We start from the raw sequence: 144,179 nt of genomic DNA on the forward strand, positions 1-144,179 counted from the left end.
AAACTACAGACCTGTATCTCTAACGTGTATAGTATGCAAGGTCATGGAGAAGATCATCAGGAGGAGAGTGGTGGGGCACCTGGAAAGAAACAAGTGTATAATTGACAACCAGCACGGTTTCAGGGAAGGAAAATCCTGTGTCACAAACCTACTAGAGTTTTATGACAAGGTGACAGAAGTAAGACAAGAGAGAGAGGGGTGGATCGACTGCGTATTTTTGGACTGCAAGAAGGCTTTCGACACAGTTCCTCACAAGAGGTTACTGCAAAAGCTAGAGGACCAGGCACACATAACAGGAAAGGCACTGCAATGGATCAGAGAATATCTGACAGGGAGGAAACAACGAGTCATGGTACGCGACGAGGTGTCAGAGTGGGCGCCTGTGACAAGCGGGGTTCCACAGGGGTCAGTCCTAGGACCTGTGCTGTTCTTGGTATACGTGAACGACATAACGGAAGGGATAGACTCAGAAGTGTCCTTGTTTGCAGACGATGTGAAGTTAATGAGAAGAATCGAATCGGACGAGGATCAGGCAGGACTACAAAGAGATCTGGACAGGCTACAAGCCTGGTCCAGCAACTGGCTCCTAGAATTTAACCCTGCCAAATGCAAAGTCATGAAGATTGGGGAAGGGCAAAGAAGACCGCAGACACAATATAGTTTAGATGGCCAAAGACTGCAAACCTCACTAAAGGAAAAAGATCTGGGGGTGAGTATAACACCGAGCATATCTCCTGAGGCGCACATCAATCAGATAACTGCTGCAGCATACGGGCGCCTGGCAAACCTACGGATAGCGTTCCGATACCTCAGTAAGGATTCGTTTAAGACTCTGTACACCATCTACGTCAGGCCCATACTGGAGTATGCAGCACCAGTTTGGAATCCACACCTAGTCAAGCACGTCAAGAAATTAGAGAAAGTGCAAAGGTTTGCAACAAGACTAGTCCCAGAGCTACGGGGATTGTCCTATGAAGAAAGGTTGAGGGAAATCGGCCTGACGACACTGGAGGCCAGGAGGGTCAGGGGAGACATGATAACGACATATAAAATACTGCGCGGAATAGACGAGGTGGACAAAGACGGGATGTTCCAGAGATGGGACACAGACACAAGAGGTCACAATTGGAAGTTGAAGACTCAGATGAATCAAAGGGATGTTAGGAAGTATTTCTTCAGTCATAGAGTAGTCAGGCCATGGAATAGCCTAGAAAGTGATGTGGTGGAGGCAGGAACCATACATAGTTTTAAGGCGAGGTATGATAGAGCTCATGGGGCAGGGAGAGAGAGGACCTAGTAGCAATCAGCGAAGAGGCGGGGCCAGGAGCTGTGACTCGACCCCTGCAACCACAAATAGGTGAGTACAAATAGGTGAGTACACCAACACCCACACACACACACCCTCACACACACCCACACACACACCCTCACACACACCCACACACACACACCCACACACACACACACACCCACACACCCACACACGCACACACACACCCACACACGCACACACACACACACACACACACACACGCACACACACACACCCTCACACACACCCGCACACACACCCTCACACACACCCACACACACGCACGCACACACACACACACACACACACACACACACACACACACACACACACACACACACACACACACATGCACACATGCACACATGTGGTAATGCTTTATTTACAGCTAGCAAAGTCAGGGTATTTCTCCAGAATGGTCTGCAATATACCACTGTGGATAAAATACTTAGCCATTTCTTGAACACTTCTGAGTGAGTTGTTTCTAAATTCATTAATTTTATCACACTCCAGTACATAATGACGCAATGTGTGACAATAGTCCATCTGGCAAAGTTTACATTTCGTTTGGTCTACATCTGGTGGTGGTGATTTAACCTGCCAAAGATACTTGTAACCCAGCCGGAGCCGGGCAGTAGTGACATCCAAGAGTCTGCTTATTTTGTTGGATGCACCATAGACATGTGGCTCCTCCTGAATGATGGAATGATGATAGATGGACTGACTTGTGTCAATCTCCCTAAGTCTTAAGTCAATAAAGTTCATTTGAAGTTCTTTTCGTATTATTGTTCTCAAACTGCTAAATGACAACCCAAGATTGTAATCTACCCCCTCTTTGAAAGCATACAGCTTAGCCAATTTATCAGTTCTATCATGCATCTGAAGACCAGTGTGAGATGGAATCCACAGCATGTGCACTCTGACTCCACTGTCCACAATCTTACCATATCTATGTCTGGCTTCTGACACAAGCATGCCACAATTTATACTTAATGAGTTGAGAGCATTTATGGATGACAGAGAATCAGTTACAATTAAAGTGTCAACCTTAGATACATGGACACATTTGAGTGCAAGGAGTATGGCAAACAGTTCTGTTTGAAGGGTAGAGGCCCAGTTATTGATGCGTGCTCCAATTTCTTTATGAGAGCCATCACTCTGTGTGACAACAGCAGCACTACCAGCTGCACCAGTGGACTGGTGAACAGAACCATCGACGTAAATAATTTGTGAAAGATTGTTCTGTGTGACTAAGTTATCAATACAGCTTAAGGCAACATGTTTGGCTTCAAGACGAAGCTTTGGTTGTGATTTAAGAAGAGTTTTGGGGGGAAATGGAGGAATGGTAGTTTGGAATGGGGTAATATCCCATGGAGCAGGGAAATGTCTCTGTTGTCCAACTTGATATAGATCATGTAGCTGGTTCATGCGGAGGTCGGTTCCAGTTTTTTCGATCCATCTGGAAGGATGTTCACCAGTGCTGAGGAAAGTTTGGAGGGCTTCTGTGCAGGGGTTTGAATGGGCTAGCCTAAGCATATTGACCCCAATAAGGATATTTCTTTCAGTAACACGATCTCTAATGCTTGGAATATTAAGTTTTTTCCGCATATTTAAAACTTTGGCAGTACGAGGGCATCCTAGGATGATCCTCATTGCTTCGTTTTGCAGTTTTTCCAGCCCTCCAAGCTTCCAGTCAGACACGAGTGCAAGTAGTGGCGCTGCATAATCAACCAATGATCTAATATAAGCAAGATACATCATTTTCACAATTTTAACATTAGCACCATACCTGGGATGAAAACCTGCCACAACTCTAAGTGCTCTCAGCCTTTCTTTGTATTGGCGACAAAGTCTCGTTACAACAGGTCCAAGTAGTGGAACCTCAAAGCCTAGATACCTGTATCTGCTTACATATTCTAGAAGAGACCCATCATGCAACTGGATCTGACGAACTGTGCCTCTCTGACGAGGAGAACGCCTGTTGAGTATCTTTGTTTTATCCCCTGAGATTATTAACCCCAGGTCCTGACACGAGGCTAAAACATGATTAAGAATGTTTTGGGTGTTGGAGAATCCGGTAGTGTGAATCATTATGTCATCAGCAAAACTAATCATATAATGATGGGGCTGGCTAGGCTGGTAGTAAATAGAGATAATATTTATCATTATTAAGACTGGAGATGAAGCCGTCATTGGCCTTTATAACCCCCAACAACAACAAGAAAACGACACGTTAGAGATCAGGTTAAAAAGGTGAAGGTTATTTAAGTAATACTTCTCTAGTGTACCTCTGGTGGGTTATTTTTAGGTGCTGGTGAAGAACTCTTGATCCAAGGAGCGTGAAGTACCCTCCACTTCCTTGGATGAAGGGTAGGAGGCCAAATATCGCATCATGTGAGCATCATCCATGCTTCTGCTGCAGTAATAATAATAATAATAATAATAATAATAATAATAATAATAATAATAATAATAATAATATATTTACTACAAGCACATGTACAAGGTATACCAGTACATGTACAAGGTATACCAGTACATGTACAAGGTATACCAGTACATGTACAAGGTATACCAGTACATGTACAAGGTATACCAGTACATGTACAAGGTATACCAGTACATGTACAAGGTATACCAGTACATGTACAAGGTATACCAGTACATGTACAAGGTATACCAGTACATGTACAAGGTATACCAGTACATGTACAAGGTATACCAGTACATGTACAAGGTATACCAGTACATGTACAAGGTATACCAGTACATGTACAAGGTATACCAGTACATGTACAAGGTATACCAGTACATGTACAAGGTATACCAGTACATGTACAAGGTATACAAGTACATGTACAAGGTATACAAGTACATGTACAAGGTATACCAGTACATGTACAAGGTATACCAGTACATGTACAAGGTATACCAGTACATGTACAAGGTATACCAGTACATGTACAAGGTATACCAGTACATGTACAAGGTATACCAGTACATGTACAAGGTATACCAGTACATGTACAAGGTATACAAGTACATGTACAAGGTATACCAGTACATGTACAAGGTATACAAGTACATGTACAAGGTATACCAGTACATGTACAAGGTATACCAGTACATGTACAAGGTATACCAGTACATGTACAAGGTATACCAGTACATGTACAAGGTATACCAGTACATGTACAAGGTATACCAGTACATGTACAAGGTATACCAGTACATGTACAAGGTATACCAGTACATGTACAAGGTATACAAGTACATGTACAAGGTATACCAGTACATGTACAAGGTATACCAGTACATGTACAAGGTATACCAGTACATGTACAAGGTATACCAGTACATGTACAAGGTATACCAGTACATGTACAAGGTATACCAGTACATGTACAAGGTATACCAGTACATGTACAAGGTATACCAGTACATGTACGAGGTATACAAGTACATGTACAAGGTATACAAGTACATGTACAAGGTATACCAGTACATGTACAAGGTATACCAGTACATGTACAAGGTATACCAGTACATGTACAAGGTATACAAGTACATGTACAAGGTATACAAGTACATGTACAAGGTATACCAGTACATGTACAAGGTATACCAGTACATGTACAAGGTATACAAGTACATGTACAAGGTATACCAGTACATGTACAAGGAATACCAGTACATGTACAAGGTATACCAGTACATGTACAAGGTATACCAGTACATGTACAAGGTATACAAGTACATGTACAAGGTATACAAGTACATGTACAAGGAATACCAGTACATGTACAAGGTATACCAGTACATGTACAAGGTATACCAGTACATGTACAAGGTATACAAGTACATGTACAAGGTATACAAGTACATGTACAAGGAATACCAGTACATGTACAAGGTATACCAGTACATGTACAAGGTATACCAGTACATGTACAAGGTATACAAGTACATGTACAAGGTACACAAGTACATGTACAAGGTATACGAGTACATGTACAAGGTATACCAGTACATGTACAAGGTATACAAGTACATGTACAAGGTATACAAGTACATGTACAAGGTATACCAGTACATGTACAAGGTATACAAGTACATGTACAAGGTATACAAGTACATGTACAAGGTATACCAGTACATGTACAAGGTATACCAGTACATGTACAAGGTATACAAGTACATGTACAAGGTATACCAGTACATGTACAAGGAATACCAGTACATGTACAAGGTATACCAGTACATGTACAAGGTATACCAGTACATGTACAAGGTATACAAGTACATGTACAAGGTATACAAGTACATGTACAAGGTATACGAGTACATGTACAAGGTATACCAGTACATGTACAAGGTATACAAGTACATGTACAAGGTATACCAGTACATGTACAAGGTATACAAGTACATGTACAAGGTATACCAGCACATGTACAAGGTATACCAGCACATGTACAAGGTATACCAGTACATGTACAAGTATACAAGTACAGTGGACCCCCGCTTAACGATCACCTCCAAATGCGACCAATTATGTAAGTGTATTTATGTAAGTGCGTTTCTACGTGTATGTTTGGGGGTCTGAAATGGACTAATCTACTTCACAATATTGCTTATGGGAAAAAATTCGGTCAGTACTGGCACCTGAACATACTACTGGAATGAAAAAAGTTCGTTAACCGGGGGTCCACTGTACAAGGTATACCAGTACATGTTCAAGTATACAAGTACAAGGTATACCAGTACATGTACAAGTATACAAGTACATGTGAACATCAAAAATGGTATACAATACCGACAGGTTGGTAGGTAAGACACATATGCAACAGTTAGGCAACTTTATTCCGAAACGTTTCGCCTACACAGTAGGCTTCTTTAGTCGAATACAGAAAGTAGGCAGGAATAGTAGAGATGTGAAGACGATGTAATCAGTCCATCACCCTTGTAGTCGTAGAATTTGAGGTTGTCAGTCCCTCGGCCTGGAGAAGTTCAGTTCCATAGTCAGGAACTATCTGAAGATCAAGCGACAGTGCGGAGACTTACATACTGTCGGAAGGAGAGGTGCAGAGTAGTAGTAGTAGTGAGAATGTAGCCACTGAGAGGTCAGGTCCCTCTCAGATCCAACAGTTCTCACTTGAAAGGGTTGTCTAAGGCGTTTTCTGTACCAAGAGGCCATGTGTTGCAGTGTCTGACAAGATGAATATAAAAAATGGTATACAATACCGACAGGTTGGTAGGTAAGACACATAGGCAACAGTTAGGCAACTTTATTCCGAAACTTTATATCACTCTCTCATATACCCTTACCTCACCTATGGTATTTGTGCTTGGGGATCTACCATGGCTAATCACCTTAAACCTTTAATAACCCAACAAAAAGCGGCGGTGCAGATGATCACAAACTCCTGTGCCAGACAACACACCACGAGTCTTCAAAACCTTGAACTTACTTAACATACAAAATATACACACTTATTACTGTGCCTACTATATATACAGAACATTAAACTCCAATATCAACCCTCCACTCAAACTTCTAGACACCTTCAACAGAACACACAGGCATAACACGAGGCACAAAACACTTATTGACATCCCTCGTGTCCGTCTCACACTATGCAAGAATGCAATGCACATAAAGGGCCCGAAGATCTGGAACTGTTTGCCTGAAACAACAAAAGGTCCCATACCCACAAATTAATTTAGGACTATACAGTGGATCCCTGCGAATTCGTGGTTCTGAATTTGCAGCTTCAGTAATTTGTGGAGTTTTCCTTACCTAACTAATAATTTTTGCAGAAATCCCCACAAATTTGTGGAATTTTTTTTGGCTTTTTTCATGCCAATATATAATTTTTTATGCATTTTAATACTAAACATTAAGAAAGATATAATTTAATAATTTTATAACATAAATATTAATGTAAATTCAGCAAAATTTTCATATAGTATGTTAAATATAATACTGTATACAGTGGATCCCAGGCATTCGATGGCATCGGTATACATTAAATCCGGTATTCGATACATTTTATCGCAAAAATTTTGCCTTGCCATTCGTTAAAAAACCCGCTACACGCAATTCGTCCGAGATGCGTTCACATGTGGCCTGAACTGCCCCGTGTGTGCCAGTGTTTACAAGCCAGCCAGTGTGCTCGCATCGAAGTATACATTCGGTACATTCCGTATTATCGGTGTTTTTGGTGCTTGTTTCTGCAAAATAAGTCACCATGGGCCCCAAGAAAGCTTCTAGTGCCAACCCTGTGGTAAAAAGGGTGAGAATTAGTATGGAAATTAAGAAAAATTTTGAAGGGTTTGGGGCTAACCCTGAGAAGCCTATGCCAGTTGTAAAATCCATTGTGCTTAATTAAAAAATTAAGGAAATGTGTGCAAAGTGGGTTGAACTGCAAACCTTTATGGATGAAAATCACCCTAACACATCTATTGCAAGCTGTGCTGGTGACTATTATAATGACAATGTTATGGCCCATTTTAGACAAATCTTAAAGGAACGGGAGGTACAGACCTCTATGGACAGATATGTTGTGCAACAGAGGTCCAGTGACTCTCAAGCTGGTCCTAGTGGCATTAAAAGAAGGGAAGTAACCCCGGAAAAGGACTTACTATCTCAACTCCTAATGGAGGGGGATTCCCCTTCTAAACAATAAGTTCGACACTCTCCCCTCCTCCCATCCCATCAATCATCACCAGATCTTCATTAAAGGTAAGTGTCATGTATTCTATTGTTAGTAGAGTACTACAAACTGTGCATACCTTCTTCAGTTTGTGTGCATTAAACTTAATATTTCATGTGGTAAATTTTTTTTTTCATACTTTTGGGTGTCTTGCACGGATTAATTTGATTTCCATTATTTCTTATGGGGAAAATTAATTCGCCTTCTGATAATTTTTGGCATATGATGAGCTCTCAGGAACGGATTAATATCGTATACCGGGGGTCCACTGTACCTTCAATTGTTATCGTTCCTTATTGGTGAGTACCCATACATTTAACTTTACTTTTTCTAAATTAATTTGTTACCATACATTTACTGTACATATACCAAAGAAAATGGGCTTGTATGAATTACAGCACATATGGGGGTAACATCGGTATTTTACATTCTAGCACTGCAGGAGATATAGCAGTACAGTATTGTATACAGGTTTATCATTACTTTTTTTTTTTAAGGGTGATGTATGAAGCTGAGTTTGAAATTAAAGTGTTTTGAGGGCATATTTTGGGTTTAAACCGTAAAAGTAATCATTTATAAGCATTTTTTTAACCGCGTTCAGAATTCGTGGTTTTTTCCAAATTCGCATTTGGTCTTGGAACATAACCCCTGTTAATTTTGGGGGACTACTGTACTCAAAAATAATCTCATCTCTCATTAACAACCATACCTACACTATGCTAAACTCTAACCCTTAACTATTACAAGTCATTATTACAAACTTAAAAATGTATGTTTGTATCATTAATTGTACTACCTCATGTTAACAATAGAGTAAAATATTGAATATTTGTATTCTACCACTCTTCACCTGTCTAGAGTTAAGTACTAGTCTGTAAGTACAGTGGACCCTCGACTAACGCTATTAATCCATTCCTGAGAGCTCATCGCTAGTCAAAATTATCGTTAGTCAAGTTAATTTTCCCCATAAGAAATAATGGAAATCAAATTAATCCGTGTAGGACACCCCAAAGTATGAAAAAAAAATTGTTTTTACCACATGAAATATTAATTTTAATACACACAAACTGAAGAAGACATGCACAGTTACATGACACTTACCTTTATTGAAGATCTGGTGATGATTGATGGGATGGGAGGAGGGGAGAGTGTTGATGGTCTTAGTGTTTAGAAGGGGAATCCCCTTCCACTAGGACTTGAGGTGGCAAGTCCTTTTCCGGGGTTACTTCCCTTCCCTTTAAATCTCTCAAACCAACCTTTGCTGGCCTTAAATTCACTCACATCACCACTAGTTGCTGGCATTTTTTTAATTAAATCGTCATGCAACTTCCTAGCCTTTTCACATGTGATCGCTTGAGAGATGCTATCTCCTGCTATCTGTTTTTCGTTTATCCACACCAATAACAGTCTCTCAACATCTTCGAGTACTTGCGATCTCAGTTTCGAAAACATAGTTGCACCTTTGGCAAGAACAGCTTCCTTGATTGCCGTTTTCTTGCCCACAATAGTGCTGATGGTTAATTGGGGTTTTGTGTACAACCTGGCCAGCTCGGAGACACGCACTCCACTTTCATACTTAGCAATGATCTCTTTCTTCATATCCATAGCAATTCTCACCCTTTTTGCTGTAGGGTTGGCACTAGAAGCTTTCTTGGGGCCCATGGTGACTTATTTTACAGGTGCAATCACTAAAAAGGCTGTGATAATATGAAATGTTCCGATTGTATGTTTGGATGGGACCGCGGTGGCTGGCTGGCTTGTAAACACTGGCCAGAAGTGGACGTGTCTCAGACGGAACGAATAGTGTTGGTCGAGTTTTTTAGCGCTAGTCGAGGCAAAATTTTTGCGTTAAAATGTATCGCTAGTAGGATTTATCATTAATCGATGCCATCGTTGGTCGAGGGTCCACTGTATTATGTTAAGTCTGCCCAAAATGCCTTGGCATGATAATGGCAAAGAAATAAAATTTCATTTTATTTATTTTTATAAGAAATCTACTAGCATGTCTAGGCATTTTGGGAAGTACCTTAAAGCGAAGTATGCCTCTACTGTTACTCCTTTATGTATAATGTTTATTTTATTTTATATTTAAATTTAGAGGAAAATGTGGCACGCCATTTGAAGTTTGGCCTTTGCTTGATGGCCAGCCTATGGGCCAGGTGTCTGTCAGTTCTCTGTGCGTATGTGGCCCATACCTTAGTTATGTATTAATATTTTTTTTTTTATTTCATCAGCTTGTCATGTTTCTGGATGCTAACATGAAATCCAAGATGAATGTGAGTGATGCTGCAAGTGTCAAGAAGAAGTTTAAGCGTGAGAGTATTGGCATTATGCAAAAAATTGAAATATTAGATAATCTTAAAAGAGGAGCACGTGTGGTGGACATGGCACGAGCCCATGGTCTGAACGAAGCATCGATTCGTACAATTAAAAAAAGAGAAGATGAGATACGAACTTGTTTAGTGAGCAACCCTCGTTGTGCCCTCCTGAAAAGAATGACACATCGATCAGAGCAGCTAAACAAGACAGAAAAGTTATTAATTGACTGGATTGAGGAGAAAACCAAGTTAGGGACACAACTTACTTTCATCACAGTAAGGGAAAAAGCCTTAGAGTTATACAAGACAGTGTGCGAGGAGGCAGGAAGACCCAAAAAAGATTGCTTGTTCAGTTCCGGCTGGTTCCACAACTTTAAATTGCGCAATCACCTCCATGGTATTAAATATGGAGATGCATCTGCCAGTCGTGCACTGTCGGAGATGGTTTCCAAGCATGGGTACAAGCTAGCTCAGCCAAGTAGAGTCACATTCATTGACATGCACCAACGCTCAGGATTTAAGGTAAAATATTTTTATGATTTGTTAAATGTATTGTGTATCCAGAGTACTAGTATGTAGGGTATCCAGAGTACTAATGTATAGGGTGACTGTATCTGGAGTACTAGTATGTAGGGTGCTTGTATCTAGTGTACTAGTATGTAGGGTGACTGTGTATCCAGAGTATTAGTATGTAGGGTGACTGTATCCAGATTACTAGTATGTAAGTATCTGGAGTACTAATATAGTATAGGGTGATTGTGTCTGGAGTACTAGTAAGTAGGGTGCTTGTATCTGGTGTACTAGTATGTAGATTGACTGTATCCAGTTTACTAGTATGTAGCATGACTATATCCAGAGTACTAGTATGTAGGGTGATTGCATCTGGAGGAAATGTAATTTTCACATACTTAGCTGATGCTGGGATATGTTAGGGAGAGAAGGTGTTTTAACAATAGCTTTGAAGATGCTGACCGAGATGGTGGTTCTGGAGATTTCCAGCAGAGAGTTCCCGATTTTGGGCTCTTTTATGTACATTGTACAGTTATATCCCACCCTATGTCATTAACCCTTTCAGGGTCCGTCCCGTACATCTACGGCTTCATGTTGAGTGTCCAAACTGTAGATCTACGCCAAAATTCTAGCGCTGTCAAATTTAGCGCGAAAGCGCTCATAGGCCTACATGTGAGAGAACGGGTCTGCGTGGTGGGTGTGCACCATAAACAAAAAATCTAGGCGCCTGCATAGCATTGTGGGAATGCCAGCTCAATTACCCTTGTTCACCATGCCTCGTCGCAAGTCAGCTCTCACTCCCCGGAAAATTGGGACTCTCCTCTTCCTATCTGATAATTCTGACACTGATGGAAGTGGAAATGAAGACGAATTCTATGGCTTTGATCAGTTAGTGACCGAAAGGAATGACCAGGATATCGATAATAGTGCAGAAAACCCTGACGATCCTCAACCTTCTACCTCTGGTGTGGGCACTCGTGACTCACGGTCGGTTGTGCCTCAACGCAAGAGAAAACTAATATTTTCGCGTGGCCAGGCCTCTGACTTCAGTAATGATGATGATAGTGACGTGGATTGTGATTTTATTGCGCTTGACGATCATTCGAGTAGTGATAGTGAGGAATCATATTCACCAGTGAAGCGTCGGTATGTACGCCGCCGCATGCGCTCGGGTAGTGTACCCTATGCTGTGCCCAGGGGACGGAGTACATCCCGGAGTACATCCTGTGGCCCTACACCAGATTTAGATAGTGATAGTGAGGATGATGTGGCTACGCTTGGCATGGATAGACCACAGGCATCAGTAGATAGTGGTAGTGGTGATGGTAGTGGCACCGCCATGCGTGACTCACCAGCCCAGGCTGGGACCCACGCTGCTGACTCGTCAGTTCAAGGACAAAGCGGAGCGTCAGCCACCAGCCCACCACAACCACGACCACCCGCACAACCAGCCTATGATGTCCAGTATCCACCAGCAAACCATATCTGGGATTGGGAGCAAAATCCCAATTTTGTTCCCAAGCCCCACCACTTTGATGACTCTCAAAGTGGAATTCTACCTACTTGTCCCCTTGGAACCACGGCCAATGAACTGGAATTCTTTGAATTATTCTTTGACCAGCCATTGATGGAAACTATTGTCAGGGAAAGTAACAAGTATTTTGAGTACACCATGGCAAATACGATCATATTACCACAGTCAAGACTACACCGGTGGAAAGAGACGACTGTTGCAGAAATGTATTTGCTTTTTGCAACAATAATGCTTATGCCTCATGTCTATAAGCATAATATAAAAGCATACTGGTCCACAGATCCGCTAATTTCTACCCCGGTCTTCAGTGAAATCATCCCAGTGAACAGGTTTATCTTACTGTTATGTATGTTGCACTTCTCTGACAAAACCAGGCCTGACAGAAATGACAGGTTATACAAGATAAGAAAAGTTTTTATGTATCTGAAACAAAAGTTCAACATGTACTTTTATCCATTCAAGAATCTTGTAATTGACGCGTCTTTGATTTTGTTCAAAGGTAGACTGTCATTCAAGCAGTATATACCGAGCAAGAGGAACCGCTTTGGTATAAAACTGTTTGTACTCTGTGACTGTGACAGTGGCCTGGTGTTGGATATTGTTGTATAAACAGGAAGTAAAACATTGAAAGATACCAAGATGTTATTGGGTATCTCAGGTGATGTAGTGAGAAACATGATGGCACCTTATCTTGGTAAGGGGCATACATTATATACCAATAACTGGTACACAAGCCCATTACTCAGTGATTTCATGCGAGTGAGCAAGACAGATGTGTGTGGCACAGTGCGTTCTAATCGTAAACATATGCCCAGGCTCAACGCAGGTGCTTGTGGTGATGACGTGCAGGTGTTTACTGCCAATGACATCATGGCATTATGGTGGCATGACAATCGAGATGTCACATTGTTGACAACCATTCACCGTAATGAAATGTAAGACAGTGGCAAAGTTGATCGAGTGACTAATGAACGTATTCGAAAACCAGTGACAGTGATTGATTATACACAAAACATGCGCTTGGTTGACAAGTGTGACATGCAGATTGGTTTTGTTGATTGTGTTCGTAAGAGTTACAAGTGGTACATGAAACTTTTCTCCCATCTCATGGACATTTCAATGCTCAATGCATATAATATGTACCAAATAAAGACTGGCAACAGACCACCGTATGGTGAATTTTGTTTGTCTGTTGTCAGACAACTCATAATGAAGTACCAGGTAACAACACCTGCTATACAACAAGGTCCTCGAATTACTCAGGATATACCCAAGCGTTTGAGGAGGGAAGGTGATCATTTCATAATACAGCTTCCTTAACTCAGAAGAAATTTGCTCAGAAGAGATGCATTGTCTGTGCACAAACAAAACGACGGCAACAAAGATGCAAAGACACTCGGTTTATGTGTGAGGAATGTAAGGTGCCTCTGTGCATGGTGCCTTGTTTCAAGGAGTTCCACAAGCTCCAGCAGTTCTAAAACCATGTCCAGTGATTGTAAATATGTAAATATATGATAGAACATTAGTATTATACAATATTTGTGCATGTTTATTGTAATAAACAACAGTGGTAAACAATAATATGATAATAACTTTAGTGCGGTTATTATGTTCAATACAGTGAGTTTATATATATACATTATATACAATATTGGTCTCTCAGGCCCCAAATGTTAGTAGGAATAGAAAAAAATTAAAAAAGAAAAGAAAAAACTACAAAAACCGCTAAATAATGTAATGCGCGTATGTGGAAATCGTCGATGTTGCCGCCACCACATCATTTTGGACAAACTTCTTGGCGCTGTATCTCGGTAAGTACTGATCAGAAATTTTTTTTTTTTGTCTTATTACCTTCACAAAAATATGCTCTTTAATTCTGTAAGAAAAAATAATTTTTTTTTTTTTCAAAATTTCTTGGACACTGGAGCACCACTTCAGATTTTGGCCTTGGACCCTGAAGGGGTTAATTGGTTCCAAGAACCATGATATAACCTATTTTTTGATGTAAACCAGATATAATGCCTTAAAATGCCATAAAATGTCAAACAATGTAAAACTAGCATAAATAACTCGGGAAGGAATATAAATACTGCTAGGCATCATAGAACACTAAAATCACATTTTCCTCATTTTTTAAAGAATAGTGAACACAGTTGAAAAATTATGTTACTTACATTGTGATCTGCCTTTAACCCTTAAACGGTCTAAATGTATATATACTGTACATTCATATCGCCGAGGTCGCTAACTTCGCGAGAGCGTAATTCCATCAGTTTTCCATCAAATTTCGATCTTTTGGTGTCATTATAATTGGGAAAAGATTCTCTATCATTTCATAAGAATAATTTTTTTTTTTTTTAAATTTTGCGACACCAGGAGACACCTCAGGATTGGGGGTTGCGACAGTCAAGGGGTTAAGGACACAACCTCATCAATAAGACCACTAGATACTAGAGTACCACAGGGAAGTGTCCTTGGTCCCTTGCTCTTCCTCTTATACATCAATGATCTACCTAGTTTCACAACACCTTAAGCCTATTCTCTTTGCTGATGATACAACATATGTCATCTCCCACTCTAATCTTGCCTCACTTAACATTATTGTTAATGAGGAACTAGTAAAAATGACTTATGCAACACATGGGAATCAGTCCCTCAACCTGGAATTGAACACATCGATTCCAGGTTGAGGGACTGATTACCTCAAACTTCTCCTCTCCTTACCCATTTCTACTTTGTATTGGACTGATGAAGCCACTGTGTGGCGAAACGTTTCTTCAATAAAGATTCCCATGTGTTGCATAAGTGTCTCAATTCTTCAACTTGTCGGTTTTCTAAACCATTCATCACAACTAGTAAAAATATTGACCTGGATGACTGCTAATGAACTTACACTTAATACTGACAAAACCTTCTACATTCTTTTTTTTTTTTTTTTTTTTTTTTTTTTTTTTTTTTTTTTTTTATTCGCCGGTATTCTCCCGGCCCGGGTCTTTTCCAAGTAGTGGTGACCCGGCCTTGGCTCCCTATCTGGGGAGTGTCTCGAGACTTAAGTCTCCCATGGGAGGAGGTACAAGTACCTCCTCATCTTTGGGACCAAGTGTCCCCAGGCCTAGCCACATTCCCCGCCCTCACGGGGCTCGTAGGAAGAAGCTAGATCTCTGGTCTGCCATCTACCCCGCCTCAAAGGGGCTCGTGGGGATGGCAGTCTTATGAGCTGCAGATGGTAGCAAGCTCAGACCATGTCTTTCTACATTCTGTTTGAGAGCAGAGCAGACGCTGCCCAGCTGAACATAATGATTGACAGCTCTCCTATTGCTAGACATAATGATGGCAAATTCCTGAGTCTGCACCTTGACAGCAACCTGAAATTCAACACCCATATCCAACAAATAACAAAAAAGTATCCAAAACAGTTGGGATCCTCTCCAAGATACGTTACTACTTGCCACAATCGGCCCTGCTCACACTATACTATTCACTCATCTATCCCTACCTCACGTATGCTATTTGTGCCTGGGGATCAACAGCAGCAACTCACCTAAAGCCGAGAATAACCCAACAGGAAGCCGCAGTGAGAATTATCACGCAATCCAGTGCAAGACATCATACACCCTCACTCTTCAAAGACCTGAACCTACTCACCGTACAGAACAGTCACACCTACTATTGTGCAGTCTACATTTACAGAACCATAAACTCTAATTTTAACCCGGAACTAAAACAATTTCTTGATAGTTGCAGCAGGACTCATAGACATGACACCAGACACAAAAATCTCTATGACATTCCCCGTGTCTGGCTAAACCTATACAAAAACTGGATGTACATAAAAGTGCCTAGAATCTGGAACTCCCTGCCTGAAAACTCTAGAACCACAGACTCAACCACCTTTATTAAAACTACCGTTGAAAAAATCTCATCTCCACAGCACACCCCATCAGCTAATCAAATGAAAACCACCCAATTCTCATTTTTGTATCACGAACACATCCAAAACAATATAGACTTATCGTTTATCTGGAGTTTATCTGGAGAGAGTTCCGGGGGTCAACGCCCCCGCGGCCCGGTCTGTGACCAGGCCTCCTTAGGTCAGTGTCCCAGGATGCGACCCACACCAGTCGACTAACACCCAGGTACCCATTTTACTGATGGGGAACATAGACAACAGGTGGAAAGAAACACGTCCAATGTTTCTACTCTGGCTGGGAATCGAACCCAGGCCCTCACCGTGTGAAGCGAGAGCGTTAACCACCAGGCCACCAGAGCCCGCTATCTGTAATTCCCCCATAATTTCCACCTACACCCACCCAAAGGACTGTAAACATACAATTAATCCAAAGTTTGTCTAAGATACTCCTCCAGTATGGCTTTAATAGAAATAATGTATCATGTCAAGACAAATCGATTCCCATTACTAAATCTGCCATTTGTACTAATATTAAATGATAGGAGTGAATGGAGACAAATGGTTTTTAATACTTGACGTGCTGTTGGAGTGTGAGCAAAGTAACATTTATGAAGGGATTCAGGGAAACCGGCAGGCCGGACTTGAGTCCTGGAGATGGGAAGTACAGTGCCTGCACTCTGAAGGAGGGGTGTTAATGTTGCACTTTAAAAACTGTAGTGTAAAGCACCCTTCTGGCAAGACAGTGATGGAGTGAATGATGGTGAAAGTTTTTCTTTTTCGGGCCACCCTGCCTTGGTAGGAATCGGCCAGTGTGATAATAAAAATAATAAAATAATAATTAAATGATTTGACTACCTAACTGTCTTAAACCTAATTATGTATGTACCTAACTGATAACATTCCTATTTAAGTACCTAATGATATGTTCAAATGTACTGCTCAAATATGACCTATATCAAAATAATGTAAGAATTAGTATTAGTCTGCCCAAAGTGCCTAGGCACGATAGTGGCCATCTTTGTAACATCTTTGTAACTTAAATCTTGTAACATGTAAACCACATATTGTAAACTTTACAGGGAAATAAGTAGGAGTGAATGGAGACGAATGGTATTTGGGACCTGATGAGCTGTTGGAGTGTGAGCAGGGTAATATTTAGTGAAGGGATTCAGGGAAATTGGTTATTTTTATAGACGGACTTGAGTCCTGGAAATGGGAAGTACAATGCCTGCACTCTAAAGGAGGGGCTCGGGATACTAGCAGTTTTGGAGGGATATGTTGTGTATCTTTATACGTATATACTTCTAAACTGTTGTATTCTGAGCTCCTCTGCAAAAACAGTGATTATGTGTGAGTGAGGTGAAAGTGTTGAATGACGATGAAAGTATTTTCTTTTTGGGGATCTTCTTTCTTTTTGGTCACCCTGCCTTGGTGGGAGACAGCCGACTTGTTAAAAAAAAAACAAGAAAAAATTGTGTAGTGAGTAGGTTTAGGTCTTTGAAGAGTGGGGGGGGGGGATTGTCTAGCAGTAGACTCTGTGATCATTCGTACTGTGGCTTTTTGTCAAGTTATTATTGGCTTAAGGTGATTTACTGTTGTGGATCCCCAGGGACAAATAGCATAGGTGAGGTAGGGGTAGATCAGTGAACAGTATATAATGTGAACAATGGTGTTTGTGGTACATGTTGTTGAATTTCAAGTTGCTGTCGAGTTGCAAACACAGAAATTTTCTCTCATTATGTTTAGCAATTAGAGTACAGTGGACCCCCGCATAACGATTACCTCCGAATGCGACCAATTATGTAAGTGTATTTATGTAAGTGTGTTTGTACGTGTATGTTTGGGGGTCTGAAATGGACTAATCTACTTCACAATATTCCTTATGGGAATAAATTCGGTCAGTACTGGCACCTGAACATACTACTGGAGTGAAAAAATATCGTTAACCGGGGGTCCACTGTATATTGTTAATCATAATGTTTATGTGTAAGTTTATTGGCAGTCGTCCAGGTTGATATTTTTATGAAGTTTTCATTAACAATAGTGTTGAGTGAGGCAAGATTAAGGTGGGAAATGACAAGTCATGTTGTCAGCAAGGAGACTAGGTCTAAGTAGTTGTGTTACATTATCTCCTCAAGGGAGGTTCTTTGATGCTGGTGAGGGGCTCTTGATCTAGGGAATTGGATCTGTGCTCCAGTTCCCTGCATTGAGCCTGAGTACCTTCCATCCATCCCTCCCACAGGTGCTGTACGATCCCCATGGGTTTAACGCTCCCCCATGATTATTAATAATACAGTGGACCCTCGAATTTCATCATCCCTTTTCTGTATGTAAAACTATGGTTATTCTCCATAAAATATATTTTTTGTTAATATTTTTTGGGTGTCTGGAATGGATTAATTAGATTTACATTATATCTTATGGGAAATATTAACAAAAAATACATTTTATAGGGAATAACTATAGTTTTATATACAGAAAAGGGATGATAAAATTCGAGGCTCCACTGTAATGTTGAGTTGCATTTGGAAGGTTGTTGATTTGTGAAAGATAAAGGACACTTCACTGTGTCCAGAAGTCTTGCTGCGGAGGTTGTGTCATTAATAGAAATGTATTGCTGTCTCGTAACCCTTTCAGGGTCAACAGGCCCTGTCAGAGACTTGTTCTCAGGGTCGGCCAAATTTCAAAAAAAAAAAAAAAATGATTTTTTTTCTTATGAAAAAATAGAGTTTATTTTTCTAAACATTATAGGCTAAACAAAATTTTTTTACCATCAATACTTACTGAGATATGGAGGCGTGAAGTTGACGAAAAAGGGGCACCATGTGGCAACATCGCTGACTGCCGTCACCCGGTATTCTTTTATTTACTTTCTTATGTACTAATTTCTATTATTTTTTAATTTATTTTTTTCCAAGTAAATTTTATGGCCTTTGAGACCAGTATGATCAGTATTTTGTAAGTTATTTCTTTTTCAATATTACACAATAAGGGCGTAAACACTGTTGTCATTGTTTTGTTTGCAAAAAAATATTTACACAAACAAACGATATGAAATGTTGTTTATTACTATTTTTCTATATTTTATATACACATATACAGTCACAGGGGATGTTTCTAGAAGTTCTGCAGCCTGTGGAACTCTTTGAAACATGGTGTCATGCACAGTGGTGTTTTACACTCCTCACACATAAAATGAGTGTCTCTGCGTTGTTGTGGGCATTTTCTTGTATGTGCACAGACATAACACCTCTTCTGAGCCTTTTTCTTGAAAGCAGTAGCAGGCAGTTTTACCAGGAAGTGATCACCATGCTTCAAACGAGAAGGAAGTTATTGAAAATTTGGTGGGCGGTCTATTGCAGGTGTTGTTCCTTGGTACTTGAATACTATTTGTCTGATGACAGACAAACAGAATTTGCCGTATGGTGGTTTCTTTCTGGTCCTCATCTTATACATATTATAAGCATTCAGCATGGAAATGTCCAGAAGATGGAAAAAGAGTTTTATGTACCACTTATAACTCTTGCGAACACAATCAGCAAACCCAATCTGCATGTCACATTTGTCCACTGAATGCATATTGAAGGTGTAATCAATCACAGCTGCAGGTTTTAGAATGGGTTCATTGCTCTCTCTATGCTGCCTGCCAGTGTCTGCCATTTCATTAGGGTGAACTGATGACAATAGTGTGACATCTTGTTTGTCATGCCACCGAAATGCCATGATATCATTGGCAACAAATGCCTGCACCTCACCTCTATGATTGCCAGCGTTAAACTTGGGCATATGTTTCCGATTTGCACACACTGTGCCACACACATCTGTCATGTTCACTCACAAAAAATCACTGAGTAAGGGGCTTGTGTACCAGTTATATGTATATAATATATGCCTCTTACCAAGGTATGGTTCTATCATTCTTCTAACCACATCACCAGAGATGCCCAATAACTTCCTGGTATTTTGCAATGTATAACTTCCAATGTACACAATAATATCCAATACCAGACCACTGTAACAATCACAAAACACAAACAACTTTATACCAAAGCATTTCCTCTTGCTTGGTATGTATTACTTGAAAGAGAGTCTTCCTTTGAACAGAATCAAAGACTTGTCAGTTACAAGCTTCCTGAAGGGATAAAAATACATATTGAATTTCTCTTTCAGATACACAAACACATGCCTAATCTTATATAACCTGTCATTTCTGTCAGGCCTGGTTTTGTCTGAGAAGTGAAGCATACGTAACATTAGCACAAATCGATCCACTGGCATTATATCACTGAAACCTGGGGTTGCAATCAGGCGGTCTGTTGACCAGTATGATTTCACTTTGTGCTTATACACATGTGGCATAAGCATTATTGTGGCAAAGAAAAGATGCATGTCAGCCACAGTTGCCTCCTTCCACTGGTGTAGATGTGATTTTGGTGAAAGTATTGTGTTTGCCATGGTGTACTCGTAGTATCTGTTTCTTTCCCTGACAATACTTTCCATCAGGGGTTCGTCAAAGAATAACTCGAAACATTCCAGTTCACTGGCATTGTTCCCAAGTGTACAGGATGGCCATATTCCACTTTGACTGTCATCAAACTGGTGGGGATTTGGAACAAAATTGACAGCTTCCTGCCAATCCCAGGTGCAGTCTGCTGGTGGGTACTGGACAATGACAGGTGGTTGTGGTTGTGGAGGCTGGTGTGGTGGGTGGGTGGGGGATGGTGGCCTTTGTTGTAGATCAGCTGAGGCAGCGGCGTGGGTGGCAGCATGGGCCACTGCTGGTGCCTCACGCCCGGCACTACCACCACCATGCACATTTTCCATCCCAACTGCAACAGTATCATCGTCATTTTCACTGTCAGTTCCTGTTGTACAGCCACGGGATGTACTCCGAGATGTACTCCTTCCCCTTGGAATAGCATATGGCACACTACCAGAGCGCATATATCGTCGTATATACTGACGCTTCACTGGGGAATATTCCACTTCACTATCACTACTGGAACTGTTTTCAAGAGCTTGTAGTTCATAATCACTATCACTATCATCACCAATGCTCACATCTGAGTCTGGGATTTGGGAAAATAGGAGTTTCCTCTTTGAGTCTGGTACAACTGAACGTGAACAAGATGGCCCAGCACCAGAGGTGGAAGGCTGAGGGTCGTCTGGGTTTTCCTCACTATTACCGATATTATGGTTATTAGTTTCCGTCAAAACCTCACCAAAACCTTGAAACTCATCTTCACTGGCACTTCCATCTGTATTAGAACTGTCACTGGGGAACAAAAGTGTCCCAGTTCCCTGAGGAGCGAGGCACTTCTTACCGCGAGGTATGGTGGACATTGTTTACTAAGATGGCGTTCCCACAATGCACCACTGGGTCCCAGATTTTTTTCTACCGCGGACACCCACCACACAGACCCATTCTCTCACATCTAGGCCTACCAGCCTTTTCCCGTGAGATTTGACAGCGCTAGAATTTATGCGTACTAGTACGTCAAAAACCCCTGCGCGTAAGCCGTACTAGTACGGCCGAAACCCTGAAAGGGTTAATAAGATAAGATTTGATATATGTAAGTGCATGGCCTCTTATACTGTAATGATCAAGTTTGTGGAGTAGGATGCTGTGGTCTACTGTGTCAAAAGCTTTCCTTAGGTCGATAAAGAGTCCTAGTGGATATTCATTTTTTTTGAGTGCTGTGTCAAGCTGGTCTAGCATTTTCATAATTGCGTTATTTGTGATTTTGTTTCTCCTGAAGCCAAACTGGTAAGGGTTGAGGATGCTTTGTGATGTTATGCCTCCAGCATAAAGGTAGGTATGAAGGAGTATAATCTCTTGTGCTTTAGTTTCTTGAAGATTTTGGATAGTACAGGCAAGTTTTATATTGGCCTATAGTTGTTTAGATTTGTTGGGTCTCCACCTTTGTGTATTGGTGTAATCGTTGCTAAAGAGTAATGTAATGGTGGTTGAGACAATATGAGCCACTCGCTTGAGCACTAGTAGTGGGACATGAGCTAGATTTCCTGATTTATTTTTTAGTGAATTAAGAATCGTGGGGTGACTTCAGTGGGCTCTGTTGGTGCAAGATAGAGGGATGTTGGGAAATTTCTGTCTACGTAAGCACTCGCTCAGGTATTTGTGCCTAGAATGTTGCTGGCTAGACTTGATCTTATGGTTGAGAAGTCATTTATCTTGTTAGCTGTATCTACAGGATGGAGTTGTAGTTCATTTAATAATAATAATAATAATACTAAACCCCATTCTATACAAAGGTTTAGTTATAGGTAATACATATTTTAAGAAAAAGAGGATAAATAAGTATACAAGATATGATGTAGGGCGAAATGACAGTAGTTTGTTGGATTATGTATTGGTAGATAAAAGACTGTTGAGTAGACTTCAGGATGTACATGTTTATAGAGGGGCCACAGATTTATCAGATCACTTTCTAGTTGTAGCTACACTGAGAGTAAAAGGTAGATGGGATACAAGGAGAATAGAAGCATCAGGGAAGAGAGAAGTGAAGGTTTATAAACTAAAAGAGGAGGCAGTTAGGGTAAGATATAAACAGCTATTGGAGGATAGATGGGCTAATGAGAGCATAGGCAATGGGGTCGAAGAGGTATGGGGTAGGTTTAAAAATGTAGTGTTAGAGTGTTCAGCAGAAGTTTGTGGTTACAGGAAAGTGGGTGCAGGAGGGAAGAGGAGCGATTGGTGGAATGATGATGTAAAGAGAGTAGTAAGGGAGAAAAAGTTAGCATATGAGAAGTTTTTACAAAGTAGAAGTGATGCAAGGAGGGAAGAGTATATGGAGAAAAAGAGAGAGGTTAAGAGAGTGGTGAAGCAATGTAAAAAGAGAGCAAATGAGAGAGTGGGTGAGATGTTATCAACAAATTTTGTTGAAAATAAGAAAAAGTTTTGGAGTGAGATTAACAAGTTAAGGAAGCCTAGAGAACAAATGGATTTGTCAGTTAAAAATAGGAGAGGAGAGTTATTAAATGGAGAGTTAGAGGTATTGGGAAGATGGAGGGAATATTTTGAGGAATTGTTAAATGTTGATGAAGATAGGGAAGCTGTGATTTCGTGTATAGGGCAAGGAGGAATAACATCTTGTAGGAGTGAGGAAGAACCAGTTGTGAGTGTGGAGGAAGTTCGTGAGGCAGTAGGTAAAATGAAAGGGGGTAAGGCAGCTGGGATTGATGGGATAAAGATAGAAATGTTAAAAGCAGGTGGGGATATAGTTTTGGAGTGGTTGGTGCAATTATTTAATAAATGTATGGAAGAGGGTAAGGTACCTAGGGATTGGCAGAGAGCATGCATAGTTCCTTTGTATAAAGGCAAAGGGGATAAAAGAGAGTGCAAAAATTATAGGGGGATAAGTCTGTTGAGTATACCTGGTAAAGTGTATGGTAGAGTTATTATTGAAAGAATTAAGAGTAAGACGGAGAATAGGATAGCAGATGAACAAGGAGGCTTTAGGAAAGGTAGGGGGTTTACCTGGAGTTTACCTGGAGAGAGTTCCGGGGGTCAATGCCCCCGCGGCCCGGTCTGTGACCAGGCCTCCTGGTGGATCAGAGCCTGATCAACCAGGCTGTTGCTGCTGGCTGCACGCAAACCAACGTACGAGCCACAGCCTGGCTGATCAGGAACCGACTTTAGGTGCTTGTCCAGTGCCAGCTTGAAGACTGCCAGGGGTCTGTTGGGTGTGTGGACCAGATGTTTGCAGTGAAACATATAAGTGAACAGTATTTAGATAAGGCTAAAGAGGTCTTTGTGGCATTTATGGATTTGGAAAAGGCGTATGACAGGGTGGATAGGGGGGCATTGTGGCAGATGTTGCAGGTGTATGGTGTAGGAGGTAGGTTACTGAAAGCAGTGAAGAGTTTTTACGAGGATAGTGAGGCTCAAGTTAGAGTATGTCGGAAAGAGGGAAATTATTTCCCAGAAAAGTAGGCCTTAGACAAGGATGTGTGATGTCACCGTGGTTGTTTAATATATTTATAGATGGGGTTGTAAGAGAAGTAAATGCAAGGGTCTTGGCAAGAAGCGTGGAGTTAAAAGATAAAGAATCACACATAAAGTGGGAGTTGTCACAGTTGCTGTTTGCTGATGACACTGTGCTCTTGGGAGATTCTGAAGAGAAGCTGCAGAGATTGGTGGATGAATTTGGTAGGGTGTGCAAAAGAAGAAAATTAAAAGTGAATACAGGAAAGAGTAAGGTAATGAGGATAACAGAAAGATTAGGTGATGAAAGATTGGATATTAGATTGGAGGGAGAGAGTATGGAGGAGGTGAATGTATTCAGATATTTAGGAGTGGACGTGTCAGCGGATGGGTCTATGAAAGATGAGGTGAATCATAGAATTGATGAGGGGAAAAGGGTGAGTGGTGCACTTAGGAGTCTGTGGAGGCAAAGAACTTTGTCCTTGGAGGCATAGAGGGGAATGTATGAGAGTATAGTTTTACCAACACTCTTATATGGGTGTGAAGCATGGGTGATGAATGTTGCAGCAAGGAGAAGGCTGGAGGCAGTGGAGATGTCATGTCTGAGGGCAATGTGTGGTGTGAATATAATGCAGAGAATTCGTAGTTTGGAAGTTAGGAGGAGGTGTGGGATTACCAAAACTGTTGTCCAGAGGGCTGAAGAAGGGTTGTTGAGGTGGTTCGGACATGTAGAGAGAATGGAGCAAAACAGAGTGACTTCGAGAGTGTATCAGTCTGTAGTGGAAGGAAGGCGGGGTAGGGGTCGGCCTAGGAAAGGTTGGAGGGAGGGGGTAAAGGAGGTTTTGTGTGCGAGGGGCTTGGACTTCCAGCAGGCATGCATGAGCTGGTTTGATAGGAGTGAATGGAGACAAATGGTTTTTAATACTTGACGTGCTGTTGAAGTGTGAGCAAAGTAACATTTATGAAGGGGTTCAGGGAAACCGGCAGGTCGGACTTGAGTTCTGGAGATGGGAAGTACAGTGCCTGCACTCTGAAGGAGGGGTGTTAATGTTGCAGTTTAAAAACTGTAGTGTAAAGCACCCTTCTGGCAAGACAGTGATGGAGTGAATGATGGTGAAAGTTTTTCTTTTTCGGGCCACCCTGCCTTGGTGGGAATCGGCCAGTGTGATAATAAAAAAAAAAAATAATAATACTATCTTTATTTACTACAAGTACATGTACAAGGTATACAAACCATAGCTGACATCACTGACATACTACTACAGTGGACCCCTGGTTTTAGGCCAGTGCGGAAATCGTGCAATTCGGATTTTGAGCACTTTTCTCAGTGAAATTTCCCCTGGGTTTTGTACATTGGCTTGGAAATTGACAGTACCAGATGTGTCCACCTGGGCTGCTCATATGCTCGTGACTCACTCTTGAGCACATTAATTGTCTTATTTTACGTTAATATAGACATTTTCATTACTCCATCTATGATATTTTCTTCAAAATTTTGTAAGAAACATGTTATATAGCATGTAACAGGAGACAAAAAGAATGCAGATGTAATATATACAGACTTTGCAAAAGCCTTCGACAAGTGTGACCATGGCGTAATAGCGCACAAAATGCGTGCTAAAGGAATAACAGGAAAAGTCGGTCGATGGATCTATAATTTCCTCACTAACAGAACACAGAGAGTAGTCGTCAACAGAGTAAAGTCCGAGGCAGCTATGGTGAAAAGTTCTGTTCCACAAGGCACAGTACTCGCTCCCATCTTGTTTCTCATTCTCATATCTGACATAGACAAGGATGTCAGCCACAGCACCGTGTCTTCCTTTGCAGATGACACCCGAATCTGCATGACAGTGTCTTCCATTGCAGACACTGCAAGGCTCCAGGCGGACATCAACCAAATCTTTCAGTGGGCTGAAGAAAACAATATGAAGTTCAATGATGAGAAATTTCAATTACTCCAATATGGTAAACACGAGGAAATTAAAACTTCATCAGAGTACAAAACAAATTACGGCCACAAAATAAAGCGAAAAACCAACGTCAAAGACCTGGGAGTGATCGTGTCAGAGGATCTCACCTTCGAGGACCATAACATTGTATCAATCGCAGCTGCTAGAAAAATGACAGGATGGATAATGAGAACCTTCAAAACTAGGGATGCCAAGCCCATGATGACACTCTTCAGGTCGCTGCACACTAACACCACCTTTCAAGGCAGGTGAAATTGCTGACCTAGAAAATGTACAGAGAACCTTCATGGCGCGCATAACGGAGATAAAACACCTCAATTACTGGAAGCGCTTGAAGTTCCTGAACCTGTATTCCCTGGAATGCAGGCGGGAGAGATACATGATTATATACACCTGGAAAATCCTAGAGGGACTAGTACCGATCTTGCACACGAAAATCACTCACTACGAAAGCAAAAGACTTGGCAGACGATGCAACATCCCCCCAATGAAAAGCAGGGGTGTCACTAGCACGTTAAGAGACCATACAATAAGTGTCAGGGGCCCGGGACTGTTCAACTGCCTCCCAGCATACATAAGGGGGATTACCAATAGACCCCTGGCAGTCTTCAAGCTGGCGCTGGACAAGCACCTAAAGTCAGTACCTGACCAGCCGGGCTGTGGCTCGTACGTTGGATTGCGTGCAGCCAGCAGTAATAACCTGGTTGATCAGGCTCTGATCCACCAGGAGGCCTGGTCACAGACTGGGCCGCGGGGGCGTTGACCCCCGGAACTCCAGGTAAACTCCAGGATATAAACATGCAATGTTTATATCCTGTCGAGGGGTGGTAGTCGGTGGAAGGAAAACATTACGTTTTCTCTGGTCCAGTTTCAGAGAAAACATGTATTAATCCGCCTTGGCCCGGTGACCACCCTTAATAGACTATTTAGACTATTTAGACTATTTAGACTAGACTATTTATTTATTTATTTATATTTTATTTATTTATAAATTTTAGCATACATACAGAGGTACAAAAAATACAGGTAAGAGCAGCATGCCAAAGCCACTTATATACATAGCATTACGGGCTGGCTTAAAATTAACTTAAGATTAACTAAGCAATGATGAAATCAGTGATAAGACATTATTGTAAACAGATAACTATAAAGCACAAATGAGTATTACAAAGACAGGTCATATGGTTGCTTGCATTGCTGTTCATTCAGTAGAATGGAGTATTCTGTTAACCCTTTCAGGGTCCAAGGCCCAAATCTGGAGTCACGCACCAGTGTCCAAGAATTTAAAAAAAAAAAATTTGTTATTTTTTCTTATGAAATCGTAGAGAATCTTTTTGTGAAGGTAATAAAACAAAAAGTACGAAATTTGGTGGAAAATTGACGAAATTATGCTCTCGCGAATTTTGATGTGTCAGCAATGTTTACGAATCGGCGATTTTGCCGACTTTGACTCCTATTTTAGGCCAATTACATTATTCCAATCAACCAAATTCTTAGCTATTTCACTAGTATTACTTCTATTCTATCGATTGAACACAAGAAATCGCCAAGTCAACTGTTTCAACTACAAAATAAAGTGATCGGAAATTGTTAATTTGGCCAATTTAACACAAAGTTCAAAATATTCCAATTTCAAAATAGGGTCCAGAATAAACAATGTAGGCATTCCTTGCACTAAACTAACATTTCCTCTGTTCATTAGTTATGTTTTGAGGCTTTACAAATAAATTCCATTTTGATTTTTTATTCACATAATGAATTTTTATTCACACCAAAAAATAGAAGATTTACTGTTATGCAATACTGTAATAATTGTATAAATATCATCACCATATTTGTGAATGTATATTAGACCCACCAGCTGATGTGTATTAGACTTGTGAGGTCGTTTGTTTACTCTTGAATATCGGCAAAAATTTAACATTTCCGCTACTTTGAGCTCAGTTTCAAGCCATTTCCAATGCTAAAACCAATCAAAATCATCTCTATTTCTGTAATATGTCTTTCATTCTATCAAATGAGACCAAGAAATCGCAAATACAACTATAAAAAACATACGAAAAAACACTGCAAAGTTGCTGTTTTAATCGAAAAATCATGATTTCATTTTTTTTCTCTCATTATACACAGCGTGCTGCAGGATCTGTTTTATGTGGTGCACACATACCACATAGATGTATTCTCTCATATCTAGGCCCAAATGTACCACTCACAGTTTATCAGAGTGAGCTGAGCTCATGGCGTAGATCTACGGTTTGGACCCTGAACGTAAAGCCGTAGATCTATGGGACGGACCCTGAAAGGGTTAAGTAGTGTATTTAAAAAAAAAAAAAAAAAAAAAAATCTTGGCATGAATTATTCATTACTTCTCCCTTTGTTTATGATGGCCTCTAAAGGTAGTTGTTAGAAACGATTAAACTCTGTGAACAACGTATGTCGATGGTAACAATGTGGGTGTAGGCAGCAGTGTATGTAGTTGGTAGGTAAACACTTGGGATGTAGTTCCTCTGAGACTACAAATAAATACTACTCACCAACAAGAGTCTTCAATAAAGATATGTAATATTCATTTATCATTAAAATTAGTCATTTGTATTTCTCATTGTTTTCTATATGTAAAACTATATTCTCTATAAAATGTATTTTTTGTTAATATTTTTTGGTGTCTGAAACAGATTAATTGGATTTGCATTATTTCTTATGGGAAATATTACTTCGGTTTTCAGTCATTTCGGATTTAGGCCAAGCTTCTGGAAAACCTTCTGAAAACCAGGGGTCTACTGTATATAGAAAGCCCTTTGTTATGCAGATCATTTCGGGTAAATTAGGTCAGTTTTGTCACAGGATGCAACTCACACCAGTTCACTAACATTCAGGTACCCATTTTACTGATAGGTGAACATAGACAATCGGTGTAAGGAAACACGGCCGATGTCTCCACCCTTTTGCCAGGAATCGAACCCAGACCCTCATTGTGTGAAGCGAGAGCTTTTACCAATGCGTATCTAGTTTTGTTCAACTTGTGGGTGCCCAGGATTTGAGAGTGTCTTCCAGGTCTTTTTTATATCTCGTCTCGTTTCATTGACTCTGTTAAAATAATACAGTCGCTTGGACTTTCTTATTAGTTTGGCGAGAACTGACATATAGTGTTTACTAAGTTCTTTAGTTATTAAGCCCTGTCTATATTGTTTTTCATATTGATGTTTCTTATCTGTAGATCTTAGAATGCTATTAGTAAGCCACAGGCAACCTAGTCATATATTAGTGATCTGTTTATTTTTTATGGGAGAGTGTTATACAGTCTGTGTATTTTGTTTATTAGTATGTCTATCCATTCTTCGATACCATTGTCATTGGAAAATTCTGTAGGCCAGTCAACTGAGCTTAGCTCTGTACTGAAGTTACTAATTGCTGCCTCATCATGGAGTCTAAAAGAGGACTTACTATATTCCATTGGTTACTTAGAAATGTTTGTTAAGAGGAAGGTGGGGTAGTGGTCAGTAGTGCTGTCAGTGATTATTCCTGATTTAAAGGGAACTAGTATATTTGTCCATATATGGTCAATTATGGTTGTACAGTGGACCCCTGGTTATCGGCTGTAATCCATTCCTGAAGGTCAGCTGATAACCGAAATGGCCGATAACCGAATTAATATTTCTCATAAGAATTAATGGAAATAAAATTAATTCGTTTTAAACAAAAATATTCACAAAAATTTTTTTTTTTTTTAACAATTATGCAAGTATTACATACCTTTATTGAAGGCTAATGCTGGCTTCTGGAAGATAGGAAAGAGGAAAGACGGAGGGGTTAGTGTTTGGAAGGGGAATCCCCCTCCATGAAGACTTTAGGTAGCAAATCCTTCTCTGGGGTTACTTCTCTTCTTTGTCCTTTCATGCCACTAGGACCAGCTTGAGAGTCACTGGACCCCTGTCTCACAAAATAACTGCCCAGAGTGCTCTGTTTCTGGCAGCTCTTTAAGATTTCCCTGAAGTGGGACAAGGTTTTGTCACTAAACATGTTGCAGATATGGCTTGTTTCAGCTTTGTCAGGGTGGTGTTTCTCTATAAAAGCTTGCACCCTGGTCCACATTGTACACACCTCTTTAATCTCTGAAGAAGACACCTCCTTCACTCCCTCTTCCTCCTCCTCTGAACCAAGTTCCTCAGCTACAGTCTGTTGCTGTTCAAGTTGAAGCTCTTGCAGCTCTTCAGTGGTAAGCTCTTCAGTGTGGTCCTCCACCAACTCTTCCACATCCTCGCCACTCACCTCCAACTCCAGGGACTTCCCCAGTGCCACAATAGAGTCCACAAGGTTGGCAGGGTCAAGGTCACAGTGAGTCTCAAACCCTTCAAAATCCCTCTCTTGGACACAATCTGGCCACAATTTTCTCCAAGCAGAGTTCAAAGTCCTGGAAGTCACTCCCTCCCAAGCCTTACCTATAAGGCTTATGCAATGGAGGATAGTGAAGTGATTCCTCCAGAACTCTCTTCGGGTCAACTGAGTGTCCGAGGTCACTTCAAAGCACTTTTGAAACACTGCTTTTATGTAGATCTTTTTGAAGTTAGAAATGACCTGCTGGTCCATGGGCTGGAGTGGTGTTAGGAGGCAAGAACTTCACTTTTATAAAACTGAAATCCCTAAACACTTGGTCTAGTAAGTCTGGAGGATGTGCAGGAGCACTGTCCAGTAACAGGAGGCACTTGAGTGGCAGTCTCTTTTCCAGGAGGTATTTTTCACACTTGGGCCAAACACATCATTAACCCTCTCTTTGAAAATTTGCCTTGTGATCCATGCCTTATGATTAGCTTTCCACATCACACACAATCTATTCTTCATGACATTGTTTTTTTGAACACTCTGGGATTTTCTGAGTGATACACCAGTAAAAGCTTCACTTTGAAATCCCCACTACCATTACCTCACAACAAAAGAGTAAGCCTGTCTTTCATAGGCTTGTGTCCTGGCAGTGCCTTTTCCTCCTGGGTAATGTAGGTCCTGTTTGGCATTTTCTTCCAAAACAAGCCTGTTTCATCACAATTGAAAACTTGTTGGGGTTCGAATCCTTCAGCCTTTACATAGTCCTGGAATTCGTGAACATACTTTTCAGCCGCACATTTGTCAGAACTTGCATCCTCACCATGCCTTACAACACTGTATGCCACTATGCTTCTTAAGTCTATCAAACCATCCTTTACTGGCCATAAATTCACAAACTGCAGCACTTGTTCCAAGCATTTTCTTTGCAAGATCCTCATGCAACTGCTTTGCCTTCTCACAAATGACAGACTCCACAACACTGTCTCCCACTAATTATTTTTCCTTAATCCACAATAATAATAATAACTTTTCCATCTCTTCCATTATTGGTGGCTTTTGTTTAGTTAGAAAAGTTGCTCCTTTTGCAACATTAGCATCTTTGATTTGTTCTTTCTTTGCCAGGATGGATGTAATTGTTGATTTATTCTTGCTGTACATCCTGGCAAGTTCCATCACCCTCATACCACTCTCAAACTTTTCTATCACTACATGCTTAAATTCCATGATGTTTCTCACTTTCTTTACCACAGGAACTTTACTAGGAACTTTCTTTGGAGCCATGGTTACTTATTTCACAATTGCACTGCAAGAAAAACCACTAAAAACAACAGTAAAAAAGCGAAATATTTGGATGTATGAGCAGAATCTTCCTCAGCCACCGAGAGACAAAGCCAAACTGAAGCACAAGCTACCCCAGCCGGCGGATGGATGCATCCAAAATGGCCGATAACCGAGCGAATGGCTGATAACCGAACGCTGAAAACCCCGCCGATAACTGAGTTGGCCGATAACCAAACCAGCCAATAACCGGGGGTCCACTGTATTTGTCTCAGTTAGACTTGTTGGTTTTGTTATAGCTGGTATGAGTAGTGTGTTGTTCATACTGTTAACCCTTTCAGGGTTGGTGCTGTACTAGTATGGCTTGCACGCCAGGGTTGGTGCCGTACTAGTACGCATAAATTCTAGCACCTTCAAATCTAGCGAGAGAAAGCTACATATGAAAGAATGGGTCTATGTGGTCAGTGTGCGTGGTATAAAAAAATCCTGCAGCACACAGTGCATAATGAGAAAAAGAAACTCCAACCGTGTTTTTGGTTTAAAACAACGACTTTGCAGTGTATTTTTGTATGCTATTTATGGTTGTATTCTAGTTTTCCTGGTCTCATTTTATAGAATGGAAGACATATTACAGAAATTGAGATGATTTTGATTGGTTTCACAATGAAAAGTACCTTGAAATTGAGCTCAGAGAAGCAAAAGTTCAAAGGTAAACAAATCATGCCACGCGTCCAATACATGTCAACTGGTGAATGTAATATTCTTTCACAAGTGCGCTGATATTATTTATACCATTTCTACGCCACTTCTACATGATTGCAGTAGTCTGCATAATATAAATCTTCTATTTTTTGTGAGAATAAAAATTCAAAGTGGAAAGCAAAAGAAATGTAACAGAGGCCTGGGGACATGAGTAATGAGCAGAGGAAATGTTATTTTAGTGCCAGAAATGTCTGTCTTGTTTATTCTGGACCCTATTTGGAAATTGGCATCTTTTGAAATTTGTGTGAAATTGACAAAATTGCCAATTTCTGACCACGTTATTGGATAGTTGAAATCAGTAAATGAGTGGTTTCTTGTACCCATTCGATAGAAAAAATGGAGTTCTAGCGAAATAGGTATGATTTTTGTCGACTGGTACATAGGAAGTGGCCAAAATTAGGGCTCAAAGTGGGCGAAATCGCCGATGCGTAAACATCGTCGAGACTGCTAACTTCACGAGAGCATAACTCCGTAAGTTTTCTATCAAATTTCATACTTTTGGTGTCATTATGATCGGGAAAAGATTCTCTTTCATTTTGTAAGAAAAAATAATTTTTTTTTTTCAAAAAATTTCCTACCCTGAGAACAAGTTTAGGAGAGGCCCTGCCGACCCTGAAAGGGTTGAACATTAAAATGGTATAAAATACCGACAGGTTGTTAGGTAAGACACATATGCAACAGTTAGGTATCTTTATTTCGAAACGTTTCGCCTACACAGTAGGCTTCTTCAGTCGAGTACAGAAAAGTTGATAGAAGCAGAAGAGACTTGAAGATGATGTAATCAGTCCATCACCCTTAAAGTTTTGAGGTGGCCAGTCCCTCAGTCTGGAGAAGAGCATTGTTCCATAGTCTATGGAACAATACTCTTCTCCAGACTGAGGGACTGACCACCTCAAAACTTTAAGGGTGATGGACTGATTACATCGTCTTCAAGTCTCTTCTGCTTCTATTAACTTTTCTGTACTCGACTGAAGAAGCCTACTGTGTAGGCGAAACGTTTCGAAATAAAGATACCTAACTGTTGCATGTGTGTCTTACCTAACAACCTGAAAGGGTTAATGAAATCAGTTAGTTGTTGGTCACCTGTTAGACCAAGGTTGATGCTGAAGTCTCCTGCTGCTAGTAGTAGGTGGTTCTTGTTCATTTGATGGTTTGTTAATAGTGTTTTTAGTTTATCACTATAAGTTGGGATATTAGTATGAGGCATCCTGTATATATCTAGTGGCATGCAGAGGTCTGGTGATGCCTGGGGCCAACTCCTTGATTGTATGCCCCAATTCACTGTCTTATTTCCCCTCTCTAATTGAATCCCCCCCCCCCCCATTTGGATGCCCATGGCCACTATCCCTTTGGCTTCCCCCCCCCTCTGCATGCCACTGTATATAGCACCAATTGTTATAGGAGTCTTAAGGCTATTTACAGAGAAATTAGCAAATATATATTCAGCATAGTTATCAGTGTGACATGTAGTGTTACATCATCATAGTTCATTAGAATAATAGATGGCAATACCTCCCCCCAGTTTGGTCTGGTCTGCAGTTGTGGATTTCTGTGTATCCTGGTAGTGTGTAGATGTGTACTGTGTCTTGCTTAATGTTGGTAGAATTACCAACAATATGTTAGGTAAAAGGACACAAGTGCAACTAATGTGTCATTTTATTGTGGCAATGTTTCACTCTCCAGGAGCTTTGTCAAGCTGTAATGGCTTGATAAAGCTCCTGGAAAGCGAAACATTGCCACAATAAAATGTCACATTAGTTGCACTTGTATCCTTTTACCTTACATAAAATTGTTATACAGTGGACCCTCAACCAGCGATATTAATCCGTTCCTGAGAGCTCATCGTTAGTCAAAATTATCGTTAGTCAAGTTAATTATCCCCATAAGAAATAATGGAAATCAAATTAATCCGTGCAAGACACCCAAAAGTATTGAAATTTTTTTTTTTTACCACATGAAATATTAATTTTAATACACACAAACTGAAGATTACATGCACAGTTACATGACACTTACCTTTATTGAAGATCTGGTGATGATTGATGGGATGGGAGGAGGAGAGAGTGTGGATCTTCTTTGTGTTTAGAAGGGGAATCCCCTTCCATTAGCACTTGAGGCAGCAAGTCTTTTTCTGGGGTTACTTCCCTTGTTCTTTTAATACCACTAGGACCAGCTTCAGAGTCACTGGACTTCTGTCGCACAACATATCTGTCCATAGAGGCCTGTACCTCTCGTTCCTTTATCCTAAAGTGTTTCACAACATTGGCAGTGTAATAGTCACCAGTATGGCTTGCAATAGCTGTGTGAGGGTGATTTTCATCAAAAAAAGGTTTGCACTTTAAGCCACATTGCACACATTTCCTTAATCTTTGAAGTAGGCAACTTCGTCAATTTCTCTCTCCCCTCCTCCGAAGCAGTTTCCTCAGGTGTGGCCTCTTACTGTTGAAGATGATCTAGCAGCTCATCAGTGGTTTGTTCTTCATTGTCCTCCTCCACCAACTCTTCCACATCCTCCCCACTAACCTCACCAATATGAGCACTAGTTCCAGGCATTTTTCCCTGTTCACCTGGGTGTTAGTCAACTGTTGTGGGTCGCGTCCTGGGGGACAAGATTAAGGACCCCCAATGGAAATAAGTTAGACAGTCCTCGATGATGCACTGACTTTCTTGGGTTATCCTGGGTGGCTAACCCTCCTGGGTTAATCATTTCTCGGTAATTGTTTCACGTTAAGCCACACCAACAACACTCTCTCCACATCTTCGAGTAATACAGCTGATGGTGGTGCAGCAACAACAACAGCTGACTGTGGTGCAGCAGCAGCTGCACCTTTGGCAAGAACAGCTTCCTTGATTGCCGTTTTCTTACCCACAATAGTAGCGATGGTTGATTGGGGTTTATTATACAACCTGACCAGCTCAGAGACACGCACTCCACTTTCATACTTAGCAATGATCTCTTTCTTCATCTCCATAGTAATTCTCACCCTTTTTGCTGTAGGGTTGGCACTAGAAGCTTTCTTGGGGCCCATGGTGACTTATTTTGCAGGTGCAATCACTACAAAGGCTGTGATAATATGAAATGTTCCAGGTGTTGTATGTTTGGAAGCGACCGCGGTGGCTGGCTGGCTTGTAAACACTGGCACCGAAGGGACAAGTGAGGCGCGCTCAGGCCAAAGTGGACGCGTATGGTACGGAACGAATAGCGCTGGTCGGGTTTTTAAGCGCTAGTTGAGGCAAAATTTTTGCGTTAAAATGTATCGCTAGTCAGATTTATCGTTAATCGATGCCATCGCTGGTTAAGGGTCCACTGTATTTCTGGCATTGGTGAGGATGGTATTGGCTTGTGTTGCTATGTAGTAATGACAGCTAAATGTTGACTGAGATTTAGAGTGTATGGATTTAGATCCAGGTTGATGTCAGCATTCAACATTTAACCCTTAAACTGTCCAAACATAGATCTACGTCTCCATGTGGGGGGCTCCGAACGTAGATCTACGTTTTTTTTTACATGCTTTCAAATGGGGAAAATCAAGGCCGGAGTGCTACGCATGTGAACGTAGATCTACGTTTGGACAGTTTAACTCTTTGACTGTCGCAAGCCCCTTTATTTATTTTATGTATTTTATGTCTTTGCAAACAGTACATTTCTGAAACTGTCATTCTATGTTGAAAAATTTTTGGAAAATAAATTTATTTTTTCTTACGAAATGATAAGAGAATCTTTTCCCGATGGTAATGACACCAGAAGTACAAAATTTGGTCGAAAACTCACGGAATTATGCTCCCACGAAATTAGCGGTCTCGATGACATATACATATCGGCGATTTGGTTGAATTTGAGCCCTATTTTTGGCCAATTCTGTTGTTCCAGCTGACCAAACTCATAGCTATTTCTTTAGAACTCCATTTTTTCTATCAATTGAGCACAAGAAACCACCCAATTACCGATTTGAACTACGCAGTAAAGTGGTCAGAAATTGGCAATTTGGCCAATTTCAAACAAATTAAAAAAGATGCCAATTTCAAAATAGGGTCCAGAATAAACAATGTAGACATTCTTGGCACTAAAATAACATCCTCTGTTCATTAGTCACGTCTCTAGGCCCCTCTTATTACTATTGCTTTCTATTTTGATTTTTTATTCACACAAAAAATAGAAGATTTACTGTTATGCAGACTACTGTATTATTGTAAAAATGATATAAATAATATCAGTGCACTAGTGAAAGAATATTAGACTCCCCAGTTGATGTGTATTGGACGTGTGGTGTGATTTTCTTACTCTTGAACATTGGTAAAAATCGAGCATTTCCACTACTTTGAGCTCACATATGGTCCTACCAGCTCACATATGGTCCTACCAGCTTTCTCCTGCTTGATTTGAAACCGCTAGAACTATTGAGTATATATTCGTCCGAAACACTGGCTCATAAGACGTATATATACGACCAAAACAGTCAAAGGGTTAATGGTTAAGTTAACTGATAAATATTTAAATTATTTATTTATTTATTAATTTGAACATGATACATAGAAGTACAAGGAAATACAGTGGTTAAGTTTAACATGCCAAAGCCCCTTGTATGCAGAGCATTATGGGCAGGCTTAAAATTAACTTAAGATTAACTAAGCAATGATATATTCAGTGTTAAACATTATTGTAAACAAATAACAATTAAGCACAAATGAGTATTACAAAGACAGGTCATATGGTCATTTACTGTGTTGCTGAGCATTCAGTAGAATGGAGTATTATGTTAGGTAATGTAATTAAAAATAACAAAGTTTGATTGCGTCACAGGTTAAACATTTATGAGATACAATTATTCAGTATTTATTTAGTTTCATTGACTGGGTCCATGAAGTGCTTGGCCCCAGTGTGAAAAATTACCTCCAGGGAAATAATTTAACTCTCTAGATACCCATCAGTTACACAACCCAGGGCAACATGGGTTTTTAGAGCAGGTCGCTCCTGTCTGTCCCAGCTACTGGACCACTATGACAAGGTCCTGGATGCTCTAGAAGACAAACAGAATGCAGATGTAATATACACTGACTTTGCAAAAGCCTTTGACAAGTGCGACCATGGTGTAATAATGCACAAAATGCATGATAAAGGAATAACAGGAAAAGTTAGTAGATGGATCTAGAATTTCCTAACAAATAGAACACAAAGAGTAGTAGTCAACAGAGTGAAGTCTGAGGCGGCTACAGTGAAAAGCTCTGTTCCACAAGGCACAGTGCTCGCTCCCATCTTGTTCCTTATCCACATATCTGACATAGGGATATTAGCCACAGCGCCGTGTCTTCTTTTGCAGATGACACCTGAATTTGCATGACAGTGTCCTCCATTGAAGATACTGCAAGACTCCAAGTGAGCATCAACCAAATCTCTAAATGGGCTGCAGAAAACAATATGAAGTTCAATGATGAGAAATTTCAATTACTCCGATATGGAAAATGTGAGGAAATTAAAACTACATCAAAGTCTAAAACAAATTCCAACCACACAATAGAGGGAAAAACTAATGCAAAAGACCTGGGAGTGATCATTTATTTATTTATTTATTTATTTATTTAGAAATTTTAGCATACATACAGAGGTACAAAAAAATACAGGTAAGAGCAGCATGCCAAAGCCACTTATATGCATAGCATTACGGGCTGGCTTAAAATTAACTTAAGATTAACTAAGCAATGATGAAATCAGTGATAAGACATTATTGTAAACAGATAACTATAAAGCACAAATGAGTATTACAAAGACAGGTCATATGGTTGCATGCATTGCTGTTCATTCAGTAGAATGGAGTATTCTGTTAGGTAGTGTATTTAAAAACATAAAGTTAGATTGGGTCCTAGGTTTAACATTTATGTGATAATTTTAAGGTTCAGTTATTCAGTATTAATTTGGTTTTGAGTGAGTAAGTGAACTTTGAGAAGAGACTTGAATTTATAAACAGGTAGTGTTTCTTTTATATTTACAGGTAATGAGTTCCAGATTTTAGGGCCTTTTATGTGCATTGAGTTTTTGCATAGTGTGAGATGGACACGAGGAACATCAAAGAGTGATCTGTGCCTTGTGTTATGGTCATGTGTTCTGTTGAGGTTGGCAAGGAGATGTTTGAGGGGAGGGTTAATATCAGAGTTAAGTGTTCTATGTATGTAATAGGTGCAATAATAAGTATGGATGTTTTGTATGGTGAGTAGGTTGAGTGTTTTGAATATTGGTGGAGTGTGCTGCCTGTAGTGAGAATTTGTTATCATTCTAACTGCAGCCTTTTGTTGGGTAATTAGTGGTCTGAGATGGTTAGTTGTTGTTGAGCCCCATGCACAAATTCCATAGGTGAGATAGGGGTAAATAAGAGAGTGATAAAGGGCCAGGAGGGCTGACTGTGGAACATAGTACCGTATCTTCGATAGTATGCCTACAGTCTTGGAAATTTTCTTAGAAATTTGTTGTATATGTGTATGAAATTTGAGTCTATTATCGAGGTGGATTCCTAAGAATTTTCCCTCTGTTAGCTTTGTGATAGGTGATCCGTTTATCGTTATGTTAAGAGGTACATCTGTAGCTCTGTTACCAAACTGAATGAAGTAGGTTTTGTCAATGTTTAGTGTAAGTTTGTTAGTCCTCATCCAGGTAGATATTTTCTGTAATTCGGTGTTTACAGTATTGGCTAGCGTGACTGGGCTCGTGTGAGAGAAGACCTATGTAGTGTCATCTGCAAAAAGTGTGGGTTTGAGTAATTGCGAAGCATTTGGTAGGTCATTTATGTATAGGAGAAAGAGAAGAGGGCCAAGGACACTTCCCTGTGGGACACCAACTGTAATTGGTTGTGCGGAAGAGCTTGCCCCATTTGCGTACACATATTGGCTTCTGTTGCTGAGGTAAGACTTGAGGTAGTTGAGGGAGTGCCCTCTAATACCATAGTGTGACAATTTTACATGGAGCAAGTCATGGTCAACTGTATCAAAAGCTTTACGTAAGGCAATGAAGATCCCCAGTGGGACTTCTTTTTTCTCTATTGCAGTGTATATATGTTCTAGCATGTGTATAATAGCATCATTAGTATTTTTATTAGGCCTGAATCCAAATTGGCAGGGGTTGAGAATGTTTTGGGAGATGAGGTAGGAGTAGATTCGTTTATGAATTAATTTTTCGAAGATTTTTGAGAGAGGGTGTAAATTGGATATTGGCCTATAGTTATTCAACTCTGTTTGGTCTCCTCCTTTATGGATCGGGGTGACCCTTGCTATTTTGAGAACTGTAGGGAAGGTGGAGGATTCAATGGATTTGTTAAAGAGTGTTGCAATGATTGGTGATAGTACTTGTGACGCTTTTTTGTATATAAAGGGTGGTAAGGTATTTAAATCTCCTGCCTTGTTTTTCAGTGCGTTGATAATAAGGGAGACTTCGTATGGGTTAGTCGGAGCTAGGAACAGTGTGTTCGGGTAGTTGCCAGTGAGGTAGTCATTTGGTGGGGTATCTGAGCTTGGGATTTTATTGGCAAGGTTTTGACCTATAGTGGAGAAGAAATCATTGAGTCTGTTTGCTGTTTCTGTTGGTGGGAGTTGGGGTTCATCTGATTTTGCTAATTTTAATTCGCTGTCGTGATATCTTTTTTGTTCCCAGAATTTCTGATAGGGTCTTCCAGGTCTTTTTTATATCACCTCGTAAGTTGGATAATCTGTTCTCATAATACAATTTTTTTGCCCTTCTTATCAGGCTGGTTAGGATTGACGAGTAACGTTTTGTTTGGTCTCTGGTTATGTGACCCATTCTGTACTGTTTTTCATATCGGTGTTTTGTATTTATGGATTTGAGAATGCTGGGTGTTAGCCAGGGACTGTTCGGTCTCTTAGCTGTCATCTGTTTAGTTTTTTAGGGGAGTGCTTGTTATAAAGGTATTGGGTCTTTTTTAGAAAATTATTAAAACATTCGTCAATATCTGTATAGATTTCTAGCTCAGTGTGCCAGTCAATGTTTGTTACTGCTGTTGTGAAGTTATTAATGGCTGCCTCATTGTGAAGTCTGAAGGTGACTTTAGTAGTGTCTTGGGGTATTTTACCAAGAGTTGTTATGAGGAAAGTAGGGTAGTGGTCTGTGGTATTATCTGTAATTATGCCTGATTTTAAAGGGGATATGGTGTTGGTCCAGATGTGGTCAAGTAGGGAAACACTAGTCTCTGTAACTCTTGTAGGTTTTGTTACTGTTGGTAGCAACATGCAGTTAGTCATTGTGTTTGTGAATTCAGTAACGTGTGGGTCCTGGTCTTGCAAGAGATTTATATTGAAGTCACCTGAGAGTAGTAAGTGATCTTTGTTCATGCATGCATCAGTTATCATACTTCCTAGGTTTTGACTAAATTGGCTAATGTTTGATTGTGGAACTCTGTAGATGTTTATCACTGTGAGAGGTTTTTGTAGGTATTTGGATTTGAATTTAGCTATTATATATTCCCCATGTTCATCGCTTGTGCAAGTATTAGTGATACATTCTAGTTGGTCTGAGTAGTATATAGCTGTGCCACCCCCTTGTTGGTCTGGCCTACAGTTGTGTATGACTGTGTAACCAGGAATGGCATAGACATCTGTAGTATCATGTTAGAAGATCTCACTGTCAAGGACCATAACATTGTATCAATCACATCTGCTAGAAAAATGACAGGATGCATAATGAGAACCTTCAAAACTAGGGATGCCAAGCCCATGATGACACTCTTCAGGTCGCTTGTTCTATCTAAGCTGGAATATTGCTGTATGTTACAACTTTGATGTCGTAACTTAAATAAGATGTTCCTGGCTTCTAAAGGCTGCTCACACTGCTGTCTAGGGGTTATAAAATTTCTCTGAAAACACAGCGAACCTTGGGCCAGCATGTACTCATACAAATTAAACATGAGTGCAAATAATTAACGTTTAAGGACACAAAAACTCACCTATATAAAAATATATATTAATATAATAATAATAGCTTACATACAACTTACAATCTACTCCAAAAAAAACCCACCACACTCCAGTTCACATTAACTCACTAGCACATTGCTACTAATGAGTTAAACAGAATAAATGAACATTTATGAGCAGGGAGGCTCCATGACACCCCCCCCCCTTTCTGCAGACTACATAGCCTACAGTGGAAACGTTAAATACTCTCCATAACACAAGCCCTTGCATACTAGGGCTTTACAAATAAACATGAGACCACTTAAATGCAAACACCTATGGTATACACTAAAAATCTTAACAAAATTACGTACTCAAACTACCGCCCAAATATTATGACTTCACCCCGTGACCACCCGTCTGGTACTGAACTAAACACACTTCTCATCAGCTCATGTCCTGGCCACTGCCTGACTGACAGGAATAAAACACGTTCGCTTGCAGGGAATAAGACACTTCCACTTTCTGTATACTACTTGGTAAATGACATGATATATGGAACGTTATTTTATATAAATATTGTTTTTTACAGTACTCCGTAATACTGCACACTAACAGCACCTTTCAAGTCTGGTGAAATTGCTGACCTAGAAAACATACAGAGAACCTTCATGGCACACATAACTGCGATAAAACACCTCAATTACTGGGAATGCTCAAAGTTCCTAAATCTGTAATCCCTAGAATGCAGGCAGGAGAGATACATGATCATATACACTTGGAAAATCCTAGAGGGATTGGTACCAAATTTGCACATGCCCCATGAAAGCAAAAGACTCGGCAGACGATGCAACATCCCCCCAATGAAAAGCAGGGGTGCTAGTAGCACGCTAAGAGACAACACAGTAAGTGTCAGGGACCCAAGACTTCAACTGCCTCCCAGCATACATAAGGGGGATTACCAATAGACCCCTGGCTGTCTTCAAGACCCTTGGCTGTCTTCAAGAAGGTGCTGGACACTCACCTAAAGTCAGTACCTGACCAGCCGGGTTGTGGTTCGTACGTTGGTTTGCGCGCGGCCAACAGTAACAGCCTGGTTGATCAGGCCCTGATCCACTATGAGGCCTGGTCACAGACCGGGCCACAGAGGCATTGACCCCCAGATCCTTCTCCAGGTATACTTCAGGTATTCTGTGCCAATGCAAGTGGGGATTGCAAACTGAAGCCCCCACTGATCTACCACTCTGAAAACCTGAGGACCTTTAAAAACATAACATACAGAAATCTCAGTTACCTCAGTTACCAGAGACAGAAAAGAGAAGGGGACTCTCCTTCCAAACAATAACATTTCCTCCTCCTCCCTTCTTAGCACTATGCTAGTAGGCACTCCACTTTTTTCAGAAAAGTGAAGTGAGGTTATATTTGCATTTATTTCATCTAATTCTTTTGTGTTTATGCATGTAGTTTAGTATTAAGCAGTGCTTAAATTATTTTATACAACCCCATCAGTGTATAATATGCCATTAACAATAGGATTTTTTCAAGGGAATGGATTAATTGTTTTCCCTATACAGTGGACCCCCGGTTAACGAACTTTTTTCATTCCAGTAGTATGTTCAGGTGCCAGTACTGACCGAATTTTTTCCCATAAGGAATATTGTGAAGTAGATTAGTCCATTTCACACCCCCAAACATACACGTACAAACGCACTTACATAAATACACTTACATAATTGGTCGCATTTGGAGGTGATCGTTAAGCGGGGGTCCACTGTATTTCTTACGGAAAATTCGTTTGGTATACATCCTGTTTGGTATATGTTCAAGGTCCAGGATTGGATTAAGGACATATACAGGAAGGCCCCACTTATACGGCGGGTTAGGTTCCAGGCTACCGCCGTAAAGCGGAAATCGCCGTAAAGTGGAACACCCTTTTTTTCCACTTATAAATGCATACAAACACTAGATAACAAGTTTACACTAACATATATTAAGTTAGCAATAGAACCAGGCATCAAAAAACAATAAAAAGGTACAATACACACATAGTGCACTCATTACTTACCTTAAAATATTTATAGTCTTAATCTAGGGTGAGACAAGTAGTATTTATTGTAAGAAATCAAGTGTGGTATGTATTGTAATAGCCTCACCAGGCCACCCCACCCACACATACTATTCTATGATATTTAAGCATCCCAGAGCGATAAAATGTATATACAGTTCACTCATTACTTACCTTAAAATATTTGTAGTCTTAATGTAGGGTCAGGAGTAAGTAAATGAGATAAAACGAATAAATGAGAGAGAGAAAGAATGAGTACATGAGAGGGGGCAGGCGCAGTTATGTAAACAAACCAGGGGAAGGTAAGTTTTGTAAACAAACGAAGTGTACACGTCTGGTTGTGTACAAGTTACATTGTGTACAGGTTGTCTCTACATTGATACGGTAGAATTAATAAAGAAGAACACTCCCATTCTCATGTAACATCATTTTGAGAAGAAATGAAGCTCTGAGTGAAGGCAATGGAAATAAGTCACACTGACTTTTTTGGGTTATCCTAGGTTCTCTACACGTATGTTGTTATGTATGATAATCTATGTAACTGTATTTGTGTATACCTGAATAAACTTACTTACATACATACGAAAGGAATAATTTTCTACAGTTACCCCCAGTAACACATTTACTCTTATCTTAGATTAGAGAAAATGTTATTCTTGGCGTCACTTGTACAAGTTATGTGGCTCCCACATCTTATATTTATGTTTATTTATTCTATTGTGGGGTGTATTTATCATCTTTTTATGTTATGTATCGTGTTTATTATATAATTTTGAAAAAAATATCATGGATGGATTAATGAAAATGTGTATATTACCGTAATATACGACATTTAATGAGACTCGGTATTGTTATTATCACCACTTGTGCAAGTCGTCTGCTACGACATCTCACATTTGTTTATTTATTCTACTGTGGGGTGTATTTATCTTATTTATATGTTATGCATCGTGTTTATTATATGATTTTGAAAAAAATATCATGGATGGATTAATGAAAATGTGTATATTAACGTAATATACGACATTTAATGAGACTCAGTATTGTTATTATCACCACTTGTGCAAGTCGTCTGCTACGACATCTCACATTTGTTTATTTATTCTACTGTGGGGTGTATTTATCTTATTTATATGTTATGCATCGTGTTTATTATATAATTTTGAAAAAAATATCATGGATGGATTAATGAAAATGTGTATATTAACGTAATATACGACATTTAAATGACTCGATGTATGTAAGTTTATTTAGGTACAGGTATACATAAGTATAATTATCAGAGTATATATAAAATATGAAATAACTTTTAAAAACATTTGAAATTTTGGAGTTTCCAGACAAAATGGAGAGACTTAGTGCTTACTGAGCTCATGGAGAATGTAAACAAACAGGGTGGGGCACGGTGACCGTATTAGAAAGTCAGGTGGGGGGAGCCGTATAGTGAGTTTTGGTCATAATTTGAAATGTCCGTATTAGCGGAACGCCGTAAAGTGAAACGCCGTAAAGCGGGGCCTTCCTGTACTGAGGTACCACTGTATAATAATGATATACACAATACAGGAGATTCTCAATGTATTATATTTTGACAATTTCAGGGAGATGACGGTCACATTGACTCAAAGACTGGCAGCCATAACTACTCCATGGATGTTGACTTCATTGAAGTTAAAGACGGTAAGTTGTGATGAAATGTCATAGAATCTGTGACAATTAGATATGGAAAAGACTGATATGCAACATTTTCGATTCATTTCACGTGTTTCCAACCTTGCCTTGGTTCAATCTCTGGCTGGGTGGAGACATTAGGCATGTTTCCTTAAGCATGTTACCTGCTGTCCATGTTCACCTAGCAGTAAGTAGGTACCTGGGTGTTAGTTACCTTACACCTTCTGTCACTGTTCACCTAGCTGTAAGTAGGTACCTGGGTGTTAGGCAACTGTTGTGGGTGGCATCCTTGGTTTTTTTTTTTTTATTTCTATTAACACATCGGCTGATTCCCACCAAGGCAGGGTGGCCAGAAAAAAAAACTTTCACCATCATTCACTCCATCACTGTCTTGCCAGAAGGGTGCTTTACACTACAGTTTTTAAACTGCAACATTAACACCCCTCCTTCAGAGTGCAGACACTGTACTTCCCATCTCCAGGACTCAAGTCCAGCCTGCCAGTTTCTCCAAATCCCTTCATAAATGTTACTTTGTTCACACTCCAACAGCACACCAATTATTAAAAACCATTTACCTCCATTCACTCCTATCAAATACACTCATGCATGTTTGCTGGAAGTCCAAGCCCCTAGCACACAAAACCTCCTTTACCCCCTCCCTCCAACCTTTCCTAGGCCGACCCCTACCCCGCCTTCCCTCCACTACAGATTTATACACTCAAAGTTCCATTCTCTCTACATGTCCAAACCAACTCAACAACCCCTCCTCAGCCCTCTGGATAATAGTTTTGGTAATCCTGCACCATTTCCTAATTTCCAAGGTACGAATTCACTGCATTATATTCACACCACACATAGCCCTCAGACATGACATCTCCACTGCCTCCAGCCTTCTCCTTGTTGCAACATTCATCACCCATGTTTCACACCCATATGGGAGTGTTGGTATAACTATACTCACATACATTCCCCTCTTTGCTTCCATGGACAAAGTTCTTTGTCTCCACAGAATCCCCTGTGCACCGCTCACCCTTTTCCCCCTCATCAGTTCTGTGATTCACCTCATCCTTCATAGACCCATCTGCTGACACGTCCACTCCTAAATATCTGTATACATTCACCTATCTCCCTCCAATCTGATATCCAATCTTTCATCACCTAATCTTTTTGTTATCCTTATCACCTTACTCTTTCCTATATTCACTTTTAATTTTCTTCTATCACATACCCTACCAAATTCATCCACCAACCTCTGAAACTTCTCTTCAGAATCTCCCAAAAGCACCGTGTCATCAGCAAAGAGCAACTGTGACAACCCCCACTTTGTGTTTTGATTCTTTATCTTTTAACTGCACACCTCTTGCCTTGGGGGTGGTATCATACCTTTAACAGGGCTGGGCTTTGAGATGACCTGTATAAGTGGAAAACAGGAATAAATAAAGGGAATGTAAATAACTTGCTAGAAATATATAGGAGGAGAGAGAGAGATTTTGGGAGATGTTAAGTGAATGTATAGGAGCCTTTGAACCAAGTGAGAGAGTAATTGTGGTAGGGGACCTGAATGCTAAAGTAGGAGAAACTTTTAGAGAGGGTGTGGTAGGTAAGTTTGGGGTGCCAGGTGTAAATGATAATGGGAGCCCTTTGATTGAACTTTGTATAGAAAGGGGTTTAGTTATAGGTAATACATATTTTAAGAAAAAGAGGATAAATAAGTATACAAGATATGATGTAGGGCGAAATGACAGTAGTTTGTTGGATTATGTATTGGTAGATAAAAGACTGCTGAGTAGACTTCAGGATGTACATGTTTATAGAGGGGCCACAGATATATCAGATCACTTTCTAGTTGTAGCTACACTGAGAGTAAAAGGTAGATGGGATACAAGGAGAATAGAAGCATCAGGGAAGAGAGAGGTGAAGGTTTATAAACTAAAAGAGGAGGCAGTTAGGGTAAGATATAAACAGCTATTGGAGGATAGATGGACAAATGAGAGCATAGGCAATGGGGTCGAAGAGGTGTGGGGTAGGATTAAAAATGTAGTGTTAGAGTGTTCAGCAGAAGTTTGTGGTTACAGGAAAGTGGGTGCAGGAGGGAAGAGGAGCGATTGGTGGAATGATGATGTAAAGAGAGTAGTAAGGGAGAAAAAGTTAGCATATGAGAAGTTTTTACAAAGTAGAAGTGATGCAAGGAGGGAAGAGTATGTGGAGAAAAAGAGAGAGGTTAAGAGAGTGGTGAAGCAATGTAAAAAGAGAGCAAATGAGAGAGTGGGTGAGATGTTATCAACAAATTTTGTTGAAAATAAGAAAAAGTTTTGGAGTGAGATTAACAAGTTAAGAAAGCCTAGAGAACAAATGGATTTGTCAGTTAAAAATAGGAGAGGAGAGTTATTAAATGGAGAGTTAGAGGTATTGGGAAGATGGAGGGAATATTTTGAGGAATTGTTAAATGTTGATGAAGATAGGGAAGCTGTGATTTCGTGTATAGGGCAAGGAGGAATAACATCTTGTAGGAGTGAGGAAGAACCAGTTGTGAGTGTGGAGGAAGTTCGTGAGGCAGTAGGTAAAATGAAAGGGGGTAAGGCAGCTGGGATTGATGGGATAAAGATAGAAATGTTAAAAGCAGGTGGGGATATAGTTTTGGAGTGGTTGGTGCAATTATTTAATAAATGTATGGAAGAGGGTAAGGTACCTAGGGATTGGCAGAGAGCATGCATAGTTCCTTTGTATAAAGGCAAAGGGGATAAAAGAGAGTTCAAAAATTATAGGGGGATAAGTCTGTTGAGTGTACCTGGTAAAGTGTATGGTAGAGTTATAATTGAAAGAATTAAGAGTAAGACGGAGAATAGGATAGCAGATGAACAAGGAGGCTTTAGGAAAGGTAGGGGGTGTGTGGACCAGGTGTTTACAGTGAAACATATAAGTGAACAGTATTTAGATAAAGCTAAAGAGGTCTTTGTGGCATTTATGGATTTGGAAAAGGCGTATGACAGAGTGGATAGGGGGGCAATGTGGCAGATGTTGCAAGTGTATGGTGTAGGAGGTAGGTTACTGAAAGCAGTGAAGAGTTTTTACGAGGATAGTGAGGCTCAAGTTAGAGTATGTAGGAAAGAGGGAAATTTTTTCCCAGTAAAAGTAGGCCTTAGACAAGGATGTGTGATGTCACCGTGGTTGTTTAATATATTTATAGATGGGGTTGTAAGAGAAGTAAATGCGAGGGTCTTGGCAAGAGGCGTGGAGTTAAAAGATAAAGAATCACACACAAAGTGGGAGTTGTCACAGCTGCTCTTTGCTGATGACACTGTGCTCTTGGGAGATTCTGAAGAGAAGTTGCAGAGATTGGTGGATGAATTTGGTAGGGTGTGCAAAAGAAGAAAATTGAAGGTGAATACAGGAAAGAGTAAGGTTATGAGGATAACAAAAAGATTAGGTGATGAAAGATTGAATATCAGATTGGAGGGAGAGAGTATGGAGGAGGTGAACGTATTCAGATATTTGGGAGTGGACGTGTCAGCGGATGGGTCTATGAAAGATGAGGTGAATCATAGAATTGATGAGGGAAAAAGAGTGAGTGGTGCACTTAGGAGTCTGTGGAGACAAAGAACTTTGTCCTTGGAGGCAAAGAGGGGAATGTATGAGAGTATAGTTTTACCAACGCTCTTATATGGGTGTGAAGCTTGGGTGATGAATGTTGCAGCGAGGAGAAGGCTGGAGGCAGTGGAGATGTCATGTCTGAGGGCAATGTGTGGTGTGAATATAATGCAGAGAATTTGTAGTTTGGAAGTTAGGAGGAGGTGCGGGATTACCAAAACTGTTGTCCAGAGGGCTGAGGAAGGGTTGTTGAGGTGGTTCGGACATGTAGAGAGAATGGAGCGAAACAGAATGACTTCAAGAGTGTATCAGTCTGTAGTGGAAGGAAGGCGGGGTAGGGGTCGGCCTAGGAAAGGTTGGAGGGAGGGGGTAAAGGAGGTTTTGTGTGCGAGGGGCTTGGACTTCCAGCAGGCATGCATGAGCGTGTTTGATAGGAGTGAATGGAGACAAATGGTTTTTAATACTTGACGTGCTGTTGGAGTGTGAGCAAAGTAACATTTATGAAGGGATTCAGGGAAACCGGCAGGCCGGACTTGAGTCCTGGAGATGGGAAGTACAGTGCCTGCACTCTGAAGGAGGGGTGTTAATGTTGCAGTTTAAAAACTGTAGTGTAAAGCACCCTTCTGGCAAGACAGTGATGGAGTGAATGATGGTGAAAGTTTTTCTTTTTCAGGCCACCCTGCCTTGGTGGGAATCGGCCAGTGTGATAATAATAAAAATAATAAAAATATATAAGTCTTATTTAAGGTTTGTTCATTACTCAACAGAACCAATAAATGAGGAAGATTGGGCAGATAGGAATGATGGCTTCTGTGGAGTGAGTGTCGAGGGCAATAACAGAGATGATACCCAAGATGCCACAACGAACTTGTCCTGGGAGATGCCCAGCCACACCCAGGTAAGAAGGTGTAAGAACTGGATGCTTGTTGCTTTCTCCTGGATTTGCAGTTGTTTTGTATAGTTTGATTGTAAAGTCTCAAGAGCTCTACCAATTTTGGAAATCAGTTTAAATTTTGATTTCAGAATTTATTTCCACGTGATGCATTGTTCATGCAGGAATGGGTGACCTGTGATAATGCAGGTAGAAAGCTTATGCTTATGCAGAGCATTTTGGGCAAGCTTAAACCTGACTTTAGACTACAAGGGCAATAACATTATTTTTTATTAACACATTGGTCGTGTCCCACCAAGGCAGGGTGACCTGAAAAAGAAGAAACACTTTTATAATCATTCACTCCATCACTGTCTTGCCAGAGGCATGCCAATACTCCAGTTCAAAAACTGCAGCCTATCAAGACCCCTCCTTCAGAGTGCAGGCACTGTACTTCCCACCTCCAGGACTCAAGTTCAGCTAACCAGTTTCCCTGAATCCCTTCAGGGAAACTGGTTAGCCACAAAAGAGCAAATAGAAATTTAAATTTGAAGATGGATCGAAGCATTGCAGGCTTTTGGTGAATATGTAATACACCACAGGGTGTATGACTCTACCCAGTAGGATGAATCTTGTTGCAGTCAACTGGCCCAGTACCTTACACATTGGCCTGGAGTTTTACCACCCACTTGCCATGAGTTCTAACCCAGCCTGTACCGTTGTTTTGTGTTATCAAGTGGTTTCTCCTGGATTGGCAGTTTTTTTGTTTGGTTTGATTGTAAGTTCTCAAGAGCAATAACAAATATTTGGAAATCAGTACAAATGCCAAATTGAAAATTTATTTGCACATGATAGATTGTTTGTACAGGAATGGGTGACTCTTAATAATGTTTTTTTTTTTTTTTTTTTTTTTTTTTTTTAAAAAAACTGGCCGTATCCCACCGAGGCAGGGTGGCCCAAAAAGAAAAACAAAAGCTTCTCTTTTTAAATTTAGTAATTTATACAGGAGAAGGGGTTACTAGCCCCTTGCTCCCGGCATTTTAGTCGCCTCGTACAACACACATGGCTTACGGAGGAAGAATTGTGTTCCACTTCCCCATGGAGATAAGAGGAAATAAACAAGAACAAGAAATAGTAAGAAAATAGAAGGAAAGTCAGAGGGGGTGTATACAGGGCCGGATTACCGCATAGGCAAACTAGGCATTTGCCTAGGGCCCTGCGCATTTGGGGGCCCCGCGGTCCAAGGGGTTCAGGGGCTCATCCAAGACTGCGCACATGGTGCAAGTGCAAAGGGGTCCCTACCTAAAAAGTTCAAGTGTTTGGAGAGTAAAATTGATTTTTAAAAATTAATCAAAACAAAAATAAATAATGAAATAAAATAAAATAAAAATAAATAAACCTAACCATAGATGGCAACACTCAACACGCCTTTGTTTACATCAGAACAGCTGTGTTTTCCCGCTAATGGGTGAGTATGGGAGATTCCTCTCCAATTTTCTGTAGTAACTACACGTTATCTAGACTTGTACTGTGACAAATTAACTGAAGTGTTGTTGATAGACATTGATGTGTATGGATAAATGTTTGTTTTCGCCTCTAAATGTTAAGGGAGGTACCTGATAGGGATACTTGACCAGTAAAGACGCATGGACCAGTAAAGACGCATTTTTGGTAAAAATACTATAAAGAAAAACCTAAAAACGCAAACTGACTTCCGTTTGTAGAATTTAAAAGCACTTTGTCCTGTCTTTAAGTCTTTATCATTTCAATAACAGATCTCAATTGATTGATGTTCTACATCACTTCCGTCGCAAATGCTTAGTTTTCAAGTTGCGACGGAAGTGATGTAGAACATCAATTAATTTACTACATATTTCCCCAGAAACACATAAGCCCCCCCACCCCCAAGCTGGAAGGGGTCGCTTCGCTTTCCCGTAACTCAAAGGGTCCCCGCCAATCTGAATAGCCTAGGGCCCGGAGACTTCTTAATCTGGCCCTGGGTGTATATACAGGAGGGCCCTGCTTTACGGCGTTCCGCTTTACGGCGTTCCGCTAATACGGACATTTCAAATTATGACCAAAACTCACTATACGGCTCCCCCCACCTGACTTTCTAATACGGTCACCGTGCCCCACCCTGTTTGTTTACATTCTCCATGAGCTCAGTAAGCACTAAGTCTCTCCATTTTGTCTGGAAACTCCAAAATTTCAAATGTTTTTAAAAGTTATTTCATATTTTATATATACTCTGATAATTATACTTATGTATACCTGTACCTAAATAAACTTACATACATCGAGTCATTTAAATGTCGTATATTACGTTAATATACACATTTTCATTAATCCATCCATGATATTTTTTTCAAAATTATATAATAAACACGATGCATAACATATAAATAAGATAAATACACCCCACAGTAGAATAAATAAACAAATGTGAGATGTGAGCAGACGACTTGCACAAGTGGTGATAATAACAATACTGAGTCTCATTAAATGTCGTATATTACGGTAATATACACATTTTCATTAATCCATCCATGATATTTTTTTCAAAATTATATAATAAACACGATACATAACATAAAAAGATGATAAATACACCCCACAATAGAATAAATAAACATAAATATAAGATGTGGGAGCCACATAACTTGTACAAGTGACGGCAAGAATAACATTTTCTCTAATCTAACATAAGAGTAAATGTGTTACTGGGGGTAACTGTAGAAAATTATTCCTTTCGTATGTATGTAAGTAAGTTTATTCAAGTATACACAAATACAGTTACATAGATTATCATACATAACAACATACGTGTAGAGAACCTAGGATAACCCAAAAAAGTCAGTGTGACTTATTTCCATTGCCTTCACTCAGAGCTTCATTTCTTCTCAAAATGATGTTACATGAGAATGGGAGTGTTCTTCTTTATTAATTCTACCGTATCAATGTAGAGACAACCTGTACACAATGTAACTTGTACACAAACCAGACGTGTACATTTCGTTTGTTTACAAAACTTACCTTCCCCTGGTTTGTTTACATAACTGCGCCTGCCCCCTCTCATGTACTCATTCTTTCTCTCTCTCATTTATTCGTTTTATCTCATTTACTTACTCCTGACCCTACATTAAGACTACAAATACTTTAAGGTAAGTAATGAGTGAACTGTATATACATTTTATCGCTCTGGGATGCTTAAATATCATAGAATAGTATGTGTGGGTGGGGTGGCCTGGTGAGGCTATTACAATACATACCACACTTGATTTCTTACAATAAATACTACTTGTCTCACCCTAGATTAAGACTATAAATATTTTAAGGTAAGTAATGAGTGCACTATGTGTGTATTGTACTTTTTATTGTTTTTTGATGCCTGGTTCTATTGCTAACTTAATATATGTTAGTGTAAACTTGTTATCTAGTGTTTGTATGCATTTATAAGTGGAAAAAAAGGGTGTTCCACTTTACGGCGATTTCCGCTTTATGGCGGTAGCCTGGAACCTAACCCGCCGTATAAGTGGGGCCTTCCTGTATATGCTTGTACATGTATGTGTAGTGTGACCTAAGTGTAAGTAGAAGTAGCAAGACGTACCTGTTATCCTGAGTGTTTGAATATCAAAATGGTATACAATACCGACAGGTTGGTAGGTAAGACACATAGGCAACAGTTAGGCAACTTTATTCCGAAACGTTTCACCTACACAGTAGGCTTCTTCAGTCGAATACAGAAAGTAGGCAGGAACAGTAGAGATGTGGAGACGATGTAATCAGTCCATCACCCTTAAAGTTGTAGATTTGAGGTTGTCAGTCCCTCAGCCTGGAGAAGTTCAGTTCCATAGTCTGGAACTATCTAGTTCCAGACTTTGGAACAGATATTATTGTAATTGCTCAGCATTAACCCTTAAACTGCCCAAACGTAGATCTACATTCACGTGAGTAGCGCTCCAAATGTAGATCTACGTTTTTTTCACATAAGAAAGAATGTAAAATAGAAAGTTCGGAGTGCTACGCACATGAACGTAGATCTACGTTTGGATAGTTTAAGAGTTAATAATCATTTTATATAAGCAAATCTGCATAAAAAAGATCACTTCTTTACTAAACATCCTTTTATATGAGTTTATTGTTTCTAAGAAAGTTCCCTTATTAAACTAAATACAGTGGACCCCCGCTTTACGATCAGCTCCCAATGCGACCAATTATGTAAGTGTATTTATGTAAGTGCGTTTGTACGTGTATGTTTGGGGGTCTGAAATGGACTAATCTAATTCACAATATTTCTTATGGGAACAAATTCGTTCAGTACTGGCACCTGAACATACTTCTGGAATGAAATAATATTGTAAACCGGGGGTCCACTGTAGTGTAATTTCATGAGTTTTTCTTCGTTTCATACTTTTTGTTTTATTACCTTCAGAAAAAGGTCCTCTACCATTTCATAAGGAAAAATACATAACAATTTTTTTTTTTTTTTTAAATTCTTGGACTCTGTGGACAAGGCGTAGAACTACGACCTGGACTCTCAAAGTGACTCAAGAAATCGTAATGACACGGGGGTATGGTTTACTCTCAAAGTGTTTAATACCAACCAAGTATCAGTGACCTTGTTGATGTATTCTTACCATCAATACCAACCAAGTATCAGTGATCTTGTTGATGTATTCTTACCATCAATATCAACCAAGTAACAGTGACCTTGTTGATGTATTCTTACCATCAATATCAACCAAGTATCAGTGACCTTGTTGATGTATTCTTACCATCAATATCAACCAAATATCAGTGACCTTGTCGATGTATTCTTACTATCAATATCAACCAAGTATCAGTGACCTTGTTGATGTATTCTTACCATCAATATCAACCAAATATCAGTGACCTTGTTGATGTATTCTCACCATTAACCCTTTGACTGTTTTGGTCATATATATACGTCTTACGAGCCAGTGTTTCGGATGTATATACAGTGGACCCCGCATAACGATTACCTCCGAATGTGACCAATTATGTAAGTGTATTTATGTAAGTGCGTTTGTACATGTATGTTTGGGGGTCTGAAATGGGCTAATCTACTTCACAATATTTCTTATGGGAACAAATTCGGTCAGTACTGGCACCTGAACACACTTCTGGAGTGAAAAAATATCGTTAACCGGGGGTCCACTGTATACTCAATAATTCCAGCTACTTCGAATCAAGCAGAAGAAAGCTGGGAGGCCCACATGTGAAAGAATGGATCTGTGTGGTCACTGTGCACCACATAAAAAAATCCTGCAGCACGCAGTGCATAATGAGAAAAAAAAAACTGATTTTTTTTGGATTAAAACGCCACCTTTGAGGTGTATTTTCATATAGTATTTATCGTTGTATTCTCGTTTTCATGGTCTCACGTGATAAAATGGAAAAATATTACAGAAATAGAGATGATTTTGATTAGTTTCACGATGAAAACGACCTTGAAATTGAGCTCAAAGAAGCGGAAATGCTCGATTTTTATCAATGTTCAAGAGTAAGAAAATCACACCACACATCCAATACACGTCAACTGGGGAGTCTAATAATCTTTCACTAGTGCACTGATATTATTTATACCATTTTTATAATAATGCAGTAGTCTGCATAACAGTAAATCTTCTATTTTTTGTATGAATAAAAAATCAAAATAGAAAGCAATAATAATATAAGAGGGGCCTAGAGATGTGACTAATGAACAGAGGATATGTTATTTTAGTGCCAAGAATGTCTATCTTGTTTATTCTGGACCCTATTTTGAAATTGGCATCTTTTTTATTTTGCGTGAAATTGGCCAAATTGCCAATTTCTGACCACTTTATTGGGTAGTTCAAATTGGTAAATGGACGGTTTCTTGTACTCAGCTGATAGATAAAATGGAGTTCTAAAGAAATAGCTATGAGTTTGGTCAACTGGAACAACGGAATTGGCTGAAAACAGGGCTCAAATTCGGCGAAATTGCCGATTCGCATATGTCGCCAAGACTGCTAACTTTGTGAGAGCGTAATTCCGTGAGTTTTCGACCAAATTTCGAACTTTTGGTGTCATTACCATCGGGAAAAGATTCTCTATCATTTCATAAGAAATTTTTTTTTTTTTTTTTTCAAAAATTTATCGACAGAATGACAGTTTCAGAAAGGGGCTGCGACAGTCAAAGGGTTAATGTACACCAAAAATGAAAGAAATCAGACCATAAATAGCAGAGTTCACTTCTCAGCCATTAGCGGTCACTTAGCGGTATATTTTTGTATGGTTTTTATGGTTATATTCTCGTTTTTTCAGTCTCATTTGATAGAATGAAAGATATATTACAGAAATAGATATGATTTTGATTGCTTTCATGAAGAAAAATACCTTGAAATTGCGCTCACAGTAGCGAAAATGTTCTATTCTTTAGCGAAGCTTAACCCTTTCAGGGTCCGTCCCGTAGATCTACGGCTTTACGTTCAGGGTCCAAACCGTAGATCTACGCCATGAGCTCAGCTCACTCTGATAAACTGTGAGTGGTACATTTGGGCCTAGATATGAGAGAATACATCTATGTGGTATGTGTGCACCACATAAAACAGATCCTGCAGCACACTGTGTATAATGAGAGAAAAAAATGAAATCATGATTTTTCGATTAAAACAGCAACTTTGCAGTGTTCTTTCGTATGTTTTTTATAGTTGTATTTGCGATTTCTTGGTCTCATTTGATAGAATGGAAGACATATTACAGAAATAGAGATGATTTTGATTGGTTTTAGCATTGGAAATGGCTTGAAACTGAGCTCAAAGTAGCAGAAATGTTAAATTTTTGCCGATATTCAAGAGTAAACAAACGACCTCACAAGTCTAATACACGTCAGCTGGTGGGTCTAATATACATTCACAAATATGGTGATGATATTTATACAATTATTACAGTATTGCATAACAGTAAATCTTCTATTTTTTGGTGTGAATAAAAATTCATTATGTGAATAAAAAATCAAAATGGAATTTATTTGTAAAGCCTCAAAACATAACTAATGAACAGAGGAAATGTTAGTTTAGTGCCAGGAATGCCTACATTGTTCATTCTGGACCCTATTTTGAAATTGGAATAGTATTTTGAACTTTGTGTTAAATTGGCCAAATTAACAATTTCCGATCACTTTATTTTGTAGTTGAAACAGTTGACTTGGCGATTTCTTGTGCTCAATCGATAGAATAGAAGTAATACTAGTGAAATAGCTAAGAATTTGGTTGATTGGAATAATGTAATTGGCCTAAAATGGGAGTCAAAGTCGGCAAAATCGCCGATTCGTGAATATCGCTGACACATCAAAATTCGCGAGAGCATAATTTCGTCAATTTTCCACCAAATTTCGTACTTTTTGTTTTATTACCTTCACAAAAACATTCTCTACGATTTCATAAGAAAAAATAACAAATTTTTTTTTTGAAAATTCTTGGACACTGGTGCGTGACTCCAGATTTGGGCCTTGGACCCTGAAAGGGTTAAGAGTAAATTCAAATACAGTGTCAAGAATGAGTTGACATTATTTATACAATTATTACAATAATGCAGTAGTCTGCATAACAGTAAATCTTCTATTTTTTTGTGTGAATAAAAATTCCAAATGGTAAGCAAGAGTAATATAAGAGGGGCCTGGAGCCGTGACTAATGAACAGAGAAAATGTTATTTTAGTGCAAGGAATGTCTGCACTGTTTATTCTGGACACTATTTTGAAATTGGCATCTATTAAAATTTGTGTGAAATTGGCCAAATTGCCAATTTCTGACCACTTTATTGGGTAGTTGAAATAGGTGAATGGGCAGTTTCTTGTACTCAGTTGACAGACTAAACATAAATAAGTTTATTTAGGTATACACAAATACAGTTACATAGATTATCATACATAGCAGTGTATGTATAGAGAACCTAGGATAACTCAGCAAAGTCGAAGTGACTTATATCCAGTACCTGGCTTGGGCTTGCCATATATGATTTTTGGTAAATATTTTTTTTCTCGATTGTTTGTTGGACTATCTCATTGAAACTTGGGCAATGTATGATGGAAAGATGCTTCTTAACGTACAACAAAAAAAAGACGGCGGTCATTAGCTGCCTCTTTGCAGTATATTTTCGTATGGTTTTTATGATTGTATTCTCTTTTTTTTTGGACTCATTTGATAGAATGGAAGATATATTACAGAAATAGACATGATTTTGATTGTTTTCATGACGAAAAGTACCTTGAAATTGAGCTCAAAGTAGCGGAAATGTTAAATTTTTGCCGATGTTCAATGAACTTTGTGTAAGTCAAGTTGGTTAATTTTATTAAGTGTATTCTAACCTAACCACTCTGTAATCTGGCAAACTCAGTAATCCGGCACACTACAGGTCCCAATGATGCCAGATTTGTGATGGAGGACCTGTAGTAAGGTTCAACTTACGTCCATTTTGACTTACGACCAGTTGGTTGGAACCAAGCTCGGTCGTAAGTTGGATGGTACCTGTATATTGTTTTATTTGACCAAATTCTAAGCTATTTTCTTGTATGCTTCAGTTCTGTCAATTGAGTACAAGAAACCACCCATTCAACTGTCAGAATTTAATTCAAATTTAAATTCAAATTTTCATTTCTTTGCAAAGTTTACAATGTGTGACTGACGTGTTATAACAAGTCTATTTCATTCGTAGTTTACAATGTGTAACTGACATGTTGTAAGGAGTCTATTTCATGCATAGTTTACAATGTGTGACTGACGTATTATAAGGAGTCTATTTCATGCATAGTTTACAATATGTAACTGACATGTTATAAGGAGTCTATCTCATGCATAGTTTGCAGTACATATTTACAATATTGATTTGCAAGTGCAAAGAAAGCCAGTATCATGACGAGGCAGAAGTCTCTAATTTGCCCAGATTTACACAAAATTAAACAATTTCAATTTAAAAACAGATTTCAAAATAAGTAATGTAGACATTTTTGTCTCTAAAACAACGTTTCCTGTGTTCAGTAGTCGTATCCCCAGGTCTCTTATATATATATACTTGCCTTCCATCATAACTAGAAATCAAAAGGTTTACCTTGTTTCCTGTGTAATGAAATATACAGTGGACCCCCGGTTAACGAACTTTTTTCATTCCAGAAGTATGTTCAGGTGCCAGTACTGACCGAATTTGTTCCCATAAGGAATATTGTGAAGTAGATTAGTCCATTTCAGACCCCCAAACATACACGTACAAACGCACTTACATAAATACACTTACATAATTGGTCACATTTGGAGGTGATCGTTAAGCGGGGGTCCACTGTAACTTGGAATGATTGGTCGGGGTTTACAATATCCCAATAATTGAATCAGACCTCTTAACCCGTAAACAGTCTAAGCAGATCTACGTTCACATGTGTAGTGCTACAAAAGTAGATCTACGTTTTTTTTGCATATTTTCAAATGTAACAAAAAAAAAGTAGATCAAAGTTTTTTTACACATTTTCAAATGTAAAAAAACAAAAAGATCTACAGGAGGGCCCCGCTTTACGGCGTTCCGCTTTACGGCGTTCCGCTAATACGGACATTTCAAATTATGACCAAAACTCACTATACGGCTCCCCCCACCTGACTTTCTAATACGGTCACCGTGCCCCACCCTGTTTGTTTACATTCTCCATGAGCTCAGTAAGCACTAAGTCTCTCCATTTTGTCTGGAAACTCCAAAATTTCAAATGTTTTTAAAAGTTATTTCATATTTTATATATACTATGATAATTATACTTATGTATACCTGTACCTAAATAAACTTACATACATCGAGTCATTTAAATGTCGTATATTACGTTAATATACACATTTTCATTAATCCATCCATGATATTTTTTTCAAAATTATATAATAAACACAATGCATAACATATAAATAAGATAAATACACCCCACAGTAGAATAAATAAACAAATGTGAGATGTGAGCAGACGACTTGCACAAGTGGTGATAATAACAATACTGAGTCTCATTAAATGTCGTATATTACGGTAATATACACATTTTCATTAATCCATCCATGATATTTTTTTCAAAATTATATAATAAACACGATGCATAACATATAAATAAGATAAATACACCCCACAGTAGAATAAATAAACAAATGTGAGATGTCATAGCAGACGACTTGCACAAGTGGTGATAATAACAATACCGAGTCTCATTAAATGTCGTATATTACGGTAATATACACATTTTCATTAATCCATCCATGATATTTTTTTCAAAATTATATAATAAACACGATGCATAACATATAAATAAGATAAATACACCCCACAGTAGAATAAATAAACAAATGTGAGATGTCGTAGCAGACGACTTGCACAAGTGGTGATAATAACAATACCGAGTCTCATTAAATGTCGTATATTACGGTAATATACACATTTTCATTAATCCATCCATGATATTTTTTTCAAAATTATATAATAAACACGATACATAACATAAAAAGATGATAAATACACCCCACAATAGAATAAATAAACATAAATATAAGATGTGGGAGCCACATAACTTGTACAAGTGACTGCAAGAATAACATTTTCTCTAATCTAACATAAGAGTAAATGTGTTACTGGGGGTAACTGTAGAAAATTATTCCTTTCGTATGTATGTAAGTAAGTTTATTCAGGTATACACAAATACAGTTACATAGATTATCATACATAACAACATACGTGTAGAGAACCTAGGATAACCCAAAAAAGTCAGTGTGACTTATTTCCATTGCCTTCACTCAGAGCTTCATTTCTTCTCAAAATGATGTTACATGAGAATGGGAGTGTTCTTCTTTATTAATTCTACCGTATCAATGTAGAGACAACCTGTACACAATGTAACTTTTACACAAACCAGATGTGTACATTTCGTTTGTTTACAAAACTTACCTTCCCCTGGTTTGTTTACATAACTGCGCCTGCCCCCTCTCATGTACTCATTCTTTCTCTCATTTATTCGTTTTATCTCATTTACTTACTCCTGACCCTACATTAAGACTACAAATATTTTAAGGTAAGTAATGAGTGAACTGTATATACATTTTATCGCTCTGGGATGCTTAAATATCATAGAATAGTATGTGTGGGTGGGGTGGCCTGGTGAGGCTATTACAATACATACCACACTTGATTTCTTACAATAAATACTACTTGTCTCACCCTAGATTAAGACTATAAATATTTTAAGGTAAGTAATGAGTGCACTATGTGTGTATTGTACCTTTTTATTGTTTTTTGATGCCTGGTTCTATTGCTAACTTAATATATGTTAGTGTAAACTTGTTATCTAGTGTTTGTATGCATTTATAAGTGGAAAAAAAGGGTGTTCCACTTTACGGCGATTTCCGCTTTACGGCGGTAGCCTGGAACCTAACCCGCCGTATAAGTGGGGCCCTACTGTACTTTTTTTACATACTTTCAAATGTTGAAAAAACGTATATATACGTTTGGACCGTTTATGGGTTAAATACCCATAAAACATATGGATGTAGGGGGGCCTTATGTATTCTCAAGGAAATCGGCAGAAATTGAAGACAGTGGTACCTCAAGTTACGAACTTAATTCATTCCAGAAGGCTGTTTGAGTGCTGATACCGAACGAATTTGCTCCCATGAGGAATATTGTAAATTAGATTAGTCCGTTTCAGACCCCCAAAAATACACTTACAAAAGCACTTACAAAAATACACTTACATAATTGTTCGAGTTGGGAGCTGTTCAAAACTCAAGGTACCACTGTATTTCTGTTACTTTAAGTTACTTCTGGTCCTGAAACCAACCAAAATTATCCCTATTTCAATAGTATGTCTTCCATTCTATCAAATATTACTAAAAAGCAGTCAGTGAAACCTTTAAAACCTTCCTAGAAAACACCTCAAATTCACTATTTTAAACCAAACACAATGTCAGAGTTTTGGAAATATAAACACATTTGCAGTATAATGTAATCCTTTATTGATAACGTTTTGCCCACACATTATACTGCATATGTGTTTATAGTTCCATTGTGTTGGTATTTGATACCATTTATTTCCAATGTCAGAGTTTTGTTTTTCCATCATGTATAATGAGTTTGTTTGGAGTTCTGGTAGCGGGGAGTAAATGATACGTCTTCGGAGGCTTCTTACTTTATTGTTAAGTCATGGTGAGTACACAGGCTTGTGTGTTTGAGCCCATGGCCCGGGCAGGGCCATCCCACGAGAGAGAGCTACTAGGCCTACTGTCTTGACTGCTTGAAGAGTAACACCAGAGTGAGAGCGTGGCAAGGGCAGACAGGTTGGCGTGCCCACCGAGAGGCCTGGCTACAGAGGGCAACACTTGAGTGGCGCGAAATATGAACTAAGCTTGCAGACAGCATGGGCTGTCTGTGCAGACAGTACAGGCTGTCTACATACGTTCGGCCACCTACCGCGCGTCGTCCCGACGCGACAATACTGGTGGTAAAAGGAACTCGGTCTCTCGTAGGAACAGGGCACAGATCACAAAATAAAAACATATACAGTGGACCCCTGCATACCGTCGCCATCACATAACGTACAATCCGCATACCGCTCGCTTTTATCGCAAAAATTTTGTCTCGCATACCGCTCAAAAACCCGCTCACCGCTCTTCGTCCGAGACGCGTCCAATGTGCACCCTTCGCCAGCCTCACATGTGCCGCTGGTGGCATTGTTTACCAGCCAGCCTCCGCGGTAACATCCAAGCATACAATCGGAACATTTCGTATTATTACAGTGTTTTTGGTGATTTTATCTGCCAAATAAGTGACCATGGGCCCCAAGAAAGCTTCTAGTGCCAACCCTACAGCAATAAGGGTGAGAATTACTATAGAGATGAAGAAAGAGATCATTGATAAGTATGAAAGTGGAGTGCGTGTCGCCGACCTGGCCAGGTTGTACAAGAAACCCAAATCAACCATCGCTACTATTGTGGGCAACAGAAAGGCAATCAAGGAAGCTGTTCTTGCCAAAGGTTTAACTGTGTTTTCGGAACAGAGATCGCAAGTGATGGAAGATGTTGAGAGACTCTTACTGGTGTGGATAAATGAAAAACAGCTAGCAGGAGATAGCGTCTCTCAAGCGATCATAAGCGAAAAGGCTAGGAAGTTGCATGAGGATTTAATTAAAAAAATGCCTGCAACTAGTGATGATGTGAGTGAATTTAAGGCCAGCAAAGGTTGGTTTGAGAGATTTAAGAAGCGTAGTGGCATACATTGTGTGATAAGGCATGGTGAGGCTGCCAGTTCGGACCACAAAGCAGCTGAAAAATATGTGCAGGAATTCAAGGAGTACATAGACAGTGAAGGACTGAAACCTGAACAAGTGTTTAATTGTGATGAAACAGGCCTGTTTTGGAAGAAAATACCAAGCAGGACCTACATTACTCAGGAGGAAAAGGCACTCCCAGGACATAAGCCTATGAAAGACAGGCTTACTTTGTTGATGTGTTCCAATGCTACTGGTGATTGCAAAGTGAAGCCTTTATTAGTGTATCACTCTGAAACTCCCAGACCGTTCAGGCAAAAGAATGTCCTCAAGGAGAATTTGTGTGTGCTGTGGGGGGCAAACAGTAAGGCATGGGTCACTAGGGACTTTTTCTATGACTGGTTACACCATGCATTTGCCCCCAATGTGAAAGATTACCTAACTGAAAAGAAATTAGAACTTAAGTGCCTCCTGGTGTTAGACAATGCCCCTGGTCATCCTACAGACGTGGCAGAGCGACTTTATGGGGACATGAAATTCATTAAGGTGAAGTTTTTGCCTCCTAATACCACTCCTCTCCTGCAGCCCATGGACCAGCAGGTTATTGCAAACTTCAAAAAACTGTACACAAAAGCTCTGTTTGAAAGGTGCTTTGTAGTGACCTCAGAAACTCAACTGACTCTAAGAGAGTTTTGGAGAGAGCACTTTAATATCCTCAATTGTGTAAACCTTATAGGTAAGGCTTGGGAGGGAGTGACTAAGAAGACCTTGAACTCTGCTTGGAAGAAACTGTGGCCAGAATGTGTAGACAAAAGGGATTTTGAAGGGTTTGAGGCTAACCCTGAGAGGATTATGCCAGTTGAGGAATCCATTGTGGCATTGGGAAAGTCCTTGGGGTTGGAGGTTAGTGGGGATGATGTGGAAGAGTTGGTGGAGGAGGACAATGAAGAACTAACCACTGATGAGCTGATAGATCAACTTCAACAGCAAGAGGCCAGACCTGAGGAAACTGGTTCGGAGGAGGGGAGAGAGAAATTGAAGAAGTTGCCTACTACAAAGATTAAGGAAATCTGTGCAAAGTGGCTTGAAGTGCAAACCTTCATGGATGAAAATCACCCTCACACAGCTATTGCAAGCCGTGTTGGCAACCTGTACACTGACAATGTTGTGAAACACTTTAGGGAAGTCATAAAGGAACGAGAGGTACAGGCCACTATGGACAGATATGTTGTGCGAAAGAAGTCCAGTGACTCTGAAGCTGGTCCTAGTGGCATTAAAAGAAGAAGGGAAGTAACCCCAGAAAAGGACTCGACACCTCAAGTCTTAATGGAAGGGGATTCCCCTTCTAAACACTAACACTCTCTCTCCCCTCCTCCCATCCCATCAGTCATCACCAGATCTTCAATAAAAGTAAGTGTCATGTAATTGTGCATGCCTTTTTCAGTTTGTGTGTATTAAAATTAACATTTCATGTGGTAAATTTTTTTTTTTTTCATACTTTTGGGTGTCTTGTACGGATTAATTTGATTTCCATTATTTCTTATGGGGAAAATTCATTCGCATACCGATCATTTCGCATAACAATGAGCCCTCTTGCACGGATTAAAGTCGCTATGCGGGGGTCCACTGTATATACATATGGACATGGAAAAAAAAACTTCCTACAGGGAGGGAAGAAAAAAACATGTGGAGAAACTCACACTGGACGCAGAAATCACCACAAAACTCACCTCTGGCTTGCTGAAACAGCTGTGCTGAGCTGAACAACAACAGCAACATACAAGTGACGCTGAACACATGACTTGAGAAACAGCGTGGGACGCTGTAGCGTGGAGTCACTTACAATTCTCGAAGAATTTCGGCAAATTTCAGCTGGATCCTGCTTGTACCTGTGTCTGGATGCTCAAACGTGCAGACACGACATCAGGATAACTCGTTGAGAGACGGATGCTTGTTGTGTAGGGGGATGAAGTGAACAACTTCATTCCTTCCTTCCTCTCTCTGGGCAAACAACTGCTGCGACATCTGCTTCCCACCATTTATAACCCAGTTTGTTTGGTGTACTGAAAGCGGGTGGTCAATGATAGACGTCTTCGGAGGCTTCTTACTTTATTGTTAAGTCGTGGTGGGTACACAGGCTTGTGTGTTTGAGCCCATGGCCCGGGCAGGGCCATCCCACGAGAGAGAGCTACTAGGCCTACTGTCTTGACTGCTTGAAGAGTGACGCCAGAATGAGAGCGTGGCAAGGGCAGACAGGCTGGTGTGCCCACCGAGAGGCCTGGCTACAGAGGGCAACACTTGAGTGGCGCGAAATATGAACTGAGCTTGCAGACAGCATGGGCTGTCTGTGCAGACAGTACAGGCTGTCTACACGTGCACCATGTGGGCAATTTTTTTTTTACTGTGCACATTCACTGCACAGACCCAGTCTCTCATATCTAGGCCAAAATTTACCATAGCTTATCTGAGGGAGCCGCACTCATAATTTAGATCTGCGTGAGGGACTCTGGCATCGATAATGTAGATATACGTGACGGCTGTTGAAAGGGTTAACTAGAATGTACGATGGGATGTGAAATACAGGCTTAGTGATTGGAGTGCCTCTGCCGACAATGCTTCAACAGAGAATTGTGAAAATGGAATCGTTGGCAAAACATGTGCTGTAATTGTTTCAACATAGCACTGACATTACACTTCAGACGGCCCAGTGAACTACAACATCATTTATGCTAAATATAATTCTGTCTTGATTTCTTACACAGAGGAACAGCAGTGATGTGGCACTGCTACTCAAGACCACTAGCTGCCCAACACAACGACCATCATCAACAACAAGCAACCCACCACAAGAACCATGTCAACTATCAGCTACAAGCAACCCACCACAAGAACCATGCCAACTACCAGCTACAAGCAACTCACTACAAGATTCATCACTACCACTATCAACAACAAGGCATGAAACACAAGAACCACCACCACAATCAGTCACAATCAACCCACCAGATGCAGCCACACTCAAACAATCAGGTAAACACCATTTTTATCTTTAAAAACACAAGAACAATAAGGTTCTGTCAGTCTGTATTCTTTAAATCAAGACAATTTAAAAAATAACATTAGCAATTTCCTACAAAGCCAAGGTAATCCAAACAAAAAATGAAAACACATTAACCATCACTTGCACCCTAGCTGTCTCTCCAAATATGTACAGATATCAGTTTGCATGAAACACAGTGGCATATTAGTGGCTTTTGTTATTTTTTATTTTTTATTAACACATCGGCCGATTCCCACCAAGGCAAGGTGGCCCGAAAAAGAAAAATTTCATCATTATTCACTCCATCGCTGTCTTGCCAGAGGGGTACTTTACACTACAGTTATAAAACTGCAACATTAACACCCCGTCTTCAGAGTGTAGACACTGTACTTCCCATCTCCAGGACTCAAGTCCGGCCTGCCGGTTTCCCTGAATCCCTTCATAAATACAGTGGACCCCCGCTTAACGATCACCTCCCAATGTGACCAATTATGTAAGTGTATTTATGTAAGTGCATTTGTACGTTTATGTTTGGGGGTCTGAAGTGGACTAATCTACTTCACAATATTCCTTATGGGAACAAATTCGGTCAGTACTGGCACCTGAACATACTTCTGGAATGAAAAAATATCGTTAACCGGGGGTCCACTGTATTACTTTGCTCACACTCCAACAGCACGTCAAGTATTAAAAACCATTTGTCTCCATTCACTCCTATCAAATACGCTCATGCGCGCTTGCTGGAAGTCCAAGCCCCTCGCACACAAAACCTCCTTTACCCCCTCCCTCCAACCCTTCTTAGGCCGACCCCTACCCCGCCTTCCCTCCACTACAGATTTATACACTCTCGAATTCATTCTGTTTTGTACCATTCTCTCTACATGTCCGAACCACCTCAACAACCCCTCCCTCAGCCCTCTGGGTAATAGTTTTAGAAATCTCACACCTTCTCCTAATTTCAAAACTACGAATTCTCTGCATTATATTCACACCGCACATTGAAGTCAGACATGACATCTCCACTGCCTCCAGCCTTCTCGTTGCAACATTCATCACCCATGCTTCACACCCGTACAAGAGTGTTTGTACAACTATACTCTCATACATTCCCCTCTTTGCTTGCATGGACAAAGTTCTTTGTCTCCACAGACTCCTAAGTGCTTTACTCACCCTTTTCCCCTCATCAATTCTATGATTCACCTCATCCTTCATAGACCCATCTGCTGACACGTCCACTCCTAAATATCTGAATACATTCACCTCCTTCATACTTTCTCTCCCTCCAATCTGATATCCAGTCTTTCGTCACCTAATCTTTTTGTAATCCTCATCACCTTACTCTTTCCTATATTCACTTTTAATTTTCTTCTCTTACATATCCTACCAAACTCATCCACCAACCTTTGCAACTTGTCTTCAGAATCTGCCAAAAGCACCATGTCATCAGCAAAGAGCAGCTGTGACAACTCCCACTTTGTGTTCGATTCTTTTGTGACTAATAATATTACATGTAAACTATATTATCTTTGTACAACATAAAAGAATAACAACACTGCACTAGCCAAGGACTCGAACCCATGCTGCTTTGGCCTGCCTCATGGTGGGCGAAAACGCATGACGCCCTAATCCACTGGACCATATGATCCTTACAAGTAGAGCATCCAGCAGAACTGGATGTTGTACTCCCTACCCAAGGACACACGATGGTGTGGATGACTCGAGGCTAATTTCATTCTAGTCCCTGTTTGGTGTACTAGTTCAACGAGCAGTATTTTATATTATTGTGACTACGAACGAGTGATATTGATCAATAACAACACTGCACTAGCCAAGGACTCGAACCCATGCTGCTTTGGCTTGTAAGGATCGTATGGTCCAGTGGATTAGGGCGTCATGCGTTTTCGCCCACCATGAGGCAGGCCAAAGCAGCATGGGTTCGAGTCCTTGGCTAGTGCAGTGTTGTTATTGATCATTATCACTCTTTTGTGGTCACAATAATATAAAAGAAATAAAAATGTGAATGGAAATATGTAAAGTAAAAGGACACAAGTGCAACTAATGTGACATTTATTGTGGCAACATTTCACTCTCCAGGAGCTTTATCAAGCAAGTGGCTTGATAAAGCTCCTGGAGAGTGAAACGTTGCCACAATAAATGTCACATTAGTTGCACTTGTGTCCTTTTACTTTACATATTGTCGGTAATTCTACCAACATTATATGAATGGAAATATTAGCTTCCAAATTCTTCATTTTGAATGAACACATTTTGAATGAACACATTTTGAATGAACACATTTTGAATGAACACATTTTGAATGAAGTCCTGTGTCTAATTATGAATTTATAAATCATACACCAAGACAAAATGAGCACCACAAATAATTTAGAGCACTTTCTAGGAGACCCACCATTAAAACTGTCATAATTTAAAGATGGGACTTCAAATTCAAATTCAAAGTTTATTCTCTATAAAGATTACAATGTTGAATTTACAGAATTTGGTTGTTGTGTGGTTTACATGTAGTTAAATAATGATTACAGAGTGTACCACTAGAACGCCTAGCATGGCTAGGCATTACAGAGTGTACCACTGGAACACCTAGCATGGCTAGGCATTACAGAGTGTACCACTAGAACACCTAGCATGGCTAGGCATTACAGAGTGTACCACTAGAATGCCTAGCATGGCTAGGCATTACAGAGTGTACCACTAGAACACCTAGCATGGGTAGGCATTACAGAGTGTACCACTAGAATGCCTAGCATGGCTAGGCATTACAGAGTGTACCACTAGAATGCCTAGCATGGCTAGGCATTACAGAGTGTACCACTAGAATGCCTAGCATGGCTAGGCATTACAGAGTGTACCACTAGAATGCCTAGCATGGCTAGGCATTACAGAGTGTACCACTAGAACACCTAGCATGGGTAGGCATTACAGAGTGTACCACTAGAATGCCTAGCATGGCTAGGCATTACAGAGTGTACCACTAGAATGCCTAGCATGGCTAGGCATTACAGAGTGTACCACTAGAACGCCTAGCATGGCTAGGCATTACAGAGTGTACCACTAGAATGCCTAGCATGGCTAGGCATTACAGAGTGTACCACTAGAACACCTAGCATGGCTAGGCATTACAGAGTGTACCACTAGAACACCTAGCATGGGTAGGCATTACAGAGTGTACCACTAGAACGCCTAGCATGGCTGGGCATTTCGGGCAGACTTAGTTTAATTCTTTATTTTAAAATATTACAAATTATGAGGTAAGTTGGTATTATGGCTAAGTGACTAAATACTAGTTTGTGAGTTTAGCAATGTGAATGCTTTTGTTTTGGCACAGTACATAGTTTCAGTATTGGAGTATCATAGGATTCATTATTTTAAAATTGAGATTAATATTTCTGTTTATGGTCAAATGGGTGAGTGAGTGTAAGTGTGAACCACCAGGTGGTATTCGTGTAGTTAGTTGATGGGGTTTATCAGGGAGATGGGATTGAAAGTTGACCAACAGTTACCAACCTTATTTGTGTCCGGCACCTCCTACTAATGTTGCACCTCCTACTAATGTTACATCTCCTACTAATGTTACATCTCCTACTAATGTTACATCTCCTACTAATGTTACATCTCCTACTAATGTTACATCTCCTACTAATGTTACATCTCCTACTAATGTTACATCTCCTACTAATGTTGCACCTCCTACTAATGTTACATCTCCTACTAATGTTGTACCTCCTACTAATGTTACATCTCCTACTAATGTTGCACCTCCTACTAATGTTACATCTCCTACTAATGTTGTACCTCCTACTAATGTTACATCTCCTACTAATGTTACATCTCCTACTAATGTTGCACCTCCTACTAATGTTACATCTCCTACTAATGTTACATCTCCTACTAATGTTACATCTCCTACTAATGTTACATCTCCTACTAATGTTACATCTCCTACTAATGTTACATCTCCTACTAATGTTACATCTCCTACTAATGTTACATCTCCTACTAATGTTACATCTCCTACTAATGTTACATCTACTAATGTTACATCTCCTACTAATGTTACATCTCCTACTAATGTTACATCTCCTACTAATGTTACATCTCCTACTAATGTTACATCTCCTACTAATGTTACATCTCCTACTAATGTTACATCTCCTACTAATGTTACATCTCCTACTAATGTTACATCTCCTACTAATGTTACATCTCCTACTAATGTTACATCTCCTACTAATGTTACATCTCCTACTAATGTTACATCTCCTACTAATGTTGCACCTCCTACTAATGTTACATCTCCTACTAATGTTACATCTCCTACTAATGTTACATCTCCTACTAATGTTACATCTCCTACTAATGTTACATCTCCTACTAATGTTACATCTCCTACTAATGTTACATCTCCTACTAATGTTACATCTCCTACTAATGTTACATCTCCTACTAATGTTACATCTCCTACTAATGTTACATCTCCTACTAATGTTACATCTCCTACTAATGTTACATCTCCTACTAATGTTACATCTCCTACTAATGTTACATCTCCTACTAATGTTACATCTCCTACTAATGTTACATCTCCTACTAATGTTACATCTCCTACTAATGTTACACCTCCTACTAATGTTGCACCTCCTACTAATGTTACATCTCCTACTAATGTTGTACCTCCTACTAATGTTACATCTCCTACTAATGTTACATCTCCTACTAATGTTGCACCTCCTACTAATGTTACATCTCCTACTAATGTTACATCTCCTACTAATGTTACATCTCCTACTAATGTTACATCTCCTACTAATGTTACATCTCCTACTAATGTTACATCTCCTACTAATGTTACATCTCCTACTAATGTTACATCTCCTACTAATGTTACATCTCCTACTAATGTTACATCTACTAATGTTACATCTCCTACTAATGTTACATCTCCTACTAATGTTACATCTCCTACTAATGTTACATCTCCTACTAATGTTACATCTACTAATGTTACATCTCCTACTAATGTTACATCTCCTACTAATGTTACATCTCCTACTAATGTTACATCTCCTACTAATGTTACATCTCCTACTAATGTTACATCTCCTACTAATGTTGCATCTCCTACTAATGTTACATCTCCTACTAATGTTACATCTCCTACTAATGTTACATCTCCTACTAATGTTACATCTCCTACTAATGTTACATCTACTACTATTGTTACATCTACTAATTTTACATCTCCTACTAATGTTACATCTACTACTAATGTTACATCTCCTACTAATGTTACATCTACTACTAATGTTACACCTCCTACTAATGTTGCACCTCCTACTAATGTTACATCTCCTACTAATGTTGTACCTCCTACTAATGTTACATCTCCTACTAATGTTACATCTCCTACTAATGTTACATCTCCTACTAATGTTGTACCTCCTACTAATGTTACATCTCCTACTAATGTTACATCTCCTACTAATGTTACATCTCCTACTAATGTTACATGTTCTCCTACTAATGTTACATCTCCTACTAATGTTACATCTCCTACTAATGTTACATCTCCTACTAATGTTACATCTCCTACTAATGTTACATCTCCTACTAATGTTACATCTCCTACTAATGTTACATCTCCTACTAATGTTACATCTCCTACTAATGTTACATCTCCTACTAATGTTACATCTACTAATGTTACATCTCCTACTAATGTTACATCTCCTACTAATGTTACATCTCCTACTAATGTTACATCTCCTACTAATGTTACATCTACTAATGTTACATCTCCTACTAATGTTACATCTCCTACTAATGTTACATCTCCTACTAATGTTACATCTCCTACTAATGTTACATCTACTAATGTTACATCTCCTACTAATGTTGCACCTCCTACTAATGTTACATCTCCTACTAATGTTGCACCTCCTACTAATGTTACATCTCCTACTAATGTTACATCTACTAATGTTACATCTCCTACTAATGTTACATCTCCTACTAATGTTACATCTCCTACTAATGTTACATCTCCTACTAATGTTACATCTACTAATGTTACATCTCCTACTAATGTTACATCTCCTACTAATGTTACATCTACTAATGTTACATCTCCTACTAATGTTACATCTCCTACTAATGTTGCATCTCCTACTAATGTTACATCTCCTACTAATGTTACATCTCCTACTAATGTTGCATCTCCTACTAATGTTACATCTCCTACTAATGTTACATCTCCTACTAATGTTGCACCTCCTACTAATGTTACATCTCCTACTAATGTTACATCTCCTACTAATGTTACATCTCCTACTAATGTTACATCTCCTACTAATGTTACATCTCCTACTAATGTTACATCTCCTACTAATGTTACATCTCCTACTAATGTTACATCTCCTACTAATGTTACATCTACTAATGTTACATCTCCTACTAATGTTGCACCTCCTACTAATGTTACATCTCCTACTAATGTTACATCTCCTACTAATGTTACATCTACTAATGTTACATCTCCTACTAATGTTACATCTCCTACTAATGTTACATCTCCTACTAATGTTACATCTCCTACTAATGTTACATCTCCTACTAATGTTACATCTCCTACTAATGTTACATCTCCTACTAATGTTACATCTCCTACTAATGTTACATCTCCTACTAATGTTACATCTCCTACTAATGTTACATCTCCTACTAATGTTACATCTCCTACTAATGTTACATCTCCTACTAATGTTACATCTCCTACTAATGTTGCACCTCCTACTAATGTTACATCTCCTACTAATGTTACATCTCCTACTAATGTTACATCTCCTACTAATGTTACATCTCCTACTAATGTTACATCTACTAATGTTACATCTCCTACTAATGTTACATCTCCTACTAATGTTACATCTCCTACTAATGTTACATCTACTAATGTTACATCTCCTACTAATGTTACATCTCCTACTAATCTCCTACTAATGTTACATCTCCTACTAATGTTGCATCTCCTACTAATGTTACATCTCCTACTAATGTTACATCTCCTACTAATGTTGCACCTCCTACTAATGTTACATCTCCTACTAATGTTACATCTCCTACTAATGTTACATCTCCTACTAATGTTACATCTCCTACTAATGTTACATCTCCTACTAATGTTACATCTCCTACTAATGTTACATCTCCTACTAATGTTACATCTCCTACTAATGTTACATCTCCTACTAATGTTACATCTCCTACTAATGTTACATCTCCTACTAATGTTACATCTCCTACTAATGTTACATCTCCTACTAATGTTGCACCTCCTACTAATGTTACATCTCCTACTAATGTTACATCTCCTACTAATGTTACATCTCCTACTAATGTTACATCTCCTACTAATGTTACATCTACTAATGTTACATCTCCTACTAATGTTGCACCTCCTACTAATGTTACATCTCCTACTAATGTTACATCTCCTACTAATGTTACATCTCCTACTAATGTTACATCTCCTACTAATGTTACATCTCCTACTAATGTTACATCTCCTACTAATGTTACATCTCCTACTAATGTTACATCTCCTACTAATGTTACATCTCCTACTAATGTTACATCTCCTACTAATGTTACATCTCCTACTAATGTTACATCTCCTACTAATGTTACATCTCCTACTAATGTTACATCTACTAATGTTACATCTCCTACTAATGTTGCACCTCCTACTAATGTTACATCTCCTACTAATGTTACATCTCCTACTAATGTTACATCTACTAATGTTACATCTCCTACTAATGTTGCACCTCCTACTAATGTTACATCTACTAATGTTACATCTCCTACTAATGTTACATCTCCTACTAATGTTGCACCTCCTACTAATGTTACATCTCCTACTAATGTTGCACCTCCTACTAATGTTACATCTCCTACTAATGTTGCACCTCCTACTAATGTTACATCTCCTACTAATGTTACATCTCCTACTAATGTTACATCTCCTACTAATGTTACATCTCCTACTAATGTTACATCTCCTACTAATGTTACATCTCCTACTAATGTTACATCTCCTACTAATGTTACATCTCCTACTAATGTTACATCTCCTACTAATGTTACACCTCCTACTAATGTTGTACCTCCTACTAATGTTACATCTCCTACTAATGTTACATCTCCTACTAATGTTACATCTCCTACTAATGTTACATCTCCTACTAATGTTACATCTCCTACTAATGTTACATCTCCTACTAATGTTACATCTCCTACTAATGTTGCATCTCCTACTAATGTTGTACCTCCTACTAATGTTACATCTCCTACTAATGTTACATCTCCTACTAATGTTACATCTCCTACTAATGTTACATCTCCTACTAATGTTACATCTCCTACTAATGTTACATCTCCTACTAATGTTACATCTCCTACTAATGTTACATCTCCTACTAATGTTGCACCTCCTACTAATGTTACATCTCCTACTAATGTTACATCTCCTACTAATGTTACATCTCCTACTAATGTTACATCTACTAATGTTACATCTCCTACTAATGTTACATCTCCTACTAATGTTGCACCTCCTACTAATGTTACATCTCCTACTAATGTTACATCTCCTACTAATGTTACATCTCCTACTAATGTTACATCTCCTACTAATGTTACACCTCCTACTAATGTTACATCTCCTACTAATGTTACATCTCCTACTAATGTTGCACCTCCTACTAATGTTACATCTCCTACTAATGTTACATCTCCTACTAATGTTACATCTCCTACTAATGTTACATCTCCTACTAATGTTACATCTCCTACTAATGTTACATCTCCTACTAATGTTACATCTCCTACTAATGTTACATCTCCTACTAATGTTGCATCTCCTACTAATGTTACATCTCCTACTAATGTTACATCTCCTACTAATGTTACATCTCCTACTAATGTTACATCTCCTACTAATGTTACATCTCCTACTAATGTTGCATCTCCTACTAATGTTGCACGCTACAGTAGCTCAGAACCTTACCTGGTGTATAAGCAGCGCCCCTCAGTAGCCCAGAATTTCACCTGCTGTATAAGTGTGGCCCTACAGTAGCCCGGAACCTAACCTGCTGTATAAGCAGTGCCCCACAGTGGCCCAGAACTTCACCTGCTGTATAAGTGTGGCCCTACAGTAGCCTGGAACCAAACCTGCTGTATAAGCAGTGCCCCACAGTGGCCCAGAACTTCACCTGCTGTATAAGTGTGGCCCTACAGTAGCCTGGAACCAAACCTGCTGTATAAGCAGTGCCCCACAGTGGCCCAGAACTTCACCTGCTGTATAAGTGTGGCCCTACAGTAGCCTGGAACCAAACCTGCTGTATAAGTGGGGCCCTACAGTAGCCCAGAACTTAATCTGCTGTTTAAGCGGGGCCCTACAGTAGTCCGGAACCTAACTTACTGTATAAGAGGTGCCCTCCTGTATCACATTTGAAGATGAGGAAGTCAACTTTCTAATCTTCGAATCACAAATTGCACCACATACAGTACTGCGAGTGAATAAATTGAACTCAGAAACGATGCTTTTAATTCAGTGCATAAAATCCAAATATAAACTGAGCAATTAAAAAAGTGTTTGGTAAAATAAAGGATATTGTGCTTCTTGTTAGGACTCTGTAACACCCCCGGAAATGCCATTTTGCACCCCTGGTTGGGAACCACTGAAGTAGAACCTTAGACATGATGGAATAATACAGAAGGATTGTCTGAGTGTTCATTAAGTCAGAATGTCAAAAAATACAAACGAAAAACACTAAAGCACAGATGCTTCTCGACTTAGGAGATTTCAACTTTATGATGATGCAAAAGCAGTTACCTTTCAGGTGAAACTTCAGATAATTGCCCAGCATGAAGGTGGCAAGTCCATAACTTGTATTCATATACGTATTTAGTTTTCAGTACAGTGGTACCTTGATATTCGAACTTAATCCATTCCAGGAGACTGTTCAAGTGGTTAGTTGTATGAATATTGAATCAATTTTTCCCATAAGAAATAATGTAAATTAGATTAATCCATTCCAGACTCCAAAAATTATCAATTATAAAATATTTCCAGTGAAAATATTTCTTATGTAAACCTGTATCATAATATTTGCGTGGATAAAATCGTACTTGAAAACTATAAAAACAATAAATACACAAAATAAATGAAAATATAACTGCACTTTACTGAGGAGTGGTGATGACCTAAGAGGAAGGTGGAGAGATGTTAGTGTTTGAAAAAGGTTGTCACCTTCCATAAAACATCAGGTAACTGTACGTCTGGTGTTTTTTCTGTGTTCAGCAGCACTTGAAGGTGGTGGAGATTCACTAACATTTGATTTTTTTTTCTAAAGAAGCTGTCAAGCGTTGTCTGCTTTTGATGACTTTTCAAAATTTTTCTTAAGTGGTCAGCAACATTGTCATTGAACTTATTGAGGCTCCTGTTCACGACAGTAATGTTAGGATGCCATTTTTTTCACCAGGCTCTGTCTGTCAGCCCATTGGTTACATAGTTCCTTCATTTCTGCAGTGGAATGTTGCCATTATTGCTTCTCTCCTCTGAAGAAGAAATTTCCTCAACCATTTCTTCTTGCTGCTCCTTCTGTGGGTCTTGAAGTTCTTCTGTGGTGAGCACATTCTTGTGATCCTCCATCAACTCCTCTACATCATTATCATCCATTTTCAAACCCATGGACTGCCCCAGGGAAACAATATTCTTTGCTACAAGCTCTGCCTGAAAGCCATCAAAATCTTTGACACAGAGAGGCAAAGCTGGAACTTCCCACCGACTTTGTTTATTATCCTTCAACTCTAGAGGATATTAAAATGTTTCTTTTCAAAATTCCTTAAGTGTAAGGTCTGTTTCAGGTCACTTTAAAGCATCTTTTAAACAGTGCTTTTGTGTAAAGTTTCTTAAGACTGAAAATTACCTGCTGGTCCATGAGTTGGATAAGAGGAGTTAAGGGGCCAAGAACTTCACTTTAATAAAGCCGTATTCATCCACCAAATTTTCCTCCAGCAGCCTGGCGGGTGAGCAGAAACACTGTCCATTATCAGAAGTGCCCTTAATGGTAAGTTTATTTCTGCAAGGTAATGCTTCACACTTGGGGTAAACACTTAATATATCCACTCAGTGAAGAACTGCCTCCACATTACACTGAGTTTACTTTTCTTAAACACTCTTTGATTTTCAGAGTGGCAGACTAGCAACAGTTCCCACTAGCATTACCACACAACAAGAGTGTCAGCTTGTGTCCTGGTAATGATATTTTCTTCTTGTGTGATATAGGTTCTCTTAGACACACTTCCAAAAGAGACCATTTTCATCATAATTAAAAACTTGTTGAGGAATGTCTACATAGGTTTTAAGTTCCTTAACAAACGTTTTATCCTCATCTCTGTTAGCACTGGCAGCCTCCCCATTGCCTTGCTACACTATGACTTCCACTTCTCTTTCTAAACCTATCAAACCAGCCCATACTTGCTTTAAATTCATCATTTTTGGCACTATATCCCTGGGGTGTCTTGCCTAAGATCACTATATAACTGCTTTGATTTTCACAAATTACTGTTTCAGAAACACTGTCACCGACCAATTGTTTTTCGTTAATCCACACTAAAAAAAGTTTTTCCATTTCTTCAATTATCTGTGACCTTTTCACAGCAAGAATTTTCACTCCTTTCACCACATTGGCCCCTTTTATTGCTTCTTTATTTTTCAATGTGGACAAAAACGTGGATTTCACCATACCATACTGAGTGGCCAGGTCTGACACATGTGTCCACTTTTCCAATTCACAGTGAGTTTTTCACTTTAATTGATCTTGCTGCTTTCCATTTAGGCTTGTTTGAATCACTATTTTTTGGGGCCATGATTACTTATTTTCAATGAAAATATATAAAAAATAATACAGAATAACAGTGAAATACCAAAAAGTTTCACAGAGGTTGTATGAACGATGCTTAATGAAAGAAAGTTGACGAGAGACTGAGTGCGTGATGCTTCGTTTTCGTTGGACTTCGTCGAGATGGACCGTTTTAAGTCGAATATCAGGGCAGCATCCATTTTTTTTTATTAGCACACTGGCCAACTCCCACCAAGGCAGGGTGGCCCGAAAAAGGAAAACTTTCACCATCATTCACTCCATCACTGTCTTGCCAGAAGGGTGCTTTACACTACAGTTTTTAAACTGCAACATTAACACCCCTCCTTCAGAGTGCAGGCACTGTACTTCCCATCTCCAGGACTCAAGTCCAGCCTGCCAGTTTCCCTGAATCCCTTCATAAATGTTACTTTGCTCACACTCCAACAGCATATCAAGTATTAAAAACCATTTGTCTCTATTCACTCCTATCAAACACGCTCACGCATGCCCGCTGGAAGTCCAAGCCCCTCGCACACAAAACCTCCTTTACCCTCTCCCTCCAACCTTTCCTAGGCTGACCCCTACCCCGCCTTCCTTCCACTACAGACTGATACACTCTTGAAGTCATTCTGTTTTGCTCCATTCTCTCTAAATGTCCGAACCACCTCAACAACCCTTCCTCAGTCCTCTGGACAACAGTTTTGACAATCCCGCACCTCCTCCTAACTTCCAAACTACGAATTCTCTGCATTATATTCACACCACACATTGCCCTCAGACATGACATCTCCACTGCCTCCAGCCTTCTCCTCGCTGCAACATTCATCACCCATGCTTCACACCCATATAAGAGCGTTGGTAAAACTATACTCTCATACATTCCCCTCTAGATTAGATTTTAGATTTTGCCACCGAAGTGGCTAGTTTTTTTGTGCACCCCATATCCATCCTGTGGACGGTAGCGCGAGAGCATATGGATACACAAAAGGCCTAGGAACTAGGCCCCAAAGCGTTAACAGGAATACATATGGATTTATATCTACATATCTATAGTTCACTTCTCTGTTACAAGCAAATTTAGGAAATTTGCTTAGTATATCTGGTATCTTATTTTCATTAAAAAGATATCTTGACATGTCACATAGGTTATTATACTGTCTCTGTATTCCTCAATAAGTGGACAATTAAGCACATAGTGTTCAAGACAGTGACCATATGCCTGATCACATAATTTACATTTAGTTTGATCATCATCTGTGTGTCTCCCAAACTGCCAGAAGTACAGTGGACCCCCGCTTAACGATCACCTCCAAATGCGTCCAATTATGTAAGTGTATTTATGTAAGTGCGTTTGTACGTGTATGTTTGGGGGTCTGAAATGGACTAATCTACTTCACAATATTCCTTATGGGAAAAAATTCGGTCAGTACTGGCACCTGAACATACTACTGGAACGAAAAAAGTTCGTTAACCGGGGGTCCACTGTACTTGTAACCAAGCCTAAGCCTGGCCACTACAACATCAGTCAGTACTTGTAACCAAGCCTAAGTCTGGCCACTACAACATCAGTCAGTACTTGTAACCAAGCCTAAGCCTGGCCACTACAACATCAGTCAGTACTTGTAACCAAGCCTAAGTCTGGCCACTACAACATCAGTCAGTACTTGTAACCAAGCCTAAGCCTGGCCACTACAACATCAGTCAGTACTTGTAACCAAGCCTAAGCCTGGCCACTACAAAATCAGTCAGTACTTGTAACCAAGCCTAAGCCTGGCCACTACAACATCAGTCAGTACTTGTAACCAAGCCTAAGCCTGGCCACTACAACATCAGTCAGTACTTGTAACCAAGCCTAAGACTGGCCACTACAACATCAGTCAGTACTTGTAACCAAGCCTAAGCCTGGCCACTACAACATCAGTCAGTGTTCACATTGCACGTTGCTCCATAAACATACTTATCTATGTTCATGTTATCATAGTGGGTTATAGATCTACTCAGGCTTCTAACTGCATTCCTATAACAATCATTTTCATTATTTACTTCTCTCCTAATATTATTCCTAATGCTAGACACAGTTATACCAAAATTATATTCTACATTCTCCTTCTGGGTACTCTTCTTGGCTAACATATCAACTTTATCATGAAGGAGTAATCCAATGTGTGATGGCATCCATAGCAATTGTACATTAATTCCTTTGTCCCTAATTTTTGAGTATCTATACCTGGCTTCTCCAATGAGCATGTTGTTGGAGTCATTATATGAGTCAAGAGCCTTCAATGATGACATAGAATCAGTAATGATGATAGAGTCAAGCTCAGTGTCATAGGTTAACTTTAGCGCCATTAGGATTGCAAACAATTCAGTTTGCAGTGTAGACGTCCAGTTGTTAATTCTTATGCCTAACTCAACAAATTTATAATCGTTCTTAACTAGGGAGGTGGCAACAAGAGCAGATGCAGCCCTGCCAGAAGACTCCTGCTTAGATCCATCAGTGTATATAACTTGTGATAACTTATTACTACCAGCTAGGTGAGAAATTTCTTCTTGAGCAGTTGCTCTAACAAGAGATTTAAGGAAGGGATTACTAGCAATAAGCTTCTTGGGAGGGACTTGCAGGTATGTGATATTAAATGAACACATCTTCCATGGAGGGGTGAAATGCTCTTGTTGCCTACAGTGATACAGTTCATGCAGGTTATAAAACTTGATGTAATTGCACGTTTTCACAATCCATTTAGATCTGTGTGTATTTACCTCTAGACACTTGGTAAGATTCACTGTGACAGTGTCTGGTACGTTTCTCAACATTCTAATACCGAGTACAGTGTTAATCTCAATAATCCTATCACTGCTACCAGAAATACCAAGCTCCTTCCTCATGTTAAGAACTTTTGTAGATCTGGGACAGCCAAGAATAATCCTGAGAGCTTCATTTTGCATTAACTCCAAGGGTCGGAGAGAACTTTCTCTAGCCAATATCAACATGGGAGCAGCATAATCAATTAAGGACCTAACATAGGCTATGTACATCATTCTTACAATTCTCACATTAACACCATAGTTGGGATTGTAGCCAGCAACAGCTTTGAGAGCATTTAGCCTAGCTTTGCATTTCTTATTTAGTTGTGGTATAGTGGATTTGTTAAAGGGTACATCTACACCAAGATATCTGTAAGTTTTAACGTAGCTAATGATTTCACCCTGCAAATAGATGGGTGGGGGATGTCGTTTGCTTGTTAATATCTTTGTTTTAGAGGAAGATATTATGAGGCCTAGTCGATTACAAATTGCTTGAACTTCATTAAGAATGGTACTCATCTTCTTATGCCCTGTTGTATGGATCATGATATCATCAGCATAGCTTATAACTATATGTTTAGGTGAGGCAGGTAGAGCATTTAGGAGAGTATTAATCAGAATATTAAATAGCATGGGACTAAGAACTCCTCCCTGCGGTGTACCTAAAGACATTTCTTTAGACTCACTTCTGAAGCCTTGGTAAAGGACAGAGGATACTCTATTTGACAGGTATCCTACTATCCAGCAGAGTAAGTTACCACCAATATTCATTTTGGCTAGTTCATGTAGTATAGCGGTTCTGTTCGCAATATCAAATGCAGATTTTAGATCAAGGAAAGTGGTAAAACTAGTAGAGGTGTGTGCAGTGAGAAAGGTGGAAATACAGTTCTGCACACTTTTACCTTTCATGAACCCATAGAGGTAGGGGGAAAGTTGGTGTCTGATTCTGTAGTACAATCTGTTAAGCATCATTCTTTCAAAAGTTTTACAAAGACAACTAGTTAAGGAGATCGCCCTAAATGTATCAGGCTGTTGGGGCTTAGGGATAGGCACAATGAGACTACTGGTCCGGGAAGTAGGAAGAACGCCCTCAATGTAACTGAGATTATACAGTGCCAACAAAGGGTTATCAGGCACGTGCCTTAGAGTTCTGAGAATATCATAGGTTATACCATCCTCTCCAGGAGAAGTTGATCGACCTTTAGTTAATACATTATCTAATTCATACTCGGTAAAGAGGCAATCACTCTCATCAATATTTTGGCTCATAAAATTAATCAGTTTCAACATTTCTTCAGAAGTACTCTCTAAATTTTTTCTAATATGAGATGGAAGGTTTTCATGCCTGGATGTTTTGGACCAGTCATTTATGAGGTCATTTGCTTTTTCAAGAGGAAAGGGATGAGCAACATTGCCAGTCTTTTTCCTGGTTATTTCATTTATACCTTTCCAAGCCAAACTTAAAGGGGTGGACCTATTTAATCCACTAACAAACTGTTCCCATTCCTGTTGCCTAAGTTCTTGCTTTCTATTCCTTGCATTTGTTAGTGCAGCTTGGAACGTTCTGAGCAGGTCTTGGGTTCTACATTCATGGTATGCTTTACCAATCCTCCTAGCTGCATGTGTTAGATTGCGTAGCTGTGGATCATTATAGTATTTACATTGGTTTTTATTGTTATTTATAGTGGAGGGTCTTTGTTTCCTATTCCTGCCCACTTGATCTGTGAGAACACTCAATAGTGGTAATTAAATCATCATTAAATTTTTCTGTGCCAATGGGCTCGTAATTCTTATACCATTGATCCAAGTGGTTAATAAAGTTGTCTCTGTGTTCTGGTTTGAGAATAAGTTTCCTCCTTCTGTATTTAGCTCCTTGATTGCTGGAGATGTGATCAAGATTGACAGTTGTTAGTCTTGGGAAGTGATCAGATAGAAGATCATCAACTATGACAGAGTCATGCATCGTATATGATGTATTAAATCCAAGACACAGATCTAGTATGCCACCATATATGTGAGTAGGCTCAGTAGTGCCCACAATTCGAACATTATCATGCTCATTTAGCAATTTCACTAGTTTAGTTCCATTGGTGTTTGTTATAGACCCACCAATATTCTTATGTCTGGCATTAAAATCTCCAAGAATGATGGTAGTTTCACTATTGATGCGATCTGGTAAAGCATCAGGTCGAAGCTGGTTCGCTGGGGCATAGAGATTAAAAATGTTTATGGAAAAATCGCCTGCATATACTTTGATACCATGATACTGCATGTTAACTCGACTCTGCAAGGTAAGGAGTGAATGTGGCAAGTTCTTTCTGACATTCATCACACAACAGTTGGTTGACCTTAGGTTATAAGCTGCATATCCAGGCAAGTTTGGTGGAGGTGCTCTATCTTTCAATCTACATTCCTGCAAACAGATGACATCAATATTCTTGGTTGCACTAATATGATGTAAGTCAGGCAACCGCTTCCTGATGGAAGCAATGTTCCATGAAAAGATTTGTAATGTATCCATTGTAGTGAGTTATTACAATCTCTTGCTCATAAGATGGTAAAACTATTATGCTTTGACTACAGTGTGCAGGCTCTTAACCCTTTGACTGTCGCGGCCGTATATATACGTTTTACGAGGTGCCGTGTTTGACGTATATATACTCATAAATTCTAGCGGCTTCAAATCAAGCAGGAGAAAGCTGGTAGGCCCACATGTGAGAGAATGGGTCTGTGTGGTCAGTGTGCACCATATAAAAAAAATCCTGGAGCACGCAGTGCATAATGAGAAAAAAAAACTCCGACCGTTTTTTTTAATTAAAATGCCGACTTTGTGGTCTATTTTCGTATAGTATTTATGGTTGTATTCTCGTTTTCTTGGTCTCATTTGATAGAATGGAAAACATATTACAGAAATAGAGGTGATTTTGATTGATTTTACTATAAAAAGAACCTAGAAATGGAGCTCAAAGTAGGGGAAATGTTTGATTTTTGCCAATGTTCAAAAGTAAACAAATGATGCCATTGTCCAATAAATGTCCAACTAGCCATTCTAATATGCAGTCATGAATGGGTTGATGTTATTTATACAGTTATTACAGCATTGCAGTAGTCTGCATAATAGTAAGTCTAATATTTTTTGTTTGAATAAAAATTCAAAATAGAAAGCAAGAGTAATATCAGAAGGACCTGGAGACGTGACTGATGAACAAAGAAAACGTTATTTTAGAGCCAGGAATGTCTGCATTGTTCATTCTGGACCTTATTTTGAAATTGTCATATTTTTTAGTTTTCGTGAAATTGGCCAAATTGCAAATTTCTGACCACATTATTAGGTAGTTGAAATCAGTAAATGGGCAGTTTCTTGTATTCAATCGATAGAAAAAATGAAGTTCTAAAGAAATAGCTATGAGTTTGGTCGACTGGAACAATGGAATTAGCCGAAAATAGGGCTCAAAGTGGGCGAAATCGCCGATTTGTAAACAGCGCCGAGGTCGCTAACTTCGCGAGAGCATAATTCCGTCAGTTTTCCATCAAATTTCGTTTTTTTTGGTGTCATTACAATCGGGAAAAGATTCTCTATCATTTCATAAGAAAAAATTATTTATTTTTTTTTTCTAAATTTTGCGACACCAGGAGACACCTCAGGATTGGGGGTTGCGACAGTCAAAGGGTTAAGAGGAAATAGCATAGTTTGTACGTCTTTATCTTCAGGACCTTTATTTTTAAGCATTTTTCGGCATATTGGCAGCCAGTTCCAATGTAAGTCTTGAAGGCAAGAGTCATGGGCTTCTTTCCCACAAATTGCTGGAAGCTGAACGGAGATTGCTGCACTTTTGACATCATCACCATGCTCAAGAGCATCATCCTGATTACATATATTTATTAAACTTGTCAGGATCTGTTCAAGATGCTCAATTTTTTTCTGGAAATTTGTTATAATATGAGGAAGGTCAGGCGAATCCAATGCCTCTCCGGAGGATGGCACTTCTGAGTTAGTGCTTTCTTTAACACCTATCACCTTAACAGGTACCATGGTTACATTAGTGTTCTCTGATGGTGCCTGTGGCAAGTCTGTTTCATCATTCATTGCAGGTAGGTCCTGTGCATCTGACTCATTTCCAATTTCCAGGTGGTGTCCGTCTGACTGTTGTAGTTGTGTGTATTGGGAAGAATGACAAGCTCATCCTCATATTCAGGTGTAGCCATAGGTATCAGTAGTGGCAGACCAGTAGTTCCACATGTGCTAGCAGGGATGGCTAGCTCCTCCACAGCTGGTGTGTGTGATGGCATTCTTGTGTCACCAGAATCCTTTGCAGTGAGGTGGGGTTCTTGCACACTTTGCAGAGGTTCAGTCTCAGATCTGGCTGTGGTAGACTGGATGGCCTCATTTGCCTCCAAGGACAAAGTTCTTTGTCTCCACAGACTCCTAAGTGCACTGCTCACCCTTTTCCCCTCATCAATTCTATGATTCACCTCATCTTTCATAGACCCATCTGCTGACACGTCCACTCCCAAATATCTGAATACTTTCACCTCCTCCATACTCTCTCCCTCCAATATGATATCCAGTCTTTCATCACCTAATCTTTTTGTTATCCTCAAAACCTTACTCTTTCCTGTATTCACTTTTAATTTTCTTCTTTTACATACCCTACCAAATTCATCCACCAATCTCTGCAACTTCTCTTCAGAATCTTCCAAGAGCACAGTGTCATCAGCAAAGAGCAACTGTGACAACTCCCACTTTATGTGTGATTCTTTATCTTTTAACTCCACGCCTCTTGCCAAGACCCTCGCATTTACTTCTCTTACAACCCCATCTATAAATATATTAAACAACCACGGTGACATCACACATCCTTGTCTAAGGCCTACTTTTACTGAGAAATAATCTCCCTCTTTCCTACATACTCTAACTTGAGCCTCACTATCCACGTAAAAACTCTTCACTGCTTTCAGTAACCTACCTCCTACACCATACACCTGCAACATCTGCCACATTGCCCCCCTATCCACCTTGTCATACGCCTTTTCCAAATCCATAAATGCCACAAAGACCTCTTTAGCCTTATCTAAATACTGTTCACTTATATGTTTCACTGTAAACACCGGGTCCACACACCCCCTACCTTTCCTAAAGCCTCCTTGTTCATCTGCTATCCTATTCTCCGTCTTACTCTAAATTCTTTCAATAATAACTCTACCATACACTTTACCAGGTATACTCAACAGACTTTTACTTTTATTATTTTTTTATTATCACACTGGCCGATTCCCACCAAGGCAGGGTGGTCCGAAAAAGAAAAACTTTCACCATCATTCACTCCATCACTGTCTTGCCAGAAGGGTGCTTTACACTACAGTTTTTAAACTGCAACATTAACACCCCTCCTTCAGACTTATCCCCCTATAATTTTTGCACTCTCTTTTGTCCTCTTTGCCTTTATACAAAGGACCTATGCATGCTCTCTGCCAATCCCTAGGTACCTTACCCTCTTCCATACATTTATTAAATAATTGCACCAACCACTCCAAAACTATATTCCCACCTGCTTTTAACATTTCTATCTTTATCCCATCAATCCCGGCTGCCTTACCCCCTTTCATTTTACCTACTGCCTCACGAACTTCCTCCACACTCACAACTGGCTCTTCCTCACTCCTACAAGATGTTATTCCTCCTTGCCCTATACACAAAATCACAGCTTCCCTATCTTCATCAACATTTAACAATTCCTCAAAATATTCCTTCCATCTTCCCAATACCTTTAACTCTCCATTTAATAACTCTCCTCTCCTATTTTTAACTGACAAATCCATTTGTTCTCTAGGCTTTCTTAACTTGTTAATCTCACTCCAAAACTTTTTCTTACTTTCAACAAAATTTGTTGATAACATCTCACCCACTCTCTCATTTGCTCTCTTTTTACATTGCTTCACCACTCTCTTAACCTCTCTCCAATTACTGAGTCAAATTTTTCTCGAAAAAGTTGGGTGAATATCAAGTTTTACGATTATAGGTACATATGTACGAATATTGAGGTTCCCCTGCACTGGTATTTAGTAAGTTGCAGTAATTATTTACTCATTTACTTATTCAGTGACAGCCTCTCCTCACTCAGCAACTCGTTTACCAATGCCTTGGACTTACGACAGGCTCTCTGACCAATATACACACCTAAATAATGTATATTAGAGCTGATTTTCACTATTCTTTTTTTTTTTTTTTTTTTTTATTATCACACCGGCCGATTCCCACCAAGGCAGGGTGGCCCGAAAAAGAAAAACTTTCACCATCATTCACTCCATCACTGTCTTGCCAGAAGGGTGCTTTACACTACAGTTTTTAAACTGCAACATTAACACCCCTCCTTCAGAGTGCAGGCACTGTACTTCCCATCTCCAGGACTCAAGTCCGGCCTGCCGGTTTCCCTGAATCCCTTCATAAATGTTACTTTGCTCACACTCCAACAGCACGTCAAGTATTAAAAACCATTTGTCTCCATTCACTCCTATCAAACACGCTCACGCATGCCTGCTGGAAGTCCAAGCCCCTCGCACACAAAACCTCCTTTACCCCCTCCCTCCAACCCTTCCTAGGCCGACCCCTACCCCGCCTTCCTTCCACTACAGACTGATACACTCTTGAAGTCATTCTGTTTCGCTCCATTCTCTCTACATGTCCGAACCACCTCAACAACCCTTCCTCAGCCCTCTGGACAACAGTTTTGGTAATCCCGCACCTCCTCCTAACTTCCAAACTACGAATTCTCTGCATTATATTCACACCACACATTGCCCTCAGACATGACATCTCCACTGCCTCCAGCCTTCTCCTCGCTGCAACATTCATCACCCACGCTTCACACCCATATAAGAGCGTTGGTAAAACTATACTCTCATACATTCCCCTCTTTGCCTCCAAGGACAAAGTTCTTTGTCTCCACAGACTCCTAAGTGCACCACTCACTCTTTTTCCCTCATCAATTCTATGATTCACCTCATCTTTCATAGACCCATCTGCTGACACGTCCACTCCCAAATATCTGAATACGTTCACCTCCTCCATACTCTCTCCCTCCAATCTGATATTCAATCTTTCATCACCTAATCTTTTTGTTATCCTCATAACCTTACTCTTTCCTGTATTCACCTTTAATTTTCTTCTTTTGCACACCCTACCAAATTCATCCACCAATCTCTGCAACTTCTCTTCAGAATCTCCCAAGAGCACAGTGTCATCAGCAAAGAGCAGCTGTGACAACTCCCACTTTGTGTGTGATTCTTTATCTTTTAACTCCACGCCTCTTGCCAAGACCCTCGCATTTACTTCTCTTACAACCCCATCTATAAATATATTAAACAACCACGGTGACATCACACATCCTTGTCTAAGGCCTACTTTTACTGGGAAAAAATTTCCCTCTTTCCTACATACTCTAACTTGAGCCTCACTATCCTCGTAAAAACTCTTCACTGCTTTCAGTAACCTACCTCCTACACCATACACTTGCAACATCTGCCACATTGCCCCCCTATCCACCCTGTCATACGCCTTTTCCAAATCCATAAATGCCACAAAGACCTCTTTAGCCTTATCTAAATACTGTTCACTTATATGTTTCACTGTAAACACCTGGTCCACACACCCCCTACCTTTCCTAAAGCCTCCTTGTTCATCTGCTATCCTATTCTCCGTCTTACTCTTAATTCTTTCAATTATAACTCTACCATACACTTTACCAGGTACACTCAACAGACTTATCCCCCTATAATTTTTGCACTCTCTTTTATCCCCTTTGCCTTTATACAAAGGAACTATGCATGCTCTCTGCCAATCCGTAGGTACCTTACCCTCTTCCATACATTTATTAAATAATTGCAACAACCACTCCAAAACTATATCCCCACCTGCTTTTAACATTTCTATCTTTATCCCATCAATCCCGGCTGCCTTACCCCCTTTCATTTTACCTACTGCCTCACGAACTTCCCCCACACTCACAACTGGCTCTTCTTCACTCCTACAAGATGTTATTCCTCCTTGCCCTATACACGAAATCACAGCTTCCCTATCTTCATCAACATTTAACAATTCCTCAAAATATTCCTTCCATCTTCCCAATACCTCTAACTCTCCATTTAATAACTCTCCTCTCCTATTTTTAACTGACAAATCCATTTGTTCTCTAGGCTTTCTTAACTTGTTAATCTCACTCCAAAACTTTTTCTTATTTTCAACAAAATTTGTTGATAACATCTCACCCACTCTCTCATTTGCTCTCTTTTTACATTGCTTCACCACTCTCTTAACTTCTCTCTTTTTCTCCATATACTCTTCCCTCCTTGCATCACTTCTACTTTGTAAAAATTTCTCATATGCTAACTTTTTCTCCCTTACTACTCTCTTTACATCATCATTCCACCAATCGCTCCTCTTCCCTCCTGCACCCACTTTCCTGTAACCACAAACTTCTGCTGAACACTCTAACACTACATTTTTAAACCTACCCCATACCTCTTCGACCCCATTGCCTATGCTCTCATTAGCCCATCTATCCTCCAATAGCTGTTTATATCTTACCCTAACTGCCTCCTCTTTTAGTTTATAAACCTTCACCTCTCTCTTCCCTGATGCTTCTATTCTCCTTGTATCCCATCTACCTTTTACTCTCAGTGTAGCTACAACTAGAAAGTGATCTGATATATCTGTGGCCCCTCTATAAACATGTACATCCTGAAGTTTACTCAACAGTATTTTATCTACCAATACATAATCCAACAGACTACTGTCATTTCGCCCTACATCATATCGTGTATACTTATTTATCCTCTTTTTCTTAAAATATGTATTACCTATAACTAAACCCCTTTCTATACAAAGTTCAATCAAAGGGCTCCCATTATCATTTACACCTGGCACCCCAAACTTACCTACCACACCCTCTCTAAAAGTTTCTCCTACTTTAGCATTCAAGTCCCCTACCACAATTACTCTCTCACTTGGTTCAAAGGCTCCTATACATTCACTTAACATCTCCCAAAATCTCTCTCTCTCCTCTGCATTCCTCTCTTCTCCAGGTGCATACACGCTTATTATGACCCACTTCTCGCATCCAACCTTTACTTTAATCCACATAATTCTTGAATTTACACATTCATATTCTCTTTTCTCCTTCCATAACTGATCATTTAACATTACTGCTACCCCTTCCTTTGCTCTAACTCTCTCAGATACTCCAGATTTAATCCCATTTATTTCCCCCCACTGAAACTCTCCTACCCCCTTCAGCTTTGTTTCGCTTAGGGCCAGGACATCCAACTTCTTTTCATTCATAACATCAGCAATCATCTGTTTCTTGTCATCCGCACTACATCCACGCACATTTAAGCAACCCAGTTTTATAAAGTTTTTCTTCTTCTCTTTTTTAGTAATTGTATACAGGAGAAGGGGTTACTAGCCCATTGCTCCCGGCATTTTAGTCGCCTCATACGACACGCATGGCTTACGGAGGAAAGATTCTTTTCCACTTCCCCATGGACAATAGAAGAAATAAAAAAGAACAAGAGCTATTTAGAAAAAGGAGAAAAACCTAGATTTTTATTACAATATATAGTATACATGTACTATTGTATAAACATTTAAAAATATACCAGAAATGTTATAAATGGTGCAGAGGTAACATTAAAACAATATCCAAGATGGTTGACACAAACTCACTACCATTATAGTATGTTCCTCACTTAGTGACAAATTTGTAGTAATGTGGTCTTAGGAACAGAACTCCATCGTTAAGTGAGGAGAGGCTGTATTCATTTTTTATTTATGATGGGTTCGTCAGACCATAACCTCATCATAAGTCAAGGAGGACCTGTACTTAACTGTATGCCTAATATTGTACTGGAGAAGAATCCTTCCACTGTAAGTCATGCATGTCGTAAGAGGTGACTAAAATGCTAGCAGCAAGGGGCTAGTAACCCATCTCCTGTATAAATTACTAAATGTAAAAAAGAGGGTAAATTTTTCTTTTTTCTTTTTTGGGTCACCTAGCCTTGGTGGAAGATAGCCAGTGCTCTAAAAATATAAAAATAATATAAACTTATCTTGCAATAAATACTGAGAATAAAGGAGGTTTTTGTTTTGTTTTTCATCAAACCAGCCATATCCCACTGAGGCAGGATGACCTAAAAAGAAAAAAGTTTTTTTTTTAACTTCAGTAATGTATACAGGAGAAGGGGTTACTAGCACTTTGTTCCCCGCATGTAAGTCGCCTCTTACGACATGCATGACTTATGGAGGAAAAATTCTGTTCCACTTCCCCATGGAGATAAAAGGAAATAAACAAGAACAAGAATTAGTAAGATAATAGACGAAAACCCCCAGAGGGGTGTGTATATATATACAGTACTTGTATATGCATGTGCAGTGTGATCTAAGTGTAAGCAGAAATAGCAAGATGTACCCGAAATCTTGCATGTTTGTGAGACAGAAAAACAATTAGAGGCTTCCATTTCACACTCACTTGGCAGGACGGTCGTACCTCCCTGAGCGGTTGCTGTTTACCAACCTACTACCTAGGAATAAAAGAGTTACAAGTACAATTTACCCAATGGATTTTGTCTGTTATTTTAGAAAGTTCATTATAATAAAGTTGCTTATATTGAGAGTGCTAAAGATTCTGTTATATTGAAGGTGCTAAAGTTCCTTTATTTTTTTTTTTTTTTTCAACAAGTCGGTCGTCTCCCACCGAGGCAGGGTGACCCAAAAAAGAAAGAAAATCCCCAAAAAGAAAATACTTTCATCATCATTCAACAATTTCACCACACGCACACATTATCACTGCTTTTGCAGAGGTGCTCAGAATACAACAGTTTAGAAGCATATACGTATAAAGATACACAACATTATTATCACTATTTTTATTATCACACTGGCCGACTCCCACCAAGGCAGGGTGGCCCGAAAAAGAAAAGCTTTCACCACCAAACACGCTCACGCATGCCTGCTGGAAGTCCAAGCCCCTCGCACACAAAACCTCCTTTACCCCCTCCCTCAGACCTTTCCTAGGCTGACCCCTACCCCGCCTTCCTTCCACTACAGACTGATACACTCTTGAAGTTATTCTGTTTCGCTCCATTCTCTCCACATGTCCGAACCACCTCAACAACCCTTCCTCAGCCCTCTGGACAACAGTTTTGGTAATCCCGCACCTCCTCCTAACTTCCAAACTACGAATTCTCTGCATTATATTCACACCACACATTGCTCTCAGACATGACATCTCCACTGCCTCCAGCCTTCTCCTCGCTGCAACATTCATCACCCATGCTTCACACCCATATAAGAGCGTTGGTAAAACTATACTCTCATACATTCCCCTCTTTGCCTCCAAGGACAAAGTTCTTTGTCTCCACAGACTCCTAAGTGCACCACTCACCCTTTTCCCCTCATCAATTCTATGATTCACCTCATCTTTCATAGACCCATCCGCTGACACGTCCACTCCCAAATATCTGAATACATTCACCTCCTCCATACTCTCTCCCTCCAATCTTTCATCACCTAATTTTTTTGTTATCCTCATAACCTTACTCTTTCCTGTATTCACTTTCAATTTTCTTCTTTTGCACACCCTACCAAATTCATCCACCAATCTCTGCAACTTCTCTTCAGAATCTCCCAAGAGCACAGTGTCATCAGCAAAGAGCAACTGTGACAACTCCCACTTTATTACCTGGAGAGAGTTCCGGGGGTCAACGCCCCCGCGGCCCGGTCTGTGACCAGGCCTCCTGGTGGATCAGAGCCTGATCAACCAGGCTGTTGCTGCTGGCTGCACGCAAACCAACGTACGAGCCACAGCCCGGCTGATCCGGAACTGACTTTAGGTGCTTGTCCAGTGCCAGCTTGAAGACTGCCAGGGGTCTGTTGGTAATCCCCCTTATGTGTGCTGGGAGGCAGTTGAACAGTCTCGGGCCCCTGACACTTATTGTATGGTCTCTTAACGTGCTAGTGACACCCCTGCTTTTCATTGGGGGGATGGTGCATCGTCTGCCAAGTCTTTTGCTTTCGTAGTGAGTGATTCTCGTGTGCAAGTTCGGTACTAGTCCCTCTAGGATTTTCCAGGTGTATATAATCATGTATCTCTCCCTCCTGCGTTCCAGGGAATACAGGTTTAGGAACCTCAAGCGCTCCCAATAATTGAGGTGTTTTATCTCTGTTATGCGCGCCGTGAAAGTTCTCTGTACATTTTCTAGGTCGGCAATTTCACCTGCCTTGAAAGGTGCTGTTAGTGTGCAGCAATATTCCAGCCTAGATAGAACAAGTGACCTGAAGAGTGTCATCATGGGCTTGGCCTCCCTAGTTTTGAAGGTTCTCATTATCCATCCTGTCATTTTTCTAGCAGATGCGATTGATACAATGTTATGTGTGATTCTTTATCTTTTAACTCCACGCCTCTTGCCAAGACCCTCGCATTTACTTCTCTTACAACCCCATCTATAAATATATTAAACAACCACGGTGACATCACACATCCTTGTCTAAGGCCTACTTTTACTGGGAAATAATTTCCCTCTTTCCTACATACTCTAACTTGAGCCTCACTATCCTCGTAAAAACTCTTCACTGCTTTCAGTAACCTACCTCCTACACCATACACCTGCAACATCTGCCACATTGCCCCCCTATCCACCCTGTCATACGCCTTTTCCAAATCCATAAATGCCACAAAGACCTCTTTAACCTTATCTAAATACTGTTCACTTATATGTTTCACTGTAAACACCTGGTCCACACACCCCCTACCTTTCCTAAAGCCTCCTTGTTCATCTGCTATCCTATTCTCCGTCTTACTTTTAATTCTTTCAATAATAACTCTACCATACACTTTACCAGGTATACTCAACAGACTTATCCCCCTATAATTTTTGCACTCTTTTATCCCTCCAAAATGCAATTTTTTTTTTAGCAAAATAGGTTAGGTTAGATAAGATTGGTCAGAAAACTGGATAAGTGCTTCCTGATGCAGGTCTTAGTCATATGATGACCCACAACTGCAGCTTTTGGTCATCTGACCGAGACCTTCTGCTGGCTTACCCCACTAATTTAATTATTTAATTGTTAGAGAATATACCATCAAAAAATATATATAGGAAATTGAATAAAACATGGAAATGCTTTCATAGTAAGCACTGTTAAATTTTGGATAAACTTTTTCAATTCCATTTACCAAAAAATATCAAACTTCATACAAAAGATTTATATGATAATTGTACTTTAGTACAATTATATATATAAGAGAGCTGATGTACCTGTATTTTGATAAAGCAGTTAAATTGTGATTACTGGCCCTAATTAAAAGAATTTTAATTACAGGTACCTCTACCAAGAAGAAGATTATGTTAGAGACTGAGATGCAAGTCCTCCAGAAACTTGAACAAGTTGATCATGGTCTCGGTAAGGTTAAGTCAACCAACTTAGCAGAATCACCTTTGTGTAGCAGAGAGGAAAATCACAAGAAAGTTAAAGGAAGTTGCAATGTGATTGAAACAATGGAGAGTTTATTGCACATTTGGATTGAAGATGGAATTAAACAGCGCATTCCCTTAAGTATGACAATAATTCAAGAGAAAGCCAGGAATATTACCGAAGATATAAAAGAGAAAGAAGGTGAATCAGTTTTCACCAAGTCTTTCAATGCAAGTTGTAGTTGGTTTGATCATTTCATGAGAAGAACCAATTTACATAAACTGAAATTAACTGAAGAAGGAATAGGTGCTGATACTGAAGCTGCAAATCAATATTCTGAAGTTTTTAAGAATATTATTGAGGAAGGAGAATATTTACCATGTCAGGTGTTTAGTGTCAGTGACACAACACTTTACTGGAAAAAAATGCCAGACAGAACCTTTGTATCTTGTAAAGATAAAAAAGCAGCTAAACTTGACACAAGTGAAGATCAGTTAACTCTTCTTGTTGGTGCCAATGCTGCAGGAGAGTTTCCCCTGAAGCCTCTCTTGATTTATCATAGAGAAAATCCTGAGGCTGTACAAGGTTACTGTAAGTCGTATCTTCCTGTTTTGTGGAGATCCAACAAGAAAGCCTGGATAACCAAATATATTTTTAAAGACTGGTTTATATTTTACTTCTGCCCAGCTGTTGAGAATTATTGTAAGAGGAAAAACATTGATCACAAAGCATTGTTAATAATAGATAGTTTAATAATAGATAGAGCTCCAGGTCATCCCACATTCTTAAGTGATGCATCTCCTCACATAAGAGTTGAATTTCTACCCAAAAATACATCAACAGTTCTCCAACCCATGGATCAGGGGGTGATATCAATGTTCAAGTGTTTTTACATGCAGGAAAACTATTCTCAAATGATTCGTTCAATAGATACACAAGACCTGCTTCAAATTCAAGTGTACTGGCAAAATTATAACATCTTGGATGCAGTTAAGAGCATTGAAGCTTCTTGGAATAAGGTGAAGGAGTCAACCTTGAATGCAGCTTGGAGAAACTTGTGGCCAGAATGTGTGTGTGATTTTTTGGGATTTAATAAAGAAGAAAGTGAAGTTTGGGACATTATTAGCACTGACCTTGAAGATGAAATAAAGGAGGTCGTTCGACTTGCACACACAGCAGGTTTTATTGAGACTGAAGCATGTGATGTGCAGCAACTGTTGCAGTTACCTAGGGAACCACTGACGACTGACGACTTACTTGAGGTAGAGAAGATGAGAACAGTTTCATGTGAGGACAATGAAGAGACGGATGAACCCATATATCGAGAAATGACAACCAAAAAAATGTTCCGTGCATTGAGGCTGCTGGATACAGCATTGGCAGCTATTCAGGACATGGACCCCATAGTAGAGAGAAGTTCCAGCATTTGTGAAAGCATTAACCATCAAGTCGAGTGCTACAGGACGATGTACAGCGAGAAACGGAAGGCAGCGCTGGAGGCAAAATTGGATGCATTACTAATAAACAGTTTTCCCAAGACTGAGCACCATCACTAAATCTTGTGCTATTACACTCCGTGATGATGAAGATAGTCATGAGTGGTGAAGCGTTGCACCATCGTTATTCCACTTCAAGGGGGAGAGAAGAAGACTTGATCAAACCTATTGTAGCTACCCTCTCCTCCCTCAGATCAAACCCTAAGTAATGTATCATATGGTTTTAACAGAAGTAAACTGGTACATTTTTTTATTATCACATTTTTTATTATTATTAACACATCGGCCATTTCCCACCAAGGCAAGGTGGCCCTGAAAAAGAAAAACTTTCACCATCATTCACTCCATCACTGTCTTGCCAAAGGCATGCTTACATTACAGTTATAAAATGAACATTAACACCCTCCTTCAGAGTGCAGGCACTGTACTTCCTGTCTCTAGGACTCAAGTCCGACCTGCCAGTTTCCCTCAATCCCTTCATAAATATTACCCTGCTCACAACTTGTCAGTTCTCTGAACCATATATCTACACAAGTAGCAAGTTATACCCATTCTCCAGTGTGTTCATGAGACAGAAAAAGGAACAGCAATCCTACCATCATGTAAAACAGTTACAAGTTTCTGTTTCACACTCACTTGGCTGGACAGTAGTACCTCCCTGGGTGGTTGCTGTCTATCAACCTACTACATTTATCTACATATTACTGTGTGTGCGTGTGTGTTTTTTTAACATGTCGACCATTTCCCACCGAGACGCAAAAAGAATGGAAAATAACTTTTATCATCATTCATCGCTTTCATCATCACTACTGTAATTTTTAATAATTTTTTGTAATTAAATTTTTAACGTCTATTATGAGTTGTTTTAATATTGCAATATCAGTAGTGATGTTGTAGGCCCTTGGCAGATGTACGTACTATGATTAGTGTATCAGTTGACAGACTGATTGACTTATAATCCTGGATGCACTGGAGGACAGACACAATGCAGATGTAGTATACACAGACTTTTCGAATGCCTTCGACAAGTGTTATCATGGTGTTATAGAACACAAAATGTATGGTAAATGAATAAAAGGAAAAGTGGGTAAATGGAGCTATAACTTCCTATCAAATAGAACACAAAGAGTAATAGTAAACAGAGTAAAGTCTGAGGCAGCCACAGTAAAAAGCTCTGTTCTACAAGGCACAGTACTTGTTCCCATCCTGTTCCTCATCCTCATATCTGACACAGACAGAGATGTAAGCCACAGCACCTTGTCTTCCTATGCTGACAATACTGGAATCTGCATGAAGGTGTTATCTATTGAGGGCACAGCAAATCTCCAAGTGGACATTAACCATAATGGGGATTGAACCAAGGACTTCAGTGTGCGAGCTGAGTGCGCTAGAAATCGAGATACAGATACTCATGAAGTGACTAGTATCGTCTACAAAAGACACGGTGCTATGGTTTACGTCTCTGCCTATGTCTGATACGAGGATGAGGAACAGGGTTGGTACCACTGTGTGAGGATACCATCAACATTACAAATTCAGTTGACTTTGCTAGGCAAAGTGGTGTGTGTTTTATAAGAAAATTAAAAAGGAGGAGCACTGCAGCAGGCCTACTGGCACATACTAGTCAAGTTCTCAAACCCAAACCCACTAACAAAAATATTTACCCAAACCATTTTCAATACTACCCGAGGAATATGCAAGTGCAAGTCCCACTCAAATCCAGTCCCCCTCACTCATGTATTTATCTAGCCTAAATTTGAAGCTATCCAACATTCCAGCTTCAATAACCTTGCAAAGAAAACTGTTCCACTCATCCACTACTCTATTTCCAAGCCAGTACTTTCCTATATCCTTTCTAAATCTAAACTTATGTGGGATACTTACCCCTACAATGTATAGGTAGTTGAACATGTACAGTGGTACCTCGTGTTACGAACTTAATTCGTTCCAGAAGGCTGTTCGAGTGCTGATACCAAACGAATTTGTTCCCATAAGGAATAATGTAAATTAGATTAGTCCATTTCAGACCCCCAAAAATACGCTTACAAAAACACACTTACATAATTGTTCGAGTCGGGAGCTGTTTGAAACTCAAGGTACCACTGTATATTTCACACATGATAATTAATATTGGCAAGTTAAAGACTAAATGTTTTGTCTTTGTTGCAGACATCATCAGTTGAATACATAGACATCAACACTGGTGGAAAATGAAGATGATGAAGTGTACAGTTAGTTGATGTCACTAAGTGACCGCTGAAGCTTGTAGTGCCTAAAATAATCTCTCAATAAAGATATCCACTGTTGTGTATATGTCATACTCTTCATATGTGTGTGTGTGTGTGTAATTATCTATTTGTGGTTGCAGGGTTCGAGTCGTAGCTCCTGGCCCCGCCTCTTTACTGATTGCTACTAGGTCCTCTCTCTCTCCCTGCTCCATGAGCTTTATCAAACCTCATCTTAAAACTATGTATGGTTCTAGCATGTACTCACCTAATTGTGGTTGCAGGGGTCGAGACTCGGCTCCTGGCCTCGCCTCTTCATTGAATGCTACTAGGTCCTCTCTCTCCCTGAGTTTTATCATACCTCGTCTTAAAGCTATGTATGGTTCCTGCCTCCACTACATCACTCGCCAGACTGTTCCACTTCCTGACAACTCTGTGTCTGAAGAAATACTTCCTAACATCCCTGTGACTCATCTGAGTCTTCAACTTCCAAGGGTGACCCCTCGTATCTGTGTCACCTCTCTGGAACATCTTGTCTTTGTCCATCTTGTCTATTCTGCACAGTATTTTGTATGTCATTATCATGTCTCCCCTAACCCTCCTGTCCTCCAGTGTCGTCAGGCCGATTTCCCTTAACTTTTCTTCGTAGGACATTCCCCTGAGCTCTAACTAACCTTGTCACAAACCTTTGCACTTTCTCTAACTTCTTAACGTACTTGACCCGGTGCGGGTTCCAAACTGGTGCTGCATACTCCAGTATGGGCCTGACGTACCTGGTGTACAGTGCCTTGAAAGATTCCTTACCTAAGTATCGGAATGCTAATCTCAGGTTTACCAGGCACCCATATGCTGTAGCAGTTATCTGGTTGATGTGTGCTTCTGGAGACGTGCTCGGTGTTATACTCACCCCAAGATCTTTCTCCTTGTGTAAGGTTTGCAGTCTTCGGCCACCCAGCTTATACTTTGTCTGCGGTCTTCTTTGCCCTTTTCCGATCTTCGTGACTTTGCATTTGGCGGGGTTAAATTTGAGAAGCCAGTTGCTGGACCACGCGTCTAGCCTGTCCAAGTCTCTTTGCAGTCCTTCCTGATCCTCATCTGATTTAATTCTCTTCATATGTGTGTGTGTGTGTGTGTGTGTGTGTGTGTGTGTGTGTGTGTGTGTGTGTGTGTGTGTGTGTGTGTGTGTGTTTGTGTGTGTGTGTGTGTGTGTGTGTGTGTGTGTGTGTGTGTGTGTGTGTGTGTGTGTGTGTGTGTGTGTGTGTGTGTGTGTGTGTGTGTGTGTGTGTCTACCTACCTACCCAGGCTATGGAGTATTAGCCACCCAGATTGACCCAGGGTATGGAGTGTTAGCCATCCAGATTGACCCAGGGTATGGAGTGTTAGCCACCCAGGATAACCCAGGGTAGGGAGGGTTAGCCACCCAGGATAACCCAGGGTAGGGAGGGTTAGCCACCCAGGATAACACAAGAAAGTCAGTACATCATCCAGGACTGTCTGGCTTATTTCCATTATTGTCCTCAATCTTGTCCCCCAGGATGCCACCCACACCAGTCACCTAACACCCAGGTACCTACTTACTGCTAGGTGAACAGTGACAGCAGGTGTAAGGCAACTAACACCCAGGTACCTACTTACTGCTAGGTGAACAGTGACAGCAGGTGTAAGGTAACTAACACCCAGGTACCTACTTACTGCTAGGTGAACAGTGACAGCAGGTGTAAGGTAACTAACACCCAGGTACCTACTTACTGCTAGGTGAACAGTGACAGCAGGTGTAAGGTAACTAACACCCAGGTACCTACTTACTGCTAGGTGAACAGTGACAGCAGGTGTAAGGTAACTAACACCCAGGTACCTACTTACTGCTAGGTGAACAGTGACAGCAGGTGTAAGGTAACTAACACCCAGGTACCTACTTACTGCTAGGTGAACAGTGACAGCAGGTGTAAGGTAACTAACACCCAGGTACCTACTTACTGCTAGGTGAACAGTGACAGCAGGTGTTAGATAACTTGTCCCACATCTCTCCCCGCCCCAGGATTTAACCCGGCTCCCTCAGTTGTGAGAAAAACTGAGCTGTGAACCATCTTATTAATATTTAGGTAAGAAAAACAATATACATTTGGAGTTTATTTAATATAAATCATATATATATATATATATATATATATATATATATATATATATATATATATATATATATGTGTGTGTGTGTGTGTGTGTACTGTTGTCAGTTTATATACACTGATGTATACATTATCAGTGTATATACACAGAAGTATTCACCTGTCAGTGTATATAAGATAAGATTTCGTTCGGATTTTTAACCCCGGAGGGTTAGCCACCCAGGATAACCCAAGAAAGTCAGTGCATCATCGAGGACTGTCTAACTTATTTCCATTGTGGTCCTTAATCTTGTCCCCCAGGATGCGACCCACACCAGTCGACTAACACCTAGGTACCTATTTGCTGCTAGGTGAACAGGACAACAGGTGTAAGGAAACGTGTCGAAATGTTTCCGCCCGCCGGGAATCGAACCCGGGCCCTCCGTGTGTGAAGCGGGAGCTTTAGCCACCAGGCCACCGGGCCACCGGCCCACTGGGCCACACTATAATATACATGCCTCTCAGAATATACATACTTCTGGTATATAAATCTCAGCCATAATTTATATGTTAGGTGAAGTTAGTCAGGAAACAGGACAAGTGTTTCCTGATGCTGGTCTTAGTTATTATAGGTTTTGGTCGTCTGACTGAGACCTTCCACCGGCTTACTAACTTATAATAATGGTTATGATAATTTAATATGATAATTGTTATTTTAATTATATATTGATGTGAGTGATGACTTATTACCAAGTGAAGGTTATGTAATTAATTATTTTTAGTGGTTATTTTAATAAAATAATTAAACATTGTCAAAAATTATAGTTACTGAACATAAATTATCATTAATTAAATATAATCTTTCACTATTACTGTAAGATAATTTGTCATGATTAAGATTAAGATAATTTGTGATTATTAAGTAAATAATTTGTCATAATTAAGAATAAGATAATTTGTGATAATTAGGAAGATAATTTGTGATAACAGTAAGATAATTTGTGATAATTAAGAATAAGAAAATTTGTGATAATTAAGAATAAGATAATTTGTGATTATTAAGAATAAGAAAATTTGTGATAATTAAGAATAAGATAATTTGTGATAATTAAGAATAAGAAAATTTGTGATAATTAAGAATAAGATAATTTGTGATTATTAAGAATAAGAAAATTTGTGATAATTAAGAATAAGATAATTTGTGATTATTAAGAACAAGATAATTTGTCATAATTAAGAATAAGATAATTTGTGATAATAATAAGATAATTTGTGATAATCAGAAATAAAATGATTAAGAATAAGATATTTTGGAATAAGATAATTTGTGACAATTAAACATAAAAGAAAATTTTATATATAACTTTTATGACTGATAATTATCAATATATATATATATATATATATATATATATATATATATATATATATATATATATATATATATATATATATATATATATATATATATTTTTTTCAACAAGTTGGTCGTGGTGCCGAATAGGTAAAACTGGTCAATTAGCAAGAACTCATTTAAAATTAAGTCCTTTCTAAAAGTTTCTCTTATACATTTAAAGATATATTTTTTTTCATTAATGTTAATGTAAAAATTTATAATTTTGCACCAAAAGAATCTTAGAAAACTTACCTAACCTTATTATAACAAGAACAATTTATTTTAGCTTAACCCAACTAAATATATTTTAGATTTGTTTACAATAATTTAATACTAAACAAACACAGGGAAATATATTTTTTTCGTTAGATTCAGAATGATTTTGGTGAAATTATTGCATACACAAATTTTCACTTGTCCTATATGGCAAGATGAGCGTTGCTATTTAAGCCAAGATCGCAAGTTCTGCCTATTCGGCACGACATATATATATTTTAGCAAGTGTATATTGATCCAAGGAAGTAGAGCTCTTCCTGTTCCTCACCTTAACAAACAATAATTATATAGATGCAGATAGTTACTCTTTGGTTCAGTAAATTAGGGCTAATAATTGATAATTCTACACTGATGGTTCAGGTCTCTTCATTCCACTGAATTTTCCACCCAAAATTGTATAATATATGATTTATTAAAGGTTTATAATGGGGTAAGTTTCCTGGTATTTTGTGTGTGTCCGTGTCCGTGTACTTCCCCATCAAGCACCTGAGGTAAGTACTTGTAGGTTCAGAGAGCCACGTCACGGTACTGGCTGAAGTCATCACTGTCGGCGCCCAGTGAACTGCGACTGTCATATATATGTCTATTGAAGACAGGGGTGGACAGTGACCGTGTCCTGGTGAAGCCTGGGTTCACTAGCACTGCCGGTCTGGTGAAGCTCGGATTCATTAGTACTCCCGGGTTCACTAGTACACCCGGTCTAGAGAATCCCGGGTTCACTAGTACCGTCGGTCTAGTGAAGCCAGACGTGGCTAGGACCCCCGCTTGTTGACTCACTCTGTCCTCCCAGCTACATCCATGGCCCTTAACTCCATACCTGTCAACATTATCACATTACTGGTATTACATAATACATATTATCCTAGATACCTCCAGAGAATACTAGAAAGTCAGTTTATTGGTTTCCCCTCTAGCATCTAGCCTGTTACTGGTCTAGTAACAGTTATTCTAGTCCAGTTACCTTGCTTTATATGGGACTTCTCAGTAGCACTTAGGACTCACAGTTGGATAAATACCAATAATTATGTCAAAATTAATAACTTTAATAAGAAAAATGTGTCTAGGTTGAATATTATGTATAATTAATTATTCAGAAAGATTTAGCAGGTTTATATGCTGGGTTTATTAACTATCAAAACCTTAGGTAAGATACTGTACACTAAACACTGCTAAACTGTACTATCTGGTACGTTATTGTAATGAATGTACTCGAAAGTACAATGTACTTAATTGTGCTCACCTAATTGTGGTTGCAGGGGTCGATTCATAGCTGCTGGTCCCTCTTCACTGGTCGCTACTAGGTCAACTCTCTCCCTGCTCTATGAGCTTTATCATACCTCTTCTTAAAACTGTGTATGGTGCCTGCTTCCACTACGTCATGTGTGTGTGTGCGCTTGGTTAGACTCGACTTAGAATGTGACTGATAATTATCAAATGGTGTACAATACCAACAGGTTGGTAGATAAGACACAGGCAACATTTAGGCAACTTTATTCTGAAACGTTTCGCCTACACAGTAGGCTTCTTCAGTCGAGTACAGAAAGTAGGCAGGAGCAGTAGAGATGCGAAGACGATGTAATCAGTCTATCACCCTTGAAGTCGTAGATTTGAGGTTGTCAGTCCCTCAGCCTGGAGAAGTTCTGTTCCAAAGTCTGGAACTAACTGAAGATCAAGCGACAGTGTTGAGACTTAAATACTGTCGGAAGGAGAGGTGTAGAGTAGTAGTAGTGAGAATGTAGCCACTGGGAGGTCACGTCCCTCTCAGATCAAACAATTCTCACTTGAAAAAAATGTCCAAGGTGTTTTCTCTTCTGTACCAAGATGCCATTGTGTTCCAGTGTCTGACAGAGCGATTATCAAATGGTATACAATACCGACAGGTTGGTAGATAAGACACATAGGCAACATTTAGGCAACTTTATTTCGAAACGTTTCGCCTACACAGTAGTCTTCTTCAGTCGAGTATAGAAAGTAGGCGGGAGCAGTAGAGATGTGAAGACCATGTAATCCAGACTTTGGAATAGAACTTCTCCAGGCTGAGGGACTGACAACCTCAAATCTACGACTTCAAGGGTGATGGACTGATTACATCGTCTTCACATCTCTACTGCTCCTGCCTACTTTCTGTACTCGACTGAAGAAGCCTACTGTGTAGGCGAAACGTTTCGGAATAAAGTTGCCTGAATGTTGCATATGTGTCTTATCTACCAATGTGACTGATAAAACAAGTCCCTAAATAAGCTATCCTCTGACCCATAGAGGCAATCAAACAGCTTGCTAGAACAGCAGGACAGCCAGTTCGCAAAACATCAGTACTGCTGGAAGCAGCAGTGAGCAGAACAGCGTCAAGCAAGGAACAAGAAGACCAAAAAACGACCCTAACCCTTTGACTGTCGCAACCCCCAATCCTGAGGTGTCTCCTGGTGTCGCAAAATTTAAAAAAAAAAAAAAATATTTTTTCTTATGAAATGATAGAGAATCTTTTCCCGATTGTAATGACACCAAAAAAAAACGAAATTTGATGGAAAACTGACGGAATTATGCTCTCGCGAAGTTAGCGACCTCGGCGCTGTTTACAAATCGGCGATTTCGCCCACTTTGAGCCCTATTTTCGGCTAATTCCATTGTTCCAGTCGCCCAAACTCATAGCTATTTCTTTAGAACTTCATTTGTTCTATCGATTGAATACAAGAAACTGCCCATTTACTGATTTCAACTACCTAATAATGTGGTCAGAAATTTGCAATTTGGCCAATTTCACGAAAACTAAAAAATATGACAATTTCAAAATAAGGTCCAGAATGAACAATGCAGACATTCCTGGCTCTAAAATAACGTTTTCTTTGTTCATCAGTCACGTCTCCAGGCCCCTCTGATATTACTCTTGCTTTCTATTTTGAATTTTTATTCAAACAAAAAATATTAGACTTACTATTATGCAGACTACTGCAATGCTGTAATAACTGTATAAATAACATCAACCCATTCATGACAGCATATTAGAATGGCTAGTTGGACATTTATTGGACAATGGCATCATTTGTTTACTTTTGAACATTGGCAAAAATCAAACATTTCCCCTACTTTGAGCTCCATTTCTAGGTTCTTTTTATAGTAAAATCAATCAAAATCACCTCTATTTCTGTAATATGTTTTCCATTCTGTCAAATGAGACCAAGAAAACGAGAATACAACCATAAATACTATACGAAAATAGACCACAAAGTCGGCATTTTAATTAAAAAAAAACGGTCGGAGTTTTTTTTTTTCTCATTATGCACTGCGTGCTCCAGGATTTTTTTTATATGGTGCACACTGACCACACAGACCCATTCTCTCACACGTGGGCCTACCAGCTTTCTCCTGCTTGATTTGAAGCCGCTAGAATTTATGAGTATATATACGTCAAACACGGCACCTCGTAAAACGTATATATACGGCCGCGACAGTCAAAGGGTTAAGGGACCGTAAGGGGAAAAAAAAACTCCCTTATTACTGAAACTGAGTTCAGACAGACTTTCAGAAAGTTTGCTCCACTCTCCCCGAAGACTGTCAGCATGTTTTTGGTGGCATGGAACAAGATGATGCTGATAAATGTCTTCTCCATCAGGAAAGACTGTCCTCAGTGGGAAAGCAATTGAGTTGCCAGAATTACCTCATATTTGCCACTGTTCATCATCTCCTCAACAATAACAGCCAACCAGGGCCTTCAGCAGTGAAACTACCCCAAAACATCTAAGCTTGTCAAATGTGTCCATTCTGGAGAGGTTCTCCCCCTCAAGGAAGGTTCCTTGATGTTGGTGATGGGCTCTTGATTTAGGGAATTGGATCTGTGCTCCAGTTCCCCGAATTAAGCCTGAATGCCTTCCACATCCCCCCCCAGGCGCTGTATAATCCTCTGGGTTTAGCGCTTCCCCCTTGATTATAATAATAATGGTGAGGTTCGCCATTGTTCCATCTCACTACCACTGATCTGTACCCATATACTTCAAAATACCCCTTAACTGTAAGTATAACATTTCTCCACTCATCTCTTGTCCCATTTGCACACTAGATGCCAGAACAATGTAGGTCAAGACTAGAACTCGGAACCAGAGATCCAGTAGCGACCAGTGAAGAGGCGGGGCCAGGAGCTATGAATCGACCCCTGCAACCACAACTAGGTGAGTACAGTGAATGTATTATGACACAGTCTCAGTAATCACTAACTCCAAATAAATCTGTGAGCAGAATTACACAGAGTTACGGTGTGTGTGACGGCTGCCAGTGGAGACATACACCACCAAGACAGTCTAAATAACATGAGATGAGAAGAACAGCATCCTTCTAGACGGAGGAGATGTTGCCTCGACACAGCTCTGAGAGAGAGAGAGAGAGAGAGAGAGAGAGAGAGAGAGAGAGAGTGAGAGAGAGCAGGCAATTTGTAGTCTGGGCAACCAATCACAACACCAATGGAAATTAGTCACTGTCTGACTTTTTTTGTGTTATCCCAGGTTCTCTACACATATACTTCTATGTATGATAATTCTATGTAACTGTATTTGTGTATACCTGAATAAACTTACCAACAAACACAGAGTAGTTGTTACATCCTGCCTACATACATTACCTAAATATATACACATATGTATTGCTATTAGCGGATGTTGTGCTAACACCCAGGTACCTATTTACTGCTAAGTGAACAATGACAGCAGGTATAAGGTAACCAACACCCTGTTATTTACCCATGCCCGGGATTGATCCCGGACTTTCAGTGTGCGAGGTAGACACACCACCAACTGAACCACAATAGTGGTGATTGCAGTGGTGGTTAATGAGTGATTGCAGTGGTGATGACTGGTGATACTAGTGGTCACATACCTGCGTCTGTCCAAGCTCTGAGTGGAGAAGGGATAGTAGCAGTGGTAGTGGTTGTTGTCTTCAGTGGTGGTAGTGGTGGGAGGATACACGTACGATACATGGGGAGACTGCTGGTAGATAGACTGGTTGCTGGGGTAACCAGTCACCAGGGGCGGTAAACCTGTCATCAAACAGTACTCTAATAACTGTAGTAAACCAGAGTTAACTAAATGTTTATAACTAACCACATTTTAAAAGTGGTAAACCGGTAAGCCAGCGGAAGGCCTCAGTCAGTTGACCAAAAGCCCAGCTGTGGGTCATTATCTAAGACCCGTGTCAGAAAACACTTGTCCTGTTTCCTGACCAATCTTACCTAACCTAAGTTATGGGTTAACTATCCATGGCAGATAGTGTTCAACTATCAACTATTCTCTTCACAAAGTACTGAAATTGGGTGAATTCTAAGTATCCAGGAACTTTACTTAAATTAAAGTTAGGTTAGGTAAGTTAGGTTAGGATGAGTTAGGTTGGGTTAGGTTAGGTTAGGGTAAGTTAGGTTAGGTTAGGTAAGTTAGGTTAGCTTAAGTTAGGTTACGTAGGATAGGTAAGTTAGGTTAGGTTAAGTTAGCCAGTGGAAGGCCTCGGTCAGATGACCAAAAGCTACTACACGAGGGTCATTAAGACTGGTTAGTTAATGAGGTTTCAAGTCTATCTACTACACGAGGGTCATTAAGACTGGCTAGTTAGTTAATGAGGTTTCAAGTCTATCTAAAGCTCACCTCCTGAGGCTGGATTAAACAAGGCAGCGTTGAACTCGGAGTGTGACTGTCCACTGAGGTAGGTATCCCATCCAGGGATACCCTCCCATCCAGGGATACCTGTCCTCACTACTGACGATGCTACAGCAGCAGTGCTACCTAACACCTGCTGCTGTACAGCAGTGTTCCTGCTGCTGTACTCTGACGCTGCTGAGTAACTCCTGTGTAAGTGGAAATGATACAGTCAACTCTGTTATAAACCCCTCTTAAGTGTCATCAATTATATATTAACAGTCGTGTAAAGGGCATTTATAACAGACTTTACTGTAACAAATTATATATATATATATATATATATATATATATATATATATATATATATATATATATATATATATATATATATATATATATATATATATATGTATGTATGTATATATAATGTGTGAGAGTGTGTTACCTGGTAATGGGTCTTGGGGTGGAAGGTCGGGAGGGTGGTAGTGGTGGTGGTAGTGTTGTCTCTGTGAGAGCCATAAAAGCCGGGTTGTTGTACACCAACACAGCCTCACCATTCACAGCACCTTCCTCCTCAGCACTCTGCAACACACGTAATAACATCAACATCCTCAGCAACACTGCAACACAACCTCAGCAACACTCATAACCTCAGCAACACTGCAACACACATAACCTCAGCAACACTGCAACACAACCTCAGCAACACTGCAACACACATAACCTCAGCAACACTGCAACACACAACCTCAGCAACACTGCAACACACATAACCTCAGCAACACTGCAACACACACAACCTCCCACAGTCTAGTACTCACGCTTCCTCACCAACAAATTAAGAATATTCTCCAGAAATTACCATTGTTCTTTTAGGTAGGAGATATACCCATCAGGGTTTATCTCCCACCTACAGGAGGAATAGTATACACATTTGGTATATACACTAGTCTTTTGCAGATCTGGGACTAGTCTCTCTAGGATATTCCTAGTGTATATTATCATGTATCTTTGTCGCCTGCATCCCAAGGAGTACAAGTTGAGGGCCTTCAACTGCTCCCAGTAATTTATGTGCTTTATGGTACTTATATGTGCAGTGAAAGTTCTCTGTACATTCTCCAGGTCAGCAATATCACCTGCCATGAAGGAGGCAGCTTAGAGAGAACAAGAGATTTGAAAAGAATCATCATGGGTTTGGCATCCCTAGTTTTGAAGGTTCTCATTATCCATCCTGTCATTTTCCCAGCAGATGTGGTAGATACATTGTTGTCAAATTTGGTTTTTATAATTTTCCTGTAATTTGCACTCGCCTAGTTGTGGTTGCAGGGGTTGAGTCATAGCTCCTGGCCCCGTGTGTAAGGATTGACGGGAATAATAATATACAAAATTATGTAAATGTGAACCTTTAATGTGACTTTTAAAAGGTGTTCTGCCACATAATATTTTCTATAATTTCTTTATATACTGCAAGGAAATGATTAAGTAAACAAAATTGTTATAATATTGGAAGAAAATATTTCAATAATAAAAATATATTAGACACCTGTAAGTGTTATTGAAATAATTAAGATGTACTGGTACACCATTATGTTCTTGAGGGAAGCTGGTTATGGCGTAATGTGTTAATTAATCGTGGGTCATCGGGGCCTATACAAACATTATCACCAAAAATCTACCATGACAGGAAGGCCTAATACAGTGGACCCCCGCATAACGATTACCTCCGATTGCGACCAATTATGTAAGTGTATTTATGTAAGTGCGTTTGTACGTGTATGTTTGGGGGTCTGAAAGGAATAATCTACTTCACAATATTCCTTAGGGGAATAAATTCGGTCAGTACTGGCACCTGAACATACTTATGGAGTGAAAAAATATCGTTAACCGGGGGTCCACTGTATATAATGTATGTGGAAAGGTCCAAATCTGTGAGATAATTAGCAGATTAATGGCGATAATAATAGAAGAAGAGAGGCGGTGTTACGAGGACGAAGACAGGTTTGTTTACCTCTCAAAATGTCTAATTCTAACACATAAAGTAGCTAATTATTAACCAGTATAAAGGCACCTGCCTATAGAGACTCATTAACATGTCATTAACATCATAATTTAATAAAATATATTGGTAGGATTGCTGGTTTCTTTTTCTGTCTCATAAACACGCTAGATAACAGGGATATCTTGCTTCTCCTACTTACACTTTGGTCACACTTCACAGACACGCACATGCATATATATATACATACATCTAGGTTTTTCTCCTTTTTCTAAATAGCTCTTGTTCCTTTTTATTTCTTCTATTGTCCATGGGGAAGTGGAAAAGAATCTTTCCTCCGTAAGCCATGCGTGTCGTATGAGGCGACTAAAATGCCGGGAGCAATGGGCTAGTAACCCCTTCTCCTGTATACATTTACTAAAAAAGAGAAGAAGAAAAACTTTATAAAACTGGGATGCTTAAATGTGCGTGGATGTAGTGCGGATGACAAGAAACAGATGATTGCTGATGTTATGAATGAAAAGAAGTTGGATGTCCTGGCTCTAAGCGAAACAAAGCTGAAGGGGGTAGGAGAGTTTCAGTGGGGGGAAATAAATGGGATTAAATCTGGAGTATCTGAGAGAGTTAGAGCAAAGGAAGGTGTAGCAGTAATGTTAAATGATCAGTTATGGAAGGAGAAAAGAGAATATGAATGTGTAAATTCAAGAATTATGTGGATTAAAGTAAAGGTTGGATGCGAGAAGTGGGTCATAATAAGCGTGTATGCACCTGGAGAAGAGAGGAATGCAGAGGAGAGAGAGAGATTTTGGGAGATGTTAAGTGAATGTATAGGAGCCTTTGAACCAAGTGAGAGAGTAATTGTGGTAGGGGACCTGAATGCTAAAGTAGGAGAAACTTTTAGAGAGGGTGTGGTAGGTAAGTTTGGGGTGCCAGGTGTAAATGATAATGGGAGCCCTTTGATTGAACTTTGTATAGAAAGGGGTTTAGTTATAGGTAATACATATTTTAAGAAAAAGAGGATAAATAAGTATACACGATATGATGTAGGGCGAAATGACAGTAGTTTGTTGGATTATGTATTGGTAGATAAAAGACTGTTGAGTAGATTTCAGGATGTACATGTTTATAGAGGGGCCACAGATATATCAGATCACTTTCTAGTTGTAGCTACACTGAGAGTAAAAGGTAGATGGGATACAAGGAGAATAGAAGCATCAGGGAAGAGAGAGGTGAAGGTTTATAAACTAAAAGAGGAGGCAGTTAGGGTAAGATATAAACAGCTATTGGAGGATAGATGGGCTAATGAGAGCATAGGCAATGGGGTCGAAGAGGTATGGGGTAGGTTTAAAAATGTAGTGTTAGAGTGTTCAGCAGAAGTTTGTGGTTACAGGAAAGTGGGTGCAGGAGGGAAGAGGAGCGATTGGTGGAATGATGATGTAAAGAGAGTAGTAAGGGAGAAAAAGTTAGCATATGAGAAGTTTTTACAAAGTAGAAGTGATGCAAGGAGGGAAGAGTATATGGAGAAAAAGAGAGAGGTTAAGAGAGTGGTGAAGCAATGTAAAAAGAGAGCAAATGAGAGAGTGGGTGAGATGTTATCAACAAATTTTGTTGAAAATAAGAAAAAGTTTTGGAGTGAGATTAACAAGTTAAGAAAGCCTAGAGAACAAATGGATTTGTCAGTTAAAAATAGGAGAGGAGAGTTATTAAATGGAGAGTTAGAGGTATTGGGAAGATGGAGGGAATATTTTGAGGAATTGTTAAATGTTGATGAAGATAGGGAAGCTGTGATTTCGTGTATAGGGCAAGGAGGAATAACATCTTGTAGGAGTGAGGAAGAGCCAGTTGTGAGTGTGGGGGAAGTTCGTGAGGCAGTAGGTAAAATGAAAGGGGGTAAGGCAGCCGGGATTGATGGGATAAAGATAGAAATGTTAAAAGCAGGTGGGGATATAGTTTTGGAGTGGTTGGTGCAATTATTTAATAAATGTATGGAAGAGGGTAAGGTACCTAGGGATTGGCAGAGAGCATGCATAGTTCCTTTGTATAAAGGCAAAGGGGATAAAAGAGAGTGCAAAAATTATAGGGGGATAAGTCTGTTGAGTGTACCTGGTAAAGTGTATGGTACAGTTATAATTGAAAGAATTAAGAGTAAGACGGAGAATAGGATAGCAGATGAACAAGGAGGCTTTAGGAAAGGTAGGGGGTGTGTGGACCAGGTGTTTACAGTGAAACATATAAGTGAACAGTATTTAGATAAGGCTAAAGAGGTCTTTGTGGCATTTATGGATTTGGAAAAGGCGTATGACAGGGTGGATAGGGGGGCAATGTGGCAGATGTTGCAAGTGTATGGTGTAGGAGGTAGGTTACTGAAAGCAGTGAAGAGTTTTTACGAGGATAGTGAGGCTCAAGTTAGAGTATGTAGGAAAGAGGGAAATTTTTTCCCAGTAAAAGTAGGCCTTAGACAAGGATGTGTGATGTCACCGTGGTTGTTTAATATATTTATAGATGGGGTTGTAAGAGAAGTAAATGCGAGGGTCTTGGCAAGAGGCGTGGAGTTAAAAGATAAAGAATCACACACAAAGTGGGAGTTGTCACAGCTGCTCTTTGCTGATGACACTGTGCTCTTGGGAGATTCTGAAGAGAAGTTGCAGAGATTGGTGGATGAATTTGGTAGGGTGTGCAAAAGAAGAAAATTAAAGGTGAATACAGGAAAGAGTAAGGTTATGAGGATAACAAAAAGATTAGGTGATGAAAGATTGAATATCAGATTGGAGGGAGAGAGTATGGAGGAGGTGAACGTATTCAGATATTTGGGAGTGGACGTGTCAGCGGATGGGTCTATGAAAGATGAGGTGAATCATAGAATTGATGAGGGAAAAAGAGTGAGTGGTGCACTTAGGAGTCTGTGGAGACAAAGAACTTTGTCCATGGAGGCAAAGAGGGGAATGTATGAGAGTATAGTTTTACCAACGCTCTTATATGGGTGTGAAGCGTGGGTGATGAATGTTGCAGCGAGGAGAAGGCTGGAGGCAGTGGAGATGTCATGTCTGAGGGCAATGTGTGGTGTGAATATAATGCAGAGAATTCGTAGTTTGGAAGTTAGGAGGAGGTGCGGGATTACCAAAACTGTTGTCCAGAGGGCTGAGGAAGGGTTGTTGAGGTGGTTCGGACATGTAGAGAGAATGGAGCGAAACAGAATGACTTCAAGAGTGTATCAGTCTGTAGTGGAAGGAAGGCGGGGTAGGGGTCGGCCTAGGAAAGGTTGGAGGGAGGGGGTAAAGGAGGTTTTGTGTGCGAGGGGCTTGGACTTCCAGCAGGCATGCGTGAGCGTGTTTGATAGGAGTGAATGGAGACAAATGGTTTTTAATACTTGACGTGCTGTTGGAGTGTGAGCAAAGTAACATTTATGAAGGGGTTCAGGGAAACCGGCAGGCCGGACTTGAGTCCTGGAGATGGGAAGTACAGTGCCTGCACTCTGAAGGAGGGGTGTTAATGTTGCAGTTTAAAAACTGTAGTGTAAAGCACCCTTCTGGCAAGACACTGATGGAGTGAATGATGGTGAAAGTTTTTCTTTTTCGGGCCACCCTGCCTTGGTGGGAATCGGCCAGTGTGATAATAAAAAAATAATAAATAATATTAGTCGTCAAGTTAATAAAAATTCTTCATTAATTATATAGTTTAATATAGTCAGTCTTACTGCCTTTATATTATATAAATTAAGATTATATCTTGGTATAAATCTTAGGAATGTACCTGTCAAATTTATTATGGTGCAGTTAATTATGGTGCAGTTAATTATGGTGCAGTTAATTTATTATGGTGCAGTTAATTTATTATGGTGCAGTTAATTTATTATGGTGCAGTTAATTTATTATGGTGCAGTTAATTTATTATGGTGCAGTTAATTTATTATGGTGCAGTTAATTTATTATGGTGCAGTTAATTTATTATGGTGCAGTTAATTTATTATGGTGCAGTTAATTTATTATGGTGCAGTTAATTTATTATGGTGCAGTTAATTTATTATGGTGCAGTTAATTTATTATGGTGCAGTTAATTTATTATGGTGCAGTTAATTTATTATGTTGTAGTTAATTTATTATGGTGCAGTTAATTTATTATGTTGTAGTTAATTTATTATGGTGCAGTTAATTTATTATGTTGTAGTTAATTTATTATGGTGCAGTTAATTTATTATGTTGTAGTTAATTTGATAATCAATTTAAGTCAGTAGAGTTAATGGTACAACCATAACTTTGTGATAATAACTTGATAGTTAAGAGTTAATGAAATATTTGAGTTTAGCATAGTGTGGGTATGTGGGTATGTGGGTATGTGGGTATGTGGGTGTTTACCTGGAGTTTACCTGGAGAGAGTTCCGGGGGTCAACGCCCCCGCGGCCCGGTCTGAGACCAGGCCTCCTGGTGGATCAGAGCCTGATCAACCAGGCTGTTGCTGCTGGCTGCACGCAAACCAACATACGAGCCACAGCCCGGCTGATCCGGAACTGACTTTAGGTGCTTGTCCAGTGCCAGCTTGAAGACTGCCAGGGGTCTGTTGGTAATCCCCCTTATGTGTGCTGGGAGGCAGTTGAACAGTCTCGGGCCCCTGACACTTATTGTATGGTCTCTTAACGTGCTAGTGACACCCCTGCTTTTCATTGGGGGGATGGTGCATCGTCTGCCAAGTCTTTTGCTTCCGTAGTGGGTGATTTTCGTGTGCAAGTTCGGTACTAGTCCCTCTAGGATTTTCCAGGTGTATATAATCATGTATCTCTCCCTCCTGCGTTCCAGGGAATACAGGTTTAGGAACCTCAAGCGCTCCCAGTAATTGAGGGTGTGGGGGTATGTGGGTGTGAGTATGTGGGTGTGTGGGTATGTGGGTGTGGGTATGTGGGTATGAGGGTATGTGGGTGTGTGGGTATGTGGGTGTGTGGGTATGTGGGTGTGTATGTGGGTGTGTGGGTATGTGTGTGTGGGTGTGTGGGTATGTGGGTGTGTGGGTGTGTGGGTATGTGGGTGAGTGGGTGTGTGGGTATGTGGGTGTGTGGGTGTGTGGGTATGTGGGTATGTGGGTATGTGGGTGTGTGGGTATGTGGGTGTGTGGGTGTGTGGGTATGTGGGTGTGTGGGTATGTGGGTGTTTGGGTGTGTGGGTATGTGGGTGTGTGGGTGTGTGGGTGTGTGGGTATGTGGGTGTGTGGGTGTGTGGGTATGTGGGTGTGTGGGTATGTGGGTGTTTGGGTGTGTGGGTATGTGGGTGTGTGGGTGTGTGGGTATGTGGGTGTGTGGGTATGTGGGTGTGTGGGTGTGGGTATGTGGGTGTGTGGGTATGTGGGTGTGGGTATGTGGGTGTGTGGGTATGTGGGTGTGTGGGTATGTGGGTATGTGGGTGTGTGGGTGTGTGGGTATGTGGGTGTGTGGGTATGTAGGTGTGTGTAGGTGTGGGTGTGTGGGTATGTGGGTGTGGGTATATGGGTGTGTGGGTATGTGGGTGTGTGGGTATGTAGGTGTGTTGGTATGTGGGTGTGTGGGTATGTCGTGTGTGGGTATGTGGGTGTGTGGGTATATGGGTATGTGGGTGTGTGGGTATGTGGATGTGTGGGTATGTGGGTATGTACTCACCTATTTGTACTCACCTAGTTGAGGTTGCAGGGGTCGAGTCCAAGCTCCTGGCCCCGCCTCTTCACTGTGGGTGTGTGGGTATGTGGGTTTGTGGGTATGTGGGTGTGGGTATGTGGGTGTATGGGTACATGGGTGTGGGTATGTGGGTGTGTGGGTTTGTGGGTGTGGGTGTGTGGGAATGTGGGTATGTGGGTGTGTGGGTATGTGGGTATGAGGGTGTGTGGGTATGTGGGTGTGTGGGTATGTGGGTGTGTATGTGGGTGTATGGGTAGGTGGGTGTGTGGGTATGTGGGTGTGTGGGTGTGTGGGTATGTGGTGTGTGGGTATGTAGGTGTGTGGGTATGTGGGTGTGTGGGTATGTGGGTGTGTGGGTATGCATGTGTATGGGTATGTGGGTGTGGGGGTATGTGGGTGTGAGTATGTGGGTGTGTGGGTGTGGGTATGTGGGTGTGTGGGTATGAGGGTATGTGGGTGTGTGGGTATGTGGGTGTGTATGTGGGTGTGTGGGTATGTGGGTGTGTGGTTATGTGGGTAGGTGGGTGTGTGGATATGTGGGTGTGTGGGTATGTGGTAGGTGGGCGTGTGGGTATGTGGGTAGGTGGGCGTGTGGGTGTGTGGGTATGTGGGTGTGTGGGTATGTGGGTATGTGGGTGTGTGGGTGTGGGTATGTGGGTGAGTGGGTATGTGGGTAGGTGGGTGTGGGTGTGTGGGTTTGGGTATGTGGGTGTGTGGGTGGGTGGGCGTGTGGGTATGTGGGTGTGTGGGTATGTGGGTGTGGGTAGGTGGGTATGTGGGTGATGATGGTAGTGTGGGTAGGTGGGTATGTGGGTGTGTGGGTATGTGGGCGTGTGGGTATGTGGATGTGTGGGTAGGTGGGTGTGTGGGTATGTGAGTAGGTGGGTGTGTGGGCGTGTGGGTAGGTGGGTGTGGGTAGGTGGGTGTGTGGGTATGTGGGTGTGTGGGTAGGTGGGGCTGTGGGTATGTGGGTGTGTGGGTATGTTGGTATGTGGGTGTGTGGGTAGGTGGGTGTGTGGGTAGGTGGGTATGTGGGTGTGTGGGTTATGTGGGTGTGTGGGTATGTGGGTGTGTGGGTATGTAGGTGTGTGGGTGTGTGGGTAGGTGGGTGTGTGGGTAGGTGGGTATGTGGGTGTGTGTGTATGTGGGTGTGTGGGTATGTGGGTAGGTGGGTGTGTGGGTATGTGGGTAGGTGGTTGTGGTGGTGTGGGTGTGTGGGTATGTGGTTAGGTAGGCGTGTGGGTGTGTGGGTAGGTGGGTGTGTGGGTATGTGGGTAGGTGGGTGTGGTTATGTGGGTGTGTGGGTAGGTGGGCGTCTGGGTGTGTGGTTATGTGAGTATGTGGGTGTGTGGGTAGGTGGGTGTGGCTATGTGGGTGTGGGTATGTGGGTAGGTGGGTGTGTGGGTATGTGGGTATGTGGGTGTGTGGGTATGTGGGTAGGTGGGTGTGTGGGTATGTGGGTGTGTGGGTAGGTGGGCGTGTGGGTGTGTGGGTATATGGGTATGTGGGCGTGTGTGTATGTGGGTGTGTGGGTATGTGGGTGTGGGTGTGTGGCCATGTGGGTGTGTGGCCATGTGGGTGTGTGGCCATGTGGGTGTGTGGCCATGTGGGTGTGTGGCCATGTGGGTGTGTGGCCATGTGGGTGTGTGGCCATGTGGGTGTGTGGGTGTGGGTTTGTGGGTGTGTGGGTGTGTGGGTATGTGGGTGTGTGGGTTTGTGGGTATGTGGGTGTGGGTATGTGGGTGTGTGTATGTGGGTGTGTGGGTAGGTGGGCGTGTGGGTAGGTGGGTGTGTGGGTATGTTGGTGTGTGGGTATGTGGGTGTGTGGGTAGTTGGGTGTGTGGGTAGGTGGGTGTGTGGGTATGTGGGTGTGGGTAGGTGGGTGTGTGGGTGTGTGGGTATGTCGGTGTGTGGGTAGGTGGGCGTGTGGGTAGATGGGTGTGTGGGTATGTGGGTGTGTGGGTAGGTGGATGTGCGGGTAGGTAGGTGTGTGGGTATGTGGGTGTGTGGGTATGTGGGTGTGTGGGTAGGTGGGCGTGTGCGTAGGTGGGCGTGTGGGTAGGTGGGTGTGTGGGTAGGTGGGCGTGTGGGTAGGTGGGTATGTGGGTGTGTAGGTAGGTGGGTGTGTGGGTAGGTGGGTGGTTATGTGGGTGTGTGGGTAGGTGGACGTGTGGGTAGGTGGGTGTGTGGGTATGTGGGTGTGTGGGTAGGTGGGTGTGTGCGTATGTGGGTGTTTGGGTATGTGGGTGTGTGAGTAGGTGGGTGTGGGTATGTGGGTGTGTGGGTAGGTGGGTGTGTGGTTAGGTGGGTGTGTGGGTAGGTGGGCGTGAGGGTAGGTGGGCGTGTCAGAAGGTGGGTGTGTGGGTAGGTGGGCGTGTGGGTAGGTGGGCGTGTTGGTAGATGGGTGTGTGGGTAGGTGGGCGTGAGGGTAGGTGGGTGTGTGGGTAGGTGGGCGTGTGGGTAGATGGGTGTGTGGGTAGGTGGGTGTGTGGGTAGGTAAGTGTGTGGGTAGGTGGGCGTGTGGGTTGGTGGGTGTGTGGGTAGGTGGGTGTGTGGGTAGTTGGGTGTGTGGGTAGGTGGGCGTGTGGGTAGGTGGGTATGTGGGTGTGTGGGTATGTAGGTGTGTGGGTGTGTGGGTATGTGGGTGTGTGGGTATGTGGGTATGTGGGTGTGTGTGTATGTGGGTGTGTGGGTATGTGGGTAGGTTGGTGTGTGGGTATGTGGGTAGGTGGTTGTGGTGGTGTGTGTATGTGGTTAGGTAGGCATGTGGGTATGTGGGTATGTGGGTAGGTGGGTGTGTGGGTATGTGGGTAGGTGGGTGTGGTTATGTGGGTGTGTGGGTTGGTGGGCGTCTGGGTAGGTGGGTGTGAGTGTGTGGGTATTTGGGTACGTGGGTGTGTGGGTATGTGGGTAGGTGGGCGTGTGGGTATGTGGTTATGTGGGTATGTGGGTGTGTGGGTAGGTGGGTGTGTGGGTGTGGGTATGTGGGTAGGTGGGTGTGTGGGTATGTGGGTGTGTGGGTAGGTGGGTGTGTGGGTAGGTGGGCGTGTGGGTATGTGGGTGCGTGGGTATATGGGTATGTGGGCGTGTGTGTATGTGGGTGTGTGGGTATGTGGGTGTGGGTATGTGGGTGTGTGGGCATATGGGTATGTGGGTGTGTGGGTATGTGGGTGTGTGGGTATGTGGGTGTGGGTATGTGGGTGTGTGGGTATGTGGGTGTGTGGGTGTGGGTTTGTGGGTATGTGGGTGTGTGGGTATGTGGGTGTGGGTATGTGGGTGTGTGGGTGTGGGTATGTGGGTGTGTGGGTATGTGGGTGTGTGGGTAGGTGGGCGTGTGGGTAGGTGGGTGTGTGGGTATGTGAGTGTTTGGGTGTGTGGGTATGTTGGTGTGTGGGTATGTGGGTGTGTGGGTAGTTGGGTGTGTGGGTAGGTGGGTGTGTGGGTATGTGGGTGTGGGTAGGTGGGTGTGTGGGTATGTCGGTGTGTGGGTAGGTGGGCGTGTGGGTAGATGGGTGTGTGGATATGTGGGTGTGTGGGTAGGTGGATGTGCGGGTAGGTAGGTGTGTGGGTATGTGGGTGTGTGGGTAGGTGGGCGTGTGGGTAGGTGGGCGTGTGGGTAGGTGGGTGTGTGGGTATGTGGGTGTGTGGGTAGGTGGGCGTGTGGGTAGGTGGGTATGTGGGTGTGTAGGTAGGTGGGTGTGTGGGTAGGTGGGTGGTTATGTGGGTGTGTGGGTAGGTGGACGTGTGGGTAGGTGGGTGTGTGGGTATGTGGGTGTGTGGGTAGGTGGGTGTGTGCGTATGTGGGTGTTTGGGTATGTGGGTGTGTGAGTAGGTGGGTGTGGGTATATGGGTGTGTGGGTAGGTGGGTGTGTGGTTAGGTGGGTGTGTGGGTAGGTGGGCGTGAGGGTAGGTGGGCGTGTCAGAAGGTGGGTGTGTGGGTAGGTGGGCGTGTGGGTAGGTGGGCGTGTGGGTAGATGGGTGTGTGGGTAGGTGGGCGTGAGGGTAGGTGGGTGTGTGGGTAGGTGGGCGGTTGGGTAGATGGGTGTGTGGGTAGGTGGGTGTGTGGGTAGGTAAGTGTGTGGGTAGGTGGGCGTGTGGGTTGGTGGGTGTGTGGGTAGGTGGGTGTGTGGGTAGTTGGGTGTGTGGGTAGGTGGGCGTGTGGGTAGGTGGGTGTGTGGGTATGTGGGTGTTTCGGTAGGTGGGTGTGTGTAGGTGGGTAGGTGGGTGTGTAGGTATATGGGTGTGTATGTGGGTATGTGGGTGTGTGGGTAGGTGGGTATGTGATTATGTGGGTGTGTGGGTAGGTGGGTGTGTGGGTAGGTGGGTATGTGGGTGTGCGGGTAGGTGGGTATGTGGATGTGTGGGTAGGTGGGTATATGGGTAGGTGGGTAGATGGGTAGGTGGGTATGTGGTTGTGTGGGTAGGTGGGTATATGGGTAGGTGGGTGTGTGGGTATATGGGTAGGTGGGTAGATGGGTAGGTGGGTATGTGGGTGTGTGGGTAGGTAGGTATGTATCGGTATATGGGTATGTGAGAAGGTGGATATGTGGGTGTGTGTGGGTATGTGGGTAGGTGGGTATGTGGGTAGGTGGGTGTGGTTAGGTGGGTATGTGGGTGTGTGGGTAGATGTGTAGGTGGGTGTGTGGGTAAGTGGGTGTGTGGGTAGGTGGGTGTGGTTATGTGGGTGTGTGGGTGTGTGGGTAGGTGGGTATATTGGTATGTGGGTAGATGTGTAGGTGGGTATGTGGGTGTGTGGGTAAGTGGGTGTGTGGGTAGGTGTGTATTTGGGTAGGTGGGTAGATAGGTATGTGGGTGTGTGGGTAGGTGGTGTGTGGGTAGGTTGGTATGTGGGTAGGTGGGTGTGTGGGTAGGTGGGTATGTGGGTAGGTGGGTATGTGTGTGGGTAGGTGGGTGTGTGGGTATGTGGGTAGGTGGTGTGTGGGTAGGTGGGTGTGTGGGTAGGTTGGTATGTGGGTAGGTGGGTATGTGGGTGTGTGGGTATGTGGGTGTGGGTATGTGGGTAGGTTAGTATGTGGGTAGGTGAGTATGTGGGTAGGTGAGTATGTGGGTGTGTGGGTATGTGGGTAGGTGAGTATGTGGGTAGGTGGGTATGTGTGTGGGTACGTGAGTATGTGGGTAGGTGAGTATGTGGGTGTGCATATGTGGGTAGGTGAGTATGTGGGTAGATGGGTAGGTTGGTGTGGGTAGGTGGGTATGTGGGTGTGTGGGTAGGTGGGTGTGGGTAGGTGGGTATGTGTGTGTGTACTCACCTAGTTGTACTCACCTAGTTGAGGTTGCGGGGGTCGAGTCCGAGCTCCTGGCCCCACCTCTTCACTGGTCGCTACTAGGTCACTCTCCCTGAACCATGAGCTTTATCATACCTCTGCTTAAAGCTATGTATGGATCCTGCCTCCACTACATCGCTTCCCAAACTATTCCACTTCCTGACTACTCTGTGGCTGAAGAAATACTTCCTAACATCCCTGTGATTCATCTGTGTCTTGAACTTCCAACTGTGTCCCCTTGTTGCTGTGTCCCATCTCTGGAACATCCTGTCCTTGTCCACCTTGTCAATTCCTCTCAGTATTTTGTATGTCGTTATCATGTCCTCCCTATCTCTCCTGTCCTCCAGTGTTGTCAGGTTGATTTCCCTTAACCTCTCCTCGTAGGACATACCTCTTAGCTCTGGGACTAGTCTTGTTGCAAATCTTTGCACTTTCTCTAGTTTCTTTACATGCTTGGCTAGGTGTGGGTTCCAAACTGGTGCCGCATACTCCAATATGAGCCTAACATACACGGTGTACAGGGTCCTGAACGATTCCTTATTAAGATGTCGGAATGCTGTTCTGAGGTTTGCTAGGCGCCCATATACTGCAGCAGTTATTTGGTTGATGTGCGCTTCAGGAGATGTGCCTGGTGTTATACTCACCCCAAGATCTTTTTCCTTGAGTGATGTTTGTAGTCTCTGGCCCCCTAGACTGTACTCCGTCTGCGGTCTTCTTTGCCCTTCCCCAATCTTCATGACTTTGCACTTGGTGGGGTTCAACTCTAGGAGCCAATTGCTGGACCAGGTCTGCAGCCTGTCCAGATCCCTTTGTAGTTCTGCCTGGTCTTCCATCGAATGAATTCTTCTCATCAACTTCAAGTCATCTGCAAACAGAGACACTTCGGAGTCTATTCCTTCCGTCATGTCGTTCACAAATACCAGAAACAGCACTGGTCCTAGGATTGACCTCTGTGGGACCCCACTGGTCACAGGTGCCCACTCTGACACCTCGCCACGTACCATGAATCGCTTCTGTCTTCCTGACAAGTATTCCCTGATCCATTGTAGTGCCTTCCCTGTTATCCCTGCTTGGTCCTCCAGTTTTTGCACTAATCTCTTGTGTGGAACTGTGTCAAACGCCTTCTTGCAGTCCAAGAAAATGCAGTGTGTGGGTAGGTGGGTATGTGGTTAGGTGGGTATGTGGGTGTGTGGGTAGGTGGGTGTGTGGGTATGTGGGTAGATGGGTATATGGGTGTGGGTACATGGGTAGGTGGGTATGTAGGTAGGTGGGTATGTGGGTGTGTAGGGGGTGGGTATGTGCATAGGTGGGTATGTTTGTTATTGACAGATGAGATGATCTTTCAGTATAGCCCTTTATGTACATTGTATTATCCCACAGTGTGAGACGGACACGAGGAATGTCAGGAAGTGTATTGTGCCTCGTGTTATGCCTGTGTTGTGTTGTAGCTCTCTAGGAGAAGTTTGAGTGGAGGGTTCATATTGGAGTTTATTGTTTTGTATATATACTAAGTACAGTAATAAGTGTGTATATTATATATATTATCAGACCCTGATCCACCATGAGGCCTGGTCTCAGACCGAGCCACAGGGGCGTTGACCCCTGAAAACTTCTCCAGGTAAACTCCAGGTATTAAGTAGTTCATGTTTTTGAAGACTCGTGGTGTGTTGTCTGGCACAGGAGTTTGTAATCATCTGTATTAAAGGTAGATCTCCAAGCACAAATACCATAGGTGAGGTGAGGGTATATTAGAGAGTAATAAAAGGTAAGGAGGGCCCTTTGGGGTACATAGTATCGTATCTTGGAAAGGATACCACAATTTCTCATGGTTGTCATCTTTGAAAGTGAGATCCTCTGACATTATCACTCCCAGGTCTTTCACATTATAGTTTTTTCACTGTATTGTGTGGTTGGTATTTACTTTATACTCCGATATAGTTTTAATTTCCTCGAGTTTTCCATATCAGAGTAATGGAAATTTGTCTTCAGTGAAATTCATATTTTCTGAGGCCCATTTATAGATTTGGTTGATGTCCGCCTGGAGTCTTGGTATATACACCAGACATACCCTAGTATACACACTTGGTATATACACCAGACATACCCTAGTATACACACTTGGTATATACACCAGACATACCCTAATATACACACTTGGTATGTACACTAGACATACCCTAGTATACACACTTGGTATATACACCAGACATACCCTAGTATACACACTTGGTATATACACCAGACATACCCTAGTATACACACTTGGTATATACACCAGACATACCCTAGTATACACACTTGGTATATACACCAGACATACCCTAGTATACACACTTGGTATATACACCAGACATACCCTAGTATACACACTTGGTATATACACCAGACATACCCTAATATACACACTTGGTATATACACTAGTATACACTAATATACACACTAGATATACACTAGTATACACACTTGGTATATACACTAGACATACACTAGTATATACACTAGACATACGATAGTATTCACACTTCATAAATACACATACTAGACATACACTAGTATACACACTTGGTATATACACTAGACATACACTAGTATACACACTAGATATACCCTAGTATACACACTTGGTATATACACAAAATATACACTATTATACACACTTATATACACACTAAACATACAGTAGTATACACTAATATACACACTAGACATACACTAGTATACACACTAGACATACCATAGTATACACACCTGATAAATACACATACTAGACATACACATTTGGTATATACACATCTAGTGTATATATCAAGTTAAGTTTATTTTACAAACTAAAAACAAGAATATTTCTTTGTTATTAAAGTAATAATAATGTGAATTTAAATTACATGTAATTTTTTATTAATAATACACAATAATAATAATAATAATAATAATAATAATAATAATAATAATAATAAATTACAATTATAATTATAATAACAAAGGGGGTATGTACTCCCAGTATATAAAAGGACAGAAAGGGTGGTGTGTACTCACCAGTATATAAGAGGACAGAGAGAGTGGTGTCTACTCACCATGCCAGGTTGTTGTTGTGTCTTCAGAGTGTAGCAACAGTTAGGTTGATCCCGCCACTCAACATACACACTCTGCACACACAACACACACCACAACTGACATAAACAACAATTATTATAATCAAAAAGAAGCACTAAACCCGCTAGGGTTACATATACAAACAAAATATTCATCACATAAAAATCTTGTGTAACCATGAAACACGAAAACAATCAATGGCTCATTTGACACAGCATTTGAAAATAGATTGGTACCTCGGTATTCGTTCTTAATCCGTTCCAGGACCTTGGACGTATACCGAACGAATTTTCCCATAAGAAATATAAGGAAAACGATTAATCCGTTCCCATAAAAAAAAACTTTTGTTATTGGCATATTATACATTGATGGGGTTGTATAAAATAATTTAAACACTGCTTGATACTAAAATATGTAATTTAAATGCTGCTTAATACTAAAATATGTAATTTAAATGCTGCTTAATACTAAAATATGTAATTTAAATGCTGCTTAATACTAAAATATGTAATTTAAATGCTGCTTAATACTAAAATATGTAATTTAAATGCTGCTTAATACTAAAATATGTAATTTAAATACTGCTTAATACTAAAATACATACATAAATACAAAAGAATTAGATGAAATAAATGCAAATATAAGCTCACTTTACTGAAAAGAGCAGAGTGCCTCCTAGGATAGTGCTAAGAAGGGAGGAGGAGGAAATGTTGTTGTTTGGAAGGAGAGTCCCCTTCTCTTTTTCCCTATTTGGACCTGGTTGAAGCTCACCAGGTTTGACTTTTACTCAAAATCTGTCCAATGAACTTTGTTTTTGCCTTCTCCTCAGGATGTTTTGGAAATGTGGCACTGTCTGGTCATTCTAGACAATGCTATATCAGCTTTGTTGGGGTGGTAATTCTCTGCAAAGTTTTTGACGTTCATGAACTAGGGCCTTCCTCTTGAGCCTGAAGAGACTGCATCCATCTTAGTCTTGTGCCCCTCCACATCACCATCACTCCCACCTTTCATCCGGACTCTCTCATTGACTTTTTGACAACGACTGACTTACTTCACAAATTCTGATACTTTCAGCCCTTTCTACTTGTATCTCTTGCTACCCTCTACCCCCGTACTATCCCCTGCCCCGCTGTTTTCCGTAACCTGCTGATCATCTCCCCTCCCTTCTGCCATCCAATTCCCTTGCTTCCTTCCCTACCCTGCAGCGCTGTATAGCCCTTGTGGCTTAGCGCTTCTTTTTGATTATAATAATAATAATAATAATCACCATCACTCACATCCAGACCTCTGGACCCTCTCAGAGAGACACTATAGACACAGCCTCAAAGTCCCTTTCAGCCACTGCTTCTGTCCACAAATTCCTCCGAGCAGATTTCATTGTTCTATATGCAACTTCCTGTCAGGCTTTGTCAGTGACAGTTATGCAATGGGCGATCTTTCCAAAACTCTGTCAAAGGTCACTTCAAAGCACCTCTGGAATAGTGCTTTAGTGTAGAGTTTCTTGAAATTACTGCAAGCTTGGAGGGTCATGTAAGCTTGGAGGGTGAGCTGGAGCACTGTCATGCAAGCTTGGAGGGTGAACTGGAGCACTGTCTGCAAGCTTGGAGGGTGAGCTAGAGCACTGTCATGCAAGCTTGGAGGGTGAGCTGGAGCACTGTCATGCAAGCTTGGATGGTGAGCTGGAACACTGTCATGCAAGCTTGGAGGGTGAGCTGGAGCACTGTCATGCAAGCTTGGAGGGTGAGCTGGAGCACTGTCATGCAAGTTTGGAGGGTGAGCTGGAGCACTGTCATGCAAGCTTGGAGGGTGAGCTGGAACACTGTCATGCAAGCTTGGAGGGTGAGCTGGAGCACTGTCATGCAAGCTTGGAGGGTGAGCTGGAGCACTGTCATGCAAGCTTGGATGGTGAGCTGGAACACTGTCATGCAAGCTTGGAGGGTGAGCTGGAGCACTGTCATGCAAGCTTGGAGGGTGAGCTGGAGCACTGTCATGCAAGCTTGGAGGGTGAGCTGGAGCACTGTCATGCAAGCTTGGAGGGTGAGCTGGAACACTGTCATGCAAGCTTGGAGGGTGAGCTGGAGCACTGTCATGCAAGCTTGGAGGGTGAGCTGGAGCTCTGTCATGCAAGCTTGGAGGGTGAGCTGGAGCACTGTCATGCAAGCTTGGAGGGTGAGCTGGAACACTGTCATGCAAGCTTGGAGGGTGAGCTGGAACATTGTCCATTATGAGGAGGGCCTTCAGAGGCAGGTTCTTCTCCTCTAAATAACTTTTTTTTCACTTGGCCTAAACACAACATTAAACCATTTGCTGAAATATTCTCTGGTAGTGCGGTGTCGTGACTCATTTTGAGCCCTGATCCACCGGGAGGCCTGGTCGTGGACTGGGCCGCGGGGGCGTTGACCCCCAGAATAACCTCCAGGTAGACTCCAAGTATACAAGTTCTAGCACTTGAGTTGTATTCCAAACAAAGGTCGTATACCAAGCATAAATGTTCACGTCCAAACAGGACGTATACCAAGTTGGACTTATTCCAAAGTGGGTGTATACCGAGGTACCACTGTAATAATAATAATGAGTGGTGATGACTTAAGAGGAAGGTGGAGAGATGTTAGTGTTTGAAAAAGGTTGTCATCTTCCATAAAACATCAGGTAACTGTACGTCTGGTGTTTTTTCTGTGTTCAGCAGCACTTGAAGGTGGTGGAGATTCACTAACATTTGATTTGTAATAAAGTTGGTAGAATTACCGACAATATGTAAAGTAAAAGGACACAAGTGCAACTAATTTGACATTTTATTGTGGCAACGTTTCGCTCTCCAGGAGAGCGAAACGTTGCCACAATAAAATGTCACATTAGTTGCACTTGTGTCCTTTTACTTAAACATTTGATTTGTTTTCTTGCCAAAAAAGCTGTCCAATGTTCTCTGCTTTTAGCGACTTCAAAATTTTTCTCCCCTCAAGGAAGGCTCCTTGATGCTGATGAGGGGCTCTTGATCTAGGGAACTGGATCTGTGCTCCAGTTCCCTGATTAAGCCTAAATACCTTCCACCCCCACAGGTGCTGTATAATCCTACAGGTTTAGTGCTTCCCCCTTGACTATAATAATAATATTTTTTTCTAAAGTGGTCAGCAACATTATCATTGAACTTGTTGAGGCTCCTGTTCACAACAGTAATGTTAGGATGCCATTTTTTTCACCAGGCTCTGTCTGTCAGCCCATTGGTTACACAGTTCCTTCATTTCTGCAGTGGAATGTTGCCGTTATTGCTTCTCTCCTCTGAAGAAGAAATTTCCTCAACCATTTCTTCTTGCTGCTCCTTCTGTGGGTCTTGAAGTTCTTCTGTGGTGAGCACATTCTTGTGATCCTCCATCAACTCCTCTACATCCTTATCATCCATTTTCAAACCCATGGACTGGCCCAGGGAAACAATATTCTTTGCTACAAGCTCTGCCTGAAAGCCATCAAAATCTTTGACACAGAGAGGCAAAGCTGAAACTTCCCACCGACTTTGTTTATTATCCTTCAACTCTAGAGGATATTAAAATGTTTCTTTTCAAAATTTCTTAAGTCTAAACTCTGTTTCAGGTCACTTTAAAGCATCTTTTAAACAGTGCTTTTGTGTAAAGTTTCTTAAGACTGAAAATTACCTGCTGGTCCATGAGTTGGATAAGAGGAGATAAGGGGCCAAGAACTTCACTTTAATAAAGCCGTATTCATCCACCAAATTTTCCTCCAGCAGCCTGGCGGGTGAGCAGAAACATTGTCCATAGAAGGTCAGGTCAACAACACCAGTACTAACACTACACCAGTACTTAAACCAGTACTCATGTTAAGAGTGGCTCTCGCAACATAGGTCAGGTCAACTACACCAGTACTAACACTACACCAGTAGTAACACCAATACTCATGTTAAGAGTGGCTCTCACAACATAGAAGGTCAGGTCAACTACACCAGTACTAACACTACACCAGTAGTAACACCAGTACTTATGTTAAGAGTGGCTCTCACAACATAGAAGGTCAGGTCAATTACACCAGTACTAACACTACACCAGTAGTAACACCAGTACTCACGTTAAGAGTGGCTCTCGCAACATAGAAGATCAGGTCAACTACACCAGTACTAATACTACACCAGTACTTACACCAGTACTCACGTTAAGAGTGGCTCTCGCAACATAGAAGGTCAGGTCAACTACACCAGTACTAATACTACACCAGTACTTATACCAGTACTCACGTTAAGAGTGGCTCTCACAACATAGAAGGTCAGGTCAACTACACCAGTACGAACACTACACCAGTAGTAACACCAGTACTCACGTTAAGAGTGGCTCTCACAACACAGAAGGTCAGGTCAACTACACCAGTACTAACACTACACCAGTAGTAACACCAGTACTCACGTTAAGAGTGGCTCTCACAACACAGAAGGTCAGGTCAACTACACCAGTACTAACACTACACCAGTAGTAACACCAGTACTCACGTTAAGAGTGGCTCTCACAACATAGAAGGTCAGGTCAACAACACCAGTAGTAACACCAGTACTCACGTTAAGAGTGGCTCTCACAACATAGAAGGTCAGGTCAACTACACCAGTACTAACACTACACCAGTAGTAACACCAGTACTCACGTTAAGAGTGGCTCTCACAACACAGAAGGTCAGGTCAACTACACCAGTACTAACACTACACCAGTAGTAACACCAGTACTCACGTTAAGAGTGGCTCTCACAACATAGAAGGTCAGGTCAACAACACCAGTAGTAACACCAGTACTCACGTTAAGAGTTGCTCTCACAACATAGAAGGTCAGGTCAACTACACCAGTACTAACACTACACCAGTAGTAACACCAGTACTCACGTTAAGAGTGGCTCTCACAACATAGAAGGTCAGGTCAACTACACCAGTACTAACACTACACCAGTAGTAACACCAGTACTCACGTTAAGAGTGGCTCTCACAACATAGAAGGTCAGGTCAACAACACCAGTACTAACACTACACCAGTAGTAACACCAGTACTCACGTTAAGAGTGGCTCTCACAACATAGAAGGTCAGGTCAACAACACCAGTAGTAACACTACACCAGTAGTAACACCTGTACTCACGTTAAGAGTGGCTCTCACAACATAGAAGGTCAGGTCAACTACACCAGTACTAACACTGCACCAGTAGTAACACCAGTACTCACGTTAAGAGTGGCTCTCACAACATAGAAGGTCAGGTCAACTACACCAGTACTAACACTACACCAGTAGTAACACCAGTACTCACGTTAAGAGTGGCTCTCACAACATAGAAGGTCAGGTCAACTACACCAGTACTAACACTACACCAGTAGTAACACCAGTACTCACGTTAAGAGTGGCTCTCACAACATAGAAGGTCAGGTCAACAACACCAGTACTAACACTACACCAGTAGTAACACCAGTACTCACGTTAAGAGTGGCTCTCACAACATAGAAGGTCAGGTCAACTACACCAGTACTAACACTACACCAGTAGTAACACCAGTACTCACGTTAAGAGTGGCTCTCACAACATAGAAGGTCAGGTCAACAACACCAGTACTAACACTACACCAGTAGTAACACCAGTACTCACGTTAAGAGTGGCTCTCACAACATAGAAGGTCAGGTCAACAACACCAGTAGTAACACTACACCAGTAGTAACACCTGTACTCACGTTAAGAGTGGCTCTCACAACATAGAAGGTCAGGTCAACTACACCAGTACTAACACTGCACCAGTAGTAACACCAGTACTCACGTTAAGAGTGGCTCTCACAACATAGAAGGTCAGGTCAACTACACCAGTACTAACACCACACCAGTAGTAACACCAGTACTCACGTTAAGAGTGGCTCTCACAACATAGAAGGTCAGGTCAACTACACCAGTACTAACACTACACCAGTAGTAACACCAGTACTCACGTTAAGAGTGGCTCTCAGAACATAGAAGGTCAGGTCAACAACACCAGTAGTAACACTACACCAGTAGTAACACCTGTACTCACGTTAAGAGTGGCTCTCACAACATAGAAGGTCAGGTCAACTACACCAGTACTAACACTACACCAGTAGTAACACCAGTACTCACGTTAAGAGTGGCTCTCACAACATAGAAGGTCAGGTCAACAACACCAGTAGTAACACCAGTACTCACGTTAAGAGTGGCTCTCACAACATAGAAGGTCAGGTCAACTACACCAGTACTAACACTACACCAGTAGTAACACCAGTACTCACGTTAAGAGTGGTTCTCACAACATAGAAGGTCAGGTCAACAACACCAGTAGTAACACTACACCAGTAGTAACACCTGTACTCACGTTAAGAGTGGCTCTCACAACATAGAAGGTCAGGTCAACTACACCAGTACTAACACTACACCAGTAGTAACACCAGTACTCACGTTAAGAGTGGCTCTCACAACATAGAAGGTCAGGTCAACAACACCAGTAGTAACACCAGTACTCACGTTAAGAGTGGCTCTCACAACATAGAAGGTCAGGTCAACTACACCAGTACTAACACTACACCAGTAGTAACACCAGTACTCACGTTAAGAGTGGCTCTCACAACATAGAAGGTCAGGTCAACAACACCAGTAGTAACACTACACCAGTAGTAACACCTGTACTCACGTTAAGAGTGGCTCTCACAACATAGAAGGTCAGGTCAACTACACCAGTACTAACACTACACCAGTAGTAACACCAGTACTCACGTTAAGAGTGGCTCTCACAACATAGAAGGTCAGGTCAACAACACCAGTACTAACACTACACCAGTAGTAACACCTGTACTCACGTTAAGAGTGGCTCTCACAACATAGAAGGTCAGGTCAACTACACCAGTACTAACACTACACCAGTAGTAACACCTGTACTCACGTTAAGAGTGGCTCTCACAACATAGAAGGTCAGGTCAACTACACCAGTACTAACACTACACCAGTAGTAACACCAGTACTCACGTTAAGAGTGGCTCTCACAACATAGAAGGTCAGGTCAACTACACCAGTACTAACACTACACCAGTAGTAACACCAGTACTCACGTTAAGAGTGGCTCTCACAACATAGAAGGTCAGGTCAACTACACCAGTACTAACACTACACCAGTAGTAACACCAGTACTCACGTTAAGAGTGGCTCTCACAACATAGAAGGTCAGGTCAACTACACCAGTACTAACACTACACCAGTAGTAACACCAGTACTCACGTTAAGAGTGGCTCTCACAACATAGAAGGTCAGGTCAACTACACCAGTAGTAACACTACACCAGTAGTAACACCAGTACTCACGTTAAGAGTGGCTCTCACAACATAGAAGGTCAGGTCAACTACACCAGTACTAACACTACACCAGTAGTAACACCAGTACTCACGTTAAGAGTGGCTCTCACAACATAGAAGGTCAGGTCAACTACACCAGTACTAACACTACACCAGTAGTAACACCAGTACTCACGTTAAGAGTGGCTCTCACAACACAGAAGGTCAGGTCAACAACACCAGTAGTAACACTACACCAGTAGTAACACCTGTACTCACGTTAAGAGTGGCTCTCACAACATAGAAGGTCAGGTCAACTACACCAGTACTAACACTACACCAGTAGTAACACCAGTACTCACGTTAAGAGTGGCTCTCACAACATAGAAGGTCAGGTCAACAACACCAGTAGTAACACCAGTACTCACGTTAAGAGTGGCTCTCACAACATAGAAGGTCAGGTCAACTACACCAGTACTAACACTACACCAGTAGTAACACCAGTACTCACGTTAAGAGTGGCTCTCACAACATAGAAGGTCAGGTCAACAACACCAGTAGTAACACTACACCAGTAGTAACACCTGTACTCACGTTAAGAGTGGCTCTCACAACATAGAAGGTCAGGTCAACTACACCAGTACTAACACTACACCAGTAGTAACACCAGTACTCACGTTAAGAGTGGCTCTCACAACATAGAAGGTCAGGTCAACAACACCAGTACTAACACTACACCAGTAGTAACACCTGTACTCACGTTAAGAGTGGCTCTCACAACATAGAAGGTCAGGTCAACTACACCAGTACTAACACTACACCAGTAGTAACACCTGTACTCACGTTAAGAGTGGCTCTCACAACATAGAAGGTCAGGTCAACTACACCAGTACTAACACTACACCAGTAGTAACACCAGTACTCACGTTAAGAGTGGCTCTCACAACATAGAAGGTCAGGTCAACTACACCAGTACTAACACTACACCAGTAGTAACACCAGTACTCACGTTAAGAGTGGCTCTCACAACATAGAAGGTCAGGTCAACTACACCAGTACTAACACTACACCAGTAGTAACACGAGTACTCACGTTAAGAGTGGCTCTCACAACATAGAAGGTCAGGTCAACTACACCAGTACTAATACTACACCAGTAGTAACACCAGTACTCACGTTAAGAGTGGCTCTCACAACATAGAAGGTCAGGTCAACTACACCAGTACTAACACTACACCAGTAGTAACACCAGTACTCACGTTAAGAGTGGCTCTCACAACATAGAAGGTCAGGTCAACTACACCAGTACTAACACTACACCAGTAGTAACACCAGTACTCACGTTAAGAGTGGCTCTCACAACATAGAAGGTCAGGTCAACTACACCAGTACTAACACTACACCAGTAGTAACACCAGTACTCACGTTAAGAGTGGCTCTCACAACATAGAAGGTCAGGTCAACTACACCAGTACTAACACTACACCAGTAGTAACACCAGTACTCACGTTAAGAGTGGCTCTCACAACATAGAAGGTCAGGTCAACTACACCAGTACTAACACTACACCAGTAGTAACACCAGTACTCACGTTAAGAGTGGCTCTCACAACATAGAAGGTCAGGTCAACTACACCAGTACTAACACTACACCAGTAGTAACACCAGTACTCACGTTAAGAGTGGCTCTCACAACATAGAAGGTCAGGTCAACTACACCAGTACTAACACTACACCAGTAGTAACACCAGTACTCACGTTAAGAGTGGCTCTCACAACATAGAAGGTCAGGTCAACTACACCAGTACTAACACTACACCAGTAGTAACACCAGTAATCACGTTAAGAGTGGCTCTCACAACATAGAAGGTCAGGTCAACTACACCAGTACTAACACTACACCAGTAGTAACACCAGTACTCACGTTAAGAGTGGCTCTCACAACATAGAAGGTCAGGTCAACAACACCAGTACTAACACTACACCAGTAGTAACACCAGTACTCACGTTAAGAGTGGCTCTCACAACATAGAAGGTCAGGTCAACTACACCAGTACTAACGCTACACCAGTAGTAACACCAGTACTCACGTTAAGAGTGGCTCTCACAACATAGAAGGTCAGGTCAACTACACCAGTACTAACACTACACCAGTAGTAACACCAGTACTCACGTTAAGAGTGGCTCTCACAACATAGAAGGTCAGGTCAACTACACCAGTACTAACACTACACCAGTAGTAACACCAGTACTCACGTTAAGAGTGGCTCTCACAACATAGAAGGTCAGGTCAACTACACCAGTACTAACACTACACCAGTAGTAACACCAGTACTCACGTTAAGAGTGGCTCTCACAACATAGAAGGTCAGGTCAACTACACCAGTACTAACACTACACCAGTAGTAACACCAGTACTCACGTTAAGAGTGGCTCTCACAACATAGAAGGTCAGGTCAACTACACCAGTACTAACACTACACCAGTAGTAACACCAGTACTCACGTTAAGAGTGGCTCTCACAACATAGAAGGTCAGGTCAACTACACCAGTACTAACACTACACCAGTAGTAACACCAGTACTCACGTTAAGAGTGGCTCTCACAACATAGAAGGTCAGGTCAACTACACCAGTACTAACACTACACCAGTAGTAACACCAGTACTCACGTTAAGAGTGGCTCTCAGAACATAGAAGGTCAGGTCAACTACACCAGTACTAACACTACACCAGTAGTAACACCAGTACTCACGTTAAGAGTGGCTCTCAGAACATAGAAGGTCAGGTCAACTACACCAGTACTAACACTACACCAGTAGTAACACCAGTACTCACGTTAAGAGTGGCTCTCAGAACATAGAAGGTCAGGTCAACTACACCAGTACTAACACTACACCAGTAGTAACACCAGTACTCACGTTAAGAGTGGCTCTCAGAACATAGAAGGTCAGGTCAACTACACCAGTACTAACACTACACCAGTAGTAACACCAGTACTCACGTTAAGAGTGGCTCTCAGAACATAGAAGGTCAGGTCAACTACACCAGTACTAACACTACACCAGTAGTAACACCAGTACTCACGTTAAGAGTGGCTCTCACAACATAGAAGGTCAGGTCAACTACACCAGTACTAACACTACACCAGTAGTAACACCAGTACTCACGTTAAGAGTGGCTCTCACAACATAGAAGGTCAGGTCAACTACACCAGTACTAACACTACACCAGTAGTAACACCAGTACTCACGTTAAGAGTGGCTCTCACAACATAGAAGGTCAGGTCAACTACACCAGTACTAACACTACACCAGTAGTAACACCAGTACTCACGTTAAGAGTGGCTCTCACAACATAGAAGGTCAGGTCAACTACACCAGTACTAACACTACACCAGTAGTAACACCAGTACTCACGTTAAGAGTGGCTCTCACAACATAGAAGGTCAGGTCAACTACACCAGTACTAACACTACACCAGTAGTAACACCAGTACTCACGTTAAGAGTGGCTCTCACAACATAGAAGGTCAGGTCAACTACACCAGTACTAACACTACACCAGTAGTAACACCAGTACTCACGTTAAGAGTGGCTCTCACAACATAGAAGGTCAGGTCAACTACACCAGTACTAACACTACACCAGTAGTAACACCAGTACTCACGTTAAGAGTGGCTCTCACAACATAGAAGGTCAGGTCAACTACACCAGTACTAACACTACACCAGTAGTAACACCAGTACTCACGTTAAGAGTGGCTCTCACAACATAGAAGGTCAGGTCAACTACACCAGTACTAACACTACACCAGTAGTAACACCAGTACTCACGTTAAGAGTGGCTCTCACAACATAGAAGGTCAGGTCAACTACACCAGTACTAACACTACACCAGTAGTAACACCAGTACTCACGTTAAGAGTGGCTCTCACAACATAGAAGGTCAGGTCAACTACACCAGTACTAACACTACACCAGTAGTAACACCAGTACTCACGTTAAGAGTGGCTCTCACAACATAGAAGGTCAGGTCAACTACACCAGTACTAACACTACACCAGTAGTAACACCAGTACTCACGTTAAGAGTGGCTCTCACAACATAGAAGGTCAGGTCAACTACACCAGTACTAACACTGCACCAGTAGTAACACCAGTACTCACGTTAAGAGTGGCTCTCACAACATAGAAGGTCAGGTCAACTACACCAGTAGTAACACCAGTACTCACGTTAAGAGTGGCTCTCACAACATAGAAGGTCAGGTCAACTACACCAGTACTAACACTACACCAGTAGTAACACCAGTACTCACGTTAAGAGTGGCTCTCACAACATAGAAGGTCAGGTCAACTACACCAGTACTAACACTACACCAGTAGTAACACCAGTACTCACGTTAAGAGTGGCTCTCACAACATAGAAGGTCAGGTCAACTACACCAGTACTAACACTACACCAGTAGTAACACCAGTACTCACGTTAAGAGTGGCTCTCACAACATAGAAGGTCAGGTCAACTACACCAGTACTAACACTACACCAGTAGTAACACCAGTACTCACGTTAAGAGTGGCTCTCACAACATAGAAGGTCAGGTCAACTACACCAGTACTAACACTACACCAGTAGTAACACCAGTACTCACGTTAAGAGTGGCTCTCACAACATAGAAGGTCAGGTCAACTACACCAGTACTAACACTACACCAGTAGTAACACCAGTACTCACGTTAAGAGTGGCTCTCACAACATAGAAGGTCAGGTCAACTACACCAGTACTAACACTACACCAGTAGTAACACCAGTACTCACGTTAAGAGTGGCTCTCACAACATAGAAGGTCAGGTCAACTACACCAGTACTAACACTACACCAGTAGTAACACCAGTACTCACGTTAAGAGTGGCTCTCACAACATAGAAGGTCAGGTCAACAACACCAGTACTAACACTACACCAGTAGTAACACCAGTACTCACGTTAAGAGTGGCTCTCACAACATAGAAGGTCAGGTCAACAACACCAGTACTAACACTACACCAGTAGTAACACCAGTACTCACGTTAAGAGTGGCTCTCACAACATAGAAGGTCAGGTCAACTACACCATAGCTGGAACTTATTCTCTGCAAAAGGTCAATGACAGGAAATAATTATATAACTCATGATCCATTAAATTTACAGTGGACCCCCGGTTAACGACCTTTTTTCATTCCAGAAGTATGTTCAGGTGCCAGTACTGACTGAATTTGTTCCCATAAGAAATATTGTGAAGTAGATTAGTCCATTTCAGACCCCCAAACATACACGTACAAACGCACTTACATAAATACACTTACATAATTGGTCGCATTTGGAGGTGATCGTTAAGCGGGGGTCCACTGTATTACTAAAATAATGTTTTAGTTAACCATCAACTCTGAAAATTTATTAGCAAAATATAATAGTCATCCTCACTATTTAATTTTTATTGGCAAATTATCATGGTTGTCCCTTAATTAATTTTTATTGATAATACGTATATCATAGTTATCCCTCAATTTTGAATTTTTTTCAAAATGTTATAGTTATCGCTCAGTTTTGAATTTATATTAATAAAATATAATAGTTAACCCTTAACATTGAAATTTATATTAATAAAATATCATAGTTAAGTCTTAACATTGAAATTTATATTAATAAAATATCATAGTTAACCCTTAACATTGAAATTTATATTAATAAAATATCATAGTTAACCCTTAACATTGAAATTTATATTAATAAAATATCATAGTTAACCCTTAACATTGAAATTTATATTAATAAAATATCATAGTTAACCCTTAACATTGAAATTTATATTAATAAAATATCATAGTTAACCCTTAACATTGAAATTTATATTAATAAAATATCATAGTTAACCCTTAACATTGAAAAAATAACAGTAATGCAACAGTAATATTACTGTACCTATTATAACAGTAGCGATAACAGTAATGCAGCAGTAACAGTAAGACAACAGAAGCAATAACAGTAACAACAATAACATAGCAGTAATACAACAGTAACAGTAATACAACAGTAACAGTAATACAACAGTAACAGTAAGACAACAGTAGCAATAACAGTAACAATAACATAACACAACAGTAATACAACAGTAACAGTAAGACAACAGTAGCAGTAACAGTAACAACAATAACATAACAGCAGTAATACAACACTAACGGTAAGACAACAGTAACAGTAAGACAACAGTAGCAATAACAGTAACAACAATAACATAACAGCAGTAATACAACACTAACGGTAAGACAACAGTAACAGTAAGACAACAGTAACAGTAATACAACAGTAACAGTAACAGTAACAACAATAACATAACAGCAGTAATACAACACTAACGGTAAGACAACAGTAACAGTAATACAACAGTAACAGTAAGACAACAGTAGCAATAACAATAACATAACAGCAGTAATACAACACTAACAGTAAGACAACAGTAACAGTAAGACAACAGTAGCAATAACAATAACATAACAGCAGTAATACAACACTAACGGTAAGACAACAGTAAGACAACAGTAGCAATAACAATAACATAACAGCAGTAATACAACACTAACAGTAAGACAACAGTAAGACAGTAACAGTAAGACAACAGTAACAGTAAGACAACAGTAGCAATAACATAACAGCAGTAATACAACACTAACGGTAAGACAACAGTAAGACAACAGTAGCAATAACAATAACATAACAGCAGTAATACAACACTAACAGTAAGACAACAGTAATACAACACTAACAGTAAGACAACAGTAACAGTAAGACAACAGTAGCAATAACAGTAACAACAATAACATAGCAGTAATACAACACTAACGGTAAGACAACAGTAACAGTAAGACAACAGTAACAATAACATAACAGCAGTAATACAACACTAACGGTAAGACAACAGTAACAGTAAGACAACAGTAACAATAACATAACAGCAGTAATACAACACTAACAGTAAGACAACAGTAAGACAACAGTAAGTACAACTTACCCAGTGTGAGAAGGTCATGAAGGTCACCATGATCATCTCAGGGAAACACAACAGTGCTATGGTGAACAGCCACAACAGTAGTGCTGACTTCCGTTTCTGTTGTGGGAACAGTAACAATTAATCTCTCTCTCTCTCTCTCTCTCTCTCTCTCTCTCTCTCTCTCTCTCTCTCTCTCTCTCTCTCTGTCACACACACACACACACACACACACGCACACGCAATTAGGGGGCATATGATAACGACATACAAAATACTGAGAGGAATTGACAAGGTGGACAGAGACAGAATGTTCCAGAGATGTGACACAGTAACAAGGTGACACAGTTGGAAGACACAGATGAGTCACAGGGATGTTAGGAAGTATTTCTTCAGCCACAGAGTTGTCAGTAAGTGGAAGTGATGTAGTGGAAGCAGGATCCATACATAGCTTTAAGACGAGGTATGATAAAGCTCATGGAGTGGGGAGACCGAGTAGCGGCCAGTGCAGAGGCGGGGCCAGGAGCTGTAAATCGACCCCTACAACCACAAATATGTGAGTACACACACATGGAACAGTGACTCTCTGACCGCGAGTTCTAACCCCACCCTTGGTATAGTTTGTCTACAGTCATCATAGGTAAGTTGATCAGTGAACAAACTTACAAACTTCTGCAGTGTGAATGTTATAACATCAAGTGTATTTTAAAATTTATTAAATCTGAATGTGGGTGCTTACTGGCAGGTGTGTGAGGGAGGTAACAACAACCTGGTCAGTCTTGACACAAACATGGTGTTGTTGTAACTACGGTTAATATCGTTAGTTTTTAAGACCATAATACTCAATACCAACTTATTGACGAGAAAAATAAAAACTTAAATGTATGATAAAAGCCAGAGAGAGAGTTACAAACTGAAGGAGGTACAGAAGCCACCCCCAGGAGACTCCATTGTTGTGCAGACATCACTTGTGTAAACCATACCACGGGTGGGGTTTGAACCCGCGACGGTCTGGAGTTTTGAGACTCTTTGACCGCGGGTTCAATCCCCACCCGTGGTATGGTTTGTTTGCAATCGTGTCATTACGATTTCGTGAGTCGAATCACTTGTGTGGCAGCAATATTGGTCGGTGTCTCAAGTGTGTCTGGCACTGCTGGTTGTATGTTATACCATCACTGTCTCCCTAACTTTCACTGCCACCAGATAGATAGTGGTAACTCTCATAATATTTAGTAAGTTATTTAAAAACCTTCAGAAGGGTTGTGTAGCCTAGTGACCCCCCCCCGGGTTTCTCAAAGAACGACAGGCTAGTATAGGCGCACACACACACACACACACGCACACACACACACACACACACACACACACACACACACACACACACACACACACACACACACACACACACACACACGCACACACACACACACACACACACACACACACACACACACACACACACACACACACACACACACACACGGGGCACCTTGGTTTCAGAGCTCAAGGGAATGTCGTACGAGGAAAGGTTGAGGGAAATCGGACTGACGACACTGGAGGACAGAAGGGTCAGGGGAGACATGATAACGACATACAAGATACTGCGGGGAATAGACAAGGTGGACAGAGATAGGATGTTCCAGAGAGGGGACACAGGGACAAGGGGTCACAACTGGAAGCTGAAGACTCAGACGACTCACAGGGACGTTAGGAAGTATTTCTTCAGTCATAGAGTTGTCAGGAAGTGGAATAGCCTAGCAAGTGAAGTAGTGGAGGCAGGAACCATACATAGTTTTAAGAAGAGGTATGACAAAGCTCAGGAAGCAGAGAGAGAGAGAGAGAGGACCTAGTAGCGATCAGTGAAGAGGCGGGGCCAGGAGCTGAGTCTCGACCCCTTCAACCACAATTAGATGAGTACAATTAGGTGAGTACACACACACACACCAGGAGCTGAGTCTCGACCTCTGCAACCACAATTAGGTGAGTACACACACACACCAGGAGCTGAGTCTCGACCCCTGCAACTACAGTTAGGTGAGTACACACACACACACCAGGAGCTGAGTCTCGACCCCTGCAACTACAGTTAGGTGAGTACACACACACACCAGGAGCTGAGTCTCGACCCCTGCAACTACAGTTAGGTGAGTACACACACACCAGGAGCTGAGTCTCGACCCCTGCAACTACAGTTAGGTGAGTACACACACACCAGGAGCTGAGTCTCGACCCCTGCAACTACAGTTAGGTGAGTACACACACACATTATACTCTAGAACTGCAGACACATTCATCACTTTCAAAACTACAGTTAGAAAACATCTTATCTCCCTGATCCACCCCGACAACTAACTACATGATAACAACCTGGTGGTTCACAATTACACTCACTCACCCACTGACTATAAACCCAGAAATACTAATCTTAATCTTAAAATAATAAATCCTAACTAGTCATAAGTTTGCCTATGATACTCCAATATAGACACTTTGTATTGTGCCAAAACAAAAGCATTCACATTGCTAAACTCACAATTTATGATGTAGTCACTTAGCCTTAATACCATAATCTGTAAGGATTTAATGTTAAGAATTAATCTAAGTCTGCTCGAAATGCCTAGCCATGCTAGGTGTCCTAGTGACCCCCTCTGTAATTAGTATTTTATAACATGTAAACCACACAATATCCAAAAACCTGTAGACCCCAAATTGTAACCCTTATAAAGAATAAACTTGATTTAATTTGATTTGAAAGCTGAAGGAGCTAGAGCATCCTAACAGGCTAAAAAAATGGGATCTCAAAAGGGAGGACGTAAAGGCAAGGGAACTGATGATGGCTGATCTGAAAAGGAAAAATGAGTAGAATGGCTCAAGAACAAAATGGAACAAGAATGGGAAAAAAAAGGTTAAATGAGCTTTGCAATAACATGCTAGAGAAGACATCTGCAGAGAGCAAGAAGTGGGAATCATGAGCTGTAGTAACTGAGGCAAAGATATAGAGACTGGAGGAAGAAATGAATGTACTGAGGCAGGATATAAAGATGGGGTCCAAAAGGAGCAAGGTTACTGAAATGGGAACATCATCAGGCAGCGAGGGGACTGAAGGAGGGGATGGAGCTAAGAAGTCTTTTGCAGCAGTAATATCAAGCCATCAGGGTGCCTGGAAGATAAGGGAAGCAACAAAGGAGATAAATCAGATCCAGAGATATGGAGGGAAAAGAAATGGGAAGAAGAGAGGGAGACATCAATAATTATTCATGAGGTTCAGGAGGCTGAAGGGAAGATGTATGATGAAAGCATTGGGAGGAAACAGAGATTAAGGACATCATAGCAATAAGAGGAGAGAAGGACATGTCACAGGTAGAAAATTTTCACAGACTTGGGGGGGGGGGTATTTGAGGGAAAACGAGCAATCAGACTGACATTCAAGACAGACGTAGCATGGAACAAGATACTACAACAGAAGCCACTGTTAAAGGACTCTCCAGATTATCAACAAGTGTAACTCATTCGAGACAGAACACAAAAGGAAAGGGAACATCTGTAAGTGAGAGCAAGACGAAACCACAGTGGACAGAGAGACAGGGCAGGCAACGACAGACAGGAAAGCTCAGCCTTTGGGGGAACATTAAATACATATGTTTACAGAAACCCCTCAACCCCTGTCACCACATATCAACCAAACACAATAACCATAGCCACCAACCCCCTAAGCACTATTTTCCAAATCACAGCAGCCTCCCATAATGTTATGCCCTCCCCCCACCCTCTCAGCCTGCACCTTCCTCTTCCATCTCCCAAAATTCAGTAATGGAAAGGAAGCTAAAAGTATGGTACACCAGTGCAGATGGAATAAGAAATAAGAGTGAAGAGTGGCAAGAACGCATCATTGATGCATCACCTGACATCATAGCACTAACAGAGACAAAATTTACAGGGATGATAACAGATGCAATATTTCCACCTGCATATGAGATTATGAGGAAAGACAGAGCAGAGGAGGGAGGAGGAGTAGCACTACTCATCAAAAACCAGTGGAGTTTTGAGGAAATGGAAGTAATAGACAGAAGGAAAACAGACGACTTCATTGTAGGAACACTTCAGACTGGGATCCAAAGGTGATGATAGCAGTGATGTATATCTTGAATAGTTCAGACATAGGGGATATTACACACAGACAGTAAATGAAATGATGGAACTAGTGGCCACTAAGTGTAGGGAGACAGAAGTTTATACCAAAGAGTAACAGAAAAAATGGTAAGACCAGAGTGAGCCCATGGTTTAACTAGAGGTGTAAAGAGGCCAAAGCCAAGTGTGCTAGAGCATGGAAAAGGTATAGAAGGCAAAGGACTCAAGAAAAGGAGCTGAGCAAAAGAACCAGAAACAAATCTGAACCAAAGTCATTATACAGTCACATTAGGAGAACAACAACAGTCAAGGACCAAGTAATCAGGCTGAGGAAAGAAGCAAGGAAGCTCACAAACAGTGACCAGGAAGTATGTGATGAACTATACACAAGATTTAGAGAAGTATTCACAACAGAGACAGGAATGCTTACAGCAAACCCTGGAGGTAGGGTGCATTAGCAGGTGCTGGACACAATACACATAACCAAGGTAGAGGTGAAGAAACAGCTAGGTGAACTAGATACCTCAAAGGCAGTGGACCCAGAGACTGGTGCAAAAATTAGAGGAGCAGGCAGGAATAACGGGGAAAGTGCTGCAGTAGATCAGGGAATACCTGATAGGAAGGAAACAACGAGTGTTGGTACGTGATGAAGTGTCAGATTGGGCGCATGTGTCAAGTGGGGTTCCACAAGGGTCAGTCCTAAGTCCGGTGCTGTTTCTTGTATATGTGAATGACATGGTGGAAGGAATAGATTCAGAAGTGTCACTGTTCGCTGATGATGTGAAACTGATGAGGAGAATACAAGCGGGCGAGGATTACATGGGGATCTGGACAAACTACAAGTCTGTCAGTAAGTGTAAGGGAAGGATACAGAAGACCGCAGATGGAGTACAGTTTAGGAGATCAGAAGCTGCAAACGTCACTTAAAGAAAAGGATCTTGGGGTAAGCATTATAACGAACATGTCCCCTGAGGCACACATCAATCAAATAACTGCTGCAGCATATGGGAGATTGGCAAACCTGAGACTGGCGTTTAGACATCTGAGTAAGGAGTCATTCACGACATTGTACACAGTGTACGTCTATACTGGAGTATGCAGCGCCAGTATCGAACCCTCACCTAGTCAAACACGTCACGAAATTAGAGAAAGTGAAAAAATTTGCAACACAATTAGTCCCGGAACTGAGGGGTAAGTCTTATGAGGAGAAGTTAAGGGAACTCAACCTGATGATACTAGAGGATAGGACGGAGAGGGGAAACATGATAACAACGTATAAAATACTGAGTGGAATTGACAAGGTGGAGAGGGATCGAACGTTTCAGAGATGGGATACAGAAACACCGGAACACAGTTGGAAGCTGAAAACTCAGATGAGTCATAGGGATGTTAGGAAGTATTTCTTTAACCTTAGAGTCGTAAGGAAGTGGAATAATCTGGAGTGTGAAGTAGTGGAAGCAAGTTCCATACATAGCTTTAAGAAGAGGCATAAAAAAGCTTATGGAGAAGAGAGTGAATTAGTATCGACCAGTGAAGAGAAAATGGAAGGAATAGATGAGACAGGAGAAAGAGACTACATAGCAGGTACACTTCAGTCTGGGGAACACAAAGTGGTCATTGCAGTGATGTATAATCCACCACAGAACTGCAGGAGGCCAAGAGAGGAATATGAAGAGAGCAACAGAGCAATGGTGGACACACTTGCTGAGGTGGCAAGAAGAGCTCACTCCAGCAGAGCAAAGTTGCTGGTTATGGGGGATTTCAACCACAGGGAGATTGACTGGGAAAACCTGGAGCCACATGGGGGTCCCGAAACATGGAGAGCCAGGATGTTGGACGTGGTGCTGGAAAACCTCATGCACCAACATGTTAAGGACACTACCAGAGTGAGAGGGGAGGATGAACCAGCAAGATTGGACCTTGTGTTCACCCTGGGCAGCTCAGACATTGAGGACATCAAGTATGAGAGTCCCCTAGGAGCTAGCGACCACGTGGTTCTGTGCTTTGAATACATAGTAGAGCTGCAAGTGGAGAGAATAACAGGAGTAGAATGGGAAAAGCCTGACTATAAAAGAGGGGACTACATAGGGTTGAAGAACTTCCTGCGGGAGGTCCAGTGGGACAGAGAACTGGCAGGAAAGCCAGTAAATGAAATGATGGAATATGTAGCAACAAAATGCAAGGAGGCAGTGGAAAGGGTCATTCCCAAGGGCAACAGTAACAACGGGAAGACCAGAACAAGCCCCTGGTTTACCCGACGGTGTAAGGAGGCAAAAACAAAGTGCAATAGAGAATGGAAAAAGTACAGAAGGCAGAGAACACACGAAAATAGGGAGATCAGTCGCAGAGCCAGGAACGAGTACGCACAGGTAAGGAGGGAGGCCCAGCGACAGTATGAAAATGACATAGCATCGAGAATCAAGACTGACCCGAAACTGTTGTATA

The 144,179-nt window shown here is 40.9% G+C and overlaps 2 protein-coding genes across 3 annotated transcripts in view; one reads left to right on the plus strand and one right to left on the minus strand.

The window, feature by feature from the left end:
* The first annotated feature begins 3,539 nt into the window (after positions 1-3,539).
* LOC128697253 (tigger transposable element-derived protein 1) lies at positions 3,540-96,761 on the plus strand. The gene is made up of 6 exons (XM_070104181.1): positions 3,540-3,556; positions 10,263-10,868; positions 45,131-45,209; positions 49,556-49,686; positions 65,678-65,945; positions 94,081-96,761. Exons 2-6 carry the CDS (start codon positions 10,269-10,271, stop codon positions 95,727-95,729), a joined length of 2,727 nt encoding a protein of 908 aa, XP_069960282.1. The 5' UTR covers positions 3,540-3,556; positions 10,263-10,268; the 3' UTR covers positions 95,730-96,761.
* Positions 96,762-101,490: 4,729 nt separating this feature from the next.
* Rcd6 (Reduction in Cnn dots 6) overlaps positions 101,491-144,179 on the minus strand; it is a 136,196-nt gene continuing 93,507 nt past the window's right edge. For both annotated transcript variants that reach the window (XM_070104183.1, XM_070104182.1), the window contains 7 exons: positions 137,631-137,726; positions 135,652-135,714; positions 123,278-123,373; positions 107,732-107,868; positions 107,293-107,492; positions 106,535-106,694; positions 101,491-102,488 (listed from right to left, as the gene is read on the minus strand). In XM_070104183.1, the coding sequence (XP_069960284.1) occupies positions 102,179-102,488; positions 106,535-106,694; positions 107,293-107,492; positions 107,732-107,868; positions 123,278-123,373; positions 135,652-135,714; positions 137,631-137,726 (1,062 nt within the window). In that variant the 3' untranslated portion in view covers positions 101,491-102,178. The remainder of the gene's footprint in view (positions 102,489-106,534; positions 106,695-107,292; positions 107,493-107,731; positions 107,869-123,277; positions 123,374-135,651; positions 135,715-137,630; positions 137,727-144,179) is intronic.

The sequence above is a fragment of the Cherax quadricarinatus genome, chromosome 89 (assembly GCF_038502225.1).
Source record: "Cherax quadricarinatus isolate ZL_2023a chromosome 89, ASM3850222v1, whole genome shotgun sequence".
Classification (NCBI taxonomy): Eukaryota; Metazoa; Arthropoda; class Malacostraca; order Decapoda; family Parastacidae; genus Cherax; species Cherax quadricarinatus.

Excerpts from the sequence above, each read along its gene's own strand:
- LOC128697253 (XM_070104181.1), top strand. The coding sequence starts at position 10,269 with ATGTTTCTGGATGCTAACATGAAATCCAAGATGAATGTGAGTGATGCT. Across the intron at positions 10,869-45,130 it reads ACCAACGCTCAGGATTTAAG|GGAGATGACGGTCACATTGA; the intron begins GTAAAATATTTT and ends TGACAATTTCAG. Across the intron at positions 45,210-49,555 it reads CTTCATTGAAGTTAAAGACG|AACCAATAAATGAGGAAGAT; the intron begins GTAAGTTGTGAT and ends ATTACTCAACAG.